A 144,179-nucleotide genomic window follows, 5' to 3' on the forward strand; every position below is an offset into this window, starting at 1 on the left:
ATACTTCAATTTATCACTATGCTTTTGGTTTGTTTAAATTCCCAAAGGTTATTCAAACATAATGTAAATGCCAACTAACAAAATTTATGTTAATGGATACTTACCCATTTAACGCACAGTGAATTTAGGTCTCAACGGTTCCTTATTTTTAAACCTAAGCATATTTATATTCCAGTAAATACCTGTGCCAGGAAAGCCTGGCCCTTTTCTGTCTCTCTGATGCCTAAGATTCAATTGAAAGGATAGAGGTTTGTACCTATTTTGGCTGGGATAGAGTTAATTTCCTTCATAGAAGCTAGTATGGGGCTACGTTTTGGATTTGTGACTAAAACGCTGCTGACAATACAGGGATGTTTTAGTTACTGCTGAGCAGTGCTTACTCAGAGTCAAAGCCTTTTCTGTTTCTCACACCACCCCACCAGCGAGCAGGCTGGGGGTGCACAAGGAGCTGGGAGGGGGCACAGCTGGGACAGCTGACCCCAACTGACCAAAGGGATATTCCATACCCTATGATGTCATGCTCAGCACATAAATCTGGGGGAAGAAGAAGGAAGAGGGGGATGTTCAGTGTGATGGCATTTGTCTTCCCAAGTAACCGTTACGGATGATGGAGCCCTGCTTTCCTAGAGACGGCTGAACACCTGCCTGCCCATGGGAAGGAGTGAATGAATTCCTTGTTTTTGCTTTGCTTGCATGCACAGATTTTGTTTTTGCTATCTTTGTTAAGCTGTCTTTATCTCAACCCACAAGTTTTCTCACTTTTACTCTCGGGATTCTCTCCTCATCCCACTTGGGTGGGGGGGAAGTGAGTGAGTGGATGTGTGGTGCTTAGCTGACTATTGGGGTTAAACCACAAGGTTTTGGTTAAATCTGACAAATCACAGAAGAGTAGTCAGGGTGTGTTACCTTCCATAGAGCAATACATTCTTCAGAAAGTGACAAATATTTGCAGTCTGGGTTTTTGGATATTTGGAGAGACGCATTCTGCTTAGAAGACTAGAGGATAATAAAAGGATAAAAGTGAGATTTCTGTGGATGGAAGAGAATGGAAGATGGGAGAGAGAAACTCTTTTTACTAGAAGATCAAAACAAAACTTTAAAGTGAATTTCAGTGATGAATAGAAACTAAAACATTAAACGAAACTTATATTAACATAAAAAATATGAAGGCTTGTTCAGCCTTTGGAAGAAGGCTGGGGAGATTTGTTGGACAACTGTTTCTTCTAATAAACTAGCTGGGAAGGAAAAATGAAGATATTTAATCTTGGAGGCTTCTCTGACTGGGAAAAGTGAAACCAGCAAAAGCTGACAGTGCAGTGATAAGATGCTCTTAGAGTCCCTTCAGCGACCTCTGCAAGATTAACTGCAGGGTTTGTGCTTCATTTAGGAAAGAGGTGGGGGAGGGGGAATAATAACTTCTTCAGTAATCACTTAATCTATGTGTAAGTGTATTCAAAACGTAGTGGATTAAAAAGCCCTTTGCAGCTGAGATGATCTGAAACAATTCTTTTACCATGAAGCATAAGTACCCTAAATTTAGAAAAGAGGACATTGAAGGTTTGCCCTCTGAGGGAAGAGGCAGTTCCCAACACTTATTTAAAAGTGAATGGTCTTGATAGAGGAGCTATTCCTTATGTTAATCAGCATATTGCGCATTCTGTTCAAGTCTGGCTCTATTCCTCCGAGACAGAAGGACTGAATGCAAAATCATTTTATCGCTCCTCACCGCTTTGCTTGCCATCTTATGAATTCCCACTAGAGTCCCTTGAAGTAGCCTCTTGACAGTTCTTTTAAGTGAATCTTGATCTTGGGATCACTGAGTATCATTTAATGTGATTAGAGCATCTCTTCATACAAAGATATACTCCCCATTGCAGATGTGATTTATTTTATTTAAATATATTGTTTTCTCTTCCTTTTTGTCCAGAGATATTTAATGTGGGTTTTTGGTTTGTGGCGGGTTTTTTTTTTCTTCACAAATATTTATGACTGACCTAGAACTCTGAAAACAAACCACTAATCCAGGAGAATGTGGGAGATTTTCCTTCAGAAAATTTAAATAATTCAATGAAACAACAATTTAATCTTAAGAAGAGATTGTTATTACAAATGTTACTGATGCATCGCTGACCTACTCAAGCCTAGCTTTTAAAAAGCTGCAGTGTCATCAAAGGTCATTCTCTGTGAAGCGAAGCTTTCTACTTGATTTGGGTCACTCAGGATGCCAGAGGGAGAAATTAACGTACAATCATATCTCTTAAGTTTTGACCTTTTTATTTGTCTAGGTTAGCATGCTAAACGAGAGCTGTAATCACACAAGACCATATTGGTATTCAAATGTGGAAAAAAGCACAATCACTATGATCCCCTTTCTACATTCATGTTGCTGCAACTTTGTGCTTCCCTCAGATTAGCAGTACTAAATAATTTGGTGGGCTGCAAAATAGTCCTCTCATTCACTGGGCAACTACTCTGGCATCCTCTGAATGAGGATTCAGAGTGAGATTCTTCAGACAGTGAGAAACTGAGGTCCTCATCAATGTATGTAAGGAATATACCAACTTTATTGCTAGAGGTGTCTTTATTTTCACAGTAACTAAGCTGTGGGTATAGGAAGGACCATCAAGTCTGATAACAAACCTTACTGCTGCGATTGTCCTTCAAATCTCCTCCATCATGTTAGCGTGACTCGGAATTTTTTTGACCTCTGTTTCCAATATCTGGTTTTGCATCTGAATAAAATAATACCCTCCCACTTAACTTGCTGCCCAGATGTAACTGAAAAGGAAAAAAAAAGCAAGTATGACAATCATTGCTAGTGAAACCCACCCCTGTGACATACTCGTACCCCAAGGGGAAACACTGCAACATTCTATTTGCATCCCTACCTTGGGTCCATCACATCAGAGTTTTTATTCCAGCACCACTAATTAAAGACAGTGCTGGATAACACAATGGATTCAAAGGGTGGGCACTTAGAAAGCCAAACAGCATAGAAAATGAAAGATGGAAAATGAAAGACTAGCTGCTTGATAGGTAGTCTATGTCCTCACACTGGAGGGTAATCTATGGGTGGGGTCATTGGCAGAAAGTGGCCAAATATTTCCTAGGGCTATAAAATAAAGTTTTCTTATGCCAATAGTGAAGGGATGAAAGAAAAAAAAAAAAAAAAAGAAAAAAAAAGTAATTTATTCAAGAGAAGTGTTGTGGTTTAGACCCAGTCAGCAACTAAATACCACACAGCAGCTCGCTCACTACCCCACCGCTGTGGGATGGGGGAGAGAATCAGAAGGACCAAAGTAAGAAAACTTGTGGTTTGAAATAAGAACAGTTTAATAATTAAAATAAAACAGTAATAACAATAATAATAATAGTAATATAATGAGAAACAAAATAACAAGAGAGAGAGAGACTAAGACGAAACCTCAGGAGGAGGGAAAAAACCCAAACAAGTGATACAGCCGCTCACCACCCGCCGACCAACTGCACTGGTCCCCAAGCCACGGTTGCTGCCCTCCCCTGGCCAGCCCCTCCCAGGTAACATACTGGGCATGATGTTACATGATATGCAATATCCCTTTGGCCAGTTTGGGTCAGCTGTCCCAGCTGTGCCCCCCTCCCCTCCCGGCTTCTTGTGCACCCGGCAGAGCACGGGAAGCTGGAAAAGCCCTTGACTAGCACAAGCACTGCCCAGTAACAACCAAAACATCAGTGTGTTATCAACATTATTTTAATAATAAGTCCAAAGCACAGCACTATGCCAGCTGCAGTGAAGAAAATTAACTCTATCCCAGATAAAACCATGACAAGAAGTCTTAGTAAGAAGGAGTTACAGTTAGTACTTCTGTGCTCATATATTATCAGATCTGATTCTTCAGTGTTGTTGATAGTAAGACTCCATGCTGTGATTGCTTGCATTTTAGGCTTGCCTTATGCCATTTTGAAGAAGATAAGCAACTCCAAAGCACTTGACCAACTGATTTACCACGAGGAATTAAGAGGCCTATGTTTTTCTTATTGTTGAAATGCAAGCTGAGCTTTCCCAAAGACAAGGAAAACCAGAAAAGACTTGTTTTCACTTCTTATTTTTCTTTTTGTTTTTGTTTTTGGTTTGGTTTGGGTTTTTTTTGTTTGTTTGTTTGTTTTTTTGGGGGGGGCGTGTGAGTGGTTTGTTTGGTTTTTTTTTCCTGAACCAAAAGGATAACTACAGGAACAACCAGTCATGTGAGTTTTATTTGGATGTTGTTAGGTTTAAGGGGACTAGATATGTTGGTCTGTGTGTTTTTTATTTGTTTTTCTGTCAGATTCCTTCCCAGGATATTTTTTGTACCTTGTGTATATATATATATATAGGAAGTCACAGTGGTGCCCTTTCCTTAAGCTTATACCATTCACTACTTCTGCAGTAGGAAAAAGTTTCTTGTCCTGTCTGGAAGGTATTAGCTTTTAAGTTCATATTTTGGACTCCTGTAGGGAAGGAGTTGCTTAATATTTTTGCTGTCACTTGTTCAAGTTAATGTGATGTATAGGTGTTGATACATTTTAAAGGTTTCCCCACATCATATTTCTTTCTATTTCTTCTTTCTTTGACCAAGAGGTGATTATTTTAGAAAAAAGCACAGTCATAGTTGCTCTTGATGGCTTGTTAAAACAAAGAAATGAAGGCCAACAGCTAGATAGATATTATCTTTCTGAAGAGAAAATTGCTGGCTAGGTGAAAAGGTTTCCTTCTATATTCACCTGAACAAAGAAACTCTGAAACTCAATCCCTGTGTCATGGTTTTATCTGGGATAGAGTTAATTTTCTTCACTGCAGCTGGCATAGTGCTGTGCTTTGGACTTATTATGAAAATAATGTTGAGATAACACACAGATGTTTTGGCAGTTGCTGGGCAGTGCTTGTGCTAGTCAAGGACTTTTCCAGCTTCCCGTGCTCTGCCGGGTGCACAAGAAGCCGGGAGGGGAGGGGGCACAGCTGAGAGCGCGGATTCAAACTGGCCAAAGGGATATTCCATACCATGTAACGTCATGCCCAGTATGTTACCTGGGAGGGGCTGGCCGGGGGAGGGGGGCAGCAATCACGGCTTGGGGACCAGCAGCATCGGTCAGTGGGTGGTGAGTGGTTGTATCGCTTGTGTTTCTGTTTGTTTCCCTTTTTCCCTTTTCCTTTTTATTATTTTATCACTATTGTTATTATCATTATCATAATCATTATTATTATAATTATTATTTTATTTTAATTATTAAACTGTTCTTATCTCAACCCACAAGTTTGGTTTTTTTTCTATTGCTTTTGCTTTTCTGATTCTCTCCCCCATCCCACACGGGTGGGGGTAGTGAGCAAGCAGCTGCATGGTGCTGAGTTGGCCAGTTGGGACTGAAACACGACACCTTGGAAAGCCAAAACTGAAAGGAAAACCTCTGTGTGTTTTAGACTACAAAGAAAAAAGAAGCTGCAATCTCCCTGGGAAAAGGAAGATTTGAAGGGAAATACAACAGAAGAGAATTGTTGATACATACAAGCTTATGTATGACTATAAAGGGTAGTGCATGTGTAACAAAAACACCATTTCTGAGATCAGATGATAAGGGAGACAAAGATAGATGTTGGAACCTACCCATGAAAGTTGAAGATTACCAGATAAAATAAGCAAAAATGTCTGTAAATATGCATGCAACTAAGTGTTGGCTGGATCAGAGCACTCATGAATATTCAGATGATTTTGAAATACTTTAAATTTGTAAATATTTAACTTAGTAACTGGTTCTAGTTTCATATTTTAATTTTTCTTAAGCTATTTGCTACTCAATACTTGTTTTATGTTATAAAGCAGAAATTTTCGTGATTTATCATGCAGTTCAGATAATACTGTATAAAGTCCAAGTAATCAATTTATGAAGAATGTATAAGCAAATGTCATGATTTAAGCCCAGAAAGAAACCAAGCACCACACAGCTGCTCATTCACACACACCCTGGTGGGATGGGAGAGAGACATAGAAGAGTAGACGTGAGAGAAGTCATGGGTAGAGATAAAGACAGTTTAATATGTAAAGCAAAAACTGCACATGCAAGCAAAGCAAAAACAGGGAATTCATTCACTGCTTCCCATGGGCAGGCAGGTGCTCAGCCATCTCCAGGGAAGCAGGGCTCCATCATCCGTAACGGTTACTTGGGAAGACAAATGCCATCACACTGAACATCCCCCTCTTCCTTCTTCTTCCCCGAGATTTATATGCTGAGCATGACATCATACGGTATGGAATATCCCTTTGGTCAGTTGGGGTCAGCTGTCCCAGCTGTGCCCCCTCCCAGCTCCTTGTGCACCCCCAGCCTACTTGTTGGCAGGGCGGTGTGAGAAACAGAAAAGGCTTTGACTCTGAGTAAGCACTGCTCAGCAGTAACTAAAACATCTCTCTATTGTCAGCAGCGTTTTAGTCACAAATCCAAAACATAGCCCCATACTAGCTTCTATGAAGGAAATTAACTCTATCCCAGCCAAAATCAGCCCAGCAACCCACAGAACAATTACTCTTCCCATAAAGTTTGAAAGCCAATAAACAAAAGACATCACAAGCTTTAGGACCGGCTTGTGCATAACAGTACTAAATAATTTAAGTTCTGGATTCACTAGTACTACTTGACCAGTTTTAATTGCAAGGAATCTGGCTTTCTTTTCTTTTTGCAGGACACATATTTTCAGATCACAATGTTAATTAATGGCTTCCTTCTGTATTTGGAGGATTGTTTCATTTTTTTCCCTGGATCATCCTGTATGGAAGAATAAGGCCTCTTCACCAGTAGGACGTACCCCAGTCTCCTATAAAGATAGGTTCTGGTTTGGTCTAAATGAGGAACATGAAATTTATGACCTCACTAAATGATGCATGATGATATATACTGCACAGAACAATGCCAATGGGGATAAAACTGTATTTGTATACAGCTCAAGTAATAAAAGCAACTCAGAGTACAAAAAATATTTAAGATATTTAAATGCTTATGAAGGAAGACTTTAGGTGAGCTTGTTGATAAGAAGTTAAATCATGAAATATGTACATGTGTACAATGGGAAAAGCCACATTCGAGAGATGCCCTTCCTCACCTGGCTGTACAGAATCATTGAATCATTAAGGTTGGAAAAGACCTTTAGGATCATCTAGTCCAAACATCAACCCAACACTACCATGTCTCTGAATGATAGCCTTGCCTTGAATAGCAATGATATCTCTCTCCAGAGAGGGAAGTCTCTATACATCAACCTAGGAAGAGTGCCTGAGCCACAGGCAATGCTTCTGTCACTGTAGCAGGGAGAGCTTGAGGTTGAGTACAGACTGCAGTACAGTCACTGGACATGTTTTCATTGTACACAGTTCTAGTGTGGACCTTGTTTGCAAATGTCCAGTTACTGCTTCTCTAGCCTGTGCACGCTCTTCAGCAGTTTTCAAGGAACCCGTGAGAGCTCATTGGAGGCTCTTGCTCATCCACTCTTGCAGGATATTTCTTATATTCTGTTATTTCTGCACAGTAAATACAGGTCTCTTATACATTGATCCTAAGATAATTTTGCATCACTAAGTGTTAACAGACCTGAAAGTAGTGAAGATGATGTGTCTGCAGATAATTCAAAGAAAGCAGAACCATTGCTGGGAATTTGTTCCACCTTCTGAACATGCTAAAGTCCTTGATACAGCCTAATTTAAATGTACAGTTTAAAATCACATAGCATTGATAAGTTCCAAAAATAGAGAAAGGTGTAAACAGAAGTGTCAAAGAGCACTTCTGGCTTTTGAAAAGACAGCCTGAATTAAGGTGAGAGACTGAAAAGTATAAGGACTGCCTGAGGAGGGAAATGTCAGAATGCCTGTCACATGACTGTGCAGCTTGCTGGTACTTGCAAGACCAATTCTTATCTCCTGAGGGAATAAGCTAAAGAACAGAGTGACTCTGATGGAGGTCAGCACAAGACGAACACTTTCTCTGGGAAGTGAGTAGCAATATCAGTGAACCCATAGCCCTGCTCCTGAGTGTGTTATGGCCTCTAATATGAGACAAAAGAAAATATGAACTGTTAACATTACAAGCATCTGAGAGTGCTTCCAGCTGCAAGGGTCTGAAATAAGTGTAGAAAAAATATAATATATCACCTGAGACATCATAATTCCCGTTGCTGTCAGGTACCAGTAAAATAATGCTTCAAATAGGTAAGCAAATTCTCTAACCCAATGCACTCTTCAAATCCACATTTATTGTAAAAGACAACTCCCTTCTTTACCAATAAACGAAATCACTAAAAACTAATTTACATCAATTACGTAAGGTAACAACAGCTCAGCCAGAGTCATAAATTATGTTAAATGACAATGTGTATAGCCCCTCTTGCACTTAAATGCAAGTTATTAAGCTAAATCCTCAGTTAGTATGATTGACTTAGTTACCTGGGATTTGTTTGTTTTATGATTATTTGCACAATTCACATGTCTGGCTCACTGTATAGACAGATGTGGTCTGGCCTAAAAAGCAGGTAGTAAGATTCTTACCTGCTGATTTAACCATTGCTTCCTCATGGATCAGAGGATGGGTTTGTAGATAATTTGGGAAAACACGTTCAAAACTTATTTTTATTAGCTTTTGTGCAAGCACCATAAAATCTTATTGCTATAATGTTCATTAAAAGGACATGAGCTAAACCTTGTCAAGTTTCCCATTGATCTCAATGGGTTTTGTAACCTAAAGGGAAAGAACATAATCCTGCATGAAGCGAAAGAAATTCAGGTTTAGATTTTATGCACCTAAAAATGCCTATAGTAACTTACTAGTTTATTTTGTAAAAGTTGCTAAGAATTTAAAGTCCCTTTAATTTATTGGGTTTTAGTACTTTTCCTCTGAAGAAAACAGCATTGCAAAATAAGCCTTTTGTGTATTGTATGAGAATAACAAAACAGAAAAATTATTTGAAATACAATGTGTTGTAATGGGATTTTTACATGTGTACTATGTGTTGGTGAATACCTGCTAGAAGTACTAAGAGATATATTAAAAAAAAGTAAATTTTATCATTGTTTTGCATTCATTGCATTCTATAGCAAATAGAAATCAAAAGAATTTTCTTTGTTCATTTGTTTTTCAGGCTATTATTCCAGTTTCAGCTGTGTGGCACTATTATAGCTACAGAATGAATTCTAGTATAGCTGTTCGGGCTATCATCTCCAGTCTTACAACCTTTTACAAAACATGTAGTTTTATAACTGCTTACTTTTAATACAGACAACATTTGTGTTTCATGACTTACATTGGTGGCTCAGTCTGATTAAATATTTATCACATATTTTAGGTTTTCAGTTAATGTATGCTATCATAATCATGCCCATCATTAAGAATTGGAGTGAGTGTAGCTTTTGTACCTGTACTCATAAATGTGAGTGACAGTTTTTTCAAGATTGTTTCATTGTCTATGCTTAGGAATTGTTTTACACGTAAGTGTAACAGTGAATTCTTGCTAATAATTCCAGATAAGGACTGTTAAAACTTAGTTATTAGAAACTAGACTAAAAAAACTTTGTCCAGAAGCAAATGAAATGTATTACTTTATCAGAAAACAGGATTACAGGGTAGCTGACTGGAGCGACCATAAAAAGCAGGAATAAAAGGATGTGAGGAAGAAGTGTAATGTACAAACATGCTAGGCTAGTACTGAAACTTTAAATATTAGATTCCATTCATAAAGGTAAATAGAAAAAAGAGTTAAGCATGTAGACATTATGTGCAGGTTATATACTTCCTCTAGGCCATTTCCCTTCCTACTCAATAAACAGGGAAGGGAAGGGAAGGGAAGGGAAGGGAAGGGAAGGGAAGGGAAGGGAAGGGAAGGGAAGGGAAGGGAAGGGAAGGGAAGGGAAGGGAAGGGAAGGGAAGGGAAGGGAAGGGAAGGGAAGGGAAGGGAAGGGAAGGGAAGGGAAGGGAAGGGAAGGGAAGGGAAGGGAAGGGAAGGGAAGGGAAGGGAAGGGAAGGGAAGGGAAGGGAAGGGAAGGGAAGGGAAGGGAAGGGAAGGGAAGGGAAGGGAAGGGAAGGGAAGGGAAGGGAAGGGAAGGGAAGGGAAGGGAAGGGAAGGGAAGGGAAGGGAAGGGAAGGGAAGGGAAAGGAAGGGAAGGGAAGGGATATAATGCTGCAAAGATGTAAAGAAAATGCCAAGGATTGTATAGAAAGGATGTGTTAGCCTTCTGTATCCACTCATGAGACATAAACTGGATCTTCCTCAAAGGACTGGTATATGAATTTGGAAGGCACAAATGGATCAATTTTAAAAGATTGTGGTAGTTCTGCCTTTCATCTTTCAAATAATCCAGTGGGCAGGAGTACCTACATTGGAAACAAATATCTTGAGTCTAGATACTCTTCCAGCTAAAGAATTTCAGACCTACAATTTGCATTACCAATGGGCTAGGATCTTTTAGGTAGTCTGGGCATCTTCTATTCCAGCAAATGAATATGAGGCGTGGTACAGCAGAAACAGCAATATTTGTAAACCAAAACCAATATTTTGGAAGCATCTATGTTTTAGTGTTAGAGGCATTAATGCAGGAAGTCTTCAAGTGCCTGCTTTCAGGATTACCTATCTCTCTTCTGTCTTCTGTCACAGAGACATAAGTTATGGCTGATGTCTTAGGCTACAGAAGGCAAAATATGTTTTGCTGAGTCTATAGAACACCAGCAGAAGAGCAGTGCCTGTAGCCATTACTCCTTTCCATCTGTCCTGTCTTCTTGATGTGTTTGTGAGTCATGTTGAAGTCTCAGAAGTCCTTAGCGTCTTCAGTTAGTTAAAGAAAGTGCTGTTTGGTGTCCAGATGTTACATTTCTTTTTCACTAGAGGAAACTTAGTTAGCTGATCCTGTCAGTATGATCGAGTGGTATATCTTTTGGTTGAGACAGAAGTTAAAGGGGCAATCAAGTGGAGAAAGAAAAAAGAAAAGAAAAGAAAAGAAAAGAAAAACCCCAATGACCTTTACACGGTACATTAAAAGTAAACCAATTTTCACAAGGACTGTTTATGTCATTTAGTGGGAAAAAAAAAGTTATTTTAATATGAGTTTATGTGTAACTTTGCTGCTTTTTGTTTTCTCTCTCATATGTCAATATCTAAGCATATAAAGTCTCTGTATTCTTAAACAAACTTGCTGCTTCTTATTACTATTTCCATTTCATTTAGGAGCTATGTTTTTGTTTATATTATGCCATTGGCATGAAACACTATTTTCTTCAATTAAACACAACTTTTACAAATTGAAAAATGTCACCATAAATATTTCCCAATGTATTCCTTTACTTACAGGCAGGATATGAATTTATTTATGTTATTTAAAAACACATACATACAGACACATACATACACACAGAGTTCCTTCAATGACATAATGTTATAAAAATGCATTAAGAGATAGGCATATTACATAATTAATTTTCAATGTTATCTTCATACAGCAGAACATTATTTTTCTGCCTTTCACTCAACTTTTCAAACTTATTAGGATGCTTATTAGAGAGATTTAATGCTAATCTTTTCTAAATCCCTATTATATTAGCTTAAATATACCTTGTAGTAAGACAATATTCTGCAGTTTTCTTCACTGGTATGATAGGGGCTTGAATGCTGTAAAATTGCTGGGCTTGATGGGTTGGAGAGGGGTGACTTTGTTTTATCAATGTTTTTTGCACACAGCTCTGTAAGAGGTTTAAGGTTTCAGTGGAACTCTGGTTTGTAATGGTAAGCACACTTGTAAAGACCTAGGGCATTGGACATATCTTCATTTTTATCTTCTATGTTTTATGAGAATGTTTTCCCAGCTGGACATCTTGCAAAAATTAAATACATGTAATAAGGAAATACTTAAATACTCTTTTCAGTAATGAAGACCAATTTAAAGAGTGCATTTATACTTCAAGTGTTTTCTTTATTCATTCTCCATATGAGCTAGGAGTCTTCACTCTCCTTATAATCAAATGAATGAAACAGTCACTTCCAGAGTACAAGTCATTTCTAACTAACATTTAAAAGAGCTCTGATAAACCTCTTATTTTTCTCCTCTGACTGAAAAGCCTAGCTTTCAGTCTCAGACATAGATACATCTATGCTGAGGCCATCTAAAGTTAGGTAAAATTAATCCCACTTCAAATTTTTACAAAAGCCACTGGAAAATATACATTGTCAAGCTTAAGGTGTTCACTTAATAGAACTGACGATTGCCATTTCTAATTTCTTTCTTTTCTTAAGACTAAAAGGATGTGTAGACTTTGTCGTATGGGTCATCCATAAATCAGTCAGAGATGAAAATGATTTATTACTATCATCTTTGTCTAATAATGATCTGCAAATAATCAGCATCATTGGTCTGAGATTAATAAAGTTAAGAAGAGGTCAATTAGATGAGCATTTTGATGAGTACTGGGTTTGCACAGATTTCAGAGATTTTTCTAGTTGCCTTATAAAATATCAAGAGAAATGTGGCTGTGTAATGTTGTAAGTGGCAGTACACTGAATACTACTTTACAGGTAAGTCCTACACATCACATTGTATCTTGTCATATTTTCAATTTAGGTGCTTTTATTTTTTTCTTTCTGGTAGCTATTTTCTGCAGTCATATGTAACGATCGTATCATGCATGTCATAGTAAGATCCTTCATTGTGTTTTTACAGCTCATAATAAGCATGAAAAAGATATCCTTTGAAATGTCTGTCACTGAGGCACAGGTGTTCATAAACTGCATTAAACCCTGGCTATCATTCCAAATATGTTTCACCTGGAACATTTTTTAAATCTGAAAGGAATTAGTTTAATTTATCCAGCACTGTGGGGGTTTTTTGGGTTGGTTGGGGGTTTTTTTGGTGTTTGGTTTGGTGTTTGTTTTTTTTTCCTTACAGCAATAAGTAAGCACATTTTATTTTTTCCAGCTGGGGAAGTGTACCTTAAAAAGTGTTCATCACTAAGATAAACACAGCATTAAGACCTAAGACTCCTTTCTCTTCTGACATTTTGCAGACTTACAAACTTAAAAAAAAAAACTTAATCAGAAAAATCACAGCATAGAATATTCTTCTTTTCTGTGTACTTTAGTGCAATAGTCGACACACAAGAAATAAGCATGAATCAGTGCAAGACCTGATACTTATAAAACATGGAGCCAAAGACATGCTTTGCTGTTACATCAGAGTTTCTCCTTTTAGAAGTACAGTTACACGGCATCATTGCCACAGTACTTTGGACAAAGCTACAGTGACCATAGAATCATGGAATCACAGAATGGTTTGGGTTGGAAGGGACATTTAAAGTTAATCTCTTCCAAACCCCCTGTCATGGGCAGGGCCATCTTCCACTAGATCATGTTGCTCAAAGCCCTGTCTGTGTACACTTCCAATGATGAGGCATCCACACCTTCTCTGGGAACCTGTTCCAGCATCTCACCACCCTCATTGCAAAAAAATTTCTTCCTTACATCCAATCTAAATCTACCCTCTTTCAATTTAATATGTTGCCCCTTGTCTTGCCCTTACAGGAGCTTTTAAAAAGCCTTTCTCTGTCATTCTGTTAAGACCCTTTTAAGTATTGAAAGGCCATAATCCCTGAAGCCTTCTTTTCTCCAGGCTGAACAACCCCAGCCCTCCTAGCCTTCTTCATATGAGAGGTGTTTCAGCCCTTTAAAGTTTTCCATGACCCTCCTCTGGATCCATTCTAACAGGTCTATGTCTTTCTAGTATTGGGGACCCCAGAACTGTATGCAGTACTCCATATGGAACATTCAGGATAGTGGGTTAGAGGGGAAGAATTACCTGTTTAATAACTTTATCAATGATCTGGATGAAGGGATTGAGTGCACCCTCAGTAAGTTTGCAGATGGCACCAAATTGTGCTGGAGTGTCAATCTGCTCAAGGGTAGGAAGGCCCTACAGAGGGATCTGGACAGGCTGGATCAATGGGCCAAGGCCAATTGTATGAGGTTCAACAAGGCTGAGTACCAGGTCCTGCACTTTGGTCACAACAACCCCACGCAATGCTACAGGAGTGGGGAGGAGTGGCTGGAGAGCTGCCTGGTGGAGAAGGACCTGGGCGTGTTGGTCGACAGCTGGGTGAACATGAGCCAGCAGCATGCCCAGGTGGCCAAGAAGGCCAACAGAATCCTGGCTTGTATCAGGAATAGTGTGGCCAGCAGGAGTAGGGAAGTGCTCATGCCCCTGTACTCGGTACTGGTGAGGCCACAACTTGAATACTGTGTTCAGTTTTGGGCCTCTCACTACAAGAAAGGAATTGAGTAGCTGAAGCGTGTCCAAAGAAGGGCAACAGAGATGGTGAAGGATCTAGAGCACAGGTCTTACAAGGAGAGGCTGAGGTAACTGGGGATATTTATCCTGGAGAAGAGGAGGCTGAGGGGAGACCTTATCACTCTGTACAACTACCTGAAAGGAGGTTGTAGAGAGGTGGGGGTCAGTCTCTTCTCCCAAGTTACAAGCGATAGGACAAGAGGAAATGACCTCAAGCTGCATCAGGGGAGGTTTGGGTTGGATATTAGGAAAAAAATCTTCACCAAAAGGATTGTCAAACATTGAAACAGGCTGCCCAGGTATATGGTGGAGTCACCATCCCTGGAGGTAGTAAAAAGACGTGGAGATGTGGTGCCTATGGACATGTTTTAGTGGTGGACTTGGCAGTGTTATGTTTATGATTGGACTTGATGATCTTAAAGGCATTTCCAACCTAACCAATTCTATCATTCTATTTCCCTCAACCTGCTGGACACAATTCCTTTGATGCTTCCCATGTTACGATTGCCTTTCTTGGCTCCAAGTGCACATTGCTGGCTGACGTCTGATTTTTTATCCATCAGTATCCCCAAGTCTTTTTCTACAGGGCTGCTCTCAACCCATTCATCCACCAGTCTGTATTGATACTGGTGATTGCCCTGATCCAAGTGCATGACCTTGCACTTGGCCTTGTTGAAATTCATGAGCTTCATCTGGGCCACTCCAAGCCTGTCAAGATCCCTCTATATGGCACCACTTCCTTCAAGTTAATCAACTGTACCACTCAGCCTGGTGTCATCTGCAAACTTGCTGAAGGTGCACTCAGTCACACTATGTCATTAATAAAGGTATTGAACATTACTAGTGCTAATACGGACCCCTGAGGGGCAATGGTGATTTAGAAGTAAAACATATTTCTGGATTATTATCCTAAATTTCTCTTTCTTCTGAGTATCTTAGAAAGGGGATAAATTTATAACACTGCTCTAGAAATATCCACATTATCACCAAGTCAGCAGGTATATCTACACAGCATAATGCCATGGCAGAGAAAATAGCTTTGTCTCAGGAGCCTGTTGTAACAGGATTATTTAGCTCAGATGGATGTGTGGTCTGGCATTTCTAGTTTTAATCCAGCTCTACAACTAACAAATCTAGACCTAACTTGTGTGTTTGTGAGCAATGCTTCATTGTGTACTGTTGAGGACACCCTAGGTACCATTAAATTATACATTTTTTAAATATTATTTTTTCTTACATTAAAACTTATATGCCTATCTTGTCCATTGTATAAAAAACCCCTAATGTTCTTGTTTAGTGTATGATCTGTACAGCATGCAGGAGTGCACAAGAAACAGAAAAATCATAGGAAAAAATATGTCCCTTTTAAGTGGTTGTTAGAAGACTTTTCTGATTTGTCTTTCCTTTCTGTCCTTCTGCAAGCAGAAGAATAACTTAAATAGTAAGGGCTTCAGTAAATGTAGCAGCTATGGCAACTTGGTGTCTCTTATAATTTTTCATGATGACAGCTTATAATGACATACACTGTTATGTTGCCAACTATCATTAGCGTAAGCTAGCAGAATGTTAGTGCTGTCATTTTCTTAAGCCACCCTGTTTTTGCTATGGCATGGCATTACATCTTTGTTTTAAATCAAACATCTGCTCTTTGTGCATACAGTCAAGCAGAAGAATGCTGGCTGTATATTATAGTAAGCAAAAGCCAATATTTTGCTATTTATCCAGATAAAGAAGTTGATGACGTGAAAAAGATATCTTGTTTTCAGTTTTAATGCCTGTACTAAATCTTTTTTCCAATATTTGAAACTACAGTATTTCATACAATATTTAATTGTTTTAATACATAATGAATTCATTAAGACTTATGAAAAGAAATTGTTCATTAGTCTACATTGTAATACAAATTTTTATTTTAATTTAATCATCTCGCTCTTTTAATTTTATTCATAAAATTTCTGTTATAATAATAACTGCAACCTGGTTCTTATTAATGTCAGATTAAGTATCTCATTACTTGAACTTCTAGGAAATAAGAGAAGTAAAATATGGGTACTTTTTCTACTAAGTAAGTTATAATCTCTAAAATGAAGTTTGATTATATGATTCTTTCTTAGGAAATCAAATGCATTTTCAATGACTTTATGTAGAAATTACCAGTTAATCCTCTTCTTTCTATAATATTGTCATTTGACTAGAACTGCGAAGGATATGTTTCCTATTCATGTATGGGTAAGAAGAACAGTATCTGAAGTGAAGAACACCAAAAACATTTACTATAAAAAATATTTATTTCAATTTTTGAAAGATTTCCAGCAAGAGTTTTTTGAGTTTAGTAAATTTAAAAATTTACTAATGTTTGAAAAATTTTAAAATGTTTTGACTTTTTTTTAAAGAAGGGCGCTCCATTTTTAAGATCATGTTCACATTTTAAATTTAGTATTTCCTTGAAAATGCTAGAAGAAATATGATGTCCGTGGTATGTGCCTTCACAAACTAATCAATACTCTAAATATTTTTTAATAACTACACAATCAAGCAAGTTTGTTTCTGGATGAAAAAGGTGGAATGATGTTGAACTTTTAGGAGGTCTAAGCAGTCAGCAGTAAAAGATCTGTACAGTGGAATTAATTTTAGTTCACTGGGGAGCTGATAACTAAAGCTGAATTGCTGAAGTGAAAACTTATATCCACATGGAAAAAAGAACAGTTTCAACTGGTTTTTTAGAAGGATGGCTTTTTTTATAGAGAGTCCTCTTAATAGAGCTGTAAACTAATAGCCTTAAATTTAAGCCTTTTTTTAAAAAATGACAGACTTGTCATATAGTTCCATAATCTACATATTATTTGCAGAATACCAGGGAGGGAGGTATCTGAGAGAAAGGTTTCTGGGGAAAACAAAGAAAACAGACTCCCATGTCATTGTTTTGTAAAAAGATTGTTTTTACTTTTCTTCAGTCCTGACCCAAGACAGAGATCAGTGGCAAAAATGGCATTTAGATCCAAACAAAATTCAAGAAGGGCATATTTCAGGCCCCAGCTAAGATTTAGCAACCATCATATTGCAGCTCTTCTCCATGATATTTTTTTCTCTTTGGGGAAAGGAATCATAAGATATCTCAAGTTGGAAGGGACCCATAAGGATCGTCAAGTCCAACTCCCTGCTCCACACAGGACTACCTAAAACTAAAACATATGACTAAGATTATCATCCAGAAGCTCCTTGAACTCTGACAGGCTTGGTGCCATGACCACTTCCTTGGTGAGCCTGTTCCAGGAACTGACTACCCTCTGAGTGAAGAACCTTTTCCTAATGTCCAGCGTGAACTTTCCCTGACACAGCTTCATTCCATTTCCTCGTGTCCTGTCTCTGATCACCAGAGAGAGATCAGCACCTCCCCCTCCACAGGCCCCCTTGAGGAAGTTGTAGACTGCGGAGTTCACTCCTCAGCCTTCTCTTCTCAAAGATGAACAAACAAAATTACCTCAGTCACTCCTTATAAGTCTTGCCCTTGAGACAAGGGCATTTAATTTTGACCATTTTATTTTCCTCTTAGTCCCCCTGCGAAAGTGGACCAACTGCTCAAGTCCATCTAGAACTATAGAAAGAGGAAGTAGTTTCATCATCCAAGTATGTTCATTGTTACTAAAACGCAAAGTTATTCTACAAGAGTATGATCTTTATTTTGTCAAGTGTGGGGGAAATAATAGATGTCAATTTTTTCAACTGAGATGCTATGTTTTTTCCTAATCTGCCATTTGGTGAAGTCGGTGTATTACTGTATGCCAATTTAGTCTGAGGATGGTTTCTATGTAAAGTCTGTTTATATCAGTGTTGAATAAATGAAGATGAAAAATTTATTTCTCAATCATGGATTGTAGCTGAGTTACTGTTCAGTGAACTAAAGGCAAGAGCAGGAGGCTGGCAGCATGCCATCCTCAAGCCAAGATGGTGCTGAAGTGTATTTATTTCCCATTTGTGTCCTAAACACTCACTGACAGCAGGAGTGACACCAAGCCTGTGAAAGTAGCTGCAGGAAATTGGGAAAAAAAGAAAAAAAAAAGAGAGAGAGCTAAAAGTTGCAAAGACTACTATTTTGAACTAAACAGATCAAAAAAAGTTTTGAAATATTAATAAGAAGGCTTTGAAAGACACCAGATTAACAACAGAAAATAAGGTATGACTACAAAATGACTCACAGAATGGGACATGCCAGCAAAATTCCACAATGTGAAAGGACAGCCAATTGGATTAAATTAGTATAATTCTAGAGTGCATTGACTACAGACCCCACATATATCTCACACAATATACCCCACTTCATTTTTATTCTAGAAGCTTCAGTTCTTTTAAGAGCTGTTATGGAGCTTTCTTTTCATATCACTATCACATGTATAAACATAAATGTATTTAAAATAAATAAGAATTTCAAGAAGTAGCCCATGACCAAAGAGGAAAATATTGCCACCGTCAACATCATATTCTTCTGAGCAAGAACCTCAGAATACTGCTGACTTGTCATAATAACTCCCTGATCAAATTTTTTGAAGAACAAAGCTGTAGACCTTAGGACTCAGAGGACTTTTAGAAGTATAAACATAACACCAGAGAAAAATACCCCAGTGGATATAATATGTATGTATTTGAATTGTATTACTCACTATAAGTGTTACCTTCAGTGTAATTGGAATAATAATAACTCCTTGCTGCATTTTGATTAGACTCCTAAGGCCTTAATTAGACTAATAAAAAATTATTGGTTCCACATATAAGGCGTGTTCCTTTTTACTCTTAACAAGATTTTGAGTACAAGGAAGGAAGAAGGATTTTACTAATAGAGATGCAGGAGCTATTAATTCTCTATTATCCCATTTATCACTAAGTTGTTCTATCTACACAACAAGGATCTTGTCTCATCTCATCCTTCACACTGACATTCTTTAGAATATACTTAGTATAAGGTCTCTTGAATCAGTTTACAGAAAGCAGCAGCTTATCAGACTTACCAAACAGAGAAGACAACTCACAGGAAGAGCTTTGATTTCTAGCGTGCTGAGCTATATGTTAAACCGAGAGTTAATAGGGATTTTATGGGAGATGGAATAGCTTATGAAAGATGGCTTTTCTTTTCCGTTCATATGCTAAATACTTTGCAGATGTACATCTGTGTAAATCTGAATTCGTTGTGCTTTAACCCCAGCTGGCAACTAAGCATCACACAGCCACTTGCTTGGTCCTCCCCACTGGGATGGGGGAGAGATTCAGAAGAGTAGAAGTGAGAGAACTTGTGGGTTGAGATAAGAACAATTTAACAAGCAAAGCAAAAGCCACACACACAAGCAAAGCAAAATAGGGGATTCATTCACCACTTCCCATGGGCAGGCAGGTGTTCAGCCATCTCCACGAAAGCAGGGCTCCATCCATCATGCATAATGGTTACTTGGGAAGACAAATGCCATAACTCCAAATGATCCCCCCTTCCTTCCTCTTCCCCCAGATTTATATGCTGAGCATGATGTCATTTGGTATGGAATATCCCTTTGGCCAGTTGGGGTCAGCTGTCCCAGCTGTGTCCCCTCCCAGCTTCTTGTGCACCCCCAGCCTACTTGCTGGTGGGTGGCGTGAGAAGCAGAAAAGGCCTTGACTCTGTGCAAACACTGCTCAGCAGTAAGTAAAACACCTCTGTATTACCAACATAGTTTTCATCACAAATCCAAAACATAGCCCCATACTTGCTACTATAAACAAAATTAACTCTATCCCATCCAAAACCAACACAGAATTAAAACAGGAGAATATTCTTGAGAATGCAAAATTAGCTTCTATTTATAAAAGGATTTGCTTTAAATCAGGTCTTTGTAAATTTGCTACCTGTATTTGAATTCACAGACCATAAGGGTGAGAATTAGCAGGTCTCCTGTCCCTTACTGATCACTCAACAATTGACTTACTCTGATATTTGTTGTTGTGCAACTTTTAGCCTGAGGAATTATTGTTGCCCTCTGCAGAAGCCGCAGAAGCAGATGTTGTATTTGGTTTGGTGGCATGCATCCAAAAAAACTTACATGCAAAACAAAAATGATTTCTGGCTTATTGCCAGGTGGTCCCACTTTTCCATCTGCTGGTGAGATTTTAATTTTCAATTGCTTTTTTAAAATATTTTTGGACCTTTGCAGTCATATTTCATTTTAAATGCTTGCTTGACTGGCAGCCAAACTTCATTTTAGCAGCTCCCTGAGGTTAGATCACCTTCTCACAGTATTGTTGGGACACCCTACAAGCAAGATTGAGAAGTATTTTGGGTGGGTGTCTAGTGAACCTAACTGACATGTATGATAAACATGGCAAGACGTTCAAGGCCACTGTTGGAAGAAGAAGTAGCAGAAGCTTCCTCCTTTAAAATATCACACTTGCAAGTTCTACAGTAATATAGAGTCTTTCCAGAGCGCTTGACCTGAGTGTGAAAGTAATGCCTGGAAAAATATTCAAGAAACAAAGAAAAAAAATGGGTTTTTTTTATTCAGACTATAAATAAAAAAGAATTAAAGGCTAAATTTTCAGAACTAGTGATTGCATCAAATAAAAAATTATGACTGTTCAGTAGCTCAACATTGTTTTTCAACATACTAGCATAGAAAGAAACCAACAATATATCTCCTGTAAATGTCTCAGGACTGTATGTTTAATATTTCCAAAGGACCCTGTCACACAGTTTGGCAGCATTCCTGATGCTCATTAAAACTGACCACATTAATAAACAATATGATAAGTAAATAAATAAATTCCCCATTCAATTAGGATAAAACAAACAAAAAAACTCAAAACAAAACTGAGACTTTATTTGACAATTCTATTTGCATGAGCTAGGCGTCATCTGTTAGCAGTTGTCTGCAGTTATTCATGTGTCTTTCTGATGCCATACTCTCAGAACCCTGTATTTCTGCACCTATATAGTCAGACATTCCGGGATGAACCTTGTGTCTTAAAACACTGTTGTGAGTTAAATTTATGGGCAGACACTTGCCTACATTTATTGAATACAGAGTATTAATCTAAAAAAAAGGTGTTTGTATGTATGTTTGATTTTAAAACTCTCACTGATTTTTACTTCTTTTAGATTCCTTTGAAAATCTTTCTGCTCCAACCCCTTCTTCAGGTGATCTTATTACCATGCCTTTAGTATAATCTGGGTAAGATTTTATTATCCATGTCTAAAAGGGAGGACCTAATGATACACAATGCTGGAAAAAAAAGAAGGGGAGGTATTCAGCCAGAGAATAAGGAGAAAGGTTTTTTAACTATCAGGAGAATTATCTAGTACCTAGAGTTTTGGTGACATCTCTCTCCCTTTCAATAACACTGGATGCTTTCTAAAGAAAGGCCCCTATAGCTTTATTGCCAGCTGATAGCCTTCTCTGTCCCAGATTTTAGAGAGGATGCAAGTCTTTTTTTCACTTAATTTGCATTAGTGCAGATACATATGAATGTACTGATAACAAAACTGCCTATTCTGATACAGAACAGGCTCATTTTTCTGCAGGGTGCGTAGCCTGCAATCCACTCATCACTGCTGACTGTGGGTTTGAGTAAGGCGATGTGGTGACACAGAAGTAGAAGTGGCGATCTTCACCTAAAATCTAGAAAGGTGTAGACTATGGTGACAGAATGCCCTCCTGTCTCATTAGGAATTATTCACTGTAGGAGTCTCACCTTTCCTTACACATAACAGAGAGGAAAGATAATTTATAAGTACTTCAGTGGCAGTGGGCAGTACAATATGAAAATAGCTTGCTTTCATGTTAGAAGGTCTTTGAAAAGGCCTGAGTTTCTGATTTCTGTAATGATATTGTTAGAATTGAAGTCAAACACTGTGCAACTGCAAGAACTGCAGAGCAATACAGGATAAAAATGTATTATATGCTGGTAGATACATAACAGACCTACCAGATTCTCTTTGTGTTCCGTCACTAATGCAGAATTTAGCCCTGCTACATATTCTGATGTCCTCCTTCTGCACTAATCTGTTTACTAAAGACAAAACAGCTTTGCAAGTTGTAAACTTTGTTTCTTTTACAAGTGACAAAGCATCTACATAGGAAGATTTCTCTACTTCTGCCACATTCATAAAGAAAAAATATATTAAAGCATTCTTTTTACCCTGCCACAAGAGACCATTTGTGCTTCAAAATATCTCAGAGGAATAGTCATAAGGAAATGCAAGTACCTAATAAGTCTTAAGTAGCACTATACATTGCTAAATACTTCCCTTGCCAATTGTATTCATTAGGGAAGCTCTTAATGTTATTGAAGTAGGGAGGGCTCTTCACAGTTATGATTTTTCTGTCCCCTCCTTTTGTTCTCTCTGGGATTGGTACTCTTCTAATTTATGGCCAGCTAGACCATTCTTGACTGACTGCCTTTTCTACTGCCTTTGTAATGCCTTAAATGGTTTCCCACCTATTTTTCTAAGGGTTAACTGATCACCTCCATTTCCTCTAGGGACGTAAATGTTCAGATTTCCAGAATATATATTGTCTTCTTTATCATCTCTTTTTATTGGAGGAATAACAATGACAATGTCAATATTTTCACATCCAACAGATGATAACTAAACTCTTTCATTTGCTCTTTTCCCTTGTAACATCAGTGAAGGGAGAACAGGTAATGACAGACTCACAGAATCACATTGTACCGATTCTGGCTAGGATAGAGTTAATTTTCTTCATACTAGCTTGGATGGTGTTGTTTAGGATCTATGACCAAAACAGTGTTGATGACACACCAATGTTTTACTTACTGCTGAGCAGTGTTTGCACAGAGTCAAGGCCTTTTCTGCTTCTCACGCAAGTAGGCTGGGGGTGCACAAGAAGCTGGGAGGGGGCACAGCTGGGACAGCTGACCCCAACTGGCCAAAGGGATATTCCATACCAAATGACATCATGCTCAGCATATAAATCTGGGGGAAGAGGAAGGAAGGGGGGATCATTTGGAGTTATGGCATTTGTCTTCCCAAGTAACCATTATGCATGATGGATGGAGCCCTGCTTTCGTGGAGATGGCTGAACACCTGCCTGCCCATGGGAAGTGAATAGTGAATGAATCCCCTATTTTGCTTTGCTTGCGCACAAGGCTTTTGCTTTTTTAGCCTAATCTTATTATACATCTAGTATAAAAGTTTTGTTACATCCTAGTTGAAGCTAATAGTGACTGCCTCCTAGTTCACTTTAACAGGACAGCTGCTTAAAGCATGCATGGAATGGCTTCTTTTTAATCATGTTGAGAGAGCTGTGCTCTATTATTGTGGGTTTTGTTTTTACTAGGTAAGAAATAATTCAAATTAGGAACCTCATAAAAAAACAGGTGTTCTTCTCACTGGGCTACTCAAGTCAGCAAAATGTAAGAATAATGTACCTAAATGAATATTTAATTGGGATTTTTTCCTTTACATGCATAGCTAAATCCTACGAATACTATGAATTAAACTGTGCTACCCACTTCTAGTGAGGTAAAATAATAGGAATGTTCCAAAATGCAATCTGTTATTTCTCATTTTTCAGGTATTAACCTTATTATTATATATATAATTATATATATAAAAGCATATGTATATACATAAATATATAATATATATTAAACAAACAGTTCACAAGTGTTTTTTTTTAAACATAACACCCATTGGTGACTTGGAAACCAATAAGGAAATAAGATAAAATAAGCTTCTTTGATAAAAACAGTCTTAAAAAATAGGGTAGAAAGCTCTTATGGAAGAGTTTTCCTAAAGGTAAAATGGATTTAGGTGTTATTTCTGGAACAGTGCATCTCTACCATTTTTAATATTGGCTAGAGATCACGCAAGTCTGAACCTAACCTACTTTCTGCTAACAAATATGCCCCAGGATACTACTAATGCATAAATGTAAAGTGAACTTCACCATCATGATGGCCCTTTATCTCAGCAAAGTGCTTGTGTTTGTAATGATTGCAAATTGTTCCCTAAAAAGAGATATTTTCATGAAACCTGCTCTCAAATTTCTTTAGCCAGAGAAAATGTTGGAATCATAGTTGTTTCATAAGGTGTTGTTTTTCATCTTATCATTTGACATGATTCTGACCTAGCAAAGTCCATGTTTGGAGATTGAAGGGCTGGTATAATTTTGATCTGATATAAATAAGAATTAGATCCATACAAACAACAGTGTATGCTGTTTTATTCTAGATAGCACAGTAATTGCAATATATCCTCACAGTATCATTCACTGTATTTACACATACTGCAAAATTTAATATCACCCACAGAAAACAAATGCTTTTTCATAAAATGCCTAAAATGTAAACATTTGCAAGGCTTGACTTGAAAGTTTTAGCAGAAGAAGAAATGGCATTAAATGTTATTGAGTAGTCCTCATGGGTATGTGTTAAGTAGTTCACTGAAGAGAGATTGCATCACTATTCTTCTCAAGCTTTACTAGGTGCATCTGGCAGGGAAAGATGCAGTTTCAGTCTGTGATGCCTTCATTCATATGTCTAAGTATAGTTGTCTACAAGTGATCAGGCTTTCAGTTTCCCAGTTTAATTACTGAAGATCTGGTCTGTGCAGATGGTAGAGGCTGGTGAGAGATCAAGCTCTTGGCCATGCAAATGAGATGATCACTTGAGTCTCACTAGGCTCCACACTCTAAGCTAACTAGAAAAGCAACCACCATGTTAGATGTTAAACTCACCTCTAGGTACAGCACAAGCTCCATTTAGTAGCTAACACATAGGTCACCAGAGTAGCTGAAGCTGCCCTATGATACCTTATACATCCTGCAGATGCTGCTAAAGAGGGAACAAGCCTTCTTTTGACCTTGTGTCCTATCTGCTGGCACCTACACAGACCAACATAAGCGACTCAAGGCTGGTAAAAGAAATCTGCCTTTTTGGGGTGGCAGGTGAAGATGATGTAGAAAGCCCTGGGACACTTCAAATGGCACTAGATTTGCCATTTAAGTAACTGAAATTATACCAACATGCTGATAGCTGAATTTTAAGTGCTAAATTTTTAAGACTTGTTGACATGTTAAATTTGTTAAATTTTATTTAACAAATATCACATTCTGGTATTTGTTTCTAAATATTCTCTGACACTTGCTGTTACTTTATAAATTACAGAAAATTGATATTTTTCTATTTCAAACTGATGCATGGTAAATATATTCTTAAGTTCATAAAGCTATTAAGCATGCACAAACACACATGTAAAATAGCACACTGCTCTCTGTCTTGTTTCATCCTATTCTGTATTCATCACAATTATTGTGAAATGCTTATTACTGTATTAGGCAATGAAGTAACAAATGAAATTCATGTTTCCTCTAGTCCCTGTAATTTTTCTACAATATTAATTGGTGAATCTAACCTTGAACTCATACCCTTTAAAGGCACTTCTGTCTTAAGAACAAATATAATTTTAAGTTGCCAAAATGAAGTCTGAACTCCTGAAAGCACAGGACTAACTCTCAGCTGTAACAATGAACTGAAACGTCATCAGTGGCTCTAACCCTACTCTAGAGATACAGAGAACTCTTAGATACAAAATATGATACTGAAGACAATTTTTTTATGTCCACTGTTTATTTGATAGTTGCTGGTGTCTATTTTAACAACAAAAAAAAAGCAACAAATAGGGTCAGCTATTAATTTTTGTGCTTTGCATTGCTTTTTTAAATTGTGGTTAATTCTAAAATAGAACTGAAGGTGTTCCTATTAGCTAATGAGGAAAGATTTTGAGAGTTGAGTAAATTTTTTTTATTAGACTAAGTATAGCTGGGAAAAAGGCAACAAGCTTTTGGGCGTGCAAGCCCTTCTCCAGGTTTAAAATAGAAACAGAAACCTTCAAGCTAAATACTAGGTAAGAGCAATTGCTCTGGGTTTAACTTAATTATGTTAATCATTTAGACAATTTGAAGAAAAGGCATGAAGAAAGGCAGCACTGGTGGAGCTGAGGGAGATGTGGGTGAGATTCCTAGCTCCTACAGGAAAGAGAGAAGCAGTTAATTATTACTTTTGGTGTAGTGGAGGATGAAGGCTAGGCAAAATCAGCATGCTATCAAACTGGTATCTCTACTAAGTCTGAATTTTTAGTACCAAGTAGAACTATAATTTAGTTCACAGGCTTGTCTTTTGAGAATACTGTGTACATCACATTTGAATCGGGATTTGGAGGGTACAGGGTGAGCTGCCATTATTTGAAATTCCTCTCTGCTTTTTGATTTGCTTGAGTTCAACATCAGAGACTCCATTAAAGCATTTGGCACATGGAATTAAGTACGAAATAAGGACATATATGTGTGTGACCTGTTGATTTAATTCTGCTCCTGTTGTGGGCAAGTTGAAGGAGTAGGCAATGGAAAAGTGTGTGAGATAACTCCTCTTGAGAAAGCATCAGAAATTAAAAACTCTAAAAGGATAAGATTTCCTTAGATGATATTGGATCATGCAGGTCAGTCAGACTACTCCAGGAAACTGTATTTCTTTGGTCTACTCCCAGGATTTTAGGATATGGGTTAAATAAGTATAATAACCTATGGCTGAGTTTTTTGCAGTCTGAATATAATGTAAATTTTGAGTGAAATCCAGAGTTCAGACTAACATTTAAGGTCTGTGGTAAGCACAACTGAAGTTTTATAACCCTCAAAATATATATCATTACTCTGCATCCCACTGTCATTTTGCCAGCCCTCCTCTTCCATCACATCATGTATAAACTACTTCAGAAGCTGGTATGATCTCTTGCTCACTTTAAAAAGTTGATGGATAGGCCCCTTTATTCCATTGTACTAGTTTCTATAACCTTCACCTTCCAAACAGGCAAATTAATGTGTTTAGGTTTTTTGTCCTGTCATTTTCTGACTTCAGGGCTCAGTGAAGTCCCACAAGTATATTTTTGCCACCACCAGCAATCTACCAAGAAGCTCAGCAGCTGTTCAGGCCACTTCATTATTGTTGTGATGACTATGCTGATGGATAAACTATCTTCATATGCCATTGTGCAGATCACTATTGTATCAGTTTTATCTCCATCCATACCTTATCTCTTTCTCGCTATCATGTGCCTTACATTGAAGTTTTAAATAAATTTGGGAAGTAGTTATTCTCTTCCAATTCCATGCAGTTCAGTCCTAGTCATATATACTAAAATAGATTTTGATTTTCATGGAAATAATAGAAGGGATGTTATTACTGGAAGTTGTTGACACATAAATCTTTGGAGAGCTCCTTCTGATTTGTTGCAGATTTTTGCCACTGGAACTATCCTTGAGGACTTAACAAGAAAGTTAGAAATGTGTGTCATGGGAAACCTGTAAAATATGAGAAGCAATATTAAAACTGTCACATCATCGCATTGCACATTTAAGCTTTCTAGAGGCTATAGTTATTTGTGTCTAATGAACAAATGCATCACGCTCCTAAAGGATCATCTACCATATATGTAACAGTTAGTTTGATAGACTTTCTAGTGAAGGCAAGATGAGGAAGAAGAGGAAACCCTGAACCTTAAAGAAAATTATGTATCTTCTTTTGTAGTATGTTCCATCCAAAAGAGAGATTATCAAAACAAACTCAAACACAAAATAAATACCTGAGCGTTTGCTCATACTCTAGTTCGTAATTTTTTATCCCTAATGAGTAATTTCTAATGTTTGATGTGCATAAATATGAATAAAGATTTCACATATCAGTCATCAGTGTTTTTTTGAAAACATTGTTAGAAAATTATTTCATTGAGGTGAGATCTCAGTCAAGATGCTTGATATTTTTACTGGTTTGATATATAACAGAATGAAACTGATTTGTCAAAATGAATTGCTGGATTTTGAGAGGCAGTGGCGTAGAAATTTTAATCTCCTAAACGACAAATATCATTTGCTGCCCACTTGAAACTACTGTGTGGCATATAAAGACTAGTGAATCATGATAAACCAATTAATACTGCTTAATTATTTGATATTAATTGTGGAATTTCACTAAGTTTGGGAATAATACCTTTATTAACTTTCTTTAAATAAAGCAAAAACTCAAAAAAAAACAACTTCTATTAGTACCTCAGTCATAACTCTTGATTGGTAACAGAGAAAATGTTACGAAATACTTCCACATTTCTTTAATTCCCATCTACTCTGCAAATAAGTACCATATATTTTTGTTTTACCAAAATAGTGACAATTAGTCTTGTCATACAGAACTATATATCACTTGATTTTTTCTTGTGCAGCTGAAAATTACAAAAAAAAAAATAAATAAAAAAAGCATTCATCTGTTTCAAAAGCACCAGACCGCACCATGAACATTTGAGATACCCTTTTTTCTCTGCTGTGTTTTCCAAAAGGGGAAAGTCCATCTTGGAAATATGCTGAATAGTTCTAAATAACTTAGGTACCTGCAAATTGGAAAGCATGCCAGACAACAAGCAAAGCTTACAGGATTTTTTTTCCCTAGCACTTCAATAGGTAAATTCTGGTAGGAAGTGGCAGGTAGCTGCTGATGCTTTCAGACCCAAAACAGGCACTATCATCACAATATCAGTACCCAATTTGACCATTATATCCAATCATCTGTGTATCCACCTGTAGCCACACAAGGTACCTCATTAATCCCTCTTCTGATCATAGAAGCAGGCTTGGCACCTGGAGTATAATAAGAACAAGAGAATTGGTTTATCATTTTTGGTTTATAATTTTTTTTTATCAAGCACAGGGCTGTCCAGCAAGGCAAAAAAAAAAAAGAGCTCTGGTCACCCAACTTGTTTATCCAATCCTTTTATCCCTTTTCTTGACCATCCTTTATTGTTGCCCTTGTACCTCCCTTTCTCTTATCAAGTCTCCAAATAAACAACCTGCCCCTATTTATATTTTTCCCTTTGGTCTCAATTTTGCTTCATCTGTACCCAATCGTCATAGTTCTGATACCGTGACCTGCATCATCTCTGCCCCTCATGATGTCACAGATGGCATTATTAAGTCACTTCTGGCCTTACAGGCCTCCTCTTCCAAAAGTCCCAGTCCTGCCCTTCAGCTGCCTGTGTCATTTGGCTGTTTCTCATATGCTTCTCCCTTAGCCACCTGTGCAGTCTCTCAGATGTTATGCTGTTACTTGTCATGTCCAGCAATTTCTCATGTCATGTCTAGTGGTTTTTCTGCAGCTCTAACAAATTCAAACTGCATTTCAGGAGATACATAATGTTTACAGTGAACGGAGAACAAAAGTGATTAGTGGATCAGTGAAACTCATTCACTCATAGCAGTGGAAGCTGTTTGTCCTTATGTGGACTTTAAAATTGCTCTCATATTTTTAGATGGTTAACAAAAAAATAAAACCAAATTCATAATAGGTTACAGACACGTTGTTGTGGCACTTCATGTCATTTACGCTGCTGAAGTCACTCCATTCTCTCTCATCCCTATAGCTTTCATCATTTCACAAAAGCACTGAGATTTCCTTTGAAGTATAATTGATACAGGTATCAGTCTGTTGCTGCTTCTACCTCCTTTGCCAACCTTTGTGAACATAAAGAAACCATCAGCTGTCACAGCAGATTACTGACAGAAAAATCTTTTATTTTCTTCTATTATTACTTAATATTTTAATTTGATGAATCCTTCAGACAGATGACTTAATATAGCTTTTTTGCTATTTATGTGACTTTTCTGAATGTTGTGTGATATCACAGGTTGATGAAAAATACCATTGTCATCTACAGAAAAAGTAAACACAAAAAGTGCCTAGTATAAAATGCAAATACTGTGAAAGTTACTATTAGAAATAATAAACCACCCACCTACAATTTCTTATAATGAATTACTGACCAATAGTGAGAAAGATATTTGGGAAGTTTCTTCTTCCTGTATTCAATCACTTTGCTAAGCTTTTCTACAGGACTTAGCTGAAACAATATTTATTCAGGAAATGTTGGGGAGTGTTGTTAGCAAGACATCTTTTACTGTTAATATGGCAGTGAGATATTGAATATTAAGTCTGTCAATAAATGAAAATAATAACTGTTTTGTATGAGTGTCCAGAGGGCAAAAGTATTGATTGCTCCTAAAATCTTAAAACTTCTTTTTTGAGTGGTATGCCTGGTAAAGGCAAGTCCTATGAACTGCCTGAGAAGAGAGACTGACACCCACCTCACTACAACCTCCTTTCAGGTAGCTGTAGAGAGCGATAAGGTCTCCCCTCAGCCTCCTCTTCTCCAGGCTAAACAACCCCAGTTCCCTCAACCTCTCCTCATAAGACCTGCTCTCCAGACCCTTCACCAGCTTCATTGCCCTTCTCTGGACATGATCCAGCACCTCAATGTCTTTCTTGTACTGAGGGGCCCAAAACTGACACAGTATTTGAGGTGCAGCCTCACCAGTGTCAAGTACAGAGAGATGATCTCTTCCCTGCTCCTGCTGGCCACACTATTCCTGATACAATTGTACTAGAATTAAATATGTAAATAAACATTCTAACCATGTAAAGGAACTCCAATGTAAAATGCATAATTATTCATCTAGAATCCTAAATATTAAGTGATGTTGAAGGCAGTTCTTTTAAAAACAGGGAAAATGACAATGTTCAGGACTTTGTAAAAAACTATTGTAATATAATTCTGTATTGGACATTACATATTACAACACTCACAAATACACATATATGTGTTGATATGATATGATATGATATATGCATAATATTATTGGAGGATTGAGGGTAAAACTACTGATATTTATTTATTCAGTAAAAAAAAAGATAAGATCCTGAAAATCCAAAGTTATGAAACCACACCTATAACTCACTATTGAACTATAAAGAATTAAGTAAATTCCTGTATCTAACTGAGGCCACAGGTTCCACTCCAGTTTTTGTGAGATTTTATTGGTGGGGAATTTTTTTAATTGTTATTTTCTGGGGTTTTTTTGGGGGAGGTAGTATTAATTTTATTTCAAACTATTGTCATGTTTAATAGATCTACTACAGGAGGCCCCTTACCCTCATAAATGAATCAATTGCTTAAGAGAGGTGCAGCAAAGAATTTATAATTTAGAGGTCATAAAAAGCATTCTGCAGCCTCACCTGCCTTCAAGTACAAGTTTGATAAAATAATCAAGTGGCTTAAGTAATCAGGAAGCTGATTCCTAAAATCAATTAAAACACTGCTTAATTTGTTTCTCAGTAGCTATCCTTGGCTTTAGATTTCAGTTAATATTTTCTCTCCATTCCTCTGCTGCTACTATAGAAACTATTGGCAGAGGACATATAACTTATTTAATCTGCCTTTCTGATGTTTAACAAAGTGATGAGTTCTGGCATTACAGCAGATTTCAACAGGTGAAATAAAACAGACTTTTCTTGCACCATCATTAAAGCTCTTTCTGGCTATTGAATGGAGCCTCTTCAGGGCTGGCTATGTGATCAGTCTTCAGATTCCCCATGAAACTCTTTATCTATTCTCTGATTTATCCTACATTTAAAGAATTATACAATGTCAAAATTTTGGAACAAAAAAATATCATTATGCTTCTGCTGTCATTCCATTATTTGAATTCTATACATCTAGCTGTCCCAAAACCATCAGCTTAATGTAGATTTACATTAACAGAAAACTAAACAAAGCACTTCAAGATACAACTTAATATATTGTGAATTTAAACAGTTTCTAACTTTGTTTGCTGCAGAGGAAGCTGGAAGGAACAATAACATGAATAAGGACAAGGCTGGAGAGTAGGAAGTAAAAATGGATATAGAAAAGGTTAAAGTTTGCTTCTAAACAGCAATGTTGAGGATCTACAGTTCCTATTTTGTATTATGGAAACAATATATGTTCAAACCCCTTGAAGACCAATCCCATTCAGTTTAGGAATCTTAATTCAAGTTGTTAATTTCTAGAGTTGTAGGAGAACTTGAGTGGTTACCCTGACATCACTAGTTCCCAACACTGTATCTTTACATTAGAACCCTTAAAATCAAGTCCCAAAATCATCCAAAACAAGATCCACAAAGAGAAAAAGGTCTGAACTGTAACAAACCAAATTAAAAAAACCTGTGGAGCCTGTATTACTGTAAAGTATTTGCAGGACTTTCTTGTCAGTCTCATGAATCCCATTTGTTACTTCTAAAGACCATTAGCAAATTCATGGTATTTCAATGCTATCTATTCTCAAGAGGAAATAAATAAAATGAAAATTCCCTTCCGGAAAAATTTTCAGTGAGTTTTGGGAAGTGTCCCAGATATAATCAAACCATCAGAAATCCCAGTCACTCCCAGAAGATGTCACAAGGTAAACTTCTTGGAAAGTCTGCAATGGGTATTTCAGATTTCACACTGGCTCTATTGACATAACCAACACAGTAAGTTATATTCAGGTGTGGAAGCATCTCAGAAACACTCTGTCATATTTCAAGAGCACCTCTTGATACCTGAGGGAATGTCCAGGGAAGACACAGGAAAATTAACTTTCATTGTGCTACAAACATTGTAGAAAGGGACTCTGCTCAATTTTGGAATGAGTTATTACATTGTCACAATCTAGATAGAGATGATTAAAAAGAGATGAGGCATATCTAGTTCAGGTATTACTACATTAAAATGAACTGAATGGTTTGGGTATTTGAAACAGAAAAACTGACCAGTAAACAATCTACTGTTTAAACTAAGTCAGTGCTGAGTATCTTTAAAACCCAAGAAATCATGTCAAGGGACTAATGCATTCTCTCAGGCAGTGAAACAGTCTAAGAAAGCATCAATCACCCTAGAAATGTTTCAATATGCTGGTTCTGTGCTGGACTTTAGGCTGAGAAGCACAAAGATGTACTCAACAGTTTTTCATGGGGGTAATTGCTGGTAAACTAATATTGATATAGTTGCGGGTAAAAGCTGGTCAGTTCAAGTGGTTTAAATCTAATAGAGATCAAATCAGTTTGTAGATTTATTAATGAGGTGTAATTAACTGGAAAACAGTGACCTATATAATCAGGATACCTATCAACAATACAAGAGAGAAACCATTACATTGGACACTTAAAAACAAGCAGTTAAAATGCTACCATTAAGGAATTCATGCTGCTTTGAAACTGAAGTTGGGCTATGCTGAAAGACATGACAGAGGTCTTGAATATTTAATTAACACTGAAACTAGCAGGCAATAAGGAATAAACCTGAGATAGAAGATATTCTCAGTCCAGCTTACACCCTGACTTGCCCTAAAAGTGTTCATATTCCATAACTAGTTAGTGGAAAAAATAAAAAAAATTAAAAGTTCTGTTAAAAGGTGCTGTTGTCAAAGCCAGATTGGATGGGACTTTGAGCAACCTGGTCTAGTGGAAGGTGTCCCTGCTCATGGCAGGGGGCTTGGAACTAGGTAATCTCTAAGGTCCCTTCCAACCCAAACCATTCTGTGGTTCTATGATTCTAAGAAAAGCCTTCACAGAGGGATTCTGGCCAGCTAACTTTAGATGTTCAGGTAAAGTAGACAGGATAGCCCTTTGGACCTCTTCAAAGTCACCCAACTCTCTCCCCTTTGAATATGTGAAATAAAAACTGATAGGTATGTATCTTTAGGCTGGGAGTCTAACTTAGGCATTGTAGATAATGCTCAATATTCTTAACAGAGACATAAATTCCCATCAAACAACTTATTATGTAAGATTATTAGGATAACCTTTTAGACTGTATTCCTGGATTTTATTTTTCCTCAGAGTAGCGGAAGAATTGTTAACAAATACAAGAATCCAGTTAAATAGGAAATAATTAATTATAATACCATGATCAGTTTCTATGTCTGATCAACGTAGATGATCACAGTGGTGCCTTTTAGTCTTGTTAATCTATAAACTAAGATACCTTTAAGGAAATTCAGAATACTTATAAGGTTAAGGGCATAAATAGCTGATGTGTATGATTGACACCCCACTTTCTTTTATGATAATAGATTTAGGTATACACGCCAGTAATGGACAATGGCATCCATTGGAAGATCTCCTTTTATAGCGCGCATGTACATTTCTTTCTCTGTAAAGAAATTCCTGAAATGTCTAATAGAACAATAAACAGATGTTCTTTCTTAGCATGACAATTTCTTGCATTTTTTTGTCAAATACATATTCCCATACCCATAGAAGAATTATTCAAAACTAGTCCCTCAGAATCCAACGTACATAATATAAAATACAACTTCAGTTCCATAGAATAGATTCTGGTGCATGTATTTGGTATTCAGCAATAAAATCTGCGCTATTGTATAACTTCATTCTACCTAAAAAGCTGTTCTGTATTATATAAGAATTTCATATTTCCACATTTGGATAAACACTGAATAAATTAAAATCAATTAAGATATACAATGGGTTTACATAATTGAAGTAGAATTTAGATACATAATTAACAGAGCAGTCAAAATATTTCTTATAAAATACAGGTATGCAATGTTCACTAGAAAAAACACCAAGGCTTTTTCACATAAGGCTATTGCACATGCTATGAAACATGTGAGCATGACTCTTGTTCAGCAGCATTTGGGATTCAAAAAATAGGGACAAATAGACTGGACACATATGAAGAAAGAGGTCTTCATGTGACCTGTCATTAGCAGCAAGCTTCTGTTGCCTTAATGTGGTGCTACCTGAGATTGTTTATTTTGGCTATGTAGCTTGCCCTTTAGCCTCCCTTCTAGAAAGGCAGAGCTTTCACTTGTCATAAATGCCAGATGTGTAACTCGTGCTCTGGGCTTTCTCAAAGAGCACTGCTTAACTGTCTGTACAAGTCTGTACTGAGATGTATTGGCTCCATGAAGTCAGACTCAGTGTGCTCCAGTGCCCTCAACCATCCACAGTGGCAATAAATGCTTATTTTTTTTAGAAACTGATTTGCTTCCTTGGCTTTTACCACAGTCTGTGAGAGAAAAACAAAATAACATTTATGGAAGTAATTTAGCTTATTGAAAAACAGAATTCTAAATTAAATCAGATTAATTTTACCTTAGAGTGGCTATTATTCTCCTTAAAATTTTATCTCTGAATAAGGTTATGAAGTCTATTGTATATACACTTGCCTATGTTGGTGAAATCTAAAATTATGTGAGAGAATTGTTACTGTGCATAATTATGCACCAAGTGGTTCATATCTGTAGATAATTTTAGAACGTGCAAATCACAGACAGGACTGGCAGTACTGAGGTTCATTTCAGAGATTAGCTTTGGCATTGTTAAGCTTATTTGAAAACATACACAGAGGTATCTTTACTTAAAAGTACTTGAAGGAACTTAGCCAGAAACCAAATGGAGACACAAGGGGAATTAGAAGAAGATTTTACCACCAACCTAAAGAATACAGTCAGGAGGAGGAAGATGAAAATCTCATTTTTCTGTTGAAGGTAGATGAGAATGTATCTTACTGGAAATGAAGAAGAAACAAGAAAAGAAAGAGCCTTCACTGTATTACCCAGTTCATAGGTTTGGATTTGAAAAACTTCCAACCAAGAAATGCCTAGATTTAAGGTTTCTCATCATCTAGGCAGAGTATTGAATCTTTTGCACTATGCTAAGGATATTGTCTGCTTCCTTTTTTGAAAGAAATATTGAGCTAATCATCTGTTGCTGTATATATAACTTAGTCACGTAAGTGCAGGAAGCCTGTAGATTCTTAGCCACTTGATGCTTTCTTCAGGCTGTATTGGGCTACCAAATTCTTCATGACAGTTAGAATTTCAGATGCATCCTTATTTAGTGTCAATGTTTCCTATTTTTCCATTTGCCTATTCACTTGGAGACTTAGACATCTAATTCATTACTGTGAATACTACCATTAAAAAATTAGCACCAATTATTAAATTTATTATATACCAGTTGAAAACACTTTTTCTGTACCCTGCTTTCCTTTAGCTTCGGATCTCAAAGGTGTTTTTACCCAACATGAATGTCTTGGTATACAGAATAATGCCTACAACGTTGAATTAAATAACCTGACATTGAAATATCTAAATATCTACCTATTGTACTCTTCTACAAGCTAGTTAACATTTCTGATGTTCCATTGGCATTAAGTTATTTTCAGTCTCTGTAGGTTTAACTACTTCTGTTCTTTACATTTCGTTGCTAACTTCAGTTTATAATGTAATGTAACTAAGGCAGAAGACTCTTAGCTAGCATTGCAACAACTTGCATGTTCATCCTGAGGCAAATAGGTGTTAAAGATTGTCATTTTAAGTGGTAGTTACAATGTTATAGCAGTTATGCTATAACTGTACAGTTAGAAAATCAACAGGAGAAAGTGCATTCTGCATTTGGCTAGTATGAAATTTATCATCTTTTTCCAACCTGGAATAATGTGGTGACTAGAAAATTTCTTTGCAGTGTGGCAGAGCCAGCCCTTGGTCTGTAATCAGCCAATTCTATTTCAAGAACCTATTTCAACCTATTACAACCTGTTTCCAAGTTAATAGTGTCATCCAAGGTGCATTGGGGTGGAAATCAGCTCATATATTAAGGCATTTAAATGGAGACTTCTAAATGCATGTGCCAGTATCCAGCTAGATATCTGAATTTCCTAGACATAGATATCTAGTGCAGTCTGAAACACCTTAAGTTACACAAGAAATCCAGAGAAGGCTGGCAAATATGACAGTGATCCAGCAATAGTCCAGTGCACTTCTGGAGTGCAGGTGGAAGCTCAGCAGATATTCTGGATATCTAAAAAGAAGCTGGGAAACTATGTTAGATAACAATCACACATAAATTTCTACCTTAGAATAATCTGAATAAAATTCTTTGCTCCATTAGCTGTGCTTAGTGGTAATCTGCTCATCTGTACCCTACACATATTTGCTCTGCTGTACAAGCTTAAACACCTACTTGTGAAAGGACTTCATATTTAAACACCTACAAGCAGATGTAATTTTTAACCCACCTGTCTTGATAGACATGTAGTCTTTCCGGGTTCTTTTTGAAACTTCCTGTGTTCATCCCCACACAGAAAACTGTTTGAAATATAACTTTGTAGTTAACAGTATCATTGTGATTCCATTCTAAATATTCACATTTTTATTCTATTCCTTCTTTGAAAAGAAAATAAAAAGTGAAAAACCTGAAGTAATTTTTTCCATATCTGTTAACACATAAAAATTTGTTTGCCATAAAGTTTCAGTTCTAATTTGTCCTTATGTAGCCTATAAGTGGTGTTTATTTTTCTTATATTTCTTTTGGTTAGTGCAGTAGAATTAGGTAATATCCTCTCAACTTCAAATAGTAAGAGCTACATAATCTTCCAGACTATTCAGACTCTACACAATCTAAAATATAGTGTATTCATTGATTACATACAAAAGAATATTCCAAATTTTTACGAGAAAATATGCTAGATTGATTTATGTGTTTTATCATTTTATAAGATAGTAGCAAAACCAAGGTGTTGTATTGAAACCATTTTCAATAAACTATCTGGTTTTGCCTTTATTTTAGCAACAGTAGTTATGGATGTGAAAGCTGATGTTAGAATTCTATTATAGAAAACAAAAGTACTGCAATCCAGCATACAAGTTATGAAATATTGTCCTTATATTTTAATTATTTGTAATTGAAGTACTAAAATACAATGCAAAAATAACTTGCTAGTCATAGAAAGAATATACTTCTGTAGCAGCTAATATATTTTAAAGAGTTCTCAGAAAGTTCATTCATTTTAAAGGGCAGCATATTCATAACCTGAACAAAAGTTCCTGTGCTGTTCTAGCTGAAGGTTATCTCATCAGGAAATTGAAAATTCTCCATTCAGGCACATTTTGTTTATTTTCCTGTAACTTCATTTTAATTCCCTTTTTTTTCATTTTCCTCAGCATTGGTAAAGGATAAGATGTAGGCTGTTGCTAGTCAGAGACATAAATAAAAGTCAAGAGAGGCCAAAGATAACTTCCATAAGGCTAACTTGATTTATTCCATACAGACATTATTCCATATGCTTTATTCTGTCTTTGCTCTTTTCCTGTACTTGCTTTCCATATGGCAGTCCCTGCTCCCAAAACCTGTTCCTCTCTTTCAGTAGGATCTGAGGTTTTTGAAGAATGAATGAAAATGTGGGTCTACAGTTAAGATATTTGTAATTATGAGATTGTGATGACTGGAACTGATGATGAAACTTCTTATTTCACAGCCTAAATAATAATAAAATGGTCCTTTAAATTCATTCCCATTCAGGTAAATACATTACAGTCTTCTTCATTCAAAGCATTCAAGTACATAGACAAGATCAAAATGCAGTTTGAAAAAGAAAGTTCATTTGTGGTAGTAAATGAGCCACAGGAACAGATAAAAAAATAAGTCCAGCAATATGTACTTGTATCTGTCACTAAATCTCGTTGAAGTATGGCTCTCTTTTATCAGGTTGTAAGATGGCTATCAACCTCTTTGAATATCAAGTCCTTTACTTATTGCTTCACTTTCTGAAATTCCTGTTGATTTACTACTGCAACTTCCTTGTGTTGTATTTTCTGATCTTGCATCAGCCTGTTATTCTGCCTCAAAGAAAGCAAAATCTCTGCATGACATCCTTGCATATATGTCATACTAATCATCTCAGATATTTTACATTATCACACATACACCTTCAATGTTCTTGTCCTACTTTGTGACCATACTATTCATCACATTTTTTTCTTCTTCTGCTTCTAGTTTCTTTTGCTTATACCAATTATTTTGGTTTTGGGTCTGAGTGTTTTGTTTTTTTAATTTGTCACTATTATTTATTCCATAGTATGTTTGGAGTATCTATATACCAATATTGTGTCATCAGAGTTCTACTATGCCTTATAACATTAACATCAGATCATTGTCAACAAAAGTTCTATTATGGAGTCATTTAAGAAACCATTTCCTCTATTGGGTTACTTGGTCATCACCTGAATCTGAAAAAAACAATTGGTCAAATATCCCAGTTCCTTTTTTTTGCTTTTCTTTAAGTAAATACCATATTTTGAAAGTAGTCCACTGCACCAGCAACAAAAATCGTCAGCTGGCAGTTATCCCAACAAGTTATTTCCACATTGGCAACAGCTCTGACAGTAGATAGTTCCTTATAATTACCAGTCACTGTGTGGTTGAAACAACTTAGACTCTAAAAGACATGGCAAACACAACCAGGAAAAATAATAAAAATAAATAATAATTAAAAAAAAAAACACAGCAAAACAAAACCAAAAAAAACAACCGGAACAAAAACAAACTGGAGAGTGACTAGCAAACAGCTAGCTCAAAACTAGTTTTGGTGCAAATGTACTAATTTGGAACTGCAGAAGAAATCAGGGAAATTTTTGAGGCTTAAAACAAATTACATTCATTCTACCCACACAGTGTGTTTATGTACCTATTGTATTTGGTAGAAATAAAAAGTCACTTTAAGATTTCAGGATGCAACGACTTGCCTTGAAGGAATAAAATCATGTCTATCTTTCCCACTTAGTATAAGGTAACCTAGATAAATGACATAATCCCTACTTCTTAATGACTAACGTTTAGGTAAGAAGAATTCTACATGAATTCCACATGAGTTCCACAATATCTGTAAAATTCTGGAGAACTCTGAAGTATCACATGAAAGCACTTTTTGCCATCAATGTAAGTGATTTTAAATCAAGAGCAGCAGGCACAAAGGTGTCCTTCATTCGATATTATGACTAAAGATTCCCTTCCTCTGTCTGGTTTGAATAAACAATATTTTTTCTTCAAATTTCTATTGTTTTTTATTTATTTATGCACACCGGGAAACTATTAAAATACTACATTTGATTCCTAGATAGATAACATCAGAACTACTTCAGTGAGCACTATTTTCAGAATCTCTTGTAGTGGAGTAAATAAGACGTGGAAACTGAGTATATGTTTGACATCCAAAATCTTGAGCTTAAAACAAACAAACAAACAAAATTAATTGCAATGAATTGTAGTAACAAACCAAACAAACACACACACAGAAAAAGAAAAACCTCTCTGTATTCTGGATTGCAAGCCTTCTGTGAACTGAATGTACTTTGAAGATGCAGCCAGAATGCTAGAATACTACTTTTTAAAGACAAACAAACATTGTAACTTGAAAATTATCTCTAGAAGCATACGAATGCAGCAGCTGTGACTACAAGGGAAAATGAGTTAAAACAAACAAACCAACCCAGTTCATAATATCTTGAGGTTTAATATTATGAGATTTGCCACAGTAATCACTTTCTTCTAGCAAGAAATAAATTAAATTAATGGAACAGTTTCACATAAAACAGCTATTCTTATACTATCAGAAGAGATAGACTTTCTGAAACTTATCTTTGGGATAAAATAGGAGGTCTTTTCTATGCCAGCTGTATTTATTCCTCTGACTACAACAAATTCTGGTTCAGGGCTTTCATAGGCCACATAATGTGTGTTCAGAAGAATAACGATCTGAGTTATTTGCTAAATGATTAAACTATTTTTCAGGTATAAAATATTCTATTTTTATATAGGTTCGATTACATTGCTCATATTCAATAATTGGTGTGTAGTTTTCCTGTTATAAAGTGAATAATAATACTCAATTTCTGGTCCTGTTTAATTATTCAGACATTAAGAATAAATTATATTATGCATTATTATTGAAGTAATATGAAGGAATAATTGACTGACACTGATATGATAGCATGCTATCAAAATCTTAATTTTAAATAGAATTATGCTTCAAATTATAATCATCACTTAAAATATGGGAGAATAATTCTTAAATTAGTTAAATAAAGATGGATCATGCTGTTTCATGTGTAAGGGACACTTCCAAATAACCAGCTTTGGTTTTTTTCCTCTGTCTTCTTGTCTATACCTGGAAGATTCATAATTCCACATGTGGGGAAATTTGAGCATACATAAAACCTATCACTCATTCCTTGCACCATCGTATGTAAAGGTGTGTCAGAAGCAGAAAGAAGAACTTCCTTCACTTAGCAAATCTCTGCTGATACACCATCTTTTTGGAAGAGAGCTACTTCAAACTCTGGTGAGGAAAACAGTGGCACAAAAATGTGATCTGGGTGTAATAACTGACTGTCCAGAGAATTCCCTTCTCTTTCTCTCTTGGCATCTTCTTACTCAATGAGGCAGTGGAATGATGTGTCATCTCTTACTCACCATGAAACTTAGAATTTCAAGCTTGACATTCATCACTAGGTATCTCTCTAATTTTGCAGTAGTCTTCAGGTACTGGTCAGTGATGTTTCTGCCCTAAAGGAACACGGCAGAGTTTGAGCAAAGCATTTCAGCATTTGACATATTTTTCTTTTGGTGGCGTGGAGGGACAGGAGGATTGTCTTCAGCCCTTAGTATGTCTTTCATAGTTTCATGATTTCTTGCTGAGTTTTGTCATTCACACAACCACAAGACAGAACGATTCTTTTGTTCCTTTTGAGGGATATCTGGATCCTGACAATGAAAGGGACAGACAATTTGTGGTATAAGTGTGATTGCTTTTTCTTTATTGATGTTTCTTTTAAATCTCTGCTGAAATACTACTTAGTTTCTGTGAAGACAATATAATTAAATTTCATCTGACATAGATCTGTTTTCTTCATTTCTTGGCTAAGTTTCTCCTGCGTCTTGAGTAATTTATAAACTTCTGGTGAATATGAAAGCAAAGTGAAATGACAAAATCTTGTCTTGCATGGAAGCCTGATAGGAAAAAATGGCCTATAGGCATTCTATAGATTTGTCTTACAGTAGTTTTTTACAAGCTTCATTTTATGTCCACATCACAAGTGAATTTTAATGGGATCATATATTTCTGAAGATACTTTTATAATGCTCTCCTATTGTTTGCTTCCTTGGTTTCTTTTCGATTATGTTAGACATACTTACTAAAATCCTTTCTGCTATGTGGTGGGTTAGTCTTGACTAACAGTCAAACTCACACTGAGCTGCTCAGTCACTCCCCCTTCTTCAGTAGGATGGGGGAGGTTATAGGAAGAAAAAACAGGAATGAGAAAGCTCCTGGCTTGAGATAAATACAGAGACTTTGCTTACTCTGTTGGGAGTAGGCTGCCAGGTGTGTGAGTGAGGGGGGCTGTAGGGCTGGACACAGCCAGTTCCAGCCATTTCTGCAACAGACCTACTGCAGCTAAAGCTGAGCCCATCAACAAAGCTGGTAGTGCCTCTGAGAAAGCATATCTAAGAAAGGCCAAAACACTGCACAGGAAGTGTAAGGAGTGAGGAAAAAAAGTGTGAGAAACAATCCTGCCTCAGAGAAGAAGGAGAGGGAGGATGTGCTTTAGGTGCAGGAGCAGATATTCTCTGACTGCCGATAGACGGAGAGGACCCACACTGTAGCAGGGAAGAAGTGTGAAGGAGGAGTAGGGAGGAACTTCTATGAACTGACTGTGACTCCCCATTTCCTATCCCACCCTCAGTGTTGCCTGGGGAGGGGAGAGGCAGAGGAGTCAGGAATGAAGGAGTGAAGCTGAGCCTGGGAAAAAAGAGGTGGCAGGAGAAGGTGCTGTTTTAATTTCTCTTTCTTTCTCACTATCCAAGTCTGTTTTAATTGGCAAGAAATTAAATTAATTTTCCCTAAGCCTAGTCCATGCTGTCTGTTATAGTAATTGGTAAGTGATCTCCTCGCCTTTATCTTGACCCATGAGCTGCTTCATCTTATTTTCCTTGTCATCCTGTTGGGAAGGAGGAGTGAGAGAGTGGCTGGATGGGTGCATTGCCCACGTGCAGTGGTTTTGCACTTTCTTAAATATGCTCTTTCAGAGGCGCACCACCTTGGCCGCAGGGTTCAGCCATGCCTTGCGGTGGGTCAGTTGGAGCTGGCTGGAACCTTCTGTGTCCGGCATGGGGCAGCCCCGACCTCTCCTCACAGAAACCACCCCCAAAGCCTCCCTACTGCCAACACCTGGGCACCTGCACCCAATAAACACTATGATGGTTGTGCAGTTGAGAATAAGAGAAGTAAGTGGGTATATTGTTAATGCAGATGTTTTACAACACTCATTGTCCCAGTTTTTCTAGGGGAAAATTTTCCAGTTTGGGGGTAGGATTGTGACTGTATTGTTGTAAAAGTTAAATATAGGCGAGTCCATTCACATTAGTGCCTGGGTGAACTGCACGTTGGTTAGCAGCTAATACCTGAATGCTTTAAAAGATCGAAGCAGAATTTGGTGCAAAAGGCTTGCTGGATTTCATGTACCCCAGTGTCTACTACTTTAAAACTGATTAGATGCTTTCCTCAATGATTTTATTTCTATCTGCTTATATGTGTTCCATAATGAAAGAGGGTTTATATGTAAGGTAGAGAAAGAAAAAAAAAAAAAGGAAATTAAATTTAAAAATACTGTCTCATTGTTTTCTTTGCAAACTTCAAAACTGGGTTAGTATTTGTTGCAATAAAATCTCCACAGTTAAGTTCTGATTACAACTAGGTAATCCTCAGAAAATGTTAATTAAAACCACATTCTTTAAATAAATAAATAGCTAAATAATTAATTAAATACTTAAAGTCCTTGGTTTGGAAACATTTCTAGAATTATTTCATTTTACTTTATCATTTTGACCCAGCCCTAAATGGGGATTTCTTTTATCTTTATTTTATTTCTAACATAATTCTATTTCATTTAAAATTGGTACTCAAAAAGATAAATTTCTTTGTAGTTTGTCACATGTTATCCATGGTGATAATCCACTAGTCAGAAACATGTAGCTGTTTGAAGTCAGTCCATTTCATTTGTTAAGCTGAAGAACAAATTATATCTTCAATGAAAAAAAAATCATAAGCATTATTTTTTGAAGAAATGTTTACCATTATCATGTACTCTATGGTTCTGACCTAACTGCTGCATGAGATGATAGTAAGTATTTAATTCCATCTGGTTCTATGAAGCTTTATGCTTTACTTTCTCCACCTATTCCATTCTGCAAAAGCAACAAGAAATTAAAAAGCATGCTGTTTCACTATCAAGGACAAGCAAAGTGGCTTCTTCTGCTACTGCAAGTTTAATTTATTGCATCACCATTCCTCATAGTGACTGAGAGGTGTCAGTGGAACTAGGACACTGACACATGTGGCTGCTTACAAGAAGCATTTTTCTGAGGCATTTTAGAAGAAAAAAAGCTAGAAAGGAAGAGTTCTAGCTTCACAAGATGAAAAGCAGACATTCTACAGCTTTGAACTCAAAAGACTGAAGTAAGTGAAAAGAGGAAATTTCACCTAGCAACAGAACATTCTGATGAAGACTACTATTTTAATTAATAACAGTCAAATAATCTTAATGGTTGTAAAAATATCTTTGATGAGGTAAATAGCATACCCACATTTAGTTTAGAATTATACCACTTTTCTTCTTTTAGCCATTATGTTAGTAGACCTCAGTTTACAGTCCATCAGCTCATTCTTTAGGAAATTCAATTTGCTCAGCTACATGTTAGGTGGAGAAAAGAGCTATGAGAGAAAGGCAAAAACAGAGAATAAAGAAGATAGGAAAAAGATGATTCCTTTTACACTGCATTCACTTTGTCAGAATCTTCTTTAGTAGTAGCTGAAGAGCAATGCGTAAGTATGAATACTACCTCTCTCCCATCTTAACTTCTTTATTAGTTCTGGTTTTGGAGCTTTATTGCAGTGGATTTCTGTAGGATTTTAGTCACTTGAAAGAACTCGTTTACTGTGTTTTACGCCATCTTAACAAAGATGTCAAGCAAAAGAAAAACAATTTTGGATGCTAGAGTCTTTGTCATACCTAGCTAAGGAGAAAAATTCGATCTGATGACAACCTTTAGTTCCAAGGTAAGAAAAATTTCCCCTGAAGATGTATTCTAAATGATGTGGTGAGTTGTTTTATGTTAAGTTGCATTAACTAGATAAATAACAAGTTTAGAAGTTCAGGCTAGATAATTACATGCAATTTTAAGGCCTTTTCTGTGCTTTAGAGACAAGAGAATAATAGGTTTTATTATACTACTAGACAAACTCAATATTTTATAAGAAGTAGGACTCTAATTTAAACAACTTTGTAACTCCTCAAAGAATCCAGTAATTGTATTACATTTATACAGTTGGGCAAAGATCCTTCGGGAACCTTATTTTGTCAGAACACATTTTTTACTACCATAAATAGATTATTGTCTATCTTAATTTTAAAATATTACAGTTTGCTGCCACTGAAATGATTAAGTAAATCTATCAAAATCTTCCTGTGCAGAACTAAAACAAAAGAAACATTGTCTTAATGGAATAAATAGTCCTCTTATTCTTCACTGTAGACTTCTTTGGACAGTTAAGATCATTGTGACCCCATTTGGCACTTCAGTTAGAAGTACTGGACTCTGGTCAAAAGATACTGTTACATTCAATTTGCTCTCTCTGTAAGACTGAAGACAAACAAAAAATCTGCAAAAACCAGCTGCTTCTGAGTAATTTTCTTCTTGGCAGTGAACAAGTAGATCTTTCTATTTACTTACATATTCATCCTTTTTGCATTTTGCTCCATGACCTTTTGTCCCCAACTCAGCTATGTTTTCCTTTGTTAGTCCAGAATTGTTTTATTAGCTCAGTTAATGAAGTATTAGCAATACTAATTTGTATTAAATTATTTTATTTCTATTGAACCGAAACTTTCAACTCTACCTAAGATGAAAAACCATGAGCAAAGCTGCAACTACACTTTAAATTAAAGGAAGTAAATTGTGGGAAAAGTTGTCATGTTTTATTAAGAAAGAATATCTTTGTTAAGGATGGGGCCTCCAGTGAATTTGTCCACATTTGAATTTGGTTTTTGTATCTCCTTCCTTCATCTCACCTGACTGTGATATACTGTCCCTACGTCAGCCTGTTTCTGTACCCAAGACTGAAATATACTGGGGAACTGAACTAACTCAAAAAACAGACCATCAGATTTTGACACCTTGATAGTTTCCTGGTATAGTTCATGTCATGGTTTAGCCGGCAGCTCAGCCCCACACAGCCACTCGCTCACTCCCCTACCGGTAGATGGGGAGAGAATCAGAAGGGTAACGCTCGTGGGTTGGGATAAGAACAGTTTAATAATGAAAATTAAAAGAAACAACAACAGAAATGCAATGTAAAGGAGAACAACGAGAGGCGCAAAGCCCCGGCGGAGGGGGGAAGGGAGGGGAGAGGGGGAACAAACCGCCAAAACAAACCGCACGCGCCGCAGCCGCTTGCCGCCCACCAACCCGACACCGCGCCGCCCCCGAGCCCCAACTGCCCCCCCTCCATGTACTGGTCATGGTGTCACGTGGTATGGAATGAACCTGCCATTGGCCAGTCGGGGTCAGCCGCCCCCGCCATGGCCCCGCCCCTCTCAGCCCCCCCCCATCCCCCGCCACACGGCAGAGCGCGGGAAGCTGGAAAGGTAGCCGACCCCCACAGTGAGGAGAATTAACCTCTTCTCAGCCAAAACCAGCACAGTTCAGTATGTGCTTGCACAAAAAGTTTTGTTGGAAAAGTGGAAGCTGCATTAGAAGGGCAAGAACAAGCAGCCAATAGAAAAATAAAGGCTTCAGCCCCTGAAATCAGTGTTACCCCTAAACACCTTTGTGTCGAGCTGTACCACCAACACAGGCATTGCTATATTCCCTTTTACCTACATTTCCTCCTAACAACTTGCTATTCCACTTTCTGTTTTCATCGCAAGCCCAGAGAATAATGACTTAAACTACTCTCTTTGCTAACAATCTTTTAGTTCTAAACTAAATGTACTTTTTGTTTAAATGGTTGGATTTACAACACAATTTGAACTCGAAACACTTATCAATCTGTAATCATCTTGATTTTCTGCTTCTGTTTTGGATCTGGAGGGGAACTTTTGAGTTGGCAGCCCATCTATTTTTCCCATCTATCTCCATCTAATAAAATTAGAATTTCTTCCTGTTTATGAAATAAAAAGTCTCTTTCCAGAATTTCTATGCTCAGAGGCAGCTGAGGAGTTTCTAAAGTAAAAAGAATTTCTTGTTTAGCAATTTGATCAACTCAACAGAAAGGTAACATTTAGCTCTTGCTAACAGTAAATATTCAAGAAACAAAAAATATGCAAACCATCATACTCTGTATACCTACAATTGAAATAAAGAAAATCATGAAGTTGGGACTGATTTCAGTAACTTAATTTTGTGTGTACATATACACACACACTTTAAATATAGTCACACGTGTATATATACACTCTAAAATATGTGCGTATATATAAGAATTATTTTAACTGTATTATTTTATGTGCAGATTCTTTCAGAGAATGATTTTTCTTTTTTGAAGAAATGAACAATCATCGTCTTGTACAGTGAGTCCCCCCTGCAAGGGTTCTGTTGTAAACTTTATTTTTAAACTAATGACTAGAAAATTAATTAAGAATGGCTAATATTTTTAGATATAATAATCTATCTGGTACTAAATGTACTGCTTGATGAAAGTTATTTTCTCACCTTGGTGTCGGGTCTTGAGCCCTCCATACTAGTGATTTTTGCGCTTCTCCCTTGTGTGTGTGTGTGCGCACACCTGCATGACAACATAGAGTTGTTACTGTACCCTGAAGCTTAGAAATGCTTTCAGTTTTATAATTATGATTTATTTCAGGTAACCTATAGGACTGACTCCTATAACAGAGGGGTCTAAAATTTATCCTAAAGTTACAAATGTATCTTCTGTTTTCTTCTGCATTTTCATTCATTAACAATAAGAAATGGTCAGAGACCAAGGAAAGTTCTGGAAAGATCTCTGTGGAGCCAATGGAATATCAGTGTTATGCTGTGGATCATTGTGCTCCACACCTATGATAAGCCTACTCCAAATAAAATAGACTGATGTTCAAAAACCTTAAACTTATGAACCTTGTCTTTAGTCCTCCTTTAATTCTGTACTTTCTGGATTAATTCCTAATGCTTTCCTGTTCATCCTTTGTGGTACTGTAACATTTGACTGGGGGGAAAAAAAGGTATATCTGAAATACCTACTAGAAAACTTATTGTCATTCTAGCAAGGTGATTTTAAAAAGTCCTAAGTAAAACTGCCTCAGGTACTATGCTTATTTTATAGTAAGTGGCAGATAGAGGCACAGTACAGTCCTCAGGCTTATTCAAGTTTTAAGTCTATTCAATAGAATAGATAGGGACAAGAAGTGATTAATGCATAGATTCTAATATATTAAAAGAAATATGGTTACATGCAGAAATCCTCCATCCACTTTCTGCATTTTCTACCTACTACAGCATCCTCCCAAGCAGAAAGGTCTAATCTTAACAAAGAATATAATTTACCAGAGTAATACGAGGCAGCATAGCATTTCATAACAGAAACCTTCAAGCAACAAGAACTCCTAAGAGTAGTATATTTTTGTTAGGTTTTCTATCCAAACTTCACCTCAAAAATCTAACTGAACACTAAGAGATACTCTCATTAAATTAAATTTACCTGAAATGAGCTAATTATTTCCATGTCTCATTGCCTTAATTTTGTGGGGTTTGTCCAGTTCATAACTCACATTTTTAAGCTGCTTTTCACTATGTTTCTAAAGAATACAACACATTTTACGTGTCAGCATAGAACATTTCCTTTATGACCTACCACCTAGAGCTAAATGTATGTTTTCTTTACACTCTTGAAACTTTTTTTTCCTCAGAGATTCATAATTAGTTGTGTAAATACTCATGCACATTATTCTGTCTTTAAATTGTGTGACTAATATGAATAATGTCAGTGAATGTAATAAACTGCAAGCTCCTAAAATTACTATCAGAGTTAAATATAGATTGTCATGCTTAATTGAGGATAAGGATAGATGAAACACAGCCTTTTGGGGAGACTATTTCATAATCAACTGTATATTAATTTACTGAAAAGTAATTCCCTATCTGAGGAATTATAAAAAAATCTTCTTTGCTAGTATATACCCACCAAACTCTAAAATATTTATATTTTCCTTATGTACACACTAGGCTTATCACATAATTTTGATAAGTTTCTACTATTCACAAAATAATGAAAAGAAAACCATTTAACAACTCTGGGAAGTCAATTTTCAGTAAGGGAGTTCAGACATTTTAGTGCTGTGCTCTCAGTCATTTTACAAAGGTCATCCCAGATGGTGCAGATGATGCACATGGCAAACAGGAAGGCAGGGAAAAAGCAGGTTTAAAGATAAGAGAAATGACACCTCATTGGTAAGACTGAATGGTGTAAAACAGAATACCTTAAAGAATTCTTATGCTAGGCCTTTACACAGCAAAACAATCTCCAGGTAGACTGCTTTCTTATTCGGGCTATAGGAGATATGTTAGTTCAGAGAAGGCTTTACACAGGGTAAGAAAGAAGGGAAATGCAGCAGCATTGCTACAAATTGGCAATGAGTGGAGATATTGGCTGAGTGGGATATCACAGGATAATGGTCAGGGTGAAAATATAACAGCTGTGTTTTGCTTTGAATGGAGGAGGATCTGAAATGTAAATATATAAATATTACTCGGTACATTTCTGTTAAACTCTAATGTGAATTATACAGGTGCCCTAGAGCCTTATAACCATCTGGGTACTATGCTAGCTTGACAGGCTATGGACAGAAACAACAGTCCTGCCAAGAAAAATAACTGAAAGCAATCTGTGTTTCACCAGCCCCCAAAAAATAGCATAGCTTATTTTGCAAGTGCAATCCTCAGTTCATTATAACATTCCGTTGCTTAATAATATTATCTGACTCCATGTAAAGCAACCAATTAAAGAAAATAGTTAGCAGGCCCTCTGTACATCAGCTTCAGGCAGTAATTTGTCCCACAAATCAGATAGAAACTGATGTAAACTGATATGTGCACAACTGCATCTCCTACACTGATTATTCTTTCTACTCCCTGTCCCCTGTCGCTAAAGATCAGGTGCAGCATGGTCACCATTTTTATTTTCCCTTTAACTCAAATGCATCTGTTCTAAACTCTTTTCATTTCCTGGAATGGAATATGTGCCTTAAGGCTGTCAGCTTAATTATTGCCTGGTATAAACTGCCATAGTTACACCAGCTTAGGGATTGCTCCTCTTTCTCTTGCCTCTCTGTATATGATTATTTGCTGCTAAGACCCTTCTGTCATTTCATTTCTGCTATGTTAAAATCCGAATATCTCCTCCTGAAGGGCATGTCCTTTAATGCAAGCAACACAAGCTCAAGATTTTTGGGCCCTGAAATGAGGTGCATCGTTATTAATTACACTTCATACAATCCTGTCTGTGTCTTGATCCTTATGAACATTCAGGAAAATTAGGTCCCCGCCTAAAAATAATTTTTAAATATAAGTCTTACAAATATTTCAGAAAAGCATATCTGTCTTTAGAGAGGGGACAGAGGCAGCCCACTGAAATGACAATGACCAGACATCTTTTAGAATCACAGCTAATTCCACCATGAAATAAAAGCATTTCATTTTTCTTGGAGACTAAATAAATAAGAAATCTGAACCTTGGAAATTTAATAGCATGTGTGTACGTTTTCAGGGTCCCCTTTGACTTTTTTTAGCATTTTCACTGCAAATTTTCATCATGCTTCAACAAAAATTTTGGGTCCTAAAGATTTGAGAGTCTCTCTGCATTGTATAATAAAGTCCCCACAGTCCTGCTAAATTAAGTCAATATGAATTATTCCAGTTCATTCTGTAGATCAAGCCTAAGGCTGTTTACTCATGTTTCTGAAAATTAGATGCAATTTATAACAATGCCATTCTTTTTATCTTGCCAAAGTTCCTTCTTTATATCCACTGCATTCTACTTTGTATCTTGCTTCCCAATATTAGCACACCATTACTTTCCCTTTTTGCATGCAGTTCACTTGGAGTGAAAAGCAGAGTGCCTGGAAAGAATGAAACAAAGGTGGTCTGACAGCTGGAGCAGCACAGATGTGCAGAAGAAAGAAATGAATGTTTTAAAGTCCACGTATCACAGTTAATATTAAATGAATACCATGACGACAAAGTGTAGACCTGTTCTAAAACTTCCTTTTCAAAGGTGCATAAGGGCATTATCTTTTCATATCTGAAGTAGCAAAGGGGGAACTGCATTGATTTCACTGCTGGACGGAAACAGTACATTTTCCAATTCTGTCTTCTGCAGTTCATGTTCTAGTCATGGTTTGATGGATTCTTTCCGTCTTTCCAGTAGGTAGTTTTCTCTACTTTGTCTGACATTGTATCTCTTGTCTGACATCACTTTTCAAGACTATCTACTGCATTACTGCATTATTGGCAGCTTGCCATGATACATTCCTGTAGGAATTTTTGTTTGTTGCCTTTATTTTTCTTTTCTTTCCCCCACAATTTTCTTATTGTAATGGGTCTATTTTTTCCCCCATGTGCTTCGTGTATTGTATTTAATTTTTATTACTATCTTTTATTATTTCCTGTTTGATGACAGTATGCAGCCAGCAGGATTCCAACTGCATTTTCTTGGATTTCTAAGCATACATACAACTGCCACTGGATGATGCACATTACACCAGGAAACAGTAGTTTTCTCAGATTTCCCCTCATTCTTCTCTCTTCTTCCCTCAATATTTACACACTTTTAGAAATGTTTGATGCAAGTCCTGTTTGGTTGAGGCTATATAACTTCTGTATTACTAGTTGTGAACCAGTTTTTACACCTATTAGATATTCACAACACTTCAGACTCATGAAGCTTATAAAAAAGTGATTTGAATGTTGCTTCTTATTAGCAGTATAGAAGAACATTCAGTAGATTTGCTGTAAGTGTTGCAACATGTCTGCAATAGCACAGCTGATGCAAGTGTTTTGGTTTGAGGATTAAACTAATTTGCTGAAAACACAATTTAATTGTAGTAGGCAGTTGAGCCAAGTCATAACTGGAGACCTGAAGTTACAATCAATTTTGTACAATTTAGAGCTGAAATGCTGAATAAATCAACACAGATAAACAGAATATTGCTAAGCAGAAACAACACTCTAAAGAGCAAGACTTCTAAAGACGTGTAGAAGAAGGCTTTTATTATGATTCTTCATACTGTCTGCTGGCTGCATTACCTTGGTTTTAAATAATTTTAAATCTGCTTTAAAAATTGGTGTTTAAAAGGGATGAGCAGCTTTCCAGAGGTTTTACTGATTGGTGATCTCTACTGACAACAATATCTCTACTGGTGTTGCAGTACTATTTGCAAGTTCCATCAAAAATCACATCTGAACCAAACATTATATCAAAATAGAGGGTGACACTTTCTCTTAGAGATTTTAGAGATTATTTATAAAAAGCTACTAACTTCCTCAAGCTTAGCAGCCTGAGAAATGTGATTCCTTACCATATATTCATTCAGAGCAAATATCTTGCATTATATGTTCTGTATAATCTGTTGATATAGCCTGTCTTTCTCCACCAGCTCTTAAGAGAAGCTGAACTGCCAAGTGAAAGTCTGAACTTAAATGATATTTACTGTGTCTCATTTGATGGGGTGCTTCTATTGAGAGCAGGACTGAAATATGCTTGAGAATCTTGTACAGCCATGAGAGTGTTTATGATATAGATCATATGAATGTATTAAAAAGAATTTGTGCACATTATCTCATAGAAATCCCACACAAAATCACACTCTCCAAGCTGTACCAAATCACTCTTTCAGCCACTCAGATCTATGGTCTGTCCTACATGAGGCTGCAGTCATTTCATACAAAATCTAAATACAATGCTGTCATTCATATTTCTCAATAAATAAGGTCAGGTCTGTAATCAGAAAATTATATATTTTATTAGACCAACTTACCTGGGAATTATTGACACATTTTCAGATATGCTAGATTTTTTTCCAAATTACAGTATTACTTCATGGTCTGAAGACAATCGGACCTTAATCAAACCAATTTCCAGAGCTGATTATGTCTCAAAAAGACTGGGCTGTGCAAAGACTCTCCTTCATTTAATCTACTGAGCCATTAGCTCAAGTGTCATAGATTATTTAATTGCTGTGGGAAAGAAGCAGCATGTGGCCTGAGAACAGAAACACTAGAGCAAACAAAAAAAAAATCAAAAACCCCTTACTCATGAATTCACCAATTATTCAGATAGAACTGTCAAGGAGTCATGGAAAATGGCCACTCTGAAAGGTAAAACTAGATCAATGCTATGCTGGTTATCTAAACAAATACAGGAAACCTTTGAAGGCTTTAATGTCTTAAACTTTTACATTAAATCAGCCGGTAGGTAGTGAGAAAGGCAAATGACAGAAGTAATGTATTTGCTATGTGAAATTCCATTTAAGGCAGGAACTGCGAGATTCTGCAGTGTGAGGTTTTTGTGTTTTTGTTTATTGGGGGTAACATACCCCAATTAATTTAATTAAATTCCTCTCTGAAAAGGATGTGACGCTGTGTCTCTGCATGTGTCTGTAAAGATGGCTGGCTCAGTTTGGTGCTTTTCACTGGAGTAAAATAAACTTTGAAATCAGGGAGAAACTGCTACCTAAAATTTTTATTTTTTTATACCTACATCTGCTTTTTTACTTTTTTTTTCTCTCTTTTATCTCTAATACAAATTTTATAAATGTGTCTTAGTGTACTTCCTTGGCTGAGGCCATGATCTTTATTTTACTGAAATTAACTTTGCAATGTTTTTTATGCTGCAGTAATGGATATTTATGTTTCTCATGGACACAGGTTTCCTACTGTCTGCAGATTTAGAAGGGAACACCCTAAAATAGTAATGAAAATTTACTTCTAGTGCAGTGTTACTCAGCTCTTGTATCAAAAACATGACAGCAGTGGACCACAAAAGATAACTGGGTTTCAAAAATACTTAGAAAACTAAAACAAAAAGCAAGCAAAGAAAACCCCAACCCTTACATTTTCATTGCATTTTATTCTTCTAATTCAACTATTCTTTGCCAGCTTCTTAAAATATATGAAAATTAACTGAGTCCATTAACAATATACTTTTGCTTTCATAGTAAATATAATTTAGTGGTTGTTTTCTTCGACTAATAAATCACCACTTTGGAATAGCTCAGAATCATTCATCTAGAAAATCATCAGTGACCCTACAGTTGGTTTGTGACATTTGTTTACTTAAAATAATTTTGTACAAGAACTGTGTAATTCTGTAACAAATTATTCCATTTTAGCAGGGAATCACAAAAGTTGCTTGAATATCTTTAAATAAAGAAGCTAATTCAAGTTTGGCTCTGGAGGTTCAGGTCATAAACAATATTAATGACTCTCCTTTTTTATCCTTTTATATATTTAAGAAAAACTGCTGCCTGGGAAATAATGTCAGGTTTCAAGATAAAAATGCATTTCATGCTTGATTGAATCATTTTACCATAAGCAGATATGACTTATTTTGTAGCTTTGCTTGTTTTGGATTCAACAGGGGTCACTGGGAGCAAACCTCTAGGAAACAGAGGTGAGAGATCTCTTCCTCCATCACCCATCAGTAAGACTGTGTTTATCTTTTAATTTCAGAAAGTGAATATTTAAAGCTGACCTGATCATTTTTTAAAACATAAAGAATGAACAAGGCTGGCTTTTGGCAAGGAACATTTCCTCTTCCCCCCTATTCGTCTTTCCCCCTTCCCCCAGGTTCTTTGTTATAGTCCAAAGAGAATAAAAAAGGTCTGAAGTGCTGTCTTCCTTAGTTCTCCAAATATAATATGTGCTACTTGAGCTTAAACTGTAGGCTTCAGATATAACTTATGTTGTTCTGGAATGCCAAGGTTCAGAGTGGTTCGTACAGTCCTTCTTGGAGCTTTATTTTATGCTTCTTCTAAAAGTTATCTCTGAATTATGAATAAGCCTAAGAAAGAGCAAAACAAAAAGTAATGTTTCCATTATGAATAAAGCTCAAGTACGGATAATGGAAAAACAGCCTTATGGGAAAAACACTGTTGTTATTCTGATTGACTTTTGCAGTAATGATATATGCTCAGTAGCTAAAACAAAAATAAAAAAAGAAAAGAAAAAAAGAAAAAGTCCTGAAACAGCTGAGTTTTGTCTGTGTTATAACTGTAAACATATATATGGGTACAATGTTCTCATGGTTACGTAGATTGGTGTTTTAAGTTGTTAATGCTAGTAAAATAATTGTTTTTATTACAGAGATAATTTTCTGTAAATGATAGAAATTTCTAACCAATTCTAATTGATTTTTTTCTCAGGAAGGTACATGTAGACTTCCTGCTTTAAAATTCCTTTATGGAATGATTAAATGTAGTAAGTAATTTCCATAAGTGTCTGTTAGTTTTGAGAAATGTGAAGTGACTCAAGTAAAGTGATATTTTTCCTTAGTAATTTTCTTCTTTGGGTGAGATACCTTTTTGAACAATGCTGATGTTGAAGTAGTTCTTGCAACTTAAGAACAAGGAAGTAGATTAAGATCTTAGACAGGAATAGGTATTTAATTTACTGACTACCTGAACTTCTAAAATACAGTTTTAACTTCAAACATTTTCTGGTTTTCCAATTGATTATTCCTGCAGCAATATCCTGCAAAAGACCCTAGAGGGAAATCTTTCCTAGCTTTGAAAGCAGTTCTGACTCCAAGATCCAGCATTATATTGACTACAAGAAAATGGCATAGCTGCTCTGGCTTAAGCCAGCAATAACCATTTTTAGATTCAGTTTGGATCCTTAAACTACTCCAAGACAGAAAAAAAGAAATAGCACTGTCTAATTAAAGTTTCTTCTACCTTAAGGGAGAAAACATTTATTTTCCTTCCAAAGCAGGTACTATCATCACAGTGATTTTGAAGATATGAATTTCAGTATGTATGATCAACCATAGACAGCAAGTTTGAAGATGAGCATTCGCCAACACACAGAATTCACCTTGTTTTATGAATAGTGTTTTATAGAATGAAGATTTGTAAAGTCTTAAAATTAATATGTCAATATAAATAAGGAAAATTTTAATAGTAGAAACATAGCACAAGCCTTGTTCCTTATTTCCTGAAAACTCCTTATTTCTTAAAAAGACAAAAAAAAAAAAAAAAAAAGAAGAAAGAAAAAGGCTTACTAAAGATATTTATAGATACCAGGTTTTCTGATGTAGGAAAGTTAAAACAAGTTAAAGTAACATCTTTTTGTCGAAGGTAACAACAGTTGTTTCTATTTGAGGGCTGTTGGGTTTTTCCCCCCGTATGATTTTTATGACAGCCTAGTTTGGAGTTCATTTAATAGGAAGATAGGATTCTTCACTGCCATGAATGTTATTGTATATTAAAAGGCAGGAAATTAGTATATAGAAATGGTAGTGCAACCTTCCCCTTTTACATGTAGCAGCTCATGGGGAAATAGTGCAAGGTGTCTTTCCTCACCTTCATTACTGTGAATGACTTCCTTACTCTTAGAGATAATCTTTTTTTCTCAACAGCTGTTTTTAAGCTTTTATTGATCTTTTTTTTTTTTTAATTCTGGATACTGTGCTATTGATAGAATTTGTGGAATCTGATGGGTGAAATGGAGATTAAAAAACAGCTGGTTGGACAGGTGACAAGCTTATTAACGTCCTATAAGAACCCCCAATTCCAGAAAAATTGAAGTGTGCTGCTCAACCAGCATGTCAGCTTTTTAATTTTGGTCTAGAGGAAAGCTGACAAAATACAAAGTATTGAAGATCCAAAATGCCTGGGCTTGGGTCTCCTGAATGAACCAGTCCAGTTAAAGCATTAAAAAACAAAACAAAACAAAAAAACAACCACCTTTTCAAATTGTGTTTTATTTCCATGCTTTTATAAAACATTTTACTAAACATTACATCAGAAATTTGTTGAAGTGATTGGGGAAAAAAATAATTAAAATAAATCAAGGAGTAATCAATTATTTATTTTTAACAAAATGTATTTTTTTTTCACATCTATCTACCAGAGGCAAACATGGTCTGGCATTTCAAAATCTGAATGTTGCCACTATTATTCTACTGCAGGCAGCTTAATTTCTTATGTTATACATGCAATATATCTTCCAGACCAGTGATTTCTGCTCCTGCTCTTTCCTTCTAAAATCCATTCTGCACACGAGGAAATGGATGAATAAAACATAAGATACCTTTATCTTTTCCCAGATGGGGACTCACTTCTTTAAAATTAACATATTAGAAACCATTTATATTTCAACAGAATTGAATTTAAGGGAAAACCACAATGTAACAATTTAATGACTTGGAAAACATTGCCTTTGTTTTAGAAGAGTGAGAACCTGATATGCTTAATGTGGCATGATTTTTATTTTTTTCTTAAGTGTTCAAATATCTTTTCTGATTAATACCTTAGCTCTGTGAGGTGTTTTTTGAGTATCCCAGTTCTTAACCATAATTAATTAGATGGGCAACAGTTTGGCTAGTAAGTGATATTTTAATTCTATACTCTCATATCTCTCTGGAACCATAAGATACATGCTTGAGAAGAAAGGAAGACTTATGAAGTCCAAATAATTTTCTGGTGAAAAATACATGTAGCAAAAGTTATTTCTAAACTGTTTATTCTGATTTATTCCTTTTATTTCTACAACAGTTTTCTTCACCATCCTTCAAGGAGACTAATTGATTTCAATGGAATTCATGCAGTTAAAATGTACTGATCTCTTTTGAATATTAATATGTTAATAACTGTGTTAGGAATGCCTTAAGACAAATGGGTGTTTATTACAGAAGTAGTCAGGTACTATTAAGGACTCTGAAGCTGTCATCATCTTTTAATTCAGCACACTATAGATATAACTTCAGGACTATTTACTCTTAAAATACATGTGGGGTTTTGCATGATATAAGTTGCACAAAATCAGTCATAAAAAATCAGGTCAAAAGCCAGAAAGTCTTGCATCCTTTCTCATATCACTATTACTGGCTGTTTTATCTCTATTTAAAGACTTCCAGTATGAGAAGTTATGCCTGATTTTTTCTTTTACTGTCCTAATAAGGTGTATTTAATGAATTTGTCTAACGCATTTTTGAATATCTTTTTATCCTTTGGCAAAATTAGTTTCCACTGTATATTTTTAATATGTTAAAAGCACTTCCTTGAGCATGTCTGTTTTGCTTAGCAATTTCACCATTAGGTGAGTTAGGGGTTCCTGAATTTAGTACATGAAAAACAGGAAAAAATTATGCGCTTTGTAGTTTCTCAATGCAATTCCTCATCTAATATCCTCTGTTTAAGACTATCCATAGTGTATATTCCCAGCTGAAGAGCTCTGATCTGTTTCTGCTGGTTATGGAAGCTTTTCCATACCTCTGAGATTCTTCTCCCCTTCTTTACACATTTTCTTTGTATTACCTCTACAGTGACATGATAATAAAACTATTGATAGTCACAATGTGGGCACATACTGATTGATGAAAACACATGACACTTTCTGATTCGCTCCCCACTGCTTTTCCTAAAAATTGCCAATATTGCCTTTGATCTTTTAAGCAAGGATGAGTATTGATCCTTAAAGATGTAAAAGTTTTCTTTTTTTTTCCCTGAGTATTAATAACTAATTCAGGAGAGAACTATAGTTTCCTTGTAGTTTAATTGCTTCCAGTCTCTCCCTTACACATTACTTAGCACTTGAATTTGGTAACTCATTTTAATGTCCCACATTGCCAGATAATCTACACATCTATGTAATGCACATAGGTTTCACTGTACCAATTAATATCTGTACAGTTTGTGGCCTGATTATTACAAAATCACAGAATCATAGGGGTTGGAAGGGACCTCTGGAGATCATCTTGTCCAACCCCTCTTCTTGAGCAGGGACACCTAGAGCAGGGGGCACAAGAATGCATCCAGGTGGGTTTTGAATGTCTCCAGGGAAGGAGACTCCACAGCCTCCCTGGGCAGCCTGTGCCACTGCTCTGGCACCCTCACAGGAAAGGAGTTTTTTCTCATATTGAGGTGGAACTTCCTGTGTTCCAACTTGTGCCCATTGCCCCTTGTCCTGCTGTTGGGCTGAAAAGAGTCAGTCCCATGTTCTTGACGCTCACCCTTCATATATTTGTAAGTATTAATGAAAGCCCCCCTCAGTCTTCTCTTCTCCAGGCTGAACAGACCCAGGTCTCTCAGCCTTTCCTCATAAGGGAGATGCTCCAGCCCCCTGACCATCTTCGTAGCTCTCTGCTGGACTCGTTCCAGTCGTTCCCTGTCTTTCTTGAACTGGGGAGCCCAAAACTGAACACAGTACTCCAGATGTGGCCTCACTAGGGTGGAGTAGAGGGGGAGGATAAACTCCCTCGACCTGCTGGCCACACTCCTTTTAATGCACCCCAGGATACCATTGGCCTTCGTGTCCACAAGGACACAGTGCTGGCTCCTGGTCAGCTTGCTGTCCACCAGCGCTCCCAGGTCCTTCTCAGCAGAGCTGCTTTCCAGTAGTTCAGCCCTCAACCTGTACTGGTGCATGGGGTTGTTCCTCCCCAGGTGCAGGACCTTGCACTTGCTTTTGTTGAATTTCATCAGGTTTCCCCTGGCCCAGCTCTCCAGCCTGTCCAGGTCTCACTGGATGGCAGCACAGCCTCTGGTGTATCAGCCACTCCTCCCAGCTTGGTATCATCAGCAATCTTGCTGAGGGTACACTCTGTCCATTCATTCAGGTCATTGATGAATATATGCAACAGGAGCAATGGAGCTATATGGAAAGAAAGGGGCAATGGAAATGGGGCTATGGAATGAAGGTTGAAAAGGTCCAAATGCAGATTCCATCTGCCTTACTTTTCTAGACCCCTCTTTATAATGGCCTCTAGGTAGTAGGTTAATTTAAAGTATGTAACTGAAATAAGGCATATTAGTCATATCCTCAAAAAAAAAAAAATCCTGAATTTGCTATAAAGACAGCCTAGCTCAATTAGCTCTGATTAAGATGTCGATATAAAGGATACCCAAGAGCTATCTAGGAGCCCAAGGTATCTAGCACTGTTTAGACAACCAATACCATTACAACAGCTCTCCCTTACCTGCTCTAGAAGGGTGAGGTGTCTTCTAAGTCCAATATTGTATATGCCAATTCCATCTTGATACCCTAGAGCATAAAAAATTGATGAATGCAATACTTTTATATACATTAATAAAAATAATTATATAAATTCATATGAAATTGAACTAATTAAGTACCTAAAAGGAAGCAAGATTCATTTACAACATGTAAATAAACAGCCCCAGTTCCCTCAATCTCTCCTCGTAAGACTTGCTCTCTAAACCCTTCACAATCTTTGTTGCCCTTCTCTGGACATGTTCCAGGAACTTGTTGTCCTTCTTGTACTGAGGGGCCCAAAACTGAACACAATATTCAAGGTGCGGCCTCACCAGTGCCAAGTACAAAGGCACTATCACCTCCCTGCTCCTGCTGGCCACACTGTTCCTGATACAAGCCAGGATGCTGTTGGCCTTCTTGGCCACCTGGGCACACTGATAGCTCATGTTCAGCCAGCTGTCAACCAACACACCCAGGTCCTTCTCCGCTGGGCAGCTCTCCAGCCACTCTTTCCTAGGCCTGTAGCGTTGCATGGGGTTGTTGTGACCAAAGTGCAGGACCCAGCACTTGGCCTTGTTAAACTTCATACAACAGGCCTTGGGCCATCAATGAACCTGTCTGGATCCCTCTGTAGAGTGTTCCTACCCTACACTGCAATAGAAAGTTTTCTGCAGAACATCTAGCTGATCTTGTCTTCTTGTTGCTGTGACATTGGACATATAAGCCCCAGGTGCAGAAAATGTGTTGTGTTTAATAAGCCAGTATTCTAATCAAAAGAAGCTCAAGATCTGTTAAGAAAAGATCTCTAGTCTGTAGTGTAAATGAGGTAACTTCACAAGCCTTTCATAATAAAAAGTAGAAATCATTTTTTTTTAAGAATATTAAAATAAAGAGGAACTGTCCTCCTTCCATTAGCATGTCCTCTTAGAGACTGAGATTATATCTTCTTCTGAGTCGAACTCGCACAGCAGCTGTGCATAAAAATGAAGTGCTGAAGATGTTTCTAATATTTATATTGTTTTAAATTTGACACTGTTTATATACAGCTCATTGTTAAGAGTATATGCAAACCAAATGTATTTCTGCACTGGAGCACTTCAGAGCAGGGAGTATAGTTCAAGCCCTCATTTGCTTTTTGTATTCATGGCTTTAAATGTTACTGGGCTCTTCTTGCTTGTTCTCATTCTGCTGAATCAGCTCTTACAGAAGAGTCATTGTTCTTGGAGATCGACACAGGTTACAGTCTGCTTAAGAAATGTGAATTAGGTGCACTGGTGCATAGGAATGAGCAAAAGAACTCAAAAGCTGGTTTGTTTGGGTTTGTTTTTTTTTCATTTTGTCCAATCAATTCTGCCTATCTCTGTCATGCCTATACCCATGTTATCCCCAAACTTCAAAGAGTTTTTAACAAAGTTTAAAAGCAGGCCATTTATGCATCATTATTACCCTACTTTGAAAGCACACCTCTTTCTTCAGGGTGCAAACATTAGTTAAAGAGGGATTGAAATCCAAAACAAAATTCCAAGGAATTGAATTAAACTGGGTAAAACCTGCTACCTTTACCCTAGGCATTCTTCTCTTTATAGCATTGACACAATCTGCTTTGCATTCCTTCTCAGGGTCATTTTGTCATATCACATAAAGTACAGTGAGGTTCATATTCCATATACACCTGCAGATCAGTTCAATAGGTCACTATGCATTTTTAAGTGTTCATTTCCATGCAGCAAGAAAAGGAGCAACTAAGAGGAAAGAAGCTGACATGATATAGTTTGTGCCTCTGCAGGACAAGTATTCTGCTGTGTAGATTAAGTGGGCCACCACATGATATTTCTATGAGATTTAATATTACTGCAGAGAGGACAGATTTATGGGTTGTCCACTGCTCACCTCCTTATGGTTATGCATCAGTGAAAATCAGCATTCATGCTGCATCCTCAGGTCTTGTTCTTAAATGTCCATGTTTTACAATATTCTGACAAAAAAGCGAGTCATATGAATATCCATGCTGCATCTGAGTTTAAACAGACCGAGACATGATTAATGGGTGATGCTAGACTCTTTTAACCTTATGGTGCTATTCAGTTGAAGATGGCAAAGTGCATTTTTCTGTAATGATTAAAGTCTGTGTGGTTCCAAATTCACCAGTATTTCCAAATCATAATGTTTGTTGCAGATGGACTGTTAGTCAAATAACCTGGCATCTGTACCAGTACCACATAAATGTCTGAATGAGGATGTACCGACTGAGATGTTTTCATGAAGTGACAAGATTGGTACAATACAGATATGACCCTTTATTATCCACTGATGATAGACAGTGTGAGTATTAGAGGTATCTTAATGCTCTTAGTGGAGATATCTGCAGCTTTCCAAACACACATTTATTTATTTAAACATGATTGACCAACATTCTGAGCACGTACTGGAAATTTAAATATAAACATTAAAATATGGAGCATGTCTCTGCTTTTGAAAAAATATTGGCCTTTCAATTGACTCTAAGGAAAATGAATTACAGTAAATCAACTTAAGACCCCAAAAAGGTGAATGAGAGTATCCACAGTGGAGTTTGATGTAGTAAAACTAGTCCACTTTAAATTTATTTCTCTAATAAATTTAGATTAATTTGACTGATGGTCCTCCATGAATCAAATACATTTTGGGGGGTGAAAGATACAGTTACAGAATGATAGAAAATTCTAGGCTGGAATGGACCTCTTGTTAACCTCTGATCCAACCCTCTGTAGAAACAAGGACTTAGACTATGCTGTCCATGGCCCTGTAAAGCCATCTTGAATGTTTCCAGGAAGAGAGATTCCACCACTGGTCTGAGCAGCCTATTCAAAGTTTAATGGTCCTAAAGACTTTTTTTTTTTTTATTATATCCCAATGGAAATTCCCTGAACCAAGTCATGCCTGTTGTCTCTTGTCTGTTCTCCTTGCAGCCTTTTGAAAAGAATACCTACATCTCCTCTGTAACTACCATTCAGGTAATGGAAAACTGTGATTAGATCCCTCCTGAGCCTTCTATTCCCTCAGCCAGAAAACCTCAGTTCCTTCAAATTTTCTTCACACATCAATTTCTCCAGCACTCTAGTCATCTTGAGGGACCTGTTCTAATCCCTCTCTGCTCAGCCTGTCTTTTACTGAGAGTACTGAAATTGGGCGCAATATACCAGGTGTGGCCTAGCAGGAGCTGAGTAGACTGCAATAATCATGCCCCTTGTGATGCAGTTGCTGTTGCAGTCACATACATGGTTTGTCTTCTTTGCTACAAAGGCACACTTAAATCACATTCAGCTCACTGTCCACCAGCACCCCAAATCCTTTCTAGCAGAGCTACTCCCCAGCCAGTTAGTCCCCAGCCTGTACTACCGATTGGGATTATTTCATCTCTACTGCAGGACTTCACATTTGTCTTTGTTAAATCTCATGCAACTCTGTTTGGCATGATTTTCTAGACTGTTGGGGACTCTGCATTTTACCTCTTCCATCCAGAGTTATCTACCTCCTCTCCCAATGTGGTGTCCCTTGCAAACTTTGTGATAGGGTATTCAATCCCATCACTCAGATTGCTTTTAAAAACTCTGAGGAATTCCACTTATAACCATCTCCCTGTTTGACTCCAAGATATTAACCATATTTTGAGTTCAGTGTTTTACACAGTTTTCCATCCACCTTGAGGCTGGTTTGTCCAGTCTGTATCTTATCAGCTTCAACAAGGATGTGAGAGATCATGTCAAACATCTTACAAAAGTCAAGGTACACGGATCTCCTCTTTTAACTGAGGAAGCCATTTCACAGAATCACAGAATCACAGAATCACAGAATAACAGGTTGGAAAGGACGTCAAGGATCATCTAGTCCAACCTTTCTGGGAAGAGCACAGGCTAGACAAGGTGGCCCAGCACCCTGTCCAGATGACTCTTAAAGCATCCAATGTGGCCGAGTCAACCACTTCCCTGGGGAGGTTATTCCAATGGGTGACTGTCCTCAATGTGAAAAATTTCCCTCTCGTGTCCAATCGGAATCTCCCCAAGAGCAACTTGTCTCCATTCCCCCTTGTCCTCTCCATGGGACTCCGTGTAAAAAGGGAGTCTCCATCTTCTTTATAACTACCCCTTAAGTACTGGTACGTAGTGATGAGATCCCCTCACAGCCTCCTTTTCTCAAGGCAGTTAGATTGGCTCAGCACAATTTAGTGTTGGTATATCTGTATTGGCTTTTCCCAATGTCCTTGTCCTTCCTGTACGTGGAAAAAGCTTCCATCCAGACCAGTTCTATAATTTTGCCAGGAAAAGAGGTGAGGCTACGCGGCCTGTTGTTTTCTAGATTTTTTTTTCATTGATGGACATACTTGACTTGTTTTTAGTAATCTGTGATCTTCTTTGATCTCCATGACTGTCTAAAAATGACAGACTGGCTTTACAATAATGTCTTCCAACTGTCCTCAGATTTATCCCATCAGGTCCCACAAACCTCTACCTGTCCGGCTGGTACAGATGGTTGCTAGCTCAACCCTCTTCTACTGCCAGTGACTCACCATTTGCTTTGTCATTTCATCTTCAAATAGGGACTTAGGAGCTGACATCACCCTTAATGACTGAGGTGAAAACAACACTGAGTACTTCTTTACTGTGTCATTTCTAACTTGCCAGCTGCATTCAGCAGCAGTCTTGTGTCTTCCTTGTGCTTCCACTCAATACTAACATGAACTAACCATAGAAGCCTCTCTTGCCAGTTTAAGCTCCAGCTGAGCTTTTGACTTCCTAACTGCGTCTCTGTAAGCTCAAGCAGTAATTTTTATATTCCTCTTTTGTACTCAAGCAATACTTTTCGTGTTTCCTTTTAGGTGTCTGTCCCCTTTCCCACATCTCACATATTTCTTTTTCATATTTCAGCTCTTTGAGTGCTATCTGCTTAACAAGGCTGGTTTATTTCTATTTCTAGGCCTGCTCCCTTTGGGTTTTTTTCCCACTTAGGGGGATGGACAGCTCTTGTGCTTTGAGCAGGCTGCCTCTGAAAATTTCTGAGCACTTCAGAGTACCTTTGCCCTCCAAGACATACTCCCATGGGAGTCCTAGCACTTTCCTGAGCAAAAACTCTTCCAGGAGTTGAAATCTGCACTTCTGAAATCTAAGGTGTTTATTTTGCTACTATGTTTTTGCATGAAAACTATAAAGTGAGGAGTAGGGGGAAGTGTGTGTATGTGTATTTATATACATGTTTGTGTCTATTTGTGAGATTTAAAATACTTCTTTTATTTTGTTTATGGTATTAATTATCTAAACACAATATGTACTATTCACAAGGATTTACCAATACTTCTGAACTCAAATGTCTCAGGAATTTAGGATAAAGGAAAATCATCCAAGAATTAACTAATGTGTTTATTTGCTTATTCTGCCCAATCTATGTCACTTTGGCTACTTTTATGTTTAGAGCAAAGAATATTCAAAGGTTAAAATATTTCCCTGCTAGGAACAATGTCTAGTTAAAGAAACAATAAAGAACATGTCATGATAAAAACAATAAAGGAGTAAATTTTCCACACGGAATTTTCAAAACAGTTTCTTTCCATAGCTGTGAATATGGATAAAACAGTAAAAGCTTGAGTAGTATAATGTAAATTGGAACTATTCTTGGAAGAATTCAGCTCACTATGGGAGAAGTGGCCACAAATGAGATTCATTTCATCTCACTTGACTCATTTAAAAGTCAGGCATGCAGTCCAATTTAGGTGTCTATACTTTCCATATAATCAATGGAAAGAGAGAAGGAGTGAGACCTCCAGACAGTGATTAATTCATCTTTAAATAGGTATCTATTCGAAGCATGATAAATATGTCTCTGAAGATGCTCTCTCTTTAATGTCTGTGGAGGAAATTTAGATGAATAGCAAAGATGTCTAATTTTTAGATACTTAAGCTGAGGTGAAATGATTCTCATAATCTATGTTAGTCCTTCATGCACAAATACGTTGGATGAGGGCATTACAGAAACTATTTACTAGTATACATGAATAGTATAAATCGACACATTGAAGCAAGCCATGCAAACAACAATATGGTGATGCCTAGCAGGTATAATTTTTTTTTTGTTCCTGAGAAAGACTTTGGCCACTTTCTTTAAACAAATTAAATTTGAGTGCAAAATTTTTTAAACTTGGATTGTTAGAACTAGTAATGAAGACATTATATGCATGCACACTCCCCAACTTCTTTTCAATTTCATTCCAGACTAGAAAACCTGTTCTATAGCTAAATGATGTTATTCAGACCACTATATCTTAACTTCCCTTTTGATTGCTTTAATCACTCACTTGACCTTGGAATTTTCATAACTTTCACTATGAACAATAGACAAAAAATAAAGCATTTATTGCAACCATCACCAGTATCCATTGTCCTGTTTACATTATCTATCTTTTCAGTTGCTACTCTAGTTCTCACCCATTTTTTTACATAAACTTTTGATCTTATAGTTCAATGACTTTAGAACATTATCTCTTTTGCTCCCATCTTATTCATTCCCCTTCCTTATTACCTATTGATAATGTTGTCATACTCCACACTTTTATGTCCTAGTTTTCCAAGTTGCTTCCTTCAAGCTGTTTTCCCATTGCATAGTGACATTTTCAGAAATAAATAATTAACTATAATGGACAAAATTTAATGAAGGAGTTAATTGCTCTGGTAAAAGGAACAGAATAATTTGTTTATTTTTATATCTGTTAGATGTTAAAGCCATAGCTCTTTTATAAACCCATTTATGTATTATTGTGTGTGAAATTAGAATGTGTAAACAAAGGTCCCAGGCAGAGCACTCAGTTACTTGTCACTGTCAAACCAAGCAGCAGAAAGCTTTCAGAGAAAGTAGGTGTCTAAATAAATAAGTTCAACCACTTCCATCTGAAACAAATATCAAAAGGAGTTTTACTAAACATACCCCTTCCTAACTAGGCTTACATCTGCTTGCAGAAAAGGTGTGTTTAGGAATAACTTGGAGAGAAATGAAAATAAACAAGCAAAAAGCTTTCTTAAAAGTTTCACCAAGGAAGGTAGCAACATATCTTGCTGTCAGATACACTCAGTATGTATCAACAAAGCAAGGGTCTACTTTCGTGTTCCTTTTTAAATGCTGAAGGCAAAGGACAACTGTTATGCTTGTATATTTGGAACTGCGCAGTGGACATGATGACCTGCAGTAATCCTCAAGAGATTTTTTTTCTTGTGATTTTATTCTGGCACTTGAACTGTCTATTTATCCCGAAGTAATAGGAAAAGAATCTTCAAAAGTATCCTTGAACTTCAAGAATACATAATATCAGAAAAGGGGTGAATCCATCAGAAAAAGGAATATAATTTTAAATTTTGCTAATGCTCAAACTTCAAGGTTTTGCTTGTAAGAATGAACAAATATAACTAAAAAATTCAGATTATCATTCGTTAATATGAGCTATTTCAGCAAGCCACACTTCCTAATCCAAAACACCGATCATAGTGACATTTGATTCACCTTCTTGAAACAAAAAGTCAATAGAGACAAATAGATGCTGTGAGAATCTATTTTCAGACATTAGTGGAACTTCCTTATTGCCTATGAATGAACTTTAAAGGGATTAGCTCAGATTTATGTGTCACAGTAGAATTTCACAGCTGGATTCAATGAATTCCATTTAATATATCACTTTTTAACAGAAACACAGTTCCATATATGAAATACATGCAAATTGTTCAGAGTAACATGGGTAATACATCAAGCCAAATAAAAGAATAACAGAAGATGTTTTTACAAATATATCAACAACAAAAAGACAATCAAAGAGATTCTCCATCCTTCATTGGACGTGGAGAGCAACTTTGCAACTAAGGATGAGGAAAATCCTGAGGTAATAAATGTCTCTTTTGCCTCAGTCTTTAACAGTAAGACCAATTATCCCCAGGGTATTCAGACCCCTGAGCTAAAGGCAGGGACAAGGAGCAGAATAAACACTCCATAATCCAGGACAAAGCAGTTTATGACCTGCTGCTCCACCTGGACACTCACAAGTCTATGGGGCCAGATGGGAACCACCTGAGAGTACGAAGAAAGCTGGCAGAGGAGCTTGCCAAGCCACTCTCCATCATTTACCAACAGTCGTGGTTAACAGGGGAGGTCCCAGGTGACTGGAGGCTTGTGCATGTGGCATCTATCTAGAAGAAGGGTTGAAGGGAGTATCCAGGGAACTACAGGACTGTCAGCTTGATCTCGGTACCGGGGAAGGTTATGGAGAGGTTCACCTTGAGTGAGCTCACCAAACAAGTGCAGGACAAGCAGAAGATCAGGCCCAGCCAGCACGGACAGCTTCATGAAAGGCAGGTCCTGCCTTACCAACCTGATCTCCTTCTATGACCAGGTGACCAGACTGTTGGATGAGGGAAAGGCTGTGGGTGTTTTCTACCTGGAGTTTAGCAAAGCATTTGACACTGTCCTCCACAGCATCCTCCTCGAGACACTGGCGGGTCATGGCTGGGATGGGAGTACTCTTGCTGGATGAAAAACTGGCTGGATGGCTGAGCCCAATGAGTTGTGGTGAACAGAGTCAAATCCAGTTGGTGGCCAGTCACAAGTGGTGTTCCCCAGGGCTCAGTGTTGGGGCAAGTCTGGTTTAATAACTTTATCAATGATCTGGATGAGGGGATTGAGTGCACCCTCAGTAAGTTTGCAGATGACACCAAGCTGGGTGGGAGTGTTGACCTGCTTGAGGGTAGGATGGGTCTGCAGAGGAATCTGGACAGGCTGGATCGATGGCCCAAGGCTAATTGTAAGAGGTTTAACAAGGCCAAGTGCTGGGTCCTGCACTTTGGTCACAACAACCCCATGCAACACTACAGGCCTAGGAAAGAGTGGCTGGAAAGCTGCCCGGGGGAGAAGGACCTGGGTGTGTTGGTTGACAGCTGGCTGAATATGAGCCAGCAGTGTGCCCAGGTGGCCAAGAAGGCCAAAGAGCATCCTGGCTTGTATCAGGAACAGTGTGGCCAGCAGGAGCAGGGAGGTGATAGTGCCTCTGTACTTGGCACTGGTGAGGCCACACCTTGAATATTGTGTTCAGTTTTGGGCCCCTCAGTACAAGAAGGACAACGAGTTCCTGGAACGTGTCCAGAGAAGGGCAACAAAGATTGTGAAGGGTTTAGAGAGCAAGTCTTATGAGGAGAGATTGAGGGAACTGGGGATGTGTTGCCGTACACTTCTGTTGGAGAACTTATCTTGGGCCACACATCTCCGGGACACAGGGCTCTACCCACCCTGGGGACAGTGATGCACAGACATCAATATGATGGATGCAAAATGTCCATCTATTTAGCTGCGTCACACGCTTATATAGCTCTTGTGCTTCCTGTTCCTGCCACTCCTATGGGGAGGAGTCTATCTTTCCGTCACATCCCGTGATCTTCTGGTCGCCGATCCCTGTCTATTCCCCAACATCTCCCCCTCCCCATGCTGTTAAAAGTTCTACAAAGCTACTCGCATAAGCTCATACATATTGCGCTCAGGCCTATATTCATGTAACTCTTGCAGGAGCTCTCTGATTTGTCTTATAACACAGCATAACAATGGCAGCCCACAAGCAACCATGATTACTACACACAACAAAATCCCCCCAATTATTACTATCCAATCCCAGTTAAGCCACTTTGTTAGCCATTCCCACACAGAATCTATCCAGCCAAAAATTGTCCCACCCTTTCCCAGTGTCACTCTCTTTGCAATATTGCTTGCAGTCTTGTCAAGGAGCTCATTTCTTTTCCCAATGGTTGTATAGTCATCAGTTGTTAAACAGCAGAAGGGCAGGTTCCAGGTGTGTACGTTGTCACAACCCCCTTGCACTGCTATATCTAACAACCAGTCTATCGCCTGGATGTGGGCTTTCAGAATACTTTCTACTTTCTCAAATCTATTCTGGATATCATCCTTCCACAGCTCTGTGAGGTTCACCAATTTTAATAGACTGCAGTTTATACCTTCCAAGGCCATGGAGTTCCTTTGAACCCCCACCCCTGGCGTTAGGGCTAACGTAAATAGCCCACTTGCTCCTTGCCACACAGGTGGTCGTATTTGGGTAAAGCAATTCTCATCTAAATCTTCTGATCCTATCATATCTCTCTTTTGCCACCCCTTTACATTCTGCCACATTAATGGCTCAAGAACTCCTAATAGGCAGAGCCCGTACATGGTGTCTTCCTCGATGCAAAAAATGCACTGTTGCATTACACATTAACACAAAAGGAGAATGTAGACAGGTATTTTGCCCAGTTCTGCCAGTATTCTCCTTTTACTGCGGGTGTGACGGCTAGCATGAGGATCCATGTCAGCAGACCCTGCAAAGAGACAACTCAGAGAGGGATTATTCATTGTACATCCTTGCACAGTCCTGCTTTCACACACTTTGCAGGCACCCACTCTATGCGTCCTTCATTCTCAACCACGGCGTAGCCCCTTCCCAGGCATCTCAGTTTCCATCCTCTCTCCCATTGCTCACTGCCTGGGAACCTTACTCGTACCTGCGGATAGCGCTCGCCTGCTTGAGCCTTGCCAAAGTGCTTCTCCACTGCTGTAACTTGCTCCTGCCCGCGTATAAAATGATTAAGCAAATATAGCACATGCATTAAAATGGTTTGCTGAGCTGCTACGTGTATAGCTCCCTTATACCCCTTCTCCTCCCCAAGCTGCATTATCTTTGCTTTCAAGGTGCAATGAGTGTGTTCAACTATTGCCTGCCCTATGCTATTGTAAGCAATGCCATGTTTTAATACAATATTCCAAGCTTTGCACCATTCCTTGGTACTTCAAGCCCGAAAGCATGGTCCATTGTCTGTTTTTATTTCAGTGGGCTTTCCAAGCCACGCCATCACTGTGGTCCAATGCGCAGCCAACTGTGCTGCGGTCTGCTTCCGATGTTGAATAGCCATGATGACTCCACTATATGTATCAACTGTAATTGCCAGGTGCCTTCCGGGGGCCAACTGTGGACGTTCAGTAAAGTCAGTCTGCCAGATAGCATTTGCTTCCAGTCCTCGAGGGTTGACTCCTGCCTCCCACAATGGCGAGTGCTGACAGTAAGGACAGGTGGCTACTACTTCTCTTGCTGCTCTTATTGAGATGCCACACTCCTTTGCCAAGGCTTTAGCACCCAGGTGCAGTTGTTCATGTAGTTTCTTTGCCTCCGCCAAGGTCCAGACTCCTGCGGCTGCCTCATCAGCCATGCGATTCCCCTCAATCAGTGGTCCAGGCCCCGACTGATGACTGTGAATGTGAATTACCGTCACAGTTGCTCCTCGCTGCGATAAAGCAATCTCTAGCATCAAGGCAATTTCCGTGTGTGGTACACCCTCTCGTTTCATGGATGTGACTAACTTATACACGTATAAAGAGTCCTTGCACACATTTATATGCCGATCTCTATCCTTTCGCAGGGCCATCTCTAGCGCTTTTGCTTCAAGCCACTGCACACTTTTACCCTGCCCCTCAATGCCGCCGCTTGTAACTGCGGGGTTTCCAGCCCTTGACCCTTTCCAGTAAGCCAGTCAAGAGTGGTCCCTCTCAGCGGGTGGCTAGGAGCCGCCACCGCTTGCTGTACAAGGGCATGGCAGGCACTGTTCATTGCCTCCTTCCAAAGTATGTACATTGTGGGAGCCAATATTGCTTTTGCCAACTGCCTAGCACCAGAGGGGGTCAACGGCGCTGCGTGCACAGCATCTAGCAGCAATCCTACCCCTTCATCCTTTAGCCCCTTTTCCCTAGTTTCTTGCCATAAACTTCGCACTAGCTTGGCATCTATTGGTGTCCACTCCACCCCTCCTCCAGAAGCTGCTGGGACAGAGAATATCCCGGGCATCTCTATCCTGACTCCATCTAGGCTACAGTCTCTGGCAATTAGCTGCCAGTTAGGTAACTCCACTGACTGTCGCTGGGGCGCACCCTTTGTTAAGAGTCCTGTCTGCCCCCGAGTTACTTCCCTTAGTGCGCGTATAACCTGCTGCAGCTGCCGCAGCACCTCCTCCGGAGACCCCTCTGGAGCCTCAGCGCTCCGGACCTCCCCTTTTGGCGGTCCCTCTCTTCCCTTACTCTGACTGGTCCTCCGAGTCCCTGCTGCCTTATGCCTCTGTTTTGTGCGCTGCAGGCAATCTGCCCCACCTTCCCACATGTGGACATCAGTTTCTCCCCCAACTTCTGATTTGCTGCTACTCGAGCTTGATCTATACCCATCCTGTCCTCCCCTCCAGGCACACCAGTCCTCCTCCTCGTCTGATTCCCATCTTAAGGGTTGCCCCGGAAGCCAGTCTCGAGGATCGGGCAGAGGGCAGCGCTGTTGCCGGCGCTGATCATCCTCCTCCTTCACTCCGTCACTCCTGCTCTCTCTCGCTCTTTCCGTCCTTCCGCTCCCATGCCACTGGCGCCCGCTGCATCTGCCGCCACGTCCCCCTCCCCGCGCGAAAGTGCCCGCGCCCATGCCAAATCGTCCCAGGGGTATGCGGGGGGGCTTTCCAAAGGTCCCGTTGGCTCAACAGGGAACACCGCCGCTTCCCGATCCACCTCTTTGGGAGCCTCAGATTGAGTCGCTGGCCAGGCTACTGCGTCCGAACCCCCCGCTTCTTCCCCATCTCCCGCAATGCTTGCTCCTGTCTGCGTCCCCACTGCCCCTCCTGGGTCTATTTCCGGGCTACTGTCGCCCGTAACACCGTGCAGGCACCGCCGCGCCTGCCGCCACGTCTCCTGATCATCCCGAGCTTTCAATAGCAATCGGTGTATTTTTCCCCAGAGCTGTATGTACTGGGTTTTTCCCATCATAGCCCATTCGGCTAACTCCTCTTTAATTCTCACCCAATTATCTTTATTAAATATGTCTGCGGGAGTCCATATGAGCCCCTGCGTAATCATCCATTGGATGGCCTTTGAGGTAGGCGCCTTCGAAATCGAAGTACCATATTCCTTCCCCAATCCCTTCGGTACCTTTACGACTGTACCCATGGCGCGCCCGCCGACCTGCGGCTCCCCGTCCCGCCCCTTCCTGCCCCAAGCTATCTGTTCCCCCCAGTGAACTTGCCATGCCGCCCCGCCGATCACGTCGGGGTCACCACTTGTTGCCATACGTTTCTGTTGGAGAACTTATCTTGGGCCACACATCTCCGGGACACAGGGCTCTACCCACCCTGGGGACAGTGATGCACAGACATCAATATGATGGATGCAAAATGTCCATCTATTTAGCTGCGTCACACGCTTATATAGCTCTTGCGGTTCCTGTTCCTGCCACTCCTATGGGGAGGAGTCTATCTTTCCGTCACATCCCGTAATCTTCCGGTCGCCGATCCCTGTCTATTCCCCTATAGGGATGTTTAGTCTGGAGAAGAGGAGGCTGAGGGGAGACCTTATCGCTCTCTGCAACTACCTGAAAGGAGGTTGTAGTGAGGTGGGTGTCAGTCTCTTCTCCCAAGTCACTAGCATTAGAATGAGAGGAAATGGCTTCAAGCTGCATAAGGGGAGGTTTAAATTGTATATTAGGAAAAAATTCTTTACTGAGAGAGTGGTCAGGCACTGGAACAGGCTGCCCAGAGAGGTGGTGGAGTAGCCATCCCTGGAGGTATTTAAAAGATGTGTAGACATGGCAGTTCAGGGCATAGTTTAGGAGACATGGTAGTGTTGGGTTGACGGTTAGACTTGACGATCCTAGAGTTCTTTTCCTATCTTAATGATTATATGATTCCATAATTCTATGATTCTAAAACACAGGGGAAAAAACACTTATGTTTTTGCAAAGGAAGCAACGCAAATCTTTTTCATATAACGTCTGCTGGATGACTGAAATCTATTCTCTACAGATCTTCTGTCATGATGAAAGCTAATAACATTTGTAGCAGTGTTAACTTTTGTGACTTCCTTTTCACTACTTCTTGTAAGCAGGCTTTAGTACCTCCCACTTTAGTGACCTATGCATACAAGGCACGCAGTTTATTTCAGATACTACCTTCGAAAATCAGGTTCTTGCCTTGGTTCACAGAAGTCTTGAGATTTGATGTGCTATGCTTATGGCTGGCATTCAGATGATCCTGTTCTAATGTATCATAGTAGCTTTCCTAGAAAATAATAATAGAGATAATCCTCCATAAAACTCTTTCTCCAGTTTAACATTATTGAGCAATGCAATGTCCTTCCTTGTTGTGCTGCCTTCCTCCTAAACTGGTGTAGAACAAAGCTTTCAGTGATACCTCTGCCTACACTGTATTAATTATTCTATACTGACAAGCAGCATAAGTACTGGCAGGTACTATTTACTGATACACTGAGCTTGCTAACAGTTCTGGTACCAGGAGAGCCAACTCACTGCAACTTAATTTTCATTTAGCACTTGAAACCAGTATGATACTTCTAGGAAGAGTAATTGATTTGCTAGTTATAGGCAATATTAATGAGAAACTGATACACTCTTGGCTGCTATTATCATTACTATATAGATGTATAATACCTTGATATTAATGACAAATTTAAATACCTCTACCTTGATAACAAAGGTAAAGATAGAAGAATCATAGAATCACATAATCACAGGTTGGAAGGGACCTCAGGGATCATCTAGTCCAACCTTTCTGGGAAGAGCACAGGCTAGACAAGATGGTCCAGCACCCTGTCCAGTCGAATCTTAAAAGCATCCAATGTGGCTGAGTCAGCCACTTCCCTGGGGAGATTATTCCAATGATTGACTGTCCTCACTGTGAAAAATTTCCCTCTGGTGTCCAATCGGAATCTCCCCAAGAGCAACTTGTCTCCATTCCCCCTTGTCCTCTCCATGGGACTCCTTGTAAAAAGGGAGTCTCCATCTTCTCTGTAGCTACTGCTTAAGTACTGGTACATGGTGATGAGATCCCCTCTGAGCCTCCTTTTCTCAAGGCTGAACAAACCCAGCTCTCCCAGCCTATCCTCATATGGCAGCTTCCCGGTCCTCTGATCATCTTGGTGGCCCTTCTCTGGACCCCTTCCAGCCTGGCCACATCCTTTTTGTAGAGCGGGGACCAGAACTGTACATAGTACTCCAGGTGTGGCCTGACAAACACTGAGTACAGTGGGATGATGACTTCTTTATCTCTGCTGGCGATGCCCTTTTTGATGCAACCCAGCATCCTGTTGGCCTTCTTGGCCACAGCAGCACACTGTTCTCTCATGTTGAGCTTCCTGCCCACCAGGACCTCCAGGTCCCTTTCCACAGAGCTGCTCTCCAGCTAGGTGGATCCCAGTCTGTGCTGCACTCACGAATTATGTTTTCCCAGGTGCATGATCTTACACTTCTCCTTGTTGAACTTCATAAGGTTCTTGTTGGCCCACTCTTCCAGCCTATCCAGATCTCCCTGCAGACCAGCTCTCCCTTCTGCAGTGTCTATGTCCCCACTCAACTTGGTGTCATCTGCAAACTTCATCAGGCTACACCTGATGCTGTTATCCAGATCACTTATGAAGATATTGAATAACACTGGGCCCAATATTGATCCCTGTGGGACTCCACTTTTGACAGATTGCCAGTTTGAAAAGAGCTACTTACCACCACCCTTCAGGTGCAGCCTGTCAGCCAGTTCCCCACCCACTGCACAGTTTAAGAAGTGTTTAGCAATATATTTTTTTCTGACTGCAATTGGGACTCACCAACTTTGAGTTGGTGCACCCACTAAGCATTACTTAGTAGTGGTGAACATTCTGTAATGCCAGGGATTAAATAAAACCTGACCACTGCCATGACAGGAGTCTTTAAAGAGCAATTTGAGTCATCACATTGTTTGTATAGGTGTTATATATATAAGTGGTACAGCTTTTTGGTTGTGCATTATTGATTCCATTATGGAAACACAGTGTAAAATTTGATGTTCCATTCTGGTATAAAGTTCTTCTATTCTGTCTAAACTTTGCCAGCTATTAAAAGATCTGTACTTTTTTACTACCTGATCTTTTCTACAGAGCTTTGGCTGGAATCTTAACTAGCACAAATATGTGCTCTCCAGAGGATCTTAATTTGAGGGCAGCTGGTTCAGCTGCAGTTTTAATCACTGGTGTATCCAATGATATCCATTTTTCCTTGTTAGCTGTGAGTTTTCTTGTTCTGCTTTGCACTTTAAAGTAATTTTTCATGTAATTGTAATACCGGATGCTGTATCATACAAGGCATGAGCAATAGATAATGAGCCATATATCAGGGTCCCTATAGCAAGAGTTAAATAAACAAGCTTGCTATTCTTAGTCTGCTTCATTTCTAACTATTAAATTCAGAAAGTGTTTTGCAACCAATATTCATGCTTCTTAGGATGTTATTTTGCTACTCAGCAATTATTTGAAATAAAAAAAAAAGATGATTAAGTAATGTTCAGACAACAAACTCTGAAGGTTTCTGCTTTGGTAAAAGATTTTTTGGATTCCTACTTCAGTTTTGCCCATATTGTTTGGTTTCCAAGGCAACATTGCTCTACTTTCAGTCCCTGTTTACATCAATGATCAGCCAACAAGAGGATTTTTACATGTGGCTGACGTTGACAAGTATTTGATCTCACATATCAACATCATTGCTCTCATAATTCTCCTGTTACCTTGTGTTTTCTAACTGCATAGCTGTCTTAGAATTAGTACATGTACAGATTTTGGTAAAAGTTACCTTTTTGCATAGCAGGATATGATACTGCTCTTTCTTTTATCAAGGTTGTCATAATGCACTCACTTAAAACAACAGATAGCTTCTATTCTAGTCCCTCTTCTGTGATTTAACACTCATACTCAGGGCAGCAAGTACGGCCATTCTTGTGCGTAACTGTGAGGAACAAAACGAAGCAAGAGCATATGCTTCAAGTTCTATGACTGGGAGTGTTATTTAGTTTTATGATATCAAAATATGCAAGGTTTCCTAAGCTATTAATCTTTGGAACATTGGTTATGCATTTTTCCTTTCAATGTGTTTAAATATTCATTTATTTATCAATTTCATATGATTTTAATGTAAAAATTTACAGACTATAGCTGAGAACTTGGTTTGTTGTTTTCCTTCTTTTTCTTTTCTTTTTTTCCCCTTTTTCCTCAGTACCAGCAATATGCCCATCAATTTACCTTCATTTGAACATGCTAGATAGTCATTAAAAGATCTAAGCTGAACATTATCATTTAAAGTGAATCAATATTGTCTTGCTTGTACAGAACTAATTAGATTAATAAATTATTTACTAAAAGTCACAAATAAACTTCACATTCAGTTTTTGCTTACCAGAACACATGTACAAAGACATGTCATTCCACCAGGACAGATACATAATTTTACAGTATAAAGAATAATATCTCTCAGGTTTTGTATTATAATACAAAGAACAAAATTATATTTTTCTTTATACTGTAAAATAACTCAGATTCCTACAGCCAAGACAACACCTAATGAAAAAAAATTAAAATACATATTTAAAAGATATTTTATTAAAAGAGTTACATTATCCAGCTCAAATGCTGCTTATTTGGGAAAACAAAACAAACAAACAAAAAAACACCCAAAACAAAACAATCACTTAATAAAGCACTGACTAGAGCAAAAATTGTCATAACATCTGTGGATTAACTCATTCACAAAGGCAAAAATGTCTTATCTAAACTACCTGTTTCAAATGAGTCTCTGTGTGTGAGATACAAAAACTTAGTGTATCCACAGAAGTCATGAACAACCACCATTGTGGGTTCAATCAATTGCTTGAGAATATTTTACCATATTTTTAATTTAAAACAAATCGCTAGTGTTACCTTTGCATTACATTAATGAGGATGTCCATTTCTCAACAGTACTGAAGTGAAAGAGTAAAAGAAGTAGGAGGATGTGAAGTAATTAGTGTTAAGACTTTCCTAAGGAACTGATATCCTATTGCATAAATAACATCAAATTGCTTTCTGTTATTGCCTAATCTTGGAACACAGTTTCAGTGCTTGACTGTATCTGTTTTTGAAAGATGGTCTCTATATACCTGCCTCTGGTATTTAGAACCTAGACATGTATTTGTACAGGCCATTGATGTTACCTTGTTTCACATCTGTTCTTAAGTCAATTCCAGACAGCAGTTCCTGTTTGTAATTGATTTCTTTAGACTTTGAATCATATGCTCTCTGAATAGCTGTTCTGAAATGGTTATTTAAGGAATAACAAATAAGTCAGTAAGCAAAATAGACCTTCATCACCAAATAAACTGTTTAAAGAAGAATAAATATAATACATTCCCTGTTACCCCTCAGGCTTCATGTATCTGAATAGCATGACAAAGAGCCTCCAATGTCACTAGACAGCACTGCATCTCAAATCCCTGTAGTGCTAATTCACCTTATAGGCAGTGTGGCTCAACAGCAAGCCACTCGGTAGCATTTTGGATGGAGATGAGGGTCTGCTGGGAGAGCTAGGACACTTGCTACATATCCCAGACCCCAGTTTGTGGCAGTGTGGTTAAATATCCTGAATAAAGAATGACTTGGAGTCATCCAGCTACCAGAAAACACATACAAGTCAAACCAGATTAAGGTAAAACTGAAAGCTTAATCCAAGCCTTTTTTCATAACCTCCAGAATAGATAATATGACTAAAAACCACTTACAGAAGAAATAGGTGAAGAAATAAAAACATTTTAAATCTGTTTACATGATGATTGCCTAAAAAAAGTCTGCCTTTCCCTCATATTTTGTCTTCCCTGTCCTGACAATACAATGTTTCAGGTTTTGTTTATACATTCTCCCACTTGTTGGGAGAACACTAGACTTTACAGACAGCTTCTCTTCTGAGGTATTCAGGAGTAGCTAGGATAGTTTCAAACCAGCTGCTGGTGGACTGTATCCACATCAACAGAAGAAAAGTCCTTTTGGTTTTCTTTTTTAACAGGATGAAGAATTGTGAAGACACGGCTTAGCTTTTAGGAGGAGAATAGGGATGGACAAAATGAGTGAAAGGTAAATCACCAAAGTATCTTTCCACAATAAAGAATGAAGTTACATTTCTGGAATACTTTATGGATTTTTTTAGACTTAAATTCACTTTTTAAAAGAGGTACTTCTAATTTCTATTTTTTTAATTGCAAATTAAACAAAGCAGGAAAAAGTAAGAATTAATCACAGACCAATCCCTTTTTGAGGACAGTAAGGTTCACAGATGGAAAGAAAGAAAGAAGCCAGAGTCCTGAGGAAGTAAAAGAGGGCCCAGTTACACAACATGTAGAGCATTCTGTGAGTTGCTGGGCTTTCTTATCTCTCACTAAACATACAAGTTCATATGAAATCACAAAACATGAGAGGACTGACCTAAAAGGCACAAGAAAAGAATTAGGAAAAAGAACATTTTATTCAAAATAGAGAAGAAATTCCATTTTCAACTTTTCCCATATCCTTTAATTTGGTCCTATCTTCCACAACAGAAGGAGGTACACACAAACCCTATAACACTATTCACATATACATTTTTAAATTCAGAATTAATGAATCATAATTGTGCTGCAGTAATCCACTTTAGGACATGATTGACACTTCAAAGCTATGTTCTGATTAGTTATTTGGTCCTTTGGATTATACTATAGTTATTCATCAACTTGCAGTAATGTGTCTTTGGAACATAATCATTAAAAACTCCATGAAAATCCTATAGCTATGATGAATAAAGTAAATAGAAGCAGACAGTAATAACTGTTTTCTGTGTTTGGGTCCTTCCCATCTCAGTATTTAGCTTGCAGACAATTCTTTCTTACTTCAGTTCCATTTTTTCACTCTGCTTCTCCATCCCTTGAACCTTCTATATTACATGACCCATCCTGGTAAAAACTAAATTCTGTACAAATGAAGACAGTTGTATCCGGAATCTTTGTTGCTTAAAATTGTAACTAACAGTGGGATTAATTTAATCCACCTTTAGATATTTTCTATGCAGTTTATATATGAGCTGGTATTTCTGGCATCACTTTATAATCAATAGAGTGAAACAAACATGAGGAAAAATTTAAATCATCCTACTGTAACTGTCTAAATTAGGTCAGAGGAATTGTTCTCTAGAAATGTCTGTTTCTCTGGAGAACAAATAGCAACTAGGGTAATTTTAGACATCTACACTGCTTATATCAGAATCTATGTGAGATTGATGCTACACTAAAAGTTTTACTAAATAAAACTTTTTTTTTTGTTTCACTATTACATCTATGTGGTAGCAGTAGTTAATGAAATAGAAGGTTGTCCTAAGAGACTAGATGCTGTCTACATAATCTAAGGAGGTGGAGAATATCTCTGCCTGCCTGTAGTGTGCAGTCATATGTTAAATGTGCCAAGTTCACATACCATCTAAACCATGTCTTTTGTTGCAAAACTTTGTCGACAGCAGAGAGACCAAACTCTGATACAGTATTTCATATATCATGTGTTAGAATTCTTAAGCGACAATGTAAAATAACAGCGCAGGATCATCATTAGTGAAGTCCTACAATGTCAGGAGTTACAATATGAGGGAAGATAGACTGTAATCACAAGCTTATTATTATTTCTAGGTTAAAAGAAAAAAAAACAGCTGACAGAAAGGTACTGATTAGTCTTGGAGAGGTGGGGTTACAACATTCAGGTTCACTGCCGTGATGTGATGTACCAATGACTGAGTCAGAAGCTCCCTCAGTATTTCCTAATAGGAGCAAGTCTTGATAGATGAAATTTCCCTAAAGCTCTCAACGATTTAATTCTTCTCTTGCTTTAACGATGCTAAATAGTCAGCTGTTCCTAACTGAAGGTTAGAGTCAATACTGAAAATTTCTGAAAACTTAAGCTTTTGCTTCTCAAGTAATGCTATAGACCCTCTTTAAATTGTTTACTACTGATAGCAAGAAAAATCTGATCATCTTTAATTAATTTCTGTTTTGTCTAATCTATGTACAATTATAGTATCCCAGTTAATATTTTATACTATGTATTGAAACATGATATTTGTATGTGATTCGTATGATTAATTCTTGAAACTCTTGCTGGTTTTGTTAATTACCCCAGTGCATTCACCCCTGAAGGCGGAAATCATTGACAAACATTTTCCTTTCTTTTTTCTTTTTTTTTTGGTTAAAATACAAGTAAATATTAATCTGAAATCTAGCTCAAGGAAGTATCTAATGCTTCAGACCATAGCAGCTGCAAGGAGACAACAGAAGCCAGAATCAACAGATCATACAACATTCTGCTTGCACTTGTCTTTTTCATTGCTGTAAGTGACAATTCTGCATCATTCAGCTGGGTGGGAGGGAGAGCTGATTTGGGATGATGAATAAAAGAGCTTTGTTTAGATCAGGAAATCTGGTATGGTAACTACTGTAAGTTCTTCACAGGAAAAAGAGTCATCAGAAAACAAATTTGTTTTGCCCCATGAAACATAGGTAATGGGTAGGGTTTTGCCATTTTTTTTATGTTAGATGTCTTTTTCAGAGGAAAGAAAAATAAAATAATGCATCCTGTCTCATTTGAAAACATCATTAATTACAATCTCTAAGATATATTAAACTAAAGTATTGTTGTACTTCACAGATTAGCTAATATTTCACATAAAGACACAGAAAAATTCTGGTCAATATCTTTAGAACTCCATAATTCTTTGCATGGTTGGCTTGAGTTGACTTAAAGGACCTTCTCCAGAAGCAGATAATCAACAATTTCTGAACCTTCAAAACTTTTTAAAGTGTTTCCAGTTTAGGCTCTGTAAAGGACTTTTCATCTTTGGACATTTTGATCACTCTGTCTATATGCCTCTAGGAACATAGATTCATTGTATGGATTCATTCTTTTAGGTGAATTTATGGAGTTGTGTGCATTATGACATTTTGTGGAAATATTATGGACTGTGTTTCCCTTTGCAATGCCCTCCTTTTTGGGGCATGATCCTTACTCTTCCAGAAGATGTTGTCTTCTCATAACCTTATAGGAAAAAATAAAAACCAAAAACAAATTAACAAGAAACATTATGAAGTCTCCTAACACAGGCACCTTCTTTTACCCTGAAAACCTTCTCTTAGCCTGTACTTCTTAGTCAGGGAAAAACAATAAATAAACAAACAACTTTATTTTTAAAGTTTTCACAGAACAGGCATAGTAAATGGCTTATAAAATGGCTACAAATCTTAAAACATTTGTTTTGTCACACTTCATGTTTTCCTTGTAGTGTCAGCTCTTTCAATGTTAGAACTATCTTCTTAGATCTGATTTTTCTTAGCCATACCAATTTTTTCAATTCATTTTTCATTATCAGACTCTCACCTTGTGCTGAGTACAAATTTTTAAGTCTAATTTATAACAACTTTTGGCACATAATTTTAGAAATAGAAATTTTTTTCCTTTTGCACAAAGTAACCTAAGAAACAAATGGTGATCATGCATATTTATTAATTTAAAATAAATATTAGAGATATTTCCATTTCTACAAAACAGAAAATTAATATAAAATGTAGAGGGCCTCTGTATCCTTAGAATTTGGAACTGGACTTGCTTTAAATGAATACATTTTCCATTGTCCTGCAAACATACATATTTTAATTGTTTTCATTTCACAGGTCATTTCAACTTCATGATGTTGTGGGACATAGAGTATTGCATGTACTTCAGAATGACTTATGACAGTTCTTTTGCATCATCAGTGAAAGGTAGATTAGTAGGTTAGGCAACATACAATGTTTCAGTCGGAACCTATTCACTTTAGTACAATAACTTGTATTCAAAACTTGTGGTTGTGTATTTGACTCACCAATTGTATATACAGTGCAATGTACTGTTTATTTTTACTTTGTTAGGCAAGTAGCATTACTTCTGACAAAATGTTTCATCATGAAACGGAACATATTAAGAACTTGCTTTTTCAGGAAATGACTAGTCTATTGTTTGCCATCACATAAGTGAAATACAGTATTGCACTGTGGATATTGAGTAAACAAAAGTCAGAGTGATAAGCAAACCAAATGTCAGAATTTTGGTCTTGGGAGGGTACATTACAAGTGACAACAAAACCTCATGTCTCCATTTTCTAAATTGCACAGTGGATGCATCAAGGTACTAGAAAGAACTTAAAAATAACTTAATAAATTAACAAATGAGGATGCTCAAAGCAAATCTGTTGATTTCTTAATCAGGAAAGAAGCTAAGCACTTCTATGAAGTAATATAAAATAGGGAGGAGCAAGATTTTTGTGTCAAGAATTTTACAACAGAGGCTATAAAGCTGCCCTTTTATATCTCCAGTGACACATTAAATTGCTTCACTCTGAGACAAGAAAACCAAAAGAAAGCAAACCTTTGTTTTCCTATCCACTATAACACAAAATTAGTCAAATAAATGAAGTTAGTAGATGTAAAAGCATTCACTTTTAGAAATGACAGATTAGGGGATTTGGTAGCCTGAAGCCTCTTCCTGTTATAGACAGCACTAAATTTAAAAATTCAACAAAGTTCTTACATTCCTACATTATTTCAGGCATACAGGAGTGCATATATCTGCATCTTTCTTATACTGGGTGTTGGTACATGTGCATCTTTGTTTTGGTGCAGCTATACATATTTGGTTCCCCCAAATAGCCTGGTGAGAGCAAAACAGAAGTCAGCTGTTGGATGTTTTGATATAAGGAGACACCAGAAATATTCTATGATAGCAAACATTTTTTTATGCACTTATGCACTCTTTCTGAGTCTTCCAAAGTTACTGTTCTGTTTCGTGTGAAGGGGAATGTTTCACATCAAACAAATGAAATCTCTGGGATTTTCATTTTGGAGAGAAGAATTTGGGGGGAAAAAAAAACACCAAACCTAGTTCAATACTAATAATTTTCCAGTCCAGTCATCAGTTAAAATTCAGTTATTCAGATATTCCTATCTGGTTGTTCATGTCCAGCTGCTCTCCTGGTGGAAGAAGGAATGATTATCTGCAATTTTTACTGAAGCTGTTAGCGTAGTAAGAATGATCCTTAATTTATGTCTTTACAATTCCATCACCAATCTGAGTTTCAAGCACAGGGCAGGGTAAACATCTATTTTTTTCCCAGCTATTAATTTTGTGCTACTGTGCATCAGAGATGGGAGCATAATACAGAACAAAAAATACTGCATTTTCTTATATTTGCTTTTATTTTCAAGGGTTAAAAGACCAAACCCTTGTTTAAGTATACACTTCACCCCGTTCTTGAGAACTGATGATTGTTACATGTGATAATTCGATAGTAAAGAAATATGGTAAATCAATTCTGGCATATGAATACATGAAGTGGTTGTGTTCAGTAAAATGAAGAAAGGTCTCAGCGTTATTAATTGTGCCACAGATGCTACTGCTTCAGAAAGTGAATAACAAAAAGGCACATTAGCAAGAGATTTCTGAGGAGATATTCCTGAATGCAAAAAGATGCATGTGAGAAAAAGCTCTGAAGATACTTAAAGAAAAATGGATTTAGGGTCATAGAGGCCATTAGGGTGGCAATATGATTTAGGAGAGGCATGTAATATGAGGGTACGCTATGACTGTTATTAAAGACAAATAATATGAGTTAGAAAAACAAGTTATTAAGAGGATGAAAAGCTGTGACTAGAATATCTAATGATACTTTTGTGAAAGGAGGAAGAGAGTAGCAAACCCTGCTCTAAAGATCACTATCTCATCTCAGTTAGAGGCACGGTAAAAGCATTGGAAAAGGTTACCCAGGAAGGCTGTGGATTTACCACCCTGGAGGTGGTCAAAACCAAGCCAGATAAGACTCTGAACAACCCACTCTAACTTTGAAGGTAGCCTGCTTTGAACATGAGGTTGGACCAGATGACCTCCAGGAGCTCCTTCCAATCTAAATTATTCTATGATACTATGAATCAGCTTGTCACAGATTGTTCTGAAGTACTTGGCAGGATAAAAGTTTTAAGAAATTAACATAATGTTCCCTGAAAGAATTTTTTAGGAGTGTTTAAGTGCACAGTGAATACAACAGTTGAATAAGGATCACATTTCTGTTCTGTAAGCAATTGTGCATTTTCTGTGCTCTTCCATCCCGGTATAGAATGAAAAAAACAAAGAGACCACATTTTTAAATTTCCCAAAAAGTAAAATTCTGAAAACAGCAGTACCAATGACAAAATTGTCCATAGTGATTAAAGTCGCCTCTGCAGAACCTGCTTTACAATATTATAATCTCTTAAAACAGAATCCTTGAGTCCTTTCCAAAAAGCTCCAAATAAGACACATTGATTGTACCAGACTATTCCTCTACATTACATTCCATGCTTAAATGAGCACTATCTTACAGAAGTTTGAAATGTAACATTTCTGAATTGTTTGATCAGTATCAGTCTCATTTTTCTATTTGTATTACATGAAGTAAAACAGGTATACTAGACAATCTGAATTTATACAGTATCCCTGTATGAATGTACAGCAGTGCATTTATTATAATAGTGCCACAAACATTACACATTAATTTTATACCTATGTAGGAGTTTAAAAATACATATATATTATGAAAGAGAATGGAAATAGAATAGAAAACTGCTTGAACAGCAGCCTGAGGCCTAGGGAACTCCAAAACTTTAGGATCCCTTCCCTTTTGGAAATGAGAGCAAACTGAACCACCTCAACAACTACTTAATCTTTGCTGTCTCTAAAACTCCAGTAGAAAAATATTTTCTACTACTAGAAAAACATATTTTTTCAATTATTTTTAGGAAAAAAAAATTGTCTTATTCTAAGATCCAGCTCAAAAAATAAAGTGCAAGAAAGAACACAGAGCTGAAAATCCTGTTTCACATTCTGTTTCACAGACACTTTTGTGGACACAGGATCTGCTTTTGCAACACTATATATGCACACCTCCATGTTAACCACTACAACAAGAGCAAAACAACTCTACTCCTTGACAATGATACTTAGCACTTAATAATAGGCACTTCAGTGATAAAGTTGGTATATTTACAGCCTTTATAAATATGACCAGTGGATCCACGTATATATAATGCATACTTCAATCAAGCATGAATAGTTCAATTTAGTATAGGACTAATACGCTGAACTTCATTGGCCTACATTATTTAGAAGATTGATAATATAATAGTTTTTTCCCCTGTGGTTATAGTCTAAAAACACCAAAATACTAATTGCAAGAACAACAGATATTCTGTCCCTCACTAACTACTAAATGTTATGTGACACAGTATTTCATAATATAAGCCATTAGGGGGTGAAGGGGACCTTTTTTTTAAAGGAGGAAAGATGAAGTTCTGGTGTTTTTAAGGTTACTTAAAACAGCAAAAAATCAATTTTGTAAGACATTCTACTGATGAATAAATTGTGTATTTTATGTTCCATTCAGGGTGGAAAAATATATTCTTAGGAGAAAAGCACATTGCTAGTCACAATGTGTTCTGGGTTGTGTATTGTGTAGAAATTGGTCTGTCTCTAGCTTGTTATTAAAAGCAGGGAAAAAAGGAGGAAGCAAGTAAAAATCATTTTCAAGTGGTAGCAGCTGCAAAAAGTGTATATTATCTCAAAGAATTTTAGACTGAAGCAAAATTTCAGCCTTTCAGGGTGTTACACTCACAGTCTGCTTTATGTAATGATATGCTGAAATGATAAAATGACAGCTAGACTCCAAAACCTGAGAGAGATGTTTGTTAACTTTTAGATATAAGGCCTTTACTTGTTTACTTTGAATCTTTTCCAGGTGGAACTAAAGAGCAGAATAGCATAAACCAGATGTTCACCTTGAGAAAGCAGCCTCCTACTGTTACTGAAATCTCAGTGACTGAAATCTAGGGGATGATAGGCTTATTTTTATTTGAATAACATTGTGGTGTTTACAGTACTTGAGGGATAGATATGACCCTGAATTTTATGTGTGCTATCCCTGCCTGTTTCCTTCCTCTCATGCTCAGTTGTGATTCCAGGTACAAGCTGTGATTCTGCTCTTGGCCAGAGCAGCTGCTTCTTCATCCTCTTTCAGGATAAAGCACAAATGGCCAGGTTCACAGGTTCTGTCCTCATCTTTGTGCCTAGGCATGTGTGGACGCTCATTCCTCCTCTTCTATCTCATCAGGTGAAGCATGATTCTCTTTTAGTATTTGGATCCTTCCATTCAAGGACTGAAATCTTACGGTCTTCTATGTCTTTGGTGCCATATTAGTATTTTACCCTCTTAGTATTCTAAACTTTAATTTTTTAAAATTAATTTTCAATAGCTAATTGTTTATACATAGTGTTATATATATAGTTGTATTTCTTCTTTTTTCCTTTGCTACCCGGTGACCTTTTCATGATTCACATGTTCAGAAGCCTGACTCTCCTCCAGAGTCCTAATCAGATCCATGTTTTCCACTGTGTTCTCTCATGGTGATGCAAGTTACACTGAAATATCACCTACATGAACTTCTCCACAGCAAAGACCATCCACATAATCTTTTGCTATACTCAGTTTAGACAATATGAGGTAAGGCACTTTTTCCTGTTATTCTGTTCAGCTTCTCGTTTTCTGAGAGGTAAGATACCTTAAACTTGCTGCTGGATTACAGTATTCCCAAGCCAACTAAAATGATGTGTTTTAAGTTCAAATTCTAGTTTCTGTTACAGTTTCCTGTTCATGTCCCTTTCAGCTGTGTCATTAACAAGGACTTCATCATCTATTAATGCTGATAGCTCCGTTTGAATCTATTGAGAGTATTTAATTTTAAAATTAAGTCTTTGATTCCATTGTTCCTTTAACTTTTAATGTGGGAAGAAAAAACAGCATAGTTTTAGGTCTCATCATAAAAAATTCTGTTTAAATATACTTTGTGGTCTTTCATCCTCAATAGCTCCTTGTCTGCAAAGCAATTAAGGAGATTCTCATGATGAATAGTGGTGTAGACAGAGTTTTTGCTTTTTTTCCCTAGACTGGGCATGAAGAGGATGCAAGTCTGGTAGGGCTGGGAAGTTTGTGGCAACAACAGTTCCTAGTTGTCTGTCCTGTAGGAAGGATTGGGAGTTGGAGCTGTGTGAGAGTGGATAAGACACTTGAGTTATCTCAGGAGACTAAAATTATGCTTTAAAATAATTTTTCTCAAAGTGAAGCTGCCTGTTAAAAGAAAAAACTATCCACAAAGATGACTGGTGAAGCATATTACGATTAAATTCTAATAAGAGAGTGCAAAAGCAGTTATCTACAAAACAATATGAACTACCGCTCCAAGTGGAGAACTGAGGTGAGTGATAGAGCTGACTTCAAAACCAGAAGGGAGGAGGCAAGGCAGATTAGCATCAGGCAGTGTAGCAATGATTTTGAAGGTGGCAAGGGTAAACTAGAAACATATTGCTGAGAAAGAAGCATATTGCTAAGGGAAAAGGCTGTAGTTAAGATCATCTCGGTAGTGTTTCAGACAGACTGATATTTAAAGTCTGGGGAGGTACTTCAAGCCAAGTACTTCAAATACAGTGCAATCAACAGTTTATTTTACAAGCCAAGCCAGATGCGCTTTGATAGAAAGTTTAGAGCCTGGCAAACTTACTAGAATCTGTCCTGCAGCTGCTGGAGTTTTTAAGGGGATGAACAGGCTGCAGTCAATTCAAAGGCAGTTAATTTGGCCCGAAGGTGAAGTGACAGTTTAACATGCCAGCCATGTCAGTGTAGGCTTCATAGTAAAATGAACTACTTGCTTTGGAGATTTCTAATCTGAATGGCTTCAACATGAAGATAACCTCCAGTATTTTTTTGGTTATAACTGCTATGTTTAAATTTTTTTTTTCGTGCCATGGAAAAAAGAAATTCAGGGAGATCAGGGAAAGATAAAAGGACACCTTTAACTAATATTTCAAATATATTTGCAAAAATAATTTTATTTTTATTCAGGGGTGCTCATAACTTCTCCTATCTGATGTGTAATAAGGAGGTCAGACCACTCTTCTGAGTAAAAAGAGCATGCAGCATTATCAGGTAATGCAAAAGGCTCTGAGCCAAGACACCGCTAAGGCAGCAAATGGTACAGGAGAGCATGCCAAGGAATATGAACTTCCTAACAAAGTGCAGACATCTTTTAAGCAATTCTGAATGTGTTAGAGTTGGCAATTCTCATGCATATGACTATCCAAACTTCCTTCTTCCCTTGTGCCTTTCATTCAGATCTAATGTCCTGTTCTGAATGAAGTGATGGTCTACTGCACAAGCGATACCAGTCATCGTGACATACACAAGGGGAATTCACACAGAAGTGTCTGGAAAAGAAAGAATCTGTTAAAATGGCAAGGCAGTATCAACTAAATGTGTAAGGAAGAAAAGGGCAAAGGAAATGAAAGAATAAATGAAGCTCAAATTAAGGGCCAAGAATGAACTTTACCAGACTTTGGGGAAGTTAATAATACATGACAAAAGTTCAAACCAGGATCAATACAAGCTGCGTGGAAAAAGAAACCAAAACCCCAGAGTAACTAGAGATAGAATATTAGGCAATTTACACTGGAAATATCATGTGGCTACAGAAATGAGAGGGAAAAATACTGCAGCTAGTTTTTAAGATGCCTATACACAATCTGTATGTATGTGGGAACATAAGGGGGAAAGTACAGATGAAACAAGCCATGGTCCTACCTTGCTGTTAAGCTGAATTATGACAAAACTTCATCTGGTGCTATTCATCAGACATTGTTCCTCAATGCTCACTCATACTGCCTGTTTTACACTGCAGACAAACTCAGCTTTTCTGATTCTCATAGTCAATTACCAGTTCATCCCATCTTCCATTTGCCTAAAAATTAGGAAAACAGTTATAAGTGGCTTAAATTTTTCTTCTCCTATGTGCCTGTTCTATATGGTAAATAACCTAATCTGAATTTTGACTATGACAATATATATACTGTTCTTGTTTTTCCTTTCACACTAATATTACAATACAAAGATGAGTGCATTTTTCTTGTTATCATTTTATCTTTTTCAAGAAGGAATCTAACTCTTCTCTTTTAAGTCATTAAAGTGTCTGTATGGGTTATATTTTAAGAAGTTGTCCAGGACTTGTCTTACTGCAGAAAAACAACACTAAGAAAAATTAAAACTGAAAAAGGAGATTTTCACAGTTTACTGGTGGGAATTTGAGGCACAGAAAGATGAAGAAAACAATTCAGAGTGGTAATATCTAAACTTCTAAACAGATTAATTTCTTTGGAAAATTCTACCAAAGGGACTTTGGTTAGCCAGGAACAGTATGTCAAAACAGTGACCTTTTTTCACTTTAGCTCAGACTGTTATCTTTGTTTAATTTAATTTCTTCTTTTGGATAAAAAGCATTTAGTAGCTAAACAGAACATTATGGTGCAAATATTTAATTCTGAGATACCTAAAATTCCTGAAGAATTTTAAGCTAAAATAAGATATGTTGATATTTCATGATCCCAGTTTTAAAAGGAACAGAAAGAAGGAAGCACATTTCTTTACCAGTTAAATATATCTGTACAGAAATATTTCTTGGATTAGTGCCTTAATCACAAACTTATCCTCCCTTTTTTCAATAAACTTATTACATCTTGATTCTGATCATGTTATTTCTTAGTATTGGTGTAGATAGAGCTGAAATTTCGAAAGTATCCGCTGAAAAAGAAAAATTCCATTTTCATCAAGTGAGTTTTAATTCTCTGCTTTTAGCAGTTTTCTGTCAGTGTGAGTAGTTATTCATTGTTTTCTATTTTGTAACAAATCGTGAGTTACTTCCTTGAGGCATGTTTACCATGCTTTCAGTGATCAGGTTCTTGAAGTTCTTGCATTGACCTTTCACAGGTGAATTAATCTTATTTTCAGGTACATTGTTCTTTTTAAGACCAGACAGGCTTACAAGTTTTTAATGTGCACCTATAAATCACATATGTATTTTTTGACTATCCATTTCTTGGTAATATTTGTGGATCATTTTTTTTTCCTTTGACATAAAACTTATGCATTTTGTTAAGAATATTTTAGTGGGTAGTTTATAGGTTGCTCAGTAGAAAATAGAAAGAAGAATAAAGCACAGAGAAAAAAAAAAGTCAAAACAATTTGGCAAAAGGAGAAAGAAAGCCAAAAAAAGGTAATAGAAGAAAGATCTGTTTCAATTGAGTATGAAAGTGGCCAAATTGTAGAAAAACAGGAAACCTAATTTAAAAAAGAAACAAACAACAAACCAACACTAATTAAAAATCATGGAATCATAAAATCATTAAGGTTGGAAAAGTCCTCCAGGATCATCAAGTCCAACTGTCAGCCCAACAATACCATGCCTCCTAAACCATGTTGGAGAAGCCTACAACTGTGTTTAGGTCCACAGGAGGCATAAATAATTTTTGCTTTTTTTTTTTTGCAGTGAAACCTACTAATTAATGTAAAAGACTCAGAGTAGCCTTAACAGTGAATTGCAACTGGGAGCTCAATTTGAATACACACATTTCAAATGTGGACAAAATATAATCTAGGCTTGATTTGTTACTCATGCTGGAATGCAAATTTTCATACAATCCTGAACTTTAAACATTGTTGTTTAGTAGAAGACTGTGTACTTGAAATTCAAACCATTAGACAGTCCCTATCTCTAGCGAACAGTTCAAGAAGAACACAAAAGTATGAAAAAGAAAACAAATAACAAAGAGGATGAGTAGGTGAGAGACAGAAAACAGCAAAAGGAAAACAGAGAAAAAGAAATGCTCTGTAAGACACCCCTTTAGAAAACAGAGGGCCTATAGAGTGGCAAAACATATTAGTGTGCTGTCCTTCTGCCTTTAGGATGCAAGACTGGTTAAGGGATGAGGAACTTAGGCAGCTCTGGAAGTTGTCTTTGTATGGAAAACCTGGTGAAACCATTTAAAAATGGATTTTGGCCAGAAGGGTCAAACAACACGTGGGAGGGGGAGATACACAGTTGCATGAGAATCCCTTTCAGAAACTTGATGTCACCTTGTAATGCAAAGGATGAAACTTTATCTGTCTCCTTATGAATTATATTCTTTAAATATAATGTGTTTCGGCAGTGAAACAAAAATCAGATTTCCTGTGGGACTCCTTGTCTTTACTAGTTCACTAGAACGACAGATCTCTCTGCTCTAGCCAGTTATGGAGTGAAATGACAGCACAGTCACACTCAGAAAGCATTCTGTACCAGTGGGAAAGTAACTGAAGGACATAGTAATATCTCTGATTTATTTTAAAAAATAATTTATCTGTATAACTGTATGCTTGCATAGTAATATGGGGAGACAAAAATGTGAGAGCAAAGCTGTTTAATGAAAGAGGTGTAAGAGGATAACAGTCCAAGACACTAATCAAATTATATCTGTTCATTAAATGATCTAAATGGAAGCTGACCAGAGCAGCTACTAGGTCTTCATCATAGGGGGTATTTTTCTCTCTTGGTTTCATTTGGTATGGTTTCTTAATTTTAAGTTTTAGTGGAGGTCAATGAAACCCACCAGTGGATGTTTTTAAGTTCCTCAGAAACACAACTTTGTGATATTTTCCTATGAATTACTCTACCTTGAAATATAACATCTGGTCTCATAGGAATTTTGACATGGTTTAGTTTTTCAGTCAGTACAAAACACATTCACCACTGTAGCACTGTTGGGCTTTTGTGTGTCAGCCTCTTAGAAGAATTCACCTTGTGTCTCCATAAAGCCTAACATGCAGAGAGCTCATCTGGAAGGCAAATATGGTTTTACTTCACCTTTATCTCCCACAGCTGTGAAAACTGTCAGTTTCTAAAGCATTCAGATTGAGAACTCAGAATATCCTCAGAATAGCTCAGCTGTCTCACACCAGTGTTTCCTTCACTTGTTCATGCCTTTCTCCTGGATCTCCCTTTTTCACTAATAAGAGTAAGATCGACCTTCTCCCTATATATATTAATTGGCTATATCCTCTGTATTTACTACAGTGATTGTTTGTGTGGGTATAAAGAGTTATCTTTAAAATACTCAGTTTTGTGTAAGTGACTGAGTCCTGAAACACCTTAAGAAATATTTCAGTAGCCAGTAATCATGAATAAGCCTTTAAAGACTGGAATAGTTTCAAACGTTATTTGCTCTACTGCCAAAAATCACATTTTTAAATGTCTACACTTAGCTTTTATCTCACACACAGATATCACTGGAGCTCTGCAAGATGTTACTTCTTATTTAACTGAAAACTGGCATTTCAAAATTTGTTCTTGTTCCAAATCAAATAAAGATTTATTTTTCTGATCATTTCCCATGAAACAGATTTTTTGGAAAATATCAGCAAATTTTCAAATTATAATTTTGTTCCAGAAAGACAAAATGTTTTCTTCTTTTGATTGTATAATTTGACAGTATTTAATGGCATAACAGGTTCCTATTATGCACTATTAACACATTCTATCAACATACGTCACATAATTCATAGAATAACCTGAATTGGAAGGGACCCATGAGGATCATTGATTCCAACTCCTGACTCTGCACAGGGCAATCTAAAAGTTAAACCACCTATCTGAGAGCATTGTCCAAGTGTTTCTTGAACACCAACAAGCTTGCAGCCACGACCACTTCACCAGGGAGCTTGTTCCAGTTCTTGGCCACCCTCTCAGTGAAGAACTTTTTCCTAATGTCGAGTCTGAACTTTCCCTGACATAGCTCGAAGCCATTCCCTTGTGTCTTATCACCAGACACCAGAGAGAAGAGATGAGCACCTCTCTCTCTGCTCCCCTTCTCCCTCCTTCCCCACAATGAAGTCGTAGACAGCAATGTCTCTCCTCAGTCCCCTCTTTCCTACGCTGAACAAACTTGGTATCCTCAGCTGCTTCTTGTAAGTCATGCCCTCTAGTCCTTTCACCATGTTTGCTGCCCTCCTTTGGACACATGCTAATATTTTTGTACCCTTCTTATGTTGTGGAGCCCAAAACTGCATATAGAGCTCAAGGTGAGGGCACATCAGTGCTGCTGTCAGTGGTACAATTACTTCTTCTGACCAGTTAGCTATACTGTGCTTTATGCCTCCCAGGATGTGGTAATTGTCATACTTCAATTTTAAAAGTTCATATTTTTAATTTTCATTAAAAATATGTATATTGACACAAAAGATGGGGTTCATCTCAACTGAATTTAGTTCCCTAAAAATAAGGCACTTCAAAGTCAACTACACTTTATAGTCAGTAGACAGAAATAGGCATCTCCAGGTAAAAGATCTTTTCAAATATTTATTGCCATTCTATTACTTACCTGTTTAAACTCTCACTGCCAACAAAAGATGGCCTACAGTTCTCATATTCTGTTGTCATTTGTTCTTGCTGAGATCTCTCCTGCTGTTACATAAATATTAATTATTTCTCACAGTTAACCAGGTTAAAACTGACCCAGGAGGAAAATATAGTAGTATTTCTACTATAAATATTTCAAGAAATAGCTCTATTTGTTTTGTGCAAAGGAAACAGAAGAAGGAAGGTAATATTTGCACAGATTTTGTGTACATCATCATTCATATATAAATTGTAAAAGTTGTACTAAATGGACCTGAATAATTTGCATGTGAATAAATTGTTTCAATTTTTGTTATCCACAGACTCTGTAATATGAAAAAGATTCACATAATTGCCAAAATACAAATCCTATTGGCTTTTTTTCTTTCAAACTAGGTCTTCGCATTCATGCCTGCTTAAAATACAATTTGGTTCCAGATTTTTATATCTCAAAAGAAATTATCTTAATTCACAAATGTGGCATAAAAATGTTAAAACGCAAGTAGAAATGAATTTGCATTTTTACTTAGAAACACAGACCATTTAAAACTCTGGGTAGAAACATTCTTGAAAAAAAAATATTGTAGATTGTATCAATTACAAAGAACTGGGCCTTCAGAAAACTGTGACCCTGGCTCTCAAAATGTTTTACAGTAACACATAAAACATGGCTTGTCATGTAAGTTCCAAAACTTTAATTAGCCTTTAACATATTGTTTTCTTTTAAAGAGTCCCTCTTAATTATTCATGGCAGTGAAGCAGACTAATTATGCTTCTTGGATAAAAGCATATTGGCTCATTAATCTTTCTTTTTCAGTTACATATAAACATCAACTATGATGAACAGGAAAGCATTTTTTTTAATAATTACTTTTTGCCTATATTAGATGGACAAAGTTTGGGATCCTGAAGGAATGCAAATGTTATTTAAAGATGACAGTTGTGATTTTAACATTCATGTGAAGTATTCAGAAAAAATGAAATTAGACACCATATGCAATCACTTATTATTTCTGATTTTTATCCCAAATTAATTCCTACGTTAGTATTTTTCAAGGTGTTAGCTATTGCCTTAAGACATACTTGCTTGGGTTTTCCTAAAACATTGGTATTGGATGCAACTATCTAATATTCATTACCAAACTTTTAGGACACAGATGAAAAAATTTACTTTGTTACTGTTTCTTCATTTTAAAAATGAGAAAAAATGAATTAATTATTCAGAAAACTCTGTTTAAGAATTTCCTCCATCTTTCTCATTTAGTCTTAAAACCACAATAGCCACCACATATCACACTGCCATTGCATTGTCTTACAGTTCTCGTTTCTATAAATCCTTGTTGAGACATATTATTACATTGATTAGCAAATCTAGTCCATTGGTCTGCTTTTTACTATAAGGATAAAGGACACAGAAATGAATTCTGATCTGGCAAACTTATCAAAACCATTGAAGCTTTCTCCTAATTTTCTAGCCAATGTCTATAATTTTTTGCTTTTGTTCCTTAGCTCATTGTCTCCTTTTTAATGTGATCTTGAGCTCACTTCAAATAGTTTCAAATTATAATAGATATTTTATTGTTATGGGTAAACCTGCAATATACTAACACACACATGCATGTTTACTTCTAATTAATTCATAAGGCTGAGATATCTCAAAATTATAAAGTCAGATAAATTTAGGTAGGAACTCTGGAGGGCATAAGAGGCAAACACCTGCTCAAACCCGGGACAACTTCAAAACTCCAGATACTATAAGAATTAGATCCATTCTCTCAAAGCTCATCCCATCAGGTTCTGAATATCTCCAAGGATGCAGATTACCCAGTCTTTCCAAGCAGCTTGGTCTAATGCCTGCTATGTTTAATATGAAGCATGCTTTCCTTATACCTAATCAGATTTTTTTCTTACTGCAAAGTGTGTACATTCCTCCTTGAGCTTTCACTGTGCAACTCCAAGAAAATTTCAGCAAAACTGCTTCTTGTACATTATGCTCCTGTCCCCAAACCATTTTAGTGGTTCCTTCCCAGACAAACTCGTTCCAGTTTATCAGTGTCTTCCTTGTAAAGGGAATCCAAAACTGGATACAGTATTCCACATCTAATTTCACAATACTCAGTAGAAAGGAATACAATTTTTTTGACTGGCTGCCTACATGATTGCTAATGCAGCACAGTATATTGTTGTCTTCCTTTGCTGTGGGGATTACTCTGCTGGCCTACATTTAACTTCTTGCCCACCAGAATTCCCAGGTCATTATTTGGAAATCTGCTCTTTAGCTGGTTGGCAATGCCGAGACTATACTGGAGCATGGGATTATTCCATCCAAAGTATTTTGTCAAACTTCAGGAGATTTGGCTGCAAAGATATTATGGCTGGCTGTGAGAATACTGCTAAAATCAAAGTAATTTACATACATGGCTCTCCCTTCACCCACACAGCCAGACAACCCACCAGCGAAGGCCATCAGGCTGCTAAAGCAGCTTTGGTAAATACATGCTGGCTGTTCCCAACCTCCTTCTTTATGTAGGTGTAAATGACTTACAGCAGGATTTGCTTCAAAATCTTCCAGGGTAATGAGGTGAAGCTTATTACCATTTCATTTCCCAGATCTTCCTTCCTTTTTTTTTTTTTAATAGATGTGAAATTTCCATTTTTCCATTTTGAAAGCAGCCTCACAATGTTGTCAGCTGTTGTGGGTTAGTCCCAGTAGGCAGCTAAACCCCACACAGCTGCTCATTCATTCCCCCACAGCGGGGTAAGGGAGAGAATGAGAAGGGTAAAAGTGTGAAAACTCATAGGTTGAGATAAAGACCGTTTAATAGCAAAAAGCTACATCCTTGGAGTTGTTCAAGACTCAGCTGGATACCATCCTGAGCAGCCCTATCTGATTAGATCTGCTTTGAGCAGGTGATTGGACTAGAGACCTCTGGAGGCCTCTCCCAGTCAAAGTACTCTGTGATTTTTGCTTCTCCATATTGATAAGATGCAGGACCATTCAACAGGTATACCAGAAGATCCCCAATCCCATGATTTGCTTCCCTTTAAATTAACTTCCCCCTCATCCCCACATCAAACAGCTCTTGTCTTTTAGCATACCACCTTCGCTCAGATACACAGCTGGATGTTTGCTCTTTCAGAATGAGCTCTGATTTGTCTGACTTCATATTGTTATCTGTTATTTGTGACATAAATGGTAAATTCTAGCTTGCTATTTGTAACACCTTATAATTTCTCAAGTTATCTTGCTAGTACAGCTGATAGTCAGGATTGGTTACCCATGCACAGATGCTCAGAACAATGAGGAAGGCATCAAGTATAACCTTTTTGGTGCCCTTTGTCATTATATTACTCACCCCATTCAAGAGCAGCCCCACATTTTCCTCGGTTTTTCTTTTACTATTGATATACCTCTGGGGGTCCTTCTTGTTGCCCTTCAGACTCCTCTGTAATTTCAGCTCCAGCTGAGTTTGGGCTTTCCTAATTCCCTGCATGTCTCAGCAGTGTTTCCATATTCTTCCAGGACAGCTAGATACCTTCCTGGATATCTTCCACCGTTTTGCATTTTGGCTCAGTCAGGAGGTCCTTTCAACTATTCTGGCCATGCCTGCTGAATATTCTGTGCAACAAACTGGACCGTTTTTGAGCTTTGAGAAGATTAACAGGTCCCTTAAGTTTAACAAACATGCCTTGGCTCCTCTGCCCTTCAGAGCAGCCTCTTTTACTAGTTCCTTGAACAAGACCAAGTCTGCTTTCCTGAATTCAGAGCTGTTATTCTGTTACATACTTTTCTTTCTTCCTTCAGGACTGTAAATTCCACCATCTCATGGTTGCTTCAGTGAAGTTTACTGTCAGCTTTCACATCTCTAACCAGTTCTTCCTTTTCAGTGAGTAGATGTCATGGTTTAACCTGGCAGGCAGCTAAACACCACGCAGTCGCTCACTCATTCCCCAACAGTGGGATAGGGAACAGAATTAGAAGAGTAAAAGTGAAAAAACTCATGGGTTGAGATAAAGACAGATTAACATGTACAACAAAAAGACACACACACAAGCAAAGCAAAACAAGCAATTCATTCACTACTTCCCATCGGCAGGCAGCTGTTCAGCCAGGAAAGCAGGGCCCCATCACGCATAACAGTTATTTACTTGGGAAGACAAATGCCATAACTCCAAACATCCCCCCTTCCTCCTTCTTCCCCCAGCTTTATATGCTGATCATGTTGTCATATGGAATCTGTTTGGTCAGTTGGGGTCAGCTGCCCCAGCTGTGTTGACTTCCAACTTCTTGTGTACCCCCAGCCTAGTCACTGGTGGGGTGGTTTGAGAAGCAGAACAGGCCTGGACTGTGGGTAAGCACTGCTCAGCAGTAAGGAAAAGAACCCTGTATTATGAACACTGTTTTCACTGCAAATACAAAACATAGCCCATACTAGCTACTGTGAAGAAAATTAACTCTATCCTAGCCAAAACCAGCACAGTAGTTTAAAAAATCTAGTAACATTGCTAGTAGCAGGCCACAGGCTTTGTATTGTCACCAATGTAGGCCCCATACCTTGTTTGGACAAACTTAGTCCTGAATAGACATTGGCTTGTTCTGGCTGTGATTAACAACTGTCTAATGGTCAGGTGATTGTTGCCTATCTTGTTGTCAGCTGAGCTTGCTGAATAACATGTGCTGTATAAAAACTTAAGTAGTCACTAAGCCACATTAACCCTTTATGTTAACAGTGGCTGGGGGAATGGGGCTATTGGGTAACTACCTAATAGCTAGCCAGAAGAACATAATAAAATTTTATTTGGGAACCAAAAAGGAAAGAACAAGTAAGAAGGCTATACAGCTGACCAAGGCAGATCCAAGACAGAGATGAACAAACTTCCACAGTCACCTTCATGCCCCTCCTGGCAAAGAACTGGAATATTGGAAGACCCTCATAACTCTCCCCATTCTTCCTGGGAGACTGGTACTATCAAACATAGGTTACACAGGGGCTCTGAAAGGCATAGTACCCTTATGACAGAAAAGGCTATAGGTTAAAAAGTTCTTGTGGAACAGTTTTTACTTTGGTATTAATGAAGGTTTTTTTCTGAATTAATTAAACAATTTGGACTGTGAATGTTAGTATCATTTTAACCAGATTGATAGTACCTTTTGTTGTATTTTTATTAGGCAGTTAAAACATTAATAAGATCAACAAGAAATTACTGGATCTGTATGTACAGTATGTTCTCTTTTTGCCAGTAAGAAAATTTTTATTTCATTGGCCCAAAAGAGCATATCCTTAGTTGGCTATCCAGCACCTCAATCAAAAAATTGTCCCCAGTGCAATTCAGAAATCTCTTGAATTGCTTATGTTATGCCACATTACCCTTCTGGTAGATAACAGGGTACTTAAAATAACCCATGAGAACCAGAGCTTATAAGAACTAGAGCGTATGACTGTGAATCTTCTCATTATTTAAGAAAGGTTTGGCTACTTATTTTTCTCAATTTGGCTGTTCATAGCAGATGCCCACATATTTTCCCTGCTGGTCTTCCATCCAATCATGGCCCATAAATTCTCAAACAGCCATCATCCGTTCAACAGGAAAGCTCTGTGCATTTGTACTGCTCATTTGAATACAGCACCCTCTTCCCACTTTTGTTTTCCCTGCCAGTTCTTCCCAAAAGCCTGTATACATCTACAACTGCCGTTGTGTTTCTCAGATTGTGTACATTCACATACCGGCACTTGAGATAGACCCCAGCTATGCCACTTGCTGAGGGGGAGTGTGAGAGCTTCCCCTGACATGTTCTCCCCAGATGTTTCTGTTCTGCCCCCCATTCCTCCACTTTGCTGCAGTTTGGTCTTCATTCACCAACTACCCTACTATAAATTCCTTCTTTAAATACTTTTTCTTAGTGAAATTAAATGTTTTTAATATTTACTTTTCCCTGAAAAAAAATTTTATTTTTATGTCTGCATAAACTGTCACTGATGTCTACAGAGCCATGACAATTTATACTATCCACAAGCTGGTACCCAGGTGTATTTAAGCTCTTAAATATAACTTGAATCTAAACAGGAAAATACAGATCTCCTTGGATGTAAAGGGAGTTGGAGGTTCAATATTCTTAAAAATATGTTTTTAAAAGGATTTAGGAGCCTTACTTTGCACAAAATTAAGAATCTTGGCTATAAATAACTCCTCATCCATGTGTTTTCACATTTACATATGAATGCATTCACAGATCTTCCTCTGGAAATGTGTCATCTTCAGGTTAAACCATTTAAACTATGTTGTAAATTATTAACTGCTCAGAGAAAAATCTTAAGTATGGAAAATACCTAACTACACAGACTCTATTTCTTCTTTGATTTTGTGAATAGCACTTTTCCTGTCATCACTGGCTGCCAGATGAAACCTACAAATGACTCTTTCACCAGTCTTAAACATTTAGTATTTTTTTGTTTTAAAAGAACTTTTGAAACACACAAGAAAAATCTTCAGTTTTTTAAATTTTACTAATAGGTCAAACACCCTTGTTTGTTCCAAATCTTCAGGTCCTTAACTTTTATATAACTTTCTTCACCATACAAATACAGTGATATCAAAATGGTAAGCTCAAAATTTGAAACTGTAAACATTTCTTGTGTTATGACAGATTGATTATATTAAAGATAAGAACAATGAGGGTATTCATCTCAACCAGCGTTAGGATCCTATGGTGTAGAAGTAATCTACATTTGAGCTATTTGTCTGTATCCTCCTTATCATGAACAAAGACAAAAAGAATTCTCTTGAACAATTCATGTGACCTATATTAGGTATCTATTTTAGGAAGAAGCAAGCAATTCCTTGAAGATACTATAGACTATAAAGGGAATTGAAGGATGAAAAATTGTTGACTACATTCAGATATTTATAGTGCAGATGACTAGTCTGACCAAGTCACTTCAGGCTTTCTTTCTGATTAATGAAGACAAAAACACAGTGGTATGCTGAAAGAAGTTCAAAAACATTAAAAACAGCCCTCTGGGTCAAACAGACATAGAGGACACTATCATCAATTCCACAGCCAATGCAGAGACAGTGTCGGAAACAATCAGCTTGGTTCCTGGCCCCTGGGCACTTCCTGTGAAATAAAGCCATATCAGGTACTTGCTCTGTGTAGGCTTATATATGTTAGGATTAGAACTGACCTTCTGCTAGAATCCTTGCAAAGAAACATAAAGATCTTTGCCAACGTGTGTCTATGTTTAAGTGTCTCTTGTCTTACCTGCCCTAAGCTGAGACATCTCCTTGGGGTATCTCAAATAATTCTAGTTCTTTGTGTTCAGGCAACTGAATTAAGTTTTGGGGCTGAGATTCAATTCAAGAGAAAATATTGGAAATTAGGTGACTACACATAGTCTAGGTAATTAAACATTTATTTTTTTTTAAAATGAAGAATGATTTGAAGTATATAGTCAATGGAGCTTGTAGAGGTGCAATTCAGTAGCCTCACCATAGGCATCAGGAGCTGTTTAAGATGCACAAAGCCATCCATCCTGACTTCCAGATGCTTCTCAGAGAGGATATAGGTCTACCATGCATCTTCTGTCATAACTTCTAGCTTCATGCATATTTCTCATATGCCAGAAGGCATCTCAAAAGACCTTAGAAACCCGTGTTTGGTGAACCAAGCCCCTAATCTCTATTGGCAATAACATGAATGTAGGTACTTAGGTCACAGTTTTGGTTCTCTATTAAGTGTTTTAACTGTACACTGAATCTCATACTGAACTTCTGTGGAATCTGCACACTTCTAAACTATGTCAGTATCCACTCCTGTACTGACACAGCCATCATGTTCCTTTGCTTCACTGATTTGAAAACTATTGTGAAAAATGTGGCAAAGTTCAATAACATTTTTGATCTCCGTTCTATACAATATCTCTGAATGGACTACAGCCATAAGCTATAGCAGGATGAGGCAAAAGAATACAATTAACGTTCCACAAGCCATGATCACATATCACAGACGAAAAATTGCTATTAGATGATGCTCACTAGTACATTAATTAGTGTTTTTCCACAACCCTTGCCTAGCTGCTTTTCGTGATTCTTCTTACTAGATCCTGTGACAACTTAAAGTGACCTTTTTGGCCTGCTTAAGTATGTTAGGGGAGATGTCACAGAAATAGAAGTGTACATTTCCCAGTTTCCTCTATTGCATCCAAGAAACGGAACCTTTGTCTGTGTCAGACCTGAAAAAAGACAGGAACAGCATTTATGCTATTTCAGTGTTATGATGACCAATTCATAAATGAAGTAAAAAAAAATAAAGTAACAAAAAACTAGGCTATATGTCTCATGTCACAGAAGAAACACTTCCATTCTGTTTCTAGAGGGTCCACAAAATATATTATATACTTACAGTAGGACTAGCCAATGCTGGGGCTGTATTATTAGATTCTGTATGGCACAGAAAGTATTCACCAAGGTCATAAATCTTCTGCATTTGAGAAAGCAAATATTTCTTTTTATCCACAGGTTATTTATAATCAGAAGCACAATGCAGACCAAAAAAAAAAATCTCTAGGTCAAGTCATATGCCTGTTCTCACAGGGATCTTGATAACATATTTTTAAAGTGTGTCTCTAGATGATTTGCAGCTTCACCTGGAAGTATTTAAACAAAAAGCAAAGATTTTTTTGTTTGTTCTAACATTCATCTAGTAAAACAAGTCTAGGTGACACTGTAATAAGCTTAGTCTAGTAAGTGCAGTAAGCTTAGTAAGGCAAATATTGACCAACTGTTAGCATACCTAACATATTAGTAAGTGTATTGCATACATCAGTATATGCAGTAAACTAGAATATTTTAGATTAAGAGGTATTAATTTATTTTACATAAACTTGAATTCTAGGAATAGTGTTCCAATATGTACAAGTCTTGATGGTTCTTCACTTCTTGTGAGGTTAACAGGTTTCCATGCAGAAACACAGAGCCATGTCCTTCCAGAATCTCCAAAGTAAGTCTATAAGCAGTTTTTAATTGTGTTTATTACAACTACTTCCACTCTTCCCCCACCCCCAAATCTCCAAACTCAAAAAAACCCACTAAAAATACCATTATCAATAAAATTTTCATTTACATTTCAAGGAAAGGCCAAGGAATAAACATTAAAGAACATATGGGTCTTAAAGCCAGAAACCAGTAGTGCCTAAAACAAAATCTTAAATGGAGCAGCTACTTGAATCATGTAATAATTACTAAGAATGTTCATGAAGAGACTTGTTTCACATAAAGAAAAAGTTAGACTTTTTCTAGTCAAAGACCAGTAAGAACTTCCAAAGAGTGAGTTAGGTTTTTCTTAAATTGAGGAGGGAAAGTATCTAGTAAAGATACATCTAGGAAACCCCTTTTATTCAGGAAAGGGAAAGATTAGGTAATTTGAGATTATTCTTTTTCCATTAAAGGCCTATTTTAGTTAGAGGAAAATTGCCTTTTGGAAGAATATGTCTCTCCATCAGCTATTCAGAGAGCCTGTAAGGCCTTAGAACTTGATGCTTTTGCTTTTCAATGGACAGCTATTAGACAGCTATTGTACTGTCTCTGAAAAGGCGCCACTTACCCTAGAGATCAACATGCTAGTTATAACAGAGAAAAGAAAATGAACAATTCAGGAATTACTTCAGAATTCAGCCATACATAAAGTTATAATTACCTAGCATGCTTTTCAAAAATGTTAATGGGGAAAATGTGTTTGTATGCAAATTCTTCTTTTCATGCAGAAACCTTAATTACTCTTTGTTTGTTTCTACTCATCTGTTTTGAAACATCTGGCTCTGGAGATTTTTAATACACTGTAGAAAAGGAAAAACTGGAAAGTTAACATCTATGCTTGTTAGAACAAAGCAGTAGCAAAACTGTCAACTACAGTTTGTGATACTCAGTTTGGACTGTTTTATCTCTAACATGCTTATGAAATAAATTCAGTAATAAGATCTCTGTTGAACTTCAATGATTTTAATTGCCTCTTCTTAAAAGTACTGAAAATTAAGACACAGAATAATAGATCATTCCTAATAGTGGTTATATATTGTAGGACTTGGATCATCTCCAACATTAAAAAATATTTGATAACATTTTTATGTATTTTGCAAATAAGCAAAATCCTTAAGCTAACTCAGGATAAAAACCGTCAGCTATCACCTTTCTCTTAATAGTGGCATGTATTAATTTGTGTTGGCGCTCTTGTTCAGGATGTTGTTCAGCCATCAAGGACAGCAAATTTTGATTCGGAAGAAAAATTTTATGAGCCAAATTTTATTTGCTGCTCTACCCCTATGTCAGGGTTTAACCCCAGCTGGCAAATAAGCACCATGCAGCCACTCGCTCATTCCCAAACAGTAGGATAGGGGAGAGAATCAGAAAAGTGAAAGTGAGAAAACTTGTGGGCTGATATAAAGACAGTTTAGTAAGTAAAGCAAAAAGCCACACACACAAGCAAAGCAAAACAAGGAATTCATTCATTACTTCCCATGGGCAGGAAGTTGTTCAGCCATCTCCAGGAAAGCAGGGCTCCCTCACGCGTAACAGTTACTTGGGAAGACAAATGCCATCACTCCAGACATCCACCATCTTCCTTCTTCTTTTCCCAGCTTTTATTTCTGAGCATGACATCCTATGGTATGGAATATCCCTTTGGTCAGTTGGGGTCAGCTGTCACAGCTGTGTTGCCTCCCAGCTTCTTGTGCACCCCCAGCCTAGTCGCTGGTGGGATGGGGTGAGAAATAGAAAAGGCCTTGACTGTGTTTAAGCACTGCTCAGTAGTAACAAAAACATCTCTGTATTATGAACACTGTTTTCACCACAAGTCCAAAACATAGCCCATAGCTACTGTGAAGAAAATTAACTCTATCCTAGCCAAAATCAGGACACCCTATAATTCCAAAATGCACTAATTTCCTCTAGGATAACCTAAGGCATAATTTATTCCTGTCATTTAAACATCACAAGATTAAAGGAGAAAAAAATCCCAAATATATATCTCTGAAAAATATAGAGAATAAAAACCTGTATTATATTAAAAAATATTGCTATATTGTATTTATAAAAAAGTCCCAAATGATTTTTGCAATTAGAAAAATGATTCTTTGAGATTTTCCCACGGTGTCAATTGCTCATCATGTTTCATAACTGGGAAATATTTTTCAGGTGAGTTGTTTGTACATGCAGTTGCATCAAGACTGATCATCCTCTTATCAGAACCTCCTTTGTGGTAGCAGAAATGCATTTTTACAGACAGATATAAATAAATAGCACTTTGAGTTGAAAATTATGAATTCAAGGTATATTAGAATCCTTGGAAAGTAAGACAAAGTATAGCTAGTTAGGGTATAATTATATCATTTATCTGAAAAAAAACAAGAGTTGTGTTATCTCATTCTACAACTCAGTCTTATTTGTCTTATTGTTTATTAATATATTAACGCTGATTCATGGGTTGACATCATCTTTATATAAGTGCTGACATGATATAGATGTCCTGTATATTGACAGTAGGACCACTGTACAGCCTACTGAATTTCATGGAAGTGGTTACCTTTCTCCACTGGCTATAGACATGACACTGGCTATTACTAATTCAGTAATTTGTTAGATGCCTTTAATTTGGTGTTTAGTCTAAAAACAATCCAGGACATAAAAGTCTGTCCCTCTTTTTCACCTCTGTGGTGCTTAGAACAATGAGGATATACTTGTAGCATATCTAACAATAAATGTATTCAATTTAATCTGAAGAAAAATTGAAACAATTTAGTGCAAAAATTTTTATAAAGCCTGTTTTTACAGATGCCTGAGTTTAGGCTATTTTTCTACCACAAAATGGAGCACTGACTACAGATATCTTACGAGCTCAAATTAGTTGGTAGGTTTGCATGAGTTAGTACAGAACTATTTAAGGATACTAACTCATGGTGTATAAACAATATAGTCAGGTCAACAGGGCACTGTTTAGCCCAGAGCTGATACAGTTCCAATTTCATAACTAGATCCTTCATAACTAGCTGAGACATTTCTGCACAAGTCACTACACTATGGACTGGACATACCTGTAGGCTGTTAAACCCATGGTAAACCATATTTACTGAGTAACTGGCCTGATTTTCAGTGACTGAATCTCTTTAAATAACACTGTAGATATCAAAGAAAATTATAGAAATTTCATGCATAAATATATTTAGTTATGAATGTAAAATTCCCTACATTATTCTTCAAATAATTCTGGAGTAAATGTGGAGAGTGGGGGTGGGTGTTGTTTATTTGGGTTTTTTAATTCCAAATATAATATTATTTTTTTTTGCAGCATAAAACAGTTACCTCTGTTCAGAAACTCAGTATCAGTATGCTACACAGAAATTTAAAATATGGGTATATTAAGATTGGGGGAAAAAAGATCCTATATGATTTTGGATACAAGAGTGAAAAAAAACAGACAACTGACATTCTAAATTTCAGATGTTTAAATGGATGTTCTGGGGTTTTTGTTGTTGTTTTTTTCTTAAAGTCAAGTACTGTTTTCTATGAAGTGATGTGGCTGTCTTTGAGCCCTCCAGAGCCACATCTGTGAAACTAAGTTTAAGTACTTAAGTTAGACAGACTGGCTCTGTTCCATCCTTTCTGGGAACAAGTGATAGACTATTCTTGTGACTTATATTCTAGCCATATGGGTAATGTGCTTTTATTATGCTGAAATATATTCTTTTTACCCATTCAGTATTTCAGTTTTCTTTCATTTCCTCTTTAAAACAATTGGGACTTAAACGAGTACTTAATCAGTCACTTCTATGCTTTGTCAAATAGTTTACATCACCAGAATCAGAAAGACCATATAGAAGCTATGAGAACTTTTTCCAGAGACTTCAGTCCAAGGAGATGCAAGACTGATTTGAATAGAATTGGCCCTTATTTAGTCATTCATCAGACAAAACTTTTGCTCTTCCATCATGAAGTAATATATCAGAGTATTACCCTGAAAAAGGAAATGAGAGAAAGAACAAATCAATTAATTGAAGTTGCTTTCATTCATTAATAAAAACACTTTTGCATAAAACTATTAACCACAAAAGCCTCCTAAAGCATCATCCTCTGCTATTCCAGGGTTTACTGAGACCTTGCTACATTGCAGATCAATTTGAATAGGGAACAACGTTTGTTGGTGCTTTTAATTTCCTTTTTATTATAGAACTTTCTAATTCTTTATTTCTACTATACTTACAAACACATTTTGTATTTTCTCCATGCTTCCTTTGAAACAGAACACACGTTTATTTACAACTGATTTTCAAAGATGTATCAGTTTCGCTGAGAACTATTGTCCACATTATTTAACACCATGAATTTGCCTAACAACTGGGAATAGCAGCACAAGTCAGCAGTTAGGTGCAGAAGATAATTGCATTCTTCAAGAAGGAAGCCTTGCAGGTGCAGGAGCAGGCTGTCCCCATGTGCTACAAGCCAAACCAGTGGGGAAGACAACCTGCCTGGCTCAACAGGGAGCTTTTACTGTGACTCAGGGAAAAAAGGAGTTTACCACTTTGGAAGAAAGGGCAGGCAACTCAAGAAGAGCACAGAGACCTCATTAGGCAATCCAGTCTTTAACAGTAAGACCAATTATCCCCAGGGTATTCAGACCCCTGAGCTGGAAGGCAGGGACAAGGAGCAGAATAACCCCCTCCCCATAATCTAGGAGGAAGCAGTTTATGACCTGCTGCTCCACCTGGACACTCACAAGTCTATGGGGCCAGATGGGATTGACCCGACAGTGCTGAGGGTGCTGGCAGAGGAGCTTGCCAAGCCACTCTCCATCATTTACCAACAGTCGTGGTTAACAGGGGAGGTCCCAGGTGACTGGAGGCTTGTGCATGTGACATCCATCTACAAGAAGGGCTGGAAGGAGGATCCAGGGAACTACAGGACTGTCAGCTTGACCTCAGTACTGGGGAAGGGTATGGAGAGGTTCATCTTGAGTGAGCTCACCAAACAAGTGCAGGACAAGCAGAGGATCAGGCCCAGCCAGCATGGTTTCATGAAAGGCAGGTCCTGCCTTACCAACCTGATCTCCTAAGACAGGGTGAGCGGCCAAGTGGATGAGGGAAATGATGAGGATGTTCTCTATCTGGAGTTTAGCAAAGTATTTGACACTGTCCTCCACAGCATCCTCCTCGAGACACTGGCGGGTCATGGCTTCAGTTGGTATACTCTTCACATGGTAAAAAACTGGCTGGATGGCTGAGCCCAATGAGTTGTGGTGAACAGAGTCAAATCCAGTTGGTGGCCGGTCACAAGTGGTGTTCCCCAGGGCTCAGTGTTGGGGCAAGTCTGGTTTAATAACTTTATCAATGATCTGGATGAGGGGATTGAGTGCACCCTCAGTAAGTTTGCAGATGACACCAAGCTGGGTGGGAGTGTTGACCTGCTTGAGGGTAGGATGGGTCTGCAGAGGAATCTGGACAGGCTGGATCGATGGCCCAAGGCTAATTGTAAGAGGTTTAACAAGGCCAAGTGCTGGGTCCTGCACTTTGGTCACAACAACCCCATGCAACACTACAGGCCTAGGAAAGAGTGGCTGGAGAGCTGCCCAGTGGAGAAGGACCTGGGTGTGTTGGTTGACAGCTGGCTGAACATGAGCCAGCAGTGTGCCCAGGTGGCCAAGAAGGCCAACAGCATCCTGGCTTGTATCAGGAACAGTGTGGCCAGCAGGAGCAGGGAAGTGATTGTGCCCCTGTACTTGCCACTGGTGAGGCTGCACCTTGAATACTGTGTTCAGTTTTACGCCCCTCAATACAAGAGGGACATTGAGTTGCTGGAGCGTGTCCAGAGAAGGGCAACAAAGCTGATGAAGGGTTTAGAGAGCACAAGTCTTATAAGAAGCAGCTAAGGGAACTGGGGTTGTTCAGCCTGCAGAATAGGAGGCTGAGGGGAGACCTTATTGCTGTCTGCAACTACCTGAAAGGAGGTTGAAGTGAGGTGGGTGTTGGTCTCTTCTCCCAGGTAACTTCTGATAGGACAAAAGAAAATGCCTTCAAGCTGCATAAGGGGAGGTTTAGACTGGATATTAGGAAAAATTTCTTTACTGAGTGGTCAGGCACTGGAACAGGCTGCCCAGGGATGTGGTGGAGTGACCATCCCTGGAGGTGTTCGAAAAAATATCTATTGCATGGATTTATGCATAAGCATGTGCACACATCAAGATACAATAAATAAACACAGGTCCCTTCCAAACTGTGATTCCGTGTGATCTATGATTCTGTATCTGTGATCTTGTGACTCTGCTCAGAGCCCAGTCCAACCTGACCTTGAATGTTTCTAGGGATGGGGCATCTACCATATCCCTGGGAAACCTGTTCCAGTGTTTCACCACCCCCACTGTAAAAAATTTTTTTCCTTATATACAGTCTAAATTTACCCTCCTTTAGTTTATAACCATTACCCCTTTTCCTGCCACAATAGACCTTGATGAAGAGGTTGCCCCCATCTTTCCTATAGTCCCCCTTTAAGTACTGGAAGGCTGCAAAAAGGTCTCCCCACAGCCTTCTTTTCTCCAGGCTGAACAACCACAACTCTCTCAGCCTGTCCTCATAGAAGAGGTGCCCTTGGATCATTTTTGTGGCACTCCTCTGGATCCACTCCAACAGCTCCATGGCCTTCTTGTGCTGAAGGCTCCAGAGCTGGACACAGCACTCCAAGAGCAGAGCAGAGGGGCAGAATAACCTCCCTTGACCTGCTGGCCATGCTTCTTTTGATGCAGCCTAGGATATGGCTGGCCTTCTGGGCTGCAAGCACACGTTGTTGGTTCATGTCCAGCTTTTCATCCACCAGTACCCCCAAGTCCTTCTCTGCAGGGTTGCTCTCAATCTCTTCATCCCCCATCCTGTATTGATACTGGCAGTTGACCCAACCCAGGTTCAGGACCACTGATGTAGTCACTCAGCACTGATTGTAGTCATAGAAGGCCACTAGGTTGGTCAGGCAGGACTTCCTCTTGGTGAAGCCACACCGGCTGTCTCGAATCACCTCCCTGTCCTCCGTGTGCCTTAGCATAGCTTCTAGGAGGATCTGTTCCATGATCATCCCAGGAACAGATGTGAGGCTGACAGGTTGGTAGTTCCCCAGATACTCCTTTCTACTGTTTTTAAAGAAGGGCACAATGTTTCCCTTCTTCCAGTCCCCAGGGACTTCACCTGACTGCCATGACTTTTCAATATCATGGAGAGTGGCTTGGCGACTACATTGGCCAATTCCCTCAAGACTCTGGAATGCAACTCGTCAGGTCCCGTTGTCATCTGTATCTTTAGGTTCCTCAAGGTAGTCATGAACCTGATCTTCCCTTACAGTGGGAGGGGCTTTATCCCCCTAGTCCCCATCTTGCAGTCCATTGACTCAGGAGGGGTGAGGAGAGGGGTTACCAGTGAACTCTGAGGCAAAAAAGTTGAGTCCCTCGCCTTCTCCTCATCTGTTGATACTAGGTCACCATTCTTGTTCACCATGAGTTCCTTTTTTTAACTTTCTTCTTCTGGTTGACATACCTGTAGAAGCCTTTCTTGTTATTCTTTGCATCCCTTGCCAAATTCAGCTCCAGCCGTGTCTTGGCCCTCCTGACCCCATCCCTACACAACCAGGCAGCGTCCCTATACTCTTCCAGGATACCTGTCCCTGCTTCCACTGCCTGTGCAGTTCCTTCTCGCTCTTTAGTTTGACCAGCATGTCTCAATTCAGCCATGCTGGTCTCTTCCCTTGCTTGCCTGATTTCTTACACCTGGGAACTGAGAGCTCTTGCACTGTATGGAACATATCCTTAAAGATCTGCCATCTCTCTTCTGTTCCCTTGTCCCTGAGGACCATTTCCCAGGGGGTCCTGCTGACTAACTCCTTGAAGAGCTGGAATTTTGCTTTCCTAAAATTTAGGGTCCTGACTATACTCCTCACTTTCCCCATATCCCTCAGGAGTGTGAACTTCACCAATGCGTGATCACTGCAGCCCAGGGTGTCTCCAGTCTTGACGTCACCAATGACCTCACTTGCGTTGGTGACCATCAGGTCTAGTATTGCATTCCCTCGGGTAGGGCTGTCTATTACCTGCCTCAAGAAGTTATTCTCAATGCATTCTAGGAATCTCCTGGATTGCCTACAGCTCTCCATGCTGTTTTTTCAGCAGATGCCAGGGTGGTTGAAGTCCCCCAGTAGGACGAGAGCCTGCAAGCATGAAGCTTCCTGGAGTTGGAGGAAGGCTTCGTCAGTAGGCTTTCCTTGATCAGGCAGCCAGTAGTTAGACAACAGCCACAAGGCTCCCTTTGTTGCCTCCATCTCTGTTTCTTACCCATAAACTTTCGAACCTGCTCGTGGCTGTTCTTCAGGGACAGCTCTTCACACTGTATCCATATCTTCATGTAGAGAGCAATGCCTCTGCCACTCCTTCCTCGCCTGTCCCTTTTGAAAACAGTCTTCTGATGCACCACACCCTGTTGCCATGCAAACTACCATGCCACGCCCTTCTGACATGCCACACCTTGTTTGCCTGCCCCGTTCAGCCATGCTTCTGGTCGATCGCACACCCTGGGGGCTGCTTTTGTACGTGATGGGGGTTTGCTGCCTTTCCTTTGTCCCTGTCCATGCTGAGTCAGAGCTGCCTCCTGTCAGGAGCTCACTTCTTCCTGCTTTGGTGGGGGCAGGGGGGGCTGGGCTACCCTCTCTCTCCCTGCGCTTTTGCCTTCACGCTTTTGCCACAGTTTTGCCACTTTGGGAAGGATCCTCCAGCATGACCCTCTGCTCTGGAATCCTTCACCATACATGCATCAGTTCATATATGAAATACAAATATACTGTTAAATGCTTTTTATTCAACCACTATATCAGCCTTTTTCTTCCTTTATAGTTTTTCCTTAGATACTTTGAGATGATAAATCAGTAAAATCTTTCTCAGAATACGACAAGCTCAAGTACAGTTTCCTGCCCTTACTCTTCCTCTTACAAGAAAAATAAAATCTTAAGAAAATGGATAAATTATCATCTTTTTTACATATATGGCAAGCACTTACAGGATGGAAAGGTTGAAAGTATCATTCATTCTTTCCGGAACAACTTCACAAGATGCAGAATCTTCCCATCCCACAATAGGTAGTTGGTGATAATATCAGGTCAATTATGGGTTTAATTCCTTTCATGGTGAGGAAAATATAAGTTACCTACAAGTTAGATGAGTATCTTAATTACAAAATAATTCTTGGGAAAGTGTATGAGGGAGATAGACCTGCCATCACTATCACCTCTTCTTTGTACAGACCCCAATCAAATTGTGGTCCAACAATAACAGCTGGAATAAACCCCTCAGGCAGAAGTGTATTGAGTTTCTGGATATCCTGCATGCTTACGTGTGAAACAGAGTCATAGAATCATAGAATAGAATCATAGAATATCTCAGGTTGGAAGTGACCTCTAAAGATCATTGAGTTCCACTCCTTGCTCCTCACAGGACTACCTAAAATTAAACCATACGACTAAGAGCATTGGCCCTAAAATTGAGCCCCAGGGAACCCCACTGATGACTGGCTGCCAGCCTGATGTAACCCCATTTACCATAACTCTTTGAGTCTGACCCATCAGTCAATGGCTCACCCAACATATTACGGACTTCTCTGACTCTATGCTGGACATTTTGTCCAGAAGACTGTGAGAGACAGTATCAAAAGCTTTACTAAAATCCAAAACCACCACACCTACTGGCTTTCCTTGGTCAGCTAGGTGGGTGACCTTGTTATAAAAGGAAATTAAATTGGTTAAGCAGGACTTTGCCCTCATGAAATGTGTTGGCTGTGACCAATGACTGTGATGGCTCTCAAGTGTTTTCCAATAACTCTCAGTATAACATGCTCCATAATTTTACAAGACACTGAAGTGACACTGAAAGGCCTGTAATTACCAGGGTCTTCATTCTTACCCTTCTAGAAAATTGGGTCATTTACTAGCTTCCAGTCATCTAGGACCTCTGCAGACTCCCAAGACAATTGAAAAATAATGGAGAGAGGTCCCATGATGACATCGGGCAGCTCCTTCAGTACCCTGGGATGAATCCCATCTGGCCCCATAGACTTATGTGCATCCAGCTGGAGTAGCAAGTCTCAAAAAAGTTGAGTGTCAGCTGGGAGTTCGTCAATCCACCCAGTCATGGTCTTCCAACAGAGGGCTCTGGGCATCCCAGGGCCCATCACTGGTGTTGAAGACAGAGGCAAAGAAGGTATTAAGCATCTCTGCTTTGTCTACGTCCCTACTTGTGAGGTGACCAACCTTGTCAAGCAACGAACCAATGTTATCTCTGATTTTCCTTATATATATAGGCATCTGTTGTGTTTTAACCCTCACCAGCAACTAAGCACCACACAGCTGTTCACTCACGCCCCCTGGGTGGGATAGGGGACAGAATCAGAAGAGTAAAAGTGAGAAAACTTGTGGGCTGACATAAAGACAGTTTAGTAAGTAAAGCAAAAAGCCACACACACAAGCAAAGCAAAACAAGGAATTCATTCATTACTTCCCATGGGCAGGAAGTTGTTCAGCCATCTCCAGGAAAGCAGGGCTCCATCACGCGTAACAGTTACTTGGGAAGACAAATGCCATCACTCCAGACATCCACCATCTTCCTTCTTCTTTTCCCAGCTTTTATTTCTGAGCATGACATCCTATGGTATGGAATATCCCTTTGGTCAGTTGGGGTCAGCTGTCACAGCTGTGTTGCCTCCCAGCTTCTTGTGCACCCCCAGCCTAGTCGCTGGTGGGATGGGGTGAGAAATAGAAAAAGCCTTGACTGTGTTTAAGCACTGCTCAGCAATAACAAAAACATCCCTGTAGTATCAAAGTTTTCATCAAAAATCAAAAACATATGTCCATACTAGCTACTGTGAAGAAAATTAACCCTATCCCAGCCAAAACTAGCACAGCACCTAACAACTCGTCCCTGTCCAGGCTGAACTACTTCTGAACTTAAGCAAAAGTTAAATGGTAGGCTTCTGGGGAACTTTGGGAATGGAAACAGCATTCAGAGAAATGGAGACTGAATAGGACTCAGGACTTCAGATTTGGTATTAGGAACCTAATTTTGGTGAGGGGTGGGAGAAGGTTAAACCATATAAATATTTATCATTTATTGGAGGTATACAGCTCATTGATAACTTCTGATGGTTCATAAATAAATTTAGATACTCCATGGATGGTTTTGAACTGGGGTTGACAGAAACAGCATGTGAAAGCTGCACGTTACACTCTTTATTTCTGAAGTTGTTTTTATCGACTCTATTTGTTGTAGAAATACAGGTTTTTTCACCACAGTTCACAAAACAGTTGTTCAAACAATGCTTCAGATTTGTACAAATGACAACTTGGAAACAAAGGGAAAACAAAGCATTACTCAAACTCCTGTCTAGACATAACTTTCTCAAAGATATCAATCTTTCATGCTTTCCGAATGAAATGAACTTTAGCTGCAGAGTGCTGGAACAACTTGTATAGTTTTTGACACTTGGTGGGAAGGAAGGAAACATTTTCAAGATTATATGTCCACAAGGTAGGTGTGAATGGGGAAGTGACATTCTATGGATTTCTCAAGGCAGATTTCAAATCTGAAAACCTAGGCTTTCTAATATGAGAATTCTTATAGCCTATACTGAAATTTAATTTAATATGAATAACCTTTGTTAATGAATGTAAGGAATAGTCACTTATTCACTTTAAAACTAGGCTACTTTCTATTAGGTTTTTTTTTAATTTTATTTTTGTCTTTCAGATAGAGAAAATTTGTTACATAAATTTTAAAAATATCATCAAATATCTTGGCATATAATCAATATTTTTGATGGATTCATTTGATTACCATATATTTGTGGCATGTACTGTAAAACAGACAATTTTACAATGAAGAAAAACTTTTGAGACGAAGTAAGAATGTATCATAATTAAACTTAACTTTGTTTCTTTTTACAGGATTGCATTTGTTCTTACCATCAACAGTTCTTTAATATTTCTGATACACTTACAGCTGTCTAAAAATTTCTCCTAGCAATACATTGTCCTTATCTTCAAGCACAGATATAAATGAAGTTTCTGTTATCTGTATGTAAGGGACTAGAAACTTGTCTCAACATTGTCGGCAGAATGGCTTGACTACCAAGGCTTCACCACGATGAAAACTGAGGAAGTTCTACCCGGCAGGAACATATATATCTATATCTTGTTGTCTCGGAGCACATAGGCCCAGTCCTCTGCACATGCACCTGGCCCCAGGGTCATCTTACAACATATGGGAGGGGGGCTTGGACCCCCTGGAACCCTCTGGAACTGTCAAGCACCCTCTAATGATGATACTGAGCATAAGCCCCACTGCCGAGTGGGAGGTGTGGCCATGCAAACCAGCTCATTGACTATGCAACGGGACAATGCTATAAAAGGCGGAACCAGCGGAGACCAGTGGGAATGTTCCCCCACCGGACTGAAGATACATTGGACTGATGGGATGCACTTGGCACTTAACTCTGTTTTGAGTCTTAATTCTGCTCCCGAGAATACAACAAACCTGGTCACGATAACACATCCAACTGAACATCACTCCGAAGTTAAGCCCAGCCGCCCCCAGCCACCCGGAATTATCTGAGGTTGGTTAGAAAGCAAGGGGGCTCAACTTCTGCCAAATTGTGCAACCCAACGGTGGATCATGACACTGTGTAGCAGGTTTACAAGGCTATGTAGATGTTTTCTTTGTTGTGAGCACCAGGGAGAACTCCATGATCTTTGGCCCAGATTGCTTGGTCTGTCTTGTGTCGGTGTATTGTGTAGGGTCCAGAAATCAGCAGACTACTCTTGAGTCTGCTTTCAGGTTTTTACCAAAAAATCTAATGTTTCTCTCCTGAATGGAACAAGCATTTAAATTAAGCTACATGGAGTATAAACCATGAGATGTATGTAAACTAATCTGCAGTAGTTTAAAATAGCAGAAGTGATCACTTTATATCATTTTTTGGTCTTTCCTTATGCTGGTTTATTTGGACTTACAAAGACAAGATATGCAAGTAATACTGCTTAGCTCAAAAATAAAATGCTTTGAAGTCTGATAAAAAACTCAAGCAGGTCCAAGAAGATATATTTTACTCACACAAAGTAAAAAATGAGATAACCATAATTTTTAAAGTGGAGTCTTACCTTTTCTTCTTCTTTGTGGTACATTGGTGGATATTATAGAAGGAAAAGAACTGCAAAGCTGAATGATTCAGAGTTGGTGTCACAGGAAGAGTAATACCATGTTAAGAACACCAGAGTAAGCTACAAACAACCTTGGTGTTTACAGAGGTCAATGCCACACAACAATACCTACATAACAGTGTGTTAGACTATTTACCCTTCTGACAGTGCTTGTTCTCATTTAGCTCAGACAACTGCATGAGGCCATATTTCAGTGTGGACATACCAGAGTTTTGCTGAGTTCTCTGGTAAGATCAAGCTTCTCTCAAGAGTACAGTAGAGCCTGTACAGTGACTAGTAGTTCCTCAGCTCCTAGGCATTATGGTGTGTGGGAACAAAGGCTGTTCAGGCAAACTTAATTTTTCCAATCTCCAAAGAAAAATGTGAATCAGATTACAAGTGCATATTCTACATACTTTTCAGCCCTGTTTCTGAGGGTGCAATAGAGGACAATGAACTTAGTTCCTTTGAAGAATAGCCATCCTATTGGCTTATACGTTTTTTTCCTTATCATTTTGGAAAATTGACAAGGCTAAAAGATGCAAATTCTCACAGGTTTCAGTTTCTGGACTAATGACAAAAACAACTGAAGAATGCAGGGCTTTGCTACAAAATAAGTGGACACTGTAGAAAAGCAGGGGGAGGGTAGGCATTACAAGTAACATTAGGGAATAAAGTATTGAACAGTCTGTTTTAGATTGGACAGGAGTATGTTGTGCCTTCTTTAAATGAAAGTATTCTGATTTCAGAAGGAACTGACATTGTTGACATCATCTGTGAAGCATACTTGATATTTAAACATACAACAAAGTTTAACAAAACCTATAAAATTTGGTTTTTTGCTATATCCTTTCAGAATATTTTGAAAGCTCAGTATCTGGGATGAAAAAGAACAACTGGTATAGTTCAATGTTAATATATAATTGTTCGGTATCATTTCTATGATAGCTTATTTTTTGAAAGTTTTTTTAAAACCTCATGTGAGAGCATCATGAGGATCTACAAGGCCAAATGCAAGGTCCTGCACCTGGGTCATGGCAAACCCTGGTATCAGTACAGGGCTGGGGGATGAAGGGATTGAGAGCAGCCCTGCAGTGAAGGACTTGGGGGTACTGGTTGATGAAAAGCTGGACATGAATCAATAATGTGCGCTTGCAGCCCAGAAGGCCAAGGTGTAATGTTTGTAAATTAAAGGAAGGTAGATTTAGACTGGATATAAAGAAAAAAAACTCTTTACAATGAGGGTGGTGAAACACTGGAACAGGTTCCCAGAGAGTTTGTGGAGGCCTCATCCCTAGAAACATTCAAGGTCAGGTTGGACAGGGCTCTGAGCAACCTGATCTAGTTGAAGATGTCCCTGCTCACTGCAGGGGGGTTGGGCTAGATGACCTCTAAAGGTCCCTTCCAACATAAACTGTAGGGGAATAGACAGGGATCGGCGACCGGAAGATCACGGGCTGTGACGGAAAGATAGACTCCTCCCCATAGGAGTGGCAGGAACAGGAAGCGCAAGAGCTATATAAGCATGTGATGAAGCTAAATAAACGGACATTTTGCATCCATCATATTGATGTCTGTGCATCACTGTCCCCAGGGTGGGTAGAGCCCTGTGTCCCGGAGGTATGCGGCCCAAGATAAGTTCTCCCATAGAAGCGTACAGCAACAATAAACCATTATTTGAATCTAAATCAGTGGGCTTTCTTTAGGTGTAATTTGGTTCTTTCAGAAAGTTAAAAACAAACATAGTATTGCACTCATGGTGTTAAATTTTCTTTGGTGTTGGTTGGTTGGTTTTGGTTTAGTTGGGTTTTTATTTAATTTAGAAAAAAAAAAGGGTCCAGGAAGGGTTTCTGTAAAAGCTCACTCACACTTGAACAATTAACTATCTGTCAATTGGATTACTTACATTATTTTGGCTACATAGTAATTATTATAAATAGGTGCAGCAAGAATTTCAGTGGATAGAGAGTCAAACATGATATACGTGGCCAGTCTGGAGCATGGGGGCCTAGATTTTGTACATTTGAAAGAACAGGCATGAAAAGTTATTTTTCTTTTTTCAGTGATGGTGTGGAAGCAATTATCATGACCTTTCTATTTGTAATGAAAACACAAACTTTTATTGTGTCCCCCTATAAGGTTAAGAAAGAACTTTTGGTCTTAAATTCTTTGATTATTCATACTCTGGAATATTCATTAAATTCATATAGAATGATTTAAGTTTTTTTGGAGGTTGCTGTGTCCAACTCACTTCTGACCTTGTCAGGTTTTAAGCTTTATCAGCTTTTATATGTAAGCCATGTATGGACTTAGTGATGCAGAACATGTATGTAGCTAGTTCCATATTATGGAAGTAATGCTATGATTATTACTTCATCAAAGTTTAATTAAATTTTAATCATGTTACTTAGTGTATCCCCTTTAGAGTTGGAAGATTATCCTACTGAATGTGAATTATTTTTTATGGATATTTACAAGTGCAACAAATTATACATTTAATTTAAAATAGAATCCTTACAAATTATATAACTGTGCAAAATATTTATCTTTTTACTTCTGTGAATGAACGGTTTAAACAATGCAACAATATAGACAATTCAAAATATAATGTTGAAGCTCTTTGAAATGCTTAAGTCACATTCAACAAACATACTCTGCAATTCAGACATAAACGATATTTACATCTTGTTATATTCATACTCTGATGTAGTCTAAAGGAACAGTTAGGACAATTCTAAGGGAATACAATTCAGACTTGACATGGTTGAACTTCAATTGTAATTTTTCTTGACGACTAGGTATTCTGTAATTCTACGTTTTGAAATTTGTGAGTAGGGGAAAGGATGTTTCCAAAGTCCTCATTATAGAGTACATGCCTTCTCAGTCTTCATTACATGTCTTAGTATTAACTATCAGAGGACAGTTCCTATCTGTCACAATTCCCATAGTACTATGGCTCAACACTGAATTATCTGGTTTTTCAGAAGAATACTGCCTAATGGTTCAGGTTAGATTTATTAGACAGTGACACTAAGACAAGTAGACTTCAGTTAAGATAGTAGGGAAAGTTCATTCTGACTTACCCATATCTTGTTCTTGTCTTTCTGGTTCCCACAATTTTCAGTAAATCCTTTTTTAAATAGCTCCCTGTTACTCTTCCTAAGTTCTCTTCAGTGTTTCTATGTCAGCAGAGCTGGTGAACAATTCAAAGGATGGTGAAAAAAAATTAGTAGAATGTGACTACATTAGAAGAAGCAAGATTTGCAGAGTGGAGAGTAGAAAGTCTATGAGAGAAGTGGTATGGGAAGGCTGGAATGCTACTGGAAAATAGTGGAACCCAGTTCCTGACAAATGATATTTCTGAGATTCTTTTCCTCTTTTTATTCAGGCAGATAGTTTTTCTACAGTTTAAGACAGAACAGAAAGCCTTTAAACATACTTATAGACAAACAAATTATTTAATTACTTTAACATGATTTTTTATGTAAGAAAAAATTACAGAATGGTAAGGTATAGAGACCACATTTGGAGTATATGGAGTACTGTGTCCAGTTTTGGGGCCCTCAGTTCAAGAAAGACAGGGAACTGCTTGAGCAAGTCCAGCAGAGAGCTACCAAGTTCGTCAGGGGACTGGAGCATCTCCCTTATGAGGAAAGGCTGAGAGACTTGGGTTTGTTCAACCTGGAGAAGAGAAGACTGAGGTGGGATTTCATAAATACCTATAAATATCTAAAGGGTGGGTGTCAGGATGGTGGGACTGGACTCTTTTCAATAGCGCCCAATGACAGGACAAGGGGCAATGGGCACAAACTGGAACACAGGAATTTCCACCTCAATATGAGAAAAAACTCCTTTCCTGTGAGGGTGCCAGAGCAGTGGCACAGGCTGCCCAGGGAGGGTGTGGAGTCTCCGTCCCTGGAGACACTCAAAACCCGCCTGGACGCGTTCCTGTGCCCCCTGCTCTAGGTGTGCCTGCTCAAGCAGGGGGGTTGGACGAGATGATCTCCAGAGGTCCCTTCCAACCCCTATGATTCTGTGGTTCTGAGATTCTGTGATTCTATAGGATTATAGACAAAGGACATTTCCAATTACTTATCAAGAAGTGAAAAATAAACAAATTTGCATATGTTTTTCATATTGTAAATTGCTAGAAAGCAATTTCTAGACTGGATAGAATAGAACACGATTAAAATTGCTTCTTAAGTGAACATATGAAGTGCCTGTTTTTCACAATGAAATACCTGTAATTCATGGACACAGATAACAGCTGTATTGGCTTCTGTATGTCAGTGCAGTTATATTTCCAACAGAATATTTTCATATGTTATGTGATTTATGTAACAATTCATGGTTACTCAAAAACATCAGAAGTGCAATTTATACATTACTACTTATAAGACTTACCAAATCATTAACAATAGCAGATTTATTTTTGGAAATTTTATCGTCATTGTATATCATACCTCTTCTAATATCATGTCCCTGGACTACAATAAGTTCATTGTAAAGTAACTGAGAGGATAAAATCCATCTGTAGAAATAGCTATAATATCTATTATATTTGCAAAAACATTTCTATATTTAGAATGTTTTTCACAGAGATAAGAGAAAGTTCATTTTCACTATGCTTTCATCTCTTTAGTCTGTTTACATATTCTGACTAAGAAGCAAAGGATTCTGTCATGCATTAACCTGAATCTTTTTAGATTTGGTACAGTTTTCCTACTATCTGTATACATAACAGGTTGGGTCTTTCACATATCTTGCCACAATGTAAAACATTCTGGCACTGCACCCCGAATGACCTTGTTATTCTGGATACTCACTGTATACTATGTGATACAGCAAATTTAACAAACTAGTAGAAAATACTTTTTTTTCCTTTCTCATAAAGTGAAGTCTAAACAAACCCTTTTGACTATCACTTATGCTCAGTTTATTGAAACGAACACATCCTTGAAATAGTTCAAATAACAGTCAAATTTAATACGCACATAGTTTTATGAATCATTGCCATAAATAATCAAAGTAGTGTAGCATAGCTGTCCTTGCAAATGCAATCTTCTCAAACTCTGCAATTTTTAATAAGCTATTGCTCTAGCATGCTATATTTAGTCTATGTTACAAGCATCAGTCTTTTCAGAGTAAATGTTCTTTAACAGTCTTTTCTCAGTGGACCTTATAGCACAGTTTACTGCTGTCACTGAAGAAGTGAAAAAATGTTGAGTGCAAAATATTAAGTAATCTAATGTGTCTTTAACATTTATAACTATATAGAAAAGCTTACTTATAAAGGTACTGTATGACATTACTAATAAATAAACAAAGAAGTCATTGAAAACTAAATTCAAAAATTAAAAAAAAATAAAATCAAAGAAAGGACACGAAGGACATTTAGTTGCTGAAGCATGTCCTGAGAAGGGCAATGAAGCTGGCGAAGGGTCTGGATAACAAGTCTTATAAGAAGAGGTTGAGGGAACTACCCTTGTTTAGCCTGGAGAAGAGGAGACTGAGGGGAGACCTTATCGCTCTCTGCAACTACCTGAAAGGAGGTTGTAGTGAGGTGGGTGTTGGTCTCTTCTCCCAAGTTACTAGTGATAGAATAAGAGGAAACGGCCTCAAGTTGCTTCAAGGAAGGTTTAGACTGGATATTGGGAAAAACTTCTTCACTGAAAGAGTGGTCAGGCATTGGAACAAGCCACCTAGAGAGGTGGTGGAGTCACCATCCCTGGAGGTGTTCAAAAACACGTGGACATAACGCTTCAGGGCATGGTTTACAAAGCATGGTAGTGTTGGGTGCACAGTTGGACTTGATGATCCTAGAGGTCTTTCCCAACTTTAATAATTCTATGTTTCTATGATTCTTTGAAAAAATCCTTAAGCTATTCTTCTTTTTTAAAAACAATCAGCCATAATAAGTAACAAATAAAAAAAAAATATACTGCCTTTATCTCTTACCATGGCCTTCCTGCTCAAAACCTGTATAATCTTGTAAACAAATAGATTCATCTCATTCAGATGCAACCATCTATGCTAGGGGTTGTTTACAAAATACAATATATAGAAATTATTTAAAAGCATCTTGTTTTCTGCTAAAGTTGAAGTTAAACCTCTCTTTCTAATTAATTTGTGTTCAGTTCATTGAAATTGAAGTTACAGTTCCCTGGGACATCTTCTAAGAAGAGAAATATATTCTTCATCCTTGCTCAGTGGTGCAATTTCTGCCAAGAAATGAGAAGGAATATAATGCCAATTTTCAAAAGATTCTGCTTTAGTAACTGCATAACTGTGCATATGTGTACGTTCTGTATGTTTTGAACAGACAAGCATAAACAAAAGCAAAGATATTTCACTTACTAGGAACAGCCCTGACATACTTGATGCACAGCTCTTACTTATTAATCAACTTCAGACAGAGAATCTCCCTTAGGTCTAATCAAAGTCTTTCAACTTTTTCCTGTCAAGCTACTTCTTCCAGAACCTGCCAGGTCCCTTCACTTAAAGCTTGTCAATGCTTTTCAAAATGTCTGTTCTAATATCAGCCTTAGAATGAATGGAAGTGTTTCTAAAAATATCGTATTTTCCCTTTTTTTATCAAAGAACTGCTTAATTTAAGGACCCTACCTTGCCCTAATAATTACCACAGTACCCTTTGAAAGAATTATCTTGAAACACTAATATCTTTCTAGACGTCAAGGGAATTTGTAGATTTTTTGCACATATTTATTTTAATGTATCTTACTGGGAACTTTATAAGTAATATCTTCATGGAAGCTGATAGGGCAGATTTCAGGCATTTCAGACCTGAGTAGAGAAGTCCCTGGTATGTATAGCATCTGCCTGTCCTGTGAAACTTCCATATTGTCCTTTACTCAGAGCCATCTGTGAAACTGGAAGCAGAAACTGTTGCTAACTTTGTCTGAGCACCATAAGCTACTTGGGAAGGTTAATACACTAGCTGTCTTTCTGTCAGTCCATTGCAATCCTGAACAAAATAATAAAGTTCAGGCTCTAATAGAAATTAGTTACAGGATAACAACCTAATTAATGCCAGTCAGCATTATTTTTTTTTTAACAGTGGGTCTTCTAAAAAAGCTTGTCTTTGGCCAAGAAATTTAAAGGGAACATTTACTCTTATGTATTTAGATACATGATAGTAATATTTAGACATTTTAAAGGGGTGATTATATGACATCCTGATTTAAATCAACAAAAAATATTAGTTTCCTCTATAGGAATGACAGGTATTTCATGTATTATTTATACCGTAGAAACAAGTGTGCCTACTACAGGCGCATGGATCTGAACATCCCAGTATACAAGGTCTAAAACTAATTTGAATACAAGAAAAAATTTTAAAATACAAAAAAATGTTTCAAATAAAATTAAGGGGTTTTCTGATTACTTGATGACATATATAAATGTATGTCACATAGTATATATGTGTTTGAATCTATCAGAGGAATTAAATAAAAAGACTCCATCTGCCTGGACTTCAACAAAGCATTTGATATAGCATCATGTGGAAAACCACAGGTCAGATTAGAAAAGATAAAAATTAGTAGAACTACAAAATGATCAAGGTTCTACTTAAAGGGGAGAAGAGAGCAGAAATTATTGATACTAAACAGGTGATGAAAGGAAAGTGAAATAGAAGTATTTCTCAAGGGTTAGGTTAGTAATACTCTTAGGTGAAATTAATGATCTTGCATACAAATCAGGAATGTCTTGATTAATTTTGCCAACGTTGTAAAGGTAGAAGTCACTGTAATCCTAGAGATAATGAAGATTCATCCCACACACGTTCTGCTCAAATAATTAAAAGTAATCAGAGCAGAGCTGAAGAAAATATAAGCAAAGAGGAAGCAACTTCCTCTGACCACATTTGCCCTCCTGTTCTATAAAATCAGATTAGTTACTCTGAATTTCAATGCCAATTTCAGCTAACATATTCTTCTTTGTGGTGTAGAAAGTTACTTGTACAGGTGTGTACATTTCACTAACCGGTGAGTAACTGATGAATCAATTCTATCTATCTGACAGACTGGTAACTCCAGCATCTTTGATTTTTTAAATATTGTCTGTTCATACTCACAGGAAAAAAGTTGGGTGAATTATGGGACCAGAGAGGTAGTCATAATAATACAACATTTGATAGTACAAAATTCTATATTGTGAACCTGGAAACTAGCAAGAAGAATCACTAACAAAACCTGAGGACAGAAATTCAGGCTCATAGAAGGAGCTGTGTCATATTCAGTCTTTTGAGGCACCAATATGTTACAGCTGTTAAAAATGCAAATTGTGTCCTAGGATTCGTCAGCTGAGTTAGGAGAATATTAGTTCCATTATACAAAATTCTGGTGAGGTCTCTGAAATATGTGCTCTGGTCATTCATACTGAAAGAAGATGAATTCAGACTGACAGATGGAAAGAAGAGCTTCTGTGGTAATGAGGAAATTGAAAGCCTACTATACGAGAAGAGACTAGAAGCACTGGGCTTTGTTATCCTAATGACACAAAGGCTTAAAAGGAATAAGGTTGCTACCTATAGATTCAGCAAAGGGTACAGACTATGTAAGGTAAAGGATAATATTGGTACGGGAACAAATTGGTATAATGAGCACATTTTGCCTGAAATTGGAGAATAGTAATTCTATCCAGTGTCTGCGGGTTCCCAGCTTTCATAATAAGCAATGGAGGGAAAAACAGAGCATTAACAAAACAAAGCTAACTTTAAAATATACCTCTTTTTTTGTTTTTTTAAGGATTAATGATTCCCACAATAAAAGAAGCTATTGATATATCTATGTATTGCATGGACAACAAATACATTGCATGTACTGCATGGGTTTAATAGGTTAAAAATATATATTGAATATAGGTTTGCATAATTTTAATCATCTGGTCAAATAGCTGCAATTATTAATCTAAATAAGGTCAACCAAGGGATTTACTATGTAGTCAGCTGAAGGCCAGGGAATAACAGGTCCTACTATCACTACTAGATGGAAAGAACTTCCTTTTTAAGGATTTTTTTAAGAAGAGCTATTCAGCTTGCCTCTAGGTCAGCATGACCTTGCAAACTAATGCTGTGACCAAAAGAATTAGTGTAGTGCTCAGCTGTCTTCATTTGATAAGATGAATCCCACCCATAAACTATAATAGTCCTGGGTGAGGAAAGATAGTTGTCACGAGCAGAGTCTCTCAGATTACCTGGAGAAGAGTGTGACTTAATATGAGATAGTGGAATGGGAGGGAGGCTAGGTCTGTCTAGAAAAATTTACTTGGCCTGGAAGTAAATGCAGATTTCTTACAGAGAAAGGTAAGGAGTGCGCTAAGAAGATAATAAAAGCTATCATCTGACTTATCACAGTGTGAACATAAAATGTTGGAAATAGTAGGAAAAGTAAGGTAAAATAACTCCATGAACACATTTTGGTGAAAAAAACAACAACAAAAATCCCTGAAACCCACAGGTGATAATAATGAAACCTCAAGGAAGAACACTTGAGAAAAGGACTAGCTGAAAAACACGTAGTGAGGTAGAGAATATAACCATGTCCAGACTCTGATTTTTCCCTTAACTGTATAATCTTCTACTAGTCCCTAGCTACCTGATTTCTGTGGGCATTCTCTAGAATTCACATAAAATTCATATTGCCTCTTTCTTCCTTCTGTTCCTTCCATTTATACTGTTGCTATTGAAGGCTCAGTTCCAGTGGTCCCTGAGGTTATGCTAGGTGTTCGTTTAATGCAGTCATGGTTCTGACATGAATAGAAGCTAATGAAAATATAGATGATAAAAATAAAATTTGTATATTTACAGGTAGAAGAGGCCTTAGACAGTAAAGTGTAGGTGTTGCTTGTTTAAGACAAGCATCTCAAGAAATGTGATTCAGATGCCTTAACACAGGCATCTAGTTTCACTTTAGTGACATCCTTTGATATATCTTCTGGCTCAGTGTGGATGTCTCAGATGTCTCGGATGTCTCGGATGTCTAAAATTATCGTCTGGAAGACAGGCTGGTATACATTAAGATGGTTAAAAGGTAGTAGCAGGTCTAGGCAATCAAATCTGACCAAAAGTGTCAAAAAAACTCTCTTTATATCTTTCAGTCAGCTGAATCATGTGTGTAACACCTGATGCAGCTGCCTACATATACATCAACAAAATGCCATTTGTAGTGGTCAAAGATCATCACCTGCACCAGAAAGGCATAGGGATCCCATAGGAATTATTATACTTCTACCTATAGGAATTTGAATTAAGATCCCCATAAGGTTTCAGATAAAAATTTATGAAAGTCCCTTTTGTATATATGATGTCATTGAAACTGTTTGCAAGTAAAGCAAGCATTAGGTAGCATGCTCAGTCAGAACCATAGAGGTTCTATCTACAAAGTCGGCTTAATCCACTCCTGAGTTCCAAAAACTGTATTAATATGCCTCCAACCACACATAAAATCCTCCAGTTTGATTTATACCTGAGTTCCAAAACTTTATTTTTTACTTTTGGTAAACACTGAGACAGCACTTGTACATACCAAAGACTGTTAGGAACATGTAAAAAAAACCCCAAATACCAGGACTCAGTTCCTCATCAGAAACTCTTTATCCCATGCTTATAGGGAATTCCTAGTCGACCAGTGTGTGTAAAGATAATATTCTACTAGCTTATACTTAGTTTTACAAACCTTGTAATGCTTAACATTATTTCCAGAGTTTTTCCTGACTTGTGCTGTCACACAGACATACATACAGATTATTTACATCTGTTCAAAATTAATTGATAACTATTTTCTCTAGTTAGTTAAAACAAATGTTAAAAGTAAAAATATTATAAGCAAAACATTACCTTTATGCTCCAATCCTTAAAGTCTGTACAGATCAATAACAAAAAGCAGCTCATCATTCTTTTCATCCCACAATGGCAAGTAAATTTCCCCATCAGGAAAAAGGAATCAAGCTGCTGTAATGAACTTCCCAGAATGATTCCTGAAAGCGTCATGTGCTTTATGATGTATGTTCATCGAGGTGATTTCTGAGAATATACAATTATGTCTGGAAAAAAAAAGTATATATATAAAGTATGCAAAGATTATGAATTTTTTTTAAACAAGAAATGAAGTAAAAAACAGTCCTTTTAAGTATTTTAGAAAAGCAGGATTTTATAGAATAAAAGACTCTTCTCATATCTCTTTAGAAGGATAACAACATTGCATAAATTTATTATTGATTTGCATACATCAATATCTTCAAAATCTTGCTACATGTCAGCTTGCTGTAAAAACATGCTTAATTTGATAAACTGAATGATTTGATAAAAAAACCAAAATACAGACAACTGCATTAAATGCTGTTCATCTAACACCAGCTGAGAGCCCCTGGGGTCTCTGAGACCCACAAGGTAGTATGAGATGATACAGGACCTACAGAAGACCTGCACTGGCTGCTGCCAGCAGAGTATTCTGCAGCATTATCAAACAGTATTCGACGCCTATGCGCAGGCAGCAGAATCAAGCCCCTGGTGTCTAACTACAATAAGCTGAACTGTTCTCTAGGCGACACTGACTCTGCTGATTAGATTTCCATTGACTATAGCCTAAACTCAGACACCTGGCTGACATACAGACACCTGAGTATAGACAGATAAATATAGTTACTTCTGAGCTGAATCCCACTCCTTAGGCTCATTTAATTTGTATATGTTCAGGCAATTGAACAAAGCCCCCTGTTTCTTTGGATACCATTTTAATCAGTAACCTTATACTGTGTTTAGAAACACTTGTGAGAATTTCATGTCTGAAATACCTGGCATGGAATACCAAGGAACTTTTGGAGCCATAAACACTCACTTTACTGTCTAAATAAATCTCTGAGGATCAGGTTTTTAAGGATACAAATGAAGACAATATGGATACAAATCATCAGTTTTAATCATGATTTAAACAATCAGTTTCAATCTTGTTTTTTGGTTCTTTTTCTACACAAAACTTCAGTTTCATTAATTCATAATTGTTAAGGCATTAGACTAAACAAAGCTTTTACCATAAATTTGCTGCTTCTTTTTGTTAGATTTGTAGATACTCCATGTACCTGTTAAGAACTAGAGAATTTGATATGATTTTATTATATTTGCCTTTTTGTAAAACCTTTTAATAAAAAGCAGGAGTAACTATTATTTAATGGGCTGTTATTTACCTGTGCCTGACTTGCTGGGAGTCTAAACTGGAATTCAAATAGAAATGGAGAAAAAGAGCTTTTTTAAATGGTTAATTATATGCTTTATTTTTTTTAATTCAAATTTTAAAATCCACATTACATGCACATTGTATTTTTATACTCTTTTATTTGAAGATAACAATTAACAAATTATGGCCAGTGTAATATATTAAACACATAGAGCTATTTTTGCTTTTTATCCACTGTGAACTTGTACCACTTCATGGCCTATTTCCCATTAACATTCACTGGAAGGAAGGCTGCCATTACTGCCTTTGAAAATCATTCCTCAACCCTTTTCTACAGGGAGATAAATTGCAGTTAGCTTGGTTATTAATAAAACCTGAAAATTAAAACAGATTTTTGCTTTTTGATGAAAGCTAAGTTTATAAACATTGTGCAGCCCAATCCAAGACATGTCATAAGCTGAAAATTATATACAATTTCACTCTAGTTATCTATTATGGTTTTAAGGAGAAAGTATTGTGGATTTTGGCAGAAGTGGTAAATAGTTTGTCATAAACAGCTCAGAACATTACCTCTCCTATCTGTGTGATCTGACTAAACTAAAACCAATCAATTCAAATCAAGACAAGCCACTTGTTCACATGATGCTAAGAAAAACTTACAAGCATCCAACACATACACCCCCTGATGTTTCAGAGATGTAAATGGTTCAGGTGGCCTAATTTTAATAGTGGAACTCTACAGGGGTATGTCTTTCAAAGCATAGATTTTAGGCAAGATATCTTCATTTTTCAGTAACCTGTCATATGAATCAGAATAAGAATCTTTGACATAACAACAACAAAAACAACAACGAACCAAAGCAAAGCAAAACAGCAACGAAAAAAAAAAACATTAAAATGGGCCAAAATCAGGACTGAGCTGTAAGTTTTGAAAATGCATAATACAGCAAGACCTAACACCAAAAGTATTCATGGAACACTTGGATAATTTTAGGTCACCTTTGTCCTGTCATAAGGGGATGCTGACAGGTGTGGGAATGGGTCACAGAATACAGGATCATGCAGTCTAGAAGTGACCTCCAGAGGTCATCTAGTTCCATCTCCTCTGCAGAGCAGGTCTGGTTAAAGCAGATTGCTCAGGGCTGTGTGCAGTCAGCTTTTGAGTATTTACACAGATGGACATCCCACAACTTCTCTAGGCAACCTGTTCCAAGCATTTGACCACCATAACATTAACAACTGTTCACTTTTTTCTTGGAAAATTTCACAGGCCCAGTAAGGAAATTATTCATTTTTCCAGAGCTGAGATGTATCCAAGCACTGAAAAACAAGTTCACTGAATGCGACTGATTTGCTTGGCTCTCCATAATTATACACGTTCTTTGTTCTATGCTATTAAAATCAGTATAACCTCAGGTGTATGTGGTTTAATTCCTTTATGGAAAGAAAGGGGATTATTAGCATTGCAAGCTCCATGAGCAGTCTTGCCTTTGAAATTAAGTTGATCCCCTAGAGCCTGAATCTGTTAAATTTTTATATGTGGCTGCCAGTTTCTCCTGTCTTCTAGTGAAATGTTTTGGGTTCAAGTCTGGATGAATACAATATTGGGAGACCTGTTGCCAGAGAAGTGAAAGAACCAAATGTGTGAAAATCGTCAGCAGACGTGCTCATAAGCCTTATACATCCTAATGGTTCACTGATTTATTATACAGAAGAAAATAAAAGGGAAAAAGGGATTAAACTCTTATCCTACTTTTTTCTATTTTACCTTCACCTATTTTTTCCTCTTCTTTCCATTTTCCTTTCTTTTTTGATTTAAATATATATATTTATATTTTTATTGATTTTATATTCATGTAAATTTATTTTTATATACATCAAACCCAAATAAAACTAAACCAACCTTCTATTACAAATCTGCAATGCTCCTTTTCCATGCTTTAATCAAGCTCAAGAGTAGATGAGGGAAATGCAAGGCAAAGGTCAACCTCTCTATTATAAGTTACAGTCACTTGAGACAAAGAAAGTGTAACTTTTAACACTCTTCATTTTTCTCTTTTTCAGCTTCCTGCAGTGTTTTCATTTGACTTTTAACAATAAGTATGTTGAAACTCTGTGCATTCTCTGAGGATTTCTAAATGTAATATATACTCCAAATACCTATAGTTACCCACAGCTTAAACTGCATCAGCTACAGTTGTAAGGTAAATGTTTTGTTCTAGTCTTGCAAATCATGTTTGAATTAACATATCCTCAGTCATTTCCTAATATTTTTCATGCACTGAAGGTACTTCTATGGGAGGTTTAAATATTATATCCATCAAAGATCTGCAGCTTCTACAGAAAAATAGCACTGGTCCTGGTGATTTAGGTGTCAAAGAAACTTGTAATAAGTCATTCTCACTTTCTGAAAATATGAAAGTATTCCTGGCAGTATTAGATAAACACATACCTGATCTGCGCAACTTCATTTGTCAACAGCCTTTTAAATAAGTCCTGGCATGTTTTTCAGCCCTGAAAGTCACCGCATACAACTAGATGGTTGTGGACAAGTGAAAGCAAAACTATAAACCTGTTAAAGATTGCAAAACAGTTTCCAAAGTGTGTCAGTGAGTTTGACCAGTAAAACAATTGAAATGTGTCTTATCTACTTTTTTTTTCTTTTAGCACAGAAGTTCCATTTACAGCAGTCCTTCATGTAGCTTTTATCACTTTTCTGATACCACCTTTCTCTTATAATCTCTTGTATCCTCCTTATTCCCAGGACTAACAACTCTTTTTCCTTTCTTCCCTCTTTAATTTTGTCTTTCTCTTCCTTTTAAATTTTGCTTCCCCTGTATCATTTCTTTATTAATAATTACATATTGAGAACGTGGAAAAGGCTGAGGTACTGAAGGCTGCCTTTACCTCAGTCTAAGTAAAGTACACCTTAGTAAGCAAGACTGCCCCTCAGGAATCCCAGACCCTGGAGGCCAGGGGTAAAAGTCTGAAGCAAGGAATACTTAGGCTTGGCTCCAAAGGATCATGTTAGGGAGCAAATTAGAATCATAGGATCATCAAATTATAGAATGGCTTGTGTTTGACGGGACCTATAAAGATCGTCTAGTTCCAAACCCTCCACCACATGCAGGGACATCTTTCACTAAATCAAGTTGCTCAAAGCCCCCTCCAACTTGATCTTGAACAATTTCAATGATGGGGCATCCACAACTTCTCTGGGCAACCTGTTCCAGTGCCTCAACACCCTCATTGTAAACAATTTCTTCCATATAACCAATCTAAGTCTAATCTCTTTCAGTCTAAAATCCCTTGTCCTGTCACCACAGGCCTGAGTAAAAAGTCTTTTTCCTTCTTTCTTATAAGCCCTCTTTCAAGTACAGAAATGCTGCAATAGGTCTTCTTGGACCCTTCTCTCTTCCAGGCTGAACAACCCCAACCCTCTCAGCCTTTCTTCATAGGAGAGGTGTTCCAGATAACTGACCATTTCAGGTCCCTCCTAGGGACCTGCTCTAAGAGGTCCATGTCTTTCTTGTACTGGGGATCCCAGAGCTGGATACGGCACTCCAGGTGGGGTCTCAGGAGAGCAGAGTAAAAGAGGAGAGTCACCTCCCTCAACCTGCTGGCCATGCTCCTTTTCATGATTGGCTTTCTGGGCTGCAAGTGCACTTTGTCAGCTCATATTTAATTTTTTTTTTTTTTGTCCACCAGCATCCCCAAGTCCTTCTCCACAGGGCTGCTCCCAATCCATTCATCCCCCAGTCTATATTGATACTGGTGATTGCCCTGATCCAGGTGCAGAATATTGTACTTGACCTTGTTGAACTTCATGAGGTTCACATGGGTCCACTTGCCAAGCCTGTCAGGGTGCCTCTGGATGGCATCCCTATTTTATTTTCATTTATAAACTAGTTTTTAATTCAAGGAAAGGAAATTCCTTATAATGGGGGAAACTGTTACATCAGTATTTTTCTACATTTAACCTCACATTTTTTTTTCTTATCCCCTGCATTGATTTAATTATAGAACTTACATGCTGAAGTAGCTAGACACAGTGAAGGAAAAGCAAATTCTTTTATCTCTTTTTTTCTACCAAACCCCTGGTTGGAGTCAGAGTGAGAAACCTCAGCTCAGTAGGAAAATGTAATTCCTGCCCTTTGATGTATTTAGGTTACAAGTCCCATAGACTCTGGTTGTGTTAGGAAAAGAGAAAATAATTATCAATATGTTTTCAGTGATTCTCTCAGCTGGGGACTAAAACCAACAATGAGATTAAGATAGGTCACTTTTTTGTGTGTCTTGTTACTTCTTTAACAGCTGAAGTCCATTCTGTCCCGCGGTATTGTATGACTGCAGCATACTCCTTCATAGTAATGACGAGACTGGCAAAGGGACAAGTGGGTGTTGTTGGATACCTAAAATCTTTTCAGTAATGCTATGTAAAAACTGAATTCTTTTGTTTCAGCTACTTGTAGAATTTATCCAAGGAACAAACCCCTTTCTTTAAGCATCAAATTTAGACATTTAATTCTGAACAAATCATAATACTTTTGCAGTCAAAGAAGCGAAAAGGTTACTTCCATTGTAGAGTCCTTTATGGCATTCTAAGATTGGCAGGCGAGAAAGGTCAGATATACTATCACTTATCTGTGCTTATTTCTCAATTCCCATCCAGAGAATGAAAGTCATATAGTGTAGACTTCTGGATTATATACAGAATAAGTGAAGACTACTTTCTTGGAGATGATAAGGTGTGTTGTCTTGCTCTTTGCATAACCTGTTACATTGCCAAAAAGGACCCAGTCCATCCTTCCATAAATTAGGACTGCTCAGACAACATGCATACGTGTGTGTGTGTTCTTAGTGAAACTTATTGAAAGATGTTCTTTTCCATATCAGAATGAAATTGAGATGTTTTGTATTTCTGTAAAAAATCAGAAACAAGAACATAAATGGTGATCCCATTCAGATGGGATCTCCCTACCCTGCTTTATCACTGTATTAGGTGTATGTGGCAAGGTTTTGGTAGCAGGGGTGCTGCAGGGGTGGCGTCTGGGACAAGAGGTTGGGGCTGCCCTGTGCCAGGGACAGACAGACAGACAGTTCCAGGTGGCTCTACAACGGATATCAGTCTTTGGAAGGACCCATGCTGGAGTAGGAGGAAAGTGTGAGGAGGAAGGAGAGGCAGAGAGAAGCTGATATGGACCCATAACATTCAATCACCCACCCGACCTTCACCACTCTGGGAGTCACATAGAGGAATCAGGACAGAAGGACTGAAGTTGAGTCTGGGGAAGCAGGGTTGGGGGAGAAGTGTTGTTTTAAATTTTTGCCTTTGTTTCTCATTATCTGAATCTATTTTACTCTTTAATAAATTAATTTTCCCCATGTTGTTTATTTTGTCCATGTTGGTAAACAATAAGCAGTCTCCCTATCTTTGTCTTGACCATCAGCTTTTTCTTCCTATTTCCTTCCCTGTCTCATTAAAGAGGGCAAGCGAGCGAACAGCCTGGTGGGCATCTGGTTACAGATGTTGTTAAACAACCATAATTATAAGCAAGATATTTATCTCAGTTTCCTTCACAACAAATATTTGAATATGGGTGATATTGCACGTATGAAAGTTTTATACTCAAATTCATGTTCAGATTCACATTACAGAAATTTGATATACCTTTTCCAAAACCAAGATTAATTTAAACACCAGATCTTAAAATCATTTTAAAATGTTATGACCTTTTACAAAGAGTTTTTAGTAATGTTGACAGACCTAACTTCACAATTAAATGCAGCGTACCTATGTGAATGTAATATTGTATCTGAACTTATTAGTTAGGGAAAAGCATAATGAGTCTCACCCCAGTGCCACACTCTCAAGATTACCTCTGTTTTGAATCCCAGTCAGCATTGCTACAACATGATGCATCATGCTTCATTGACACACTAGGTTACTTACAGATCTCAGATATGAAACTGCATTGCGCTTTTTAGACATGTCCATTGCTTCTCTTACTGAGTCTGTTCTGGTCTGTTTACGTGTATCCCTTGTGCAAGAGAGAAAGCAGGGTTTGTAAGCCATTGATTCAGACAGTTCTCTGAATGCATAAAGATGAGAAACATCTCCTAAATTGTCATAATAGACATGATGTCTAAAATATAATCTCATTTAGACAACTCTGTAGTGTTTGATGAAAGACAAAATAGAAGGGCACCTACTTTAAAAAAAAAACCTGACAGTCTCTATACTACAAATTCCTATGAGATCCCATGACAAACTGCTTTGTATGGTAATTTTTGAAAGTCTGGCCTTTTCTTTTCAGTATCCGTATGGAAGCTTCTTGTTGATGAACAGTATAAAGACATGATTCTTCATATCTGATGTCTAAATATGAATTTATAAACACTTAGACTTGACAGTTTTATCTTCAACTACAGTTCTTTATTATCCTCGGATGCCTTTTTCTCATTATTCTTCTCACAGAGTTGTTCTTGAATATAGCTGTCTGTATTTAAGTTTCAAAAGAGGTTATTTTATCACTTTTAAAACACACTGATAGATGTGTAAATGCTTTAGCATTCTCAAGTAAATATTTATTTCTATGGGATTTTCTATTAGTTGCCTGTTATTTGACTATTTATCTGGTTTTTGTCTGGTGGTGTTTAACTTCTAAAAAAATTCTTCTGCGAATAAAAGCTAGTGTGAGCTATAAGCACTGATAACACCTGTCTATATGAACAACTCTGTGAACCCTTCAGTAGGGCTTAACGAATAGCAATGTTCACCACCTCTGTAGCTTGTTCAAATTGTACAGGCTAATATGCCAGAATCTTCCAAATTTAATCACAAATGAGGGTTTATTCATAAGCAGTTCAATGTATAATTTGCCTTCTGGCCCATTCTGGCAGTCTTTTTATTCAAGAAAGAGCTAACATGGAATTTAAAGAAGTTACTCTAGTTTAATGTTATAGAAATGGAGAATTGGTATGTATAAAATGTTTCTGAATTATGACTGCCTTCCTATTAATTTAAGTAAGTCTTAAATAATGACAGTAAAAGTAAATATTTACCCACTGACAAATCAAACTGTTCCTTTTGGTGTGTGCATAGTGTGAACTAAAGTCCTAAAAGGTTTAAATACTGGAGCTTTTCCTCTTTCTTTTGTGAAAGAATGTTGAAAAGTTAATTCATAGCAAATCACCACTCCCAATCCTCCCTATAGCAGAGTGAAAGCTAAGGATTTACCGGAGTATTGGAACAAAAGGTCTTGAACAGCAAACAGAGAGGGTGAGTTGGCTTCTAATGGCACTCCTCACCTCCAAATAGAGATTTCGAAAAATTAACATCCTGAGATTGCCTGTGTCTCTCCTATCTTTCTCTGAGAAAAGCTTGATGTGAGGTAGATATACAGATTTTTTTTTTTGTGACTCCACCGAAAAGACAACACTTCCCAAGAACTAACCCTTCTTCCTTTCATTTAGAGAGTGGAGGAGGTAAAAGAAAAAAAAAATCCTCTTACTGGTAAAGTTTATTCTTACAGGAAATACGGTAATATAAAACAGGGAAGTTATACCTACTTTCCCTGAACTAGAAGAAATATCAGTGATAAATTCAACTGCCTATGCAAAGACTATGATTATCATTCCAGACTTTTTGAGGGATCCAGAATTGTCTGACAGAACCCTAAATTCTTTATCACATTTTTAACCCCCGTGCAGATATCTTGGATGCCACTGAATATTTTAAAGGGGACTTGCCACCTATGCTTTAGTGAATGCTTCCACAAGCATCAGTACGTAGAGCTTTTATCCTATTTTCAAATATATTCACTACAAGAACTTGAGTTTTACTTATTTGTACATAAAAGCAAAGTCTATAAATCATTATGATGTCTTGAAAAAGAAGTAATTTCTCTGTCATTAGAGCAGATCTTCTGTAGGCAAACACATCATAATGCTATTTCAATGAATATTTAAATTGCAGATGAGAACACCATCAATACATTCATACATAACACAAAAAATAAACAATACGGTCAAACAACAAGAGAAGGAGGCTACAACAATATGTGTTTGTACCTATATGAAGGCAGCAGTGATGGCATTCTTCAACTGCAAATGCAAAAAATGAATGATAAGTAGTTGTAATACGTAGTGAAAGGCATTGGTAAATCACTTGAGCAGTAATGCATTCTTTGGAAATAAGCCAGTCATGGATAATAATTCACTGCAAATATTTTGGATTCAGCTGTTTCCAGAACTGGGATTATAAATCAAAGCCCGAATCATCACAACAGGGAAAGTAAAATATTGTATTGTTATCAGGAATTTTGAGCCACCTACTTCCACCTTTTGGTTGGACAGTGCTTATTTCAGTGGTATCTAATTCTGCAGAAGTTTAAGCCTGTCTAGTAAGATTATTTTGGTAGAATTTTTTTATTGTTTTGGTGGGTTAGCTTTGGCTAACAGCCAAACACCAACACTGCCACTCAATCATTCCCCTCCCTTAGGAAGACAGGGGCAGAAAACAGGATGAAAAACCTTGTGGGCTGAGATAAAGACAGGGTGGTTGTTTACCAAGTACTGGAGAAAAATAATTTAATTTATTGTTATTTAAAACAGATTTGAGTAGGGGCAAAGAAAGACAAACATTAAAACAACACATTTCTTTCCCCATCTTGCAAGCTTAATTTCACGTCTTCACTCCAGACTCTTCTACTCCTCCCCTGAGCAGCAAGTTAGTGTATAGGGGGAAATGGGTGTGGGTGGGTCCTCTCTGCCACTCCTTCCTTCTCACACTTTTCCTTTGCCCTTGTATGTGCTCTCCCATGGGCTGTAGTCAGTCCTTCTGGAAAAAAAAAACCTGCTCTGGAGTGGGTTTTCCCACAGGTTCCTTCAAGAAATATACATCTGCTCCAGCCTGTGTCATGTCATGTCATGTCCTCTCATGCTCCTGCTCCTCCTCCTCCTCTTCCCCCTCTGACCTTGGTGTTCCTTTTGCTGTTTCTTCTTCCTTCCTTCTATGTCCAGCATTTTCTGGCCTTTCTTAAATAAATTTTTACAGAGGCACCATCAGCTTCACTTGTGGGCTCAGCTGTGTTCTGCACTGGGTCCATTGCAGAGCCTGCTGGAACTGCTTGTCCTTGGCACAGGAAGACCTGACTTCTTCCCATATAAGACATCTTCGCAGCCCCTTGCTACCAAAACCTTACCACATATACCCAATGAAGTTCTACAGCAGAAAGAAATCACTTTACAACAACTTTTTACTTTTCCAAGTTAAGATCCTCCTTCAAGAGGCTTTAACGCTTCTCCCAGACCTGTCAAGCTTTTTGACAAAAGTACTGGTTAATCCCATGATTTGTCTAGGGATCCTTCTCCTCTAAATATGTGTCATGCTCTTAGTTCAAATGGTGCTTATTCATTTTCTATTAGATTTTTCCTAGAAAAACTTTAGAAGGCCTTATTTTCCATTTTATGATATTTTTTTCTTCTTTTGAAACCCTAACTTTTTTTTTTATAAAGCAGAAATATTGATTTCTGGCCAGGTTTGTGGGTTTTTTTCCCCTTTTTTAGATGAACCATACAGCTGAGATCTTTTTATATACATGGATATTCATTAATATCTCCTGTCTTTAGTTTCCTACAGTATGATACACATTGGATTAGATTTCAGCTACTTTACATTAGTTAACTCAATGTTGAATTTCTAGACCAATTATGGAATTCATTTAAGTAACATTTCATTTCTTATATCATATTTCTCTGAACATAAAACTAACGAAATTCTTGTTAAATGATGACGGTACACACATCATTTACCTACATGCAATTTAATCATTTAAAGTCATTTGCCTGTCAGCACATTGCACTGTTGAAGTACTTGGCAGCAGGGGGACACGAAAGATGTTTCGCTCTGGTTCTTATTTGTTTCATTTTTATCTTTTTATTTTTCTAACAAAAATACAATTTTGTTGTTAAAATTCCTTGAAACATCAACATTAGTTCTTCAGTGTCACTGACTGGTGAGAGATTTCTAGGTTTTAATTTGGTCAATAATTGCACAGTTGTTCCAGTGGTAGGTGAACTATCAATACGTTAGTTTAAAAATTATTTATCTGACAATTCTGTTCTCTGTTTCACTGAGATATTCTGTGTCAGTATGGGAACAGCAGAGCATTAACCTTCACAGCTTTTAAATATTGGGGGGTTTCTTGAGCTAAACACATCCACTTGTGTATTACATTTGAGGGATCATTGTGGACTATACTTATGAAGTCTGTGTAGACACTACATTCACTGTGCCATAACGACCAACAAAAACTGCATTCAGAAGTTGTTATCACATTGTTCAGACTATTAATGCATTTTACATCAAGTAATAACTGGATTAAAAATGAAAATAATAAAAAAAAACCCGCAAATAATCCTAGGAAATCTGGTGGAGAAGTCAAAGTCTTCCCTCTCCCTTTGCAGTGGAGTACCACAAACACTAGATTATGCCTTTTATCTATGTCATGTTTTAGCCGGCAGCTCAGCCCCACACAGCCGCTCGCTCACTCCCCCACCGGTAGATGGGGGAGGGAATCAGAAGGGTAACGCTCGTGGGTTGGGATAAGAACAGTTTAATAATTAAAATTAAAAGAAACAACAACAGAAATGCAATGTAAAGGAGAACAATGAGAGGCGCAAAGCCCTGGGGGAGGGGGGAAGGGAGGGGAGAGGGGGAACGAACCGCCGAAACAAGCCGCACGCGCCGCAGCCGCTCGCTGCCCGCCGACCCGACACCGCGCCGCCCCCGAGCCCCAACTGCCCCCCCTCCATGTACTGGTCACGGTGTCACGTGGTATGGAATGAACCTGCCATTGGCCAGTCGGGGTCAGCCACTGGGAGGGCCCGCCCCTCACAGCCCCACCCACCCCCACCCCCGCCACGCGGCAGAGCGCGGGAAGCTGGAAAGGCAGCCGACCCCCACAGTGAGGAGAATTAACCCCTTCTCAGCCAAAACCAGCACAATCTATTCCATATGAGTCTCCGGATTTTGCTGTATAATAATTCATTTTCAGTAGAAAACATGTAGGACTTCCAGTGAGGTCCCTTTTTCCCCAAAACTAACTATAGTGTGGCTATTTTTTGAGACATTTTGTTTTGTGAGATGAGGAACAAACTGAACCACAGTATTCTATTTTTCATTTAAAAGTTTTCTTTAGTAGATTGTTATTAACACAATGTCAGTAAAGCTGTGCCCTGATTGCCTTTTCCTGTAGTTCCATTTTAGAAAGAGTGCACTCCAAATATCACTCTAAGTACCTACAAAGGTCATGTAAAGAGAAATTTTTCAGGTTCTGGATACCAGCCACAAGCAGCTGCCACTCAGTTTATCTTCCTTGGGTAAAAATTTTCAAAAAGATCCTTAGAAATGAAAAATAATCAAATAATAAAAAATTTTGTATTCCGTTTTACTTATCTTAAATCAAAACATTTTAGTCTTTCACTTCGATAGAGCACACAAGTATAAAAATTTATATGATTAAATGGTCCATAACTTTTAAGAAATATTTCTTTTTTCCATATAAAGAAAATATAATGAAACAAAACCAAAAGGCAAATAAGCAAGTACACTGAATAGTTTAATATCCACAAAGCGTATAAGAAACACTGGACCGGAGTATTTCCTCTCAAAATTTCAGTAACACTTTTGAAAATTTAATGTTCTGTTGGTGGATTTCTACCTGCACTAGAGCTATTAGGATTAATGCAAATTGCAGCTCTGTAGCCTCAGATGTTACATTCAAAGCTCATTTTCTGATGTCATTATAATGTGGCTTTTTGGAAAAGTGATTTACTTTATTTTCTAAAATACGGTTCACAAGGATGTTCTGACATAATTAAGTCAATAACATTACTTATAATCTCCACATAAAAGTAATTATTTCATTGTCAGATATTATGCTGATGAATGTAGACTGACAATGTCATTTGCTACAATTACTGTTTTCTAAAATTCTGTTTCAGCATGTAACCCTATAGGCCTGTGCTTTCTTAAAGGCAGAACTAATGGAAAGTAGCTTGACAGTTTGGTCAGAAACTGACAGACTGTGCACTCCCCCCATCTTGAGAAACCCAGGATGAATGTTTCAAAAATTAAAACGCTATCCTTGTGGCTCCAAATCCTTTTCCTCCCTTTGCTGCAGAAAATTAAGCAGAAAGCAAGCCATGAGGCTTCGTACTGTTCCACATGCTGAAATAAACAGCACACTTTAACTATAGGGATATAACCCACTATTGTGGCCTCAATACTGTGCCTAGACATTGTGCATGAGGAAGATGTTACACCTGAAATTTATTAATAGAAAAAGTGACAAGCTTTTGGCATGTCTAAAGTAGGATTACAACATACCGTATGTAATGCTCTCCTAAAGAATGGTATTACTGTCTTTCTCCTAGAGGTGCTTAAAAATCTTAAACTGACAAGTTTTAACACTGATCTCAACCTCAGCTATTCACACTTTGTGTAGCTCCTAATTAAGTCACTATGGCATTAAATTTGCCTATATTCTTTCTTCTCCTTCCTTGAAACATACTGCATGCATATGCATATGCATATGTCTGTACTTATTTTATATAGCCCCCTGCCCCGCGGTGGTCCCCGGCACCAGAACAGCCCCAGCAGGGGCAGGACAGGGCTCTGTCAGGGGTCTGGGGTGGCCTTGGCCAGTTGGAGCTGGTTGGAGCCAGCTGGAGCCAGTAGGAGCTGGTTCCCCCAACCCTCACTGCCACCCATTTGACAGGAGCTGCTGCTCACTAGGGAGCAACAGCCTGACAGGCCCTGGGGGTGGGGGGAACAATAGCCCTTTGTTCCACGGGGTGTGGGGGGCCTCAGGGGCAGCCAGTGAGTGGTGAGGTGAATGGGGGAGAGATGCACCCCTGAGGGAAACTAGCACCAGGTAGGGACCTGTGACATCAGAGAAGAAAGGTTTGTGTTAGTGATGACTACTGTGTGGAAGCAGGAGGGACAGAAGAATCAATGAGGTTGAAGGAGTGATAGAAACCTTGCATGATGACTTGTACAAGGATGTTAAAAGGCACTGTTCCCTTTATACCTGTTAGAAAATTATCTTATAGAGTATTAGGTTTCCTGAGGTCTGTGGCTGAGGTATAAATATAAGCAAACTAGTTCAATCTGAGCTAACTGCAGAGCCAGAAACGAGGTGAGAGTAGGCAGAGACTGCCAGACCATTTTAGGCAAGGTGGCAGTACAACTACATCCAGACACCCATCATGAAAATAAGTGGATAGAAGGGTTCTTTCAAGAATTACATGGACTTACTATTTGCCTTCTGAAATGTGGTTGTCAGAAAAGAAATTGAAAAGTCTGTGACGGTTTTGCTGCTTATCAGTTACCTGATCTCTCCCACTGAGAGATGAGATCATGTTCTGCTTAAACTAAATGGAGAACCAAAACACCAGACGCTTTCCAGCAAAACACTTGTAAACCCCCAAAATTCTGTTTCACATATTGCCATAATTCCTAGTTTGGAAGACCTTGCTGTTAAAGTCATATTTATTTTGAAATGGTGGTCTATCCTTTTTCTTTTTTCTTTCTTTTTTTTTTTTTTTTTTTTCAAAAAATAACTGTGCAGCATCTTTCTGGGGGCCCTGAAATCTGTTAAATTCTTTCATACAAGCGTTTATTCAATTACGACACTATTCTTCCAGGTTTTGTTTGGTTTTGTTTTGTTTTTTTCCCAGTTTATTTCAGTCTTCTCTTTGGTAGCAACTCGGATCCTGGAAGTTACATGAAGACATATAGATGACAGAAGACATATAGATGGAGGCAACCAACATCGCTTCACAAAGGGCAAATTGTAACTGACTATTCTGCTGGTCCTCTACAATGGAATGCCTGCATCAGCAAACAAGAGAAAAGCAACTGTTGTCATCTACCTGGACTTCTGTAAGGCCTTCGATACAGTCTCCCACAACATCCTTGTTGCTGAATTGGAGGGATATGGGTTTGATAGATTGGCTGTTAGATGGATAAGGAATTGGCTGGATGGCCATGTCACAGTCAACGGCACAGTGTCCAAATTAAGATCAGTAATAAGTGGTGACCCCTCAGGGATCCATATTGGTACTGGTATTGTACAATATCTTTATTAATGACATAGATTGTAGGGCTGAGTGCACCCTCAGAAAGTTGGCAGATAACACCAAGTTGAGTGGTGCAGCTGATATGCCTGAGGAAAGGATGTCATCTAGAACCCTGACAGGACACAGTGGTGAGTGACAAGTGGGCCCATGTGAACCTCATGAAGTTCAACAAGGTCAAGTACAATATTCTGCACCTGGATCAGGGCAATCACCAGTATCAATATAGACTGGGGGATGAATGGATTGGGAGCAGCCCTGTGGAGAAGGACTTGGGGATGCTGGTGGACAAAAAAAAAAAAAATTAAATATGAGCTGACAAAGTGCACTTGCAGCCCAGAAAGCCAATCATATCCTGAGCTGCATAAAAAGGAGCATGGCCAGCAGGTTGAGGGAGGTGACTCTCCTCTTTTACTCTGCTCTCCTGAGACCCCACCTGGAGTGCCGTATCCAGCTCTGGGATCCCCAGTACAAGAAAGACATGGACCTCTTAGAGCAGGTCCCTAGGAGGGACCTGAAATGGTCAGTTATCTGGAACACCTCTCCTATGAAGAAAGGCTGAGAGGGTTGGGGTTGTTCAGCCTGGAAGAGAGAAGGGTCCAAGAAGACCTATTGCAGCATTTCTGTACTTGAAAGAGGGCTTATAAGAAAGAAGGAAAAAGACTTTTTACTCAGGCCTGTGGTGACAGGACAAGGGATTTTAGACTGAAAGAGATTAGACTTAGATTGGTTATATGGAAGAAATTGTTTACAATGAGGGTGTTGAGGCACTGGAACAGGTTGCCCAGAGAAGTTGTGGATGCCCCATCATTGAAATTGTTCAAGATCAAGTTGGAGGGGGCTTTGAGCAACTTGATTTAGTGAAAGATGTCCCTGTGCATGGCAGGGAGGCTTGGACTAGATGATCTTTATATGTCCCTTCCAACCCAAACCATTCTACAATTCAATGTTCCTATGATTTGGTTGATCAAGCTTGTATGTTCATAACAGTGCTATGCTGTAAAGGTGGTAACAAGACTGAAAAACATGCAAAGCTCTTTTTAAGAGAAGATGAATTATATGTGTGAAGTCTGAATCTGAACCACAAAACTTATACAGAAAAG

The sequence above is a fragment of the Phalacrocorax carbo genome, chromosome 1, assembly GCF_963921805.1.
Source record: "Phalacrocorax carbo chromosome 1, bPhaCar2.1, whole genome shotgun sequence".
Lineage (NCBI taxonomy): Eukaryota > Metazoa > Chordata > Aves > Suliformes > Phalacrocoracidae > Phalacrocorax > Phalacrocorax carbo.